General features: G+C 45.4%; 1 protein-coding gene across 2 annotated transcripts; it reads right to left on the bottom strand.

The window, feature by feature from the left end:
- Positions 1–33,789: 33,789 nt before the first annotated feature.
- On the bottom strand, positions 33,790–111,441 carry DNAJC14 (DnaJ heat shock protein family (Hsp40) member C14). 2 transcript variants are annotated; one of them, XM_085600911.1, is made up of 7 exons: positions 111,305–111,441; positions 97,686–99,376; positions 97,345–97,451; positions 86,130–86,249; positions 81,525–81,685; positions 81,280–81,382; positions 33,790–37,519 (listed from the first exon to the last, which is right to left on the bottom strand). In XM_085600911.1, the coding sequence occupies exons 2-7, from the start codon at positions 99,306–99,308 to the stop codon at positions 37,288–37,290; spliced, it is 2,346 nt and encodes a 781-aa protein (XP_085457037.1). In that variant the 5' UTR covers positions 99,309–99,376; positions 111,305–111,441; the 3' UTR covers positions 33,790–37,287. The 2 variants fall into 2 exon arrangements, with proteins under 2 accessions (XP_085457037.1, XP_085457038.1); XM_085600912.1 differs by having other exon boundaries at positions 111,172–111,418.
- Between the last annotated feature and the right edge of the window lie 32,738 nt (positions 111,442–144,179).

Below are 144,179 nucleotides of genomic sequence, written 5' to 3'. Positions count from 1 at the left end.
CATGATATTCAAATGTATGACATGTCTGAGCCCTGGTTGATACATGTGATCAGTTGTGTTATATGTAGGTCAGTTATGTGGGAACGATGCAGCATTTCATATGTTGACACGTCAAGTGGGACATCTGATTAATACAAAGTACAGTGTGCCATTGAAATAAAACCAGTTGTGTGTTTCATATACATACACAAACACACACACACACACATATATATATATATATATGTATGCACATGTACATAATCTAGTAACTGTGGAAGCTGTCTAAATATTACATTACAGCTTTTGGATAGAAGAGCTTTCGTGCAGGTATGAAATGTGGTTACAAGCCTTGAATATAATCAGGTGATGCCTTACCATACATTTGACACGAAGTAACGCCAGACAGACAAATCCAGATCACTTGCATCCAGGCATGTTCACAGTCGCAGATAAAATTTAACAGAATCCAGGGTTGGCGCAGCTTGGAGGACGCGGTGGTCCTAGAGATATTCAGTGTTTCCATGAAGCAGGCGTAACACAAGGACCCTTTTAGGACAACTGGAATCAAAAGAGCAGTGATGGTGCAGCTGAGATCTGTGAAGTGTCATACCAGAGGTCAACAAAAGGAAAGTGAATGAGACAGGAGCCTAGAGGGAAACTGAAAGGGCAGACAGATGAGGTTCAAAAGCCAGGGTTGCAAAGAGGGGGCAAGAGATGGGGAAGCTGTGGAAACAGAAACAATGGTACAAAGGGATCAAGGTAACCATGAATTGCAATTCATCATGGGAAGGAAGGAGGCTTGTTACTAGTTCCAGGTGGTGGATATGCAGAACTTTTTCCCTGGAGAAATCAGTGGCCATGGGCCCAAAGTTCCCCCCGCAGCACTGAGAGGAGTCGGTGGCCTGGGGAGTAGCAGGAGCTAGGGACGGAAAAGAGGTCAATGGAACATTTCAGGCTGTGGGGAGTGTTGCAGATGACATGGGGAGTCTTCTAACAAGCAGAAAGAATGAGCCTCGAGCAGCCATATGTCTAAATGAGGGTAAAGATGGAGGCACTTGAAAAGAATAATGGACTGCCACTACTGGAAGGACCTCTGTGAATGCATGGTGAGCCAAGTTCAAACTGACAGGTAGACATCGACATCCCAGGCAATGACCATGCTCTTACTAGATTGTTATTATTAATGAGAACATGAATTATGCATCCTGGAAATCAATAGTTGTTCTTCTGTCTCCAGCCAGTATGGCCTCGGATGTCCTAGACAGCATGAACAAATAAAAGGTCTCTACCAGGGGTAGAACATTCACACTGTAAAGATCGAATATTGGCTTGAAATCCCTTGTCGTCTTTAGTACAACCGATTACATGGAGTTAACTCCAAGGCACTGCCTGAACTAGCTCAGCCCACTGCTCCTAATAGAACAAGCTACTTACTTTCGGTAAACGTTCTTGCTGGCAGAAACTCCAACTGCAGATTTCTCACCTTTAGAATATTCCCAAAGCACCAGACTGGACCCTGAAGTTTTTATAGCAGTGCTCCCAACACACTTCGGATGGCGCCATGCTGCCCTGCACTGAATTCATTCTGCCCCACAAGTGACAGAGTGAAGTTGTATAAAGGCGCCACAGCTGTGCGCCGACTTCAGTTTCTTGTTCAATTCTATCTGCGCCCTTGCATACAAGAGTCAGAGCCAACAGTGTGCAGGTCTATAATCTTAGAACTATTTAGATAGTTAAAAGAAAGACACTCCATAGAATGGGGAGGTGAGAGTGCAAAGAGGAATCTGTAGTTAGATGGTGTATCCACGAGAAAGAGTGTTTCTAAAGTTGTGTCTTTCTTATGGATACTTCTAAACACAGATTCCTCCGTTTTAGAATAAATAACAAAGCAGTACCTCTCAAAGGTGGAGGGTCTGCAGTGGGCCTAAATGAAAGTCCTGCAGGACCAAACTGCTGAAATGCCCTTCCTGTAAAACCTGGCTGTCAAGGCAATAGTACTTCGTGAATGTGTGCACGATGCCCACGTTGTGGCCTGTCAGATGTCAAGCACAGCCACTCAGCGTTCCAACACAATGGCAGGCTGGTGGTAACACTAGTGGAATGAGCACTCGGTCATTCCGAAGGCTGCTTCTCAGCCAATGAATAGCAAATGTTAATTCACAGGACTAGCCACCTTGACACAGTCTATTTCTACACTATCTTCTCTTTCTTTACCTGCCTGAAACCCACAAAAAGCTGATTGTCCACCCAATATTTCTTGGTGCGATAGACGTAAAAGCTTAAGCCTCTTTTGGGCTGTAATTCCTGGAGGGGTGAGGTGGATTAATTAACATTGAGAGGATGGATTGCACAACATGAAAAGGAATCATGACTTAAGGCAAAAAGCCTTCCCTGGTTCTCAACACTAGTTTGTCCCATGGAAAAGGTGGTCCAGGGTGCCTGCATCGATACAGCCTGGAGCTCACTCATGCAACAAGCTTAAGTAATCAAAGTGAGGAAGACAGTTGTGAGCGTAAGAAGACGCAACAAGCAGCTGTGCACTGGCTCAAAAGGGGTTGCACATGATGGAACGTTAGGACCAAATTAAGATTCCACTGCGGTATCACAAATGGTTTGGAAGGGAACGTGTATCAAACCTATAATAAACAGCATCACTGTGGGTGAGATAAGCAAGAACGGTTGGTCAGTCAAGCACAAAAAGGCTGGAGAAGTCAACAACATTTAATGGTGCCCACTAAAAGGCCTTGATAGTCCGAAAGCAAAATAAACAATAAAACTTCGAACACTTTTGCTTGCAAAGGACCTATTTTATGAATTCCACACCAGGCCACAAATTTGGCCATGTGCCCGGCTGAAAAGGACTTCATAGACTAACCTTTAGCAGCAAGGACATTAACAATCTCTGTTGGTAGATGGAACGCAGTCAACGGTCACTGCTCGATATCTATATATGGCAGTATAGTGTGCGCAGTACAACTCTGTCCTTCTGCTGCGACAGAAGATCCTCCCAAAATGGTAGCCTGATCAGAGTACAGATGCTAATGTCCAAAATGTCCAGGTAATCCACTCTCCTGGCCCAGTCCAAAGCCACTAAACTGACTTGGGCCAGTCAGTCCTGATTTTCTTCAGAACTCGAGGTAGAGGCAGAAATGGGTAGAGGGGTCCTGTGCTCCACTCCTGAAGGTTTCCTATGGGGAGCGTTCTTGAGAACTCCAATGTGCAGACATTTTGACACTGCGCATTCAGAAGTGGCAAAGAGATTCAGTCAGGGTTCTCCCCGTTGTCAGAAGATACCCTGCACCATCCTGGGATGCAACCGCCATTCTTGATCTACCAGACATCGCCGGCTGAGCTGATTTGCCCTAGCATTTACAGATCCTACCTGGTAGTTCCCGTTCAGGCAGATGCCGAGAAGCTCCAGCCAACACCAGATGGCTCCTCATGCACAAGATCCAGGACCCCACTAAGCTTTGCTTGTTGCAGTACCACATGCCTGTAGTGTTGCCCATGAGAACATGCATCAGCCTTCCCTTGATAAGTGGCAGAAAGACTTTCAACACCGGGTGGTTGCCCACAGCTCTAAAAGATTTCTGTAGGGCCAGATTTCCCTCGGAGACCTGAGATTCTGATCTCCACCTCTCTTAGATGGCCTCCACAACCCAGAAATGATGCACCATCAAGACTGTCAGCTCTGGGTGATGCAGGGAGATGGGTCTGTCACTAGCAAAGCAGCTACCACCGCAAATCTTGTGCTGTCTCTTCCGAAACCCAGACAACGTTCACCTGATTCCCTTGGTGCTGGGCACACAGACTTCATATCCACTGCAGAGCCAATATATGCCACCTGGCAAAGAATGCAGGAGAACAATAGGCTAAGAAGTCTCAGATCGTCTCTCACCAAGATCCAGGGCTGAGGCTGTAACATGGGGATAATAGGCAGAATGTCCTGGACTTATCGTGATGGGAGAAAGGCCCTGGACTGCACTGTCCAGAACAGCTGTTATAAAAGAATCCTCTGCAAAGGATTCAGGTGGGACCTAGGCTCAGTGATTGAGAATCCCAATAATATCAGGAGATTCGCTGTTGCTAGGAGGTGTCTATGACTGACTGTGGCTTATCAGTCTTCAACAGCCAGTCATCGAGGTAGGGGAAAACTGGTTTCCCCAACCTAATAAGATAGATGCTGACAACCACCATCGCTTTCTTAAATAATCAAGGGGTTCTGTTAAGGCAGAAGGGAGCACAATGAACTTAAAATGCTCTTGGTTGATCTTGAAGTGCAGGTAATGGGTGTGGGACTGTGGGAGGGGAACATGAAAGTAAGCACCCTGCAGGTCCAAGGCTGCCATCCAGTGGTTCTGATACAGGGCAGACAGAACTTAGGCCAGTATGAGCATTTTATTTATTTTTCGAGTTATGCATAGCGCAAACTTGACCCGAAGGTATCAGAGCGCCTTACAGAGTTGGCATAGCAGTAAATACATGAGTTACATTTATAGTAAACATAAATACAAAGTGATAGTGTGTAAACAAAGTATATATCGGACATCTGGATATGTTGACGATAAAGGTTTGAGGTAGGTACAGTATATACGCATTAAGTACTTTACCAAGTTCTCACAGCCTCTGGTGCACAGATTACATGAGGAGTAAATACAATAATACATAATGACAATATATAAAGAAAAATCTGTGAAATAGTAGTATATATAGACTATAATTGATGGAGAAACAGTATATATAAATAAGACGGCATTTGTGGTAGTTGCAGTCTAAATATACATAACGCTTTAAAGAATTAGCACATCACTAGGTGCACGAGGTACAAGTGGGGTGAATAAAAAACAATATATAAAGGAAATATGTGACAGACAGTGAAATCAATATACCTTCGGAGGTAGCTAAAGTAAGGTGCTGTGCCAGTTCGGAGAGTGGAGGCACAGTTTTCCCCAAGGAATTGATGTTCAAAGTTATTCATAAGGTGTGGGGTTGGAGCAAACCGACCAGTCGGTTGGTTTAGGGTGGAAGTTTTAGATATTTGTTGAGAAGTGTCAATTTCTTCTTGAAGTTAGGAAATTAATGATTGTCACGTAAATCCTGAGGCAGTGAGTTCCAGATTCTGGTTGCATTACCGGAGAAGGAGCTAGTGCAAGATTTTGCTTCAATTAATTTTGGTGGAATTTGTGAATCTGGAGGAAGGCTAAAGAATTAAAATAGGCCAAATACCTTTGGTCTTCATTGACAGTAAGAAATAGATGGAGTAACAACTCATCCCCATTTCCGAGGCTGGCATCTTCTTGATGTTCCATTTGGATAGTAAAGCTCGCACCTTATGCTGCCACATGGATAGGAGCTCCTCTGAAAACTGCTCTGATATTGGAGGAAGCTGTGGTTGGTCAGAAAGAAGCAGAAGGCTGTAGCCATGCTAGACGATTTGGAGGACCCATCTGTCAGATGCCATGGACTACCACCTGAGATAAAATGTCAGATTCGGCCTCCCATAGTGTGGTTGAGCGTCGCTATAGGCAAGTTAAAGTGGCTTGGAGGTTGATGTCGTGAGGGAGGGGGGACTTACCTCAACTATACCTACCATGCATGGTAAAGCATTTGATTGGTAAAGATTTGCGTTGTAAAGGCTGTATTCTAAAGGCACTGTGTGGGTACAAATGCATTGCAAAGGATGTTTCTCCTGGTGACATGCACATTGACTGCCTGATGCCCCATCCAACACTGAAAGGGCCGAGGTAACTACAGCCGGGTCCTAGTGTTGACTATAAGCCAACCCTCTGGAAGGACCAAATCTTATGAGGGGACGGTCTATCAAGGGCCCAGAGGCCCAAATAGCACATCGTGGCTTCGCTTTCCTTGAAGCGCTCCAGGACAGAATTGGCTGTTTCACCAAAAAAGCAGGGTCCACCAAAAGACATTTTCATGAGGGATGCTTGTACATCTCTAGAGAAGCCTGTGGAGCTCAGCCATGCCTGATAACAGAGCACCGCACTAAAGCAGACTCTGGCCCCAAGTAATCGGTAGTGTCTTAAACGGCACAAATTACATATTTTGCTGCATCCTGACGATCCTAAATGGTTTGAACCAAGGAGGCTCTAAACTCTCTTGGGACTGCCGGCAAGACCTTTCTGACCATGCGCTTAACAGCCTAGTAGACAACTGGCCAATGACTGACCTCAAGGCTAGGCTGACTGAAGAGAACAAATGTTATTCAAATACCTCAATCCTTTTTGATTCTTTGTCGGGGTTTTTGTGTGGGGGAGGAAATGTCATGGGGAACAAATTAGAATCCACCCTGCTGGTGGAAGCTTGGGCCACCAAGCTCTCAGGATTAGGATGCTGAATATGAAAATCAGGATCGACAGGCGCCAGTCTGTGATGTCTGGGCACTTGTCTGTTCACGCGTGGGAAAGAGCAAGGTTTAGACTAAGTGTCCAAAACGGGGTCAGTTAGGGCTTCATTAAGCAGTAGTAAAGACTAAGAAGAAGTTGGCCTACGATGATCAACTTCAATAAGCACATCTGTTTCCATTTCATAGGAAAGTTGTAGATCCAGGACCTTAGCAGCATGCACTCCTTTCCGTTGGCAGCCAAAGGGGACACATCAACCCTGTATCAGGGAAGTATCAAGCCCACTCGCCTCTTGTAAATCCATTTACAAACGGTCTTCATCATAATGAGGGGATAAACAATCCCCATCATCTCCAAGCGGTGGCAAACTCTAGTGAGAGTTGGACCAATAAAGCTGATGGAGCAACTGAGGACTGCTCTCTGGGATGGAAGGTTTTGTCTGAATCAGATTGTACTGGAACAAGGTGCACGGGACAGGCCCAAGTTTTGAACCCGGAATGGAAGTGGGCACAGGAGTCAATGAAAAACCCGAAGGGGTTTCCAGGGGCTCAAATGCCACTGAGGATGAATCTTCTGGTAGTAACTTGACAACAAGAGGAGGTTGAGTGCTGTTTCACCTTCTTGTATTTCCATTCTGATTTGGACTTTGACATATCAGATGACCGCTAAGAGAACTTGTCATGGGATCAGCCTGGACAGCAGGAGTAGGTCCGCACCCTTGTTTTACAGCGGGATGCGCCTGACTTCTTTCAATGTTTGCTGAGTACAAATTTGCTTCACGATCCTGGATCGCCACTGGGTGCATGAGGGCACATTCATCACACAACTTGGAGTCATGTTGCAAGCCAGTACACCAGAAGTACACCTTGTGGTGGTTCATTACTGACATCTGTTTACAACAGTCATGGCATTGTCTGAACCTTTAGTTTTGGGTGGGGGCATCATTCCATTGCACACTGGAATTAGTTTAAAAAATATTGTGAAAACAAGCATTGGCATAGCCAATAGGTCTCGCCTTTGGGACCAATAATTATTTTGCCATGTTGTGATAAGAGTAATTGGAAAAAGATCTGTGAACAGGTCGGGATCTCCTTTATAGGGGAGTCTACACTTACTATAGTCATTAATTCTATACCAATGAAACAATATACCCAGGACAAAAAGACCTTCTATATCAATTTGGCAGCAATGCATCTCTGTTTGCAGGACTTTCACTATAAATGTAGCTACTGAAGAGAGACATTCAAACCGTGACAATTTGTTAAACATGGTAAAAGTTGACAGACTACATATGAGGATGTGAGTGTACTGCAGAAAAATAATAGCCGTATTATGGGTAAAAAAATCATGGTTTAATGGCCAGTAATTTACACCAATTAAGCCTATTCACATTACATACAATTTACGTACCAACTGTCAGCATTTATCCTCAAAATGTAGGCACAATGTCCTCTAATATTGGTACTCGCCCTTTCTATTTAAAATCCTCAACTGATCACTTTGGCTTTATTTGCAAGTTGCAAAATGAGAGTTGAAAATTTCCGATATCAGACCTTGGCCTAGCTTCCACCTTATTCACTCAACCACAACACTGACAAACGTAGTTCTACATCTGGTGTGGTCAACTTCTAACTCCACCCACAAACATTAACAGGCTTTGGACAAGTTATATAATTCCTCTGCTGAAGATATTACTCACATCCTTCCGGTTGTCAAAGAAAGGACTAAACCAGCCACATAGCATCATTCACAAACTAACTGTTCAAGTTCACACTCCTACAGCTGATGCATTAAGCTACTGCAAGGCTTCAGAGTGCAAGACTGCCCCGGGCATGCACTATGGGTATTATCAGAGCCAAATCCAAACAGAGGTGGTGGCAGTTTTCCAAAGGGGAATAGTTACTAGAATGGTTACCCGCAAGAGTAAAGGCCAGTTGCAGTTGGATATTAGAGATCATGCAGTATATGGTAGAAGCAGGCAGATTAGACGGGTCAGACCCTGCGCTACTTTCATATTACATGTTTCACTGGGTGGACGCAGCTGCACAGGAACAATAGGTACATTCACAAAGCGCCTTCTAAAATGTATCTCAAAGTAGTGGACATTTTTAAGGGTTAGGTCGTCTGCCTGACCTCAGTCCATCATAGTCTCCAAAATCACCAACACGGTGGAGGTACTGAAGTTAAGGAGAAGAACGGGATGGTCAGTGGAGTGCACTCGTGAGGGGAGAGGCCCCCAAACTGCATAAACTCAAAACGCCTCAAATATTCAACCTAACATGTTAAAGAATATTGAATTGACCTGCTACTGTGAGACACAAAACACTATCAAAAGAAAACAGTACGTTTTTAGAAGCCATTTGGAATTTCAGTCAAAAGAGATTTCTCACATAAATAATTTCTCTGCCAGAGTTTTTCCTGCCCCTTCAGCCATTTAACACTTGCAGTCTTGCTGTAAACCGAGAACGTTGGGTACTACAGAGGCACGCTGAGACCTTCGCACTGCCACATCAGGCAATTTCGGTTTGTTTAGAGTACTGTATTCACTCATTCAAAGAATTAGACCGCCTTAGCACTAGGACGCTTCCAAATTGGGAGGGGAGACAAGACACTTTCAAGCAGACCCAAGACGGACAACCAAAATTCTTCCGTAAAAGGACTTAAATTGATTAATAAAGCACGATGAGTTTCGCCTGTGATCATGGTCAACATTGACTTGCGACAAAACATGCAGTTTTATTCACTTGCTCTGGCAGCGTTTAGACCTATCCAGGGACTCAATCCCCCTCTCGACGGAGAGTGTTCCAATCACTACACAGCATGAAAACCAACTCTGGAAGCAGAACCGGCCCATAAAAAATGCCCTGTGGCGATGCGAAATCCTCAATAAATGGTGCACCTAGGACAAGCAGTGAACTGCACTGAACATAAGGAAGGTGGGGTTTCGCCAGTCTTTAAAGGCATCTGCGTCCCGAAAGTGGGTTCAACAGTATGCCGACAGAAGGGGCTGAAGATGATCCAAGTAGGGCTTGTGACGTAGAAATATCCCTTCCAAGGACTACTGGTCCAGAAGCTCCTGCTTGGACAGGAATGAATGAGAATTGGTTGGTAGAGGGGAACTCGAAGAGGATGGAGTCCCATCCTTCATGGCCTCAGGCACTGAGCGGTCTTTCATTGAAACTTTGCGCTTCGCAGAGAGTGCAGGTCGACTGTGATGAGTATGTCAAGATAGACTGCCTTCCATAGAAGGCAGTATGGGCTTTGACAGCGGGAGCAATGAAAGAGTGAAGATGGAAGCAGTGTATATCCAGTCTGACAGATGTTTCTTCAGTAAAGATTGCTGGCAATGGAGAAAATGCACAGTAATGTACTAGCAGCATAATCTGAACGACCCTCCTCACTGCCATCTTTTCACGTCCCTCATGCAGATGTGCCAGAGAGCGAGACCTGCTGCAGTGAGAAACAGGGAACATCTGCATGGTAAAGATAAAGGTTGGTGGCTGCTGACACATAGAAACTGTGGCAGATACAAAAGGAGCACTGGCTACAAGGGGGTGCACCAGGGCCAGCACGAGCGCCATCTGTTTCCAATTAACGCAAAACGCGGGCACGATAATTGGAAACAGATGGCGCTGATGCTCGCTCCCGAGCACCCTAGGCCAGGGGAGAAAAAAGGCGGGACATGGACCCGCCTTGGGCAAATTCCATGCTGTCTTTCTTAGAAAGACGCATGCAAAGGCCAATAGCGGGAGATAAAAAAAAAAAAAAAGCACACGCACAAGCGTGTGTTTCGAGTTTAAAAGCCTTACTAAAGGCCTTGCAAAGCAGCGCATGCGCGCTGGCTCAGGTGAGACCTAAAAAGGGAGCGGAGTACCAGATCAATGTTTAAAACCACAGGCATAAAAACTGATGTGGGTATGCAGGGACAGCGCTTACAAGAGTCTCTGCTCTGTCACTTCTGGGTGGGAAAAGTCCATGCCACACGGCCCAACCTGCTGTCATGCATGAGCAATGCTATAAAAACGTGTGGATCAAGCCAAGCACCTAGGGAATTTTCTAATGGTGAGGAATTTGCAGTAGAAGTATCCATCAGAAGCTTTTTTTTTTTTTTTTTTTAAATCAAAGAATAAATGACATTGGAAATTATGGGAGGGACTGATGAAAGATTAAAAGCATGTCATAGTATACAAGGAGGAGTGGAGCGGGATCTTTGCTGCCGCACGTCCAGAATACGATGTTTTCGTACGGGGAGGGAGGTTTTTTAGTGTTGTTTTTGTTATGTCAGTACTGTATGTCAGGTACACCTGCTTGGATTCGATCCACTGCACTCTATCCTATCTAAACCCTTCTCTCTACACTTCTCCATGCAGGAAAGGAAATGCCATTATGACCTGGGGGGGGAGCACAGAAGAGGGCCCAACAGGGGGATACACAGTTAGTACCCACCCACTATCCCAAAGGGGGAAGGAGGAATTCAAACAGAATGAAAAAAAGGTTTTGGGTAAACAGCGAACATCCAGCATAAGCCCGAAATCCTTAGCGTCCAACCTAAAGATAGTCTCCCTAAATGCAAAAGGTCTCAATCACCCAGTTAAGAGGAAAAGCATTCTAGACTACCTAGCTAAAACAAAAGGAGATGTCTTCCCTCTACAGGAGACCAGGCTATCTTTAGACGATGCCGAAAGAATTAGAGCGAGATGGATTGGACAGATGGCCTGTTCTCCAGCCACAGGAAAAAAGCGGGGAGTGATTACCCTGATAAACAAGAACTCCAAGGTAATAATAGATTAACAACAATGCGATGAAGAGGGGAGGATACTTGTGACGCATCTGAAAAGGGGGGGAACGAAGCATACATGTAGTAAACATCTATGGCCCCAACGCGGACGACTCCGAATTTTGGGAGGGCATCTCGAAAATACTGGAAGCATTCCCACAAAATGACCCAACAGTGATGACAGGCGACTTCAACATAGCGTTAGATTACACTCTGGACAGACAAACACAGTGCCATTCACTCCCCCCAAGTGCGCACACTACACTAAAACAATTATGTACCAGGTTCAACCTTAAAGACCCGTGGCGTCTACAACACCCGGACACCAGAGATTACACCTTTCATTCCAACCCACACAACTCATACAGAGTATAGATTACATACTAATCACAGGAATACACACCCACTTAATAGAACACACTGACATTGCGACAAGAACTGTCTCGGACCACTCCTGCATCAGCCTATTGCTGTGCGGGCGACACAATGAAGAACATCCACGTAGATGGAGATTCAATAGCGACGTCTTGTCAGACCAGACCAACAAAGATAAAATAGAAGAAGCCATTAAAGAATACATCAGGTTTAATGACACCCCAGGCACGGATCCTAAGACCATGTGGGACGCACTAAAGGCCACAATTAGGGGGACAATTATAGATATTAAAGCCAAAATTAACAGAAATGCGAAAGCACAGCTAGGACAACTAGAAAAAGACATCCAAATATTAGAGGCAATCCATATCACATATTCAGAGAACACTTGCGCGCTGACAGAACATACAAAGAAAAAATACGAATACAATAGAATCTTGAGCGAAAGGGCCGGAATGTGGATAAACAAATATAAAACAATCAACCTATGCGAGTTCCTTGCCTCTTACCTGAAACACAGACAAAGACAGCATACCATCTCATCAATCACAGACTCACAAAACATCACACACACAAGACACAAGGAGATCCTACGAACATTTAGTGATTTCTATCAAGATCTCTACAAAAAAGACCAATCTATGGACGAAGGTGGTTGCACCGAGTACCTAGACAGACTAAACCTCCCGAAGACAACGCCCGAGGAAGCACAGACTATGGGACGGGAGAGAAGTTCAACAGAAAATCGGTATGGCAGTGAAGTCTCTTAAAGATAACAGAGCACCCGGGCCAGACGGTTACACAACCACCTTTTATAAGACTCTCTTAACTCACCTGCAACCAATTATGAAAAAAGTATTTAACCACTGCGAGGGGGCGGGGATGGTCTCACAAACCATGTCCGAAGCAAATATAATAGTTATCCCGAAAGAAGGCAAAAACACTCAGCTGCCCCAAAACTACAGGTCCATCTCTCTAATAAACGTTGATTGCAAAGTATACGCCAAAATCCTGGCAACAAGGCTTAACAAGGTTCTACCACAGCTGATAAGTAACGCACAGGTAGGATTCCTTAAGACACGCATGTCACATGACAACACCAGACTCCTGTGTCATATACTCGAAAGGGCCGCCATGACTGGCAAGCCAGCGGTGACTATCACACTAGACGCCGAGAAAGCGTTTGATAGGGTATCATGGCATTTCCTGGAGCAGTGCATGCAGACAATCAACTTGGGGGACTCATTCACACGGAAAGGTATGGCACTATACGAGAAACCCAGAGCTCGAATTGTAGTCAATGGGGCAGCCTCAGAACCCTTCACCCTGCAGCGAGGGACAAGGCAAGGTTGCCCCCTGTCCCCCTCGCTGTTCCTACTGGCCCTAGAACCACTGATTAGAGATATCGAGGCCAATGAGGAGATGAAGGGGGTCACCATCAATGAGGTCACAGTCAAACTAGCCACGTACGCGGATGACATTATCATTGTCACAGAAAGCCCTAAATCCTCTATCACGGCCTTCATGGAGACCATAGATAAGTACTCAACCCTCTCTGGTTACAAGCTAAATAAGGGCAAATCAGAATGTAAACCACTTAACATATACACCACTAGAGAGATACTGGGGGATTCGGGCCTTGCCTGGCAAAGCCGGTTTCATTAAATACCTAGGTATATACTTCGGGAAGGACCTCAAAAGCACACTTGAACAAAATGAAAAACTAATGCTAGACAATACAAAGATGCTGTTGGAAGGTTGGTCGCCCAAATTCATAACATGGTGGGGGAGGATAGAGACAGTGAAGATGATGATCACCCCAATGATCAACTACCTGTCAAATATGCTCCCTTTAATACTCACAGACGAATTCCATCGCAAAATAGACAAGATGCTAAATAATTTCATCTGGCGAGACAAAAAAGCGAGGATAAGCCTTAAAAAACTAAGATTAGATAAAAAACTGGGGGGCCTAAACCTGGCGGATTTCAAAACTTTCCAAACGGCATTCTTAGCGAAACAGGGGAGCTACTGGATCCTGCCCAGCCAGGACTACACACCAGTCTGGCTGGGACTTGAGAGAGCACATTGAACCATTAGCTCTCCTAACAGCTAATAAACAGATACTAGCAGCAAACCCAATACTCAAAAACACGAGAAATGCCCTACTAAAAGTAGATCAAAGGATGGAACACAGCATAAAAAACTCAAGATGGGAATCACTGTGGGCAAACGCAAGGATAAAATACAGAGGCAAACCGCTATCTATTCACTCATGGAAAAAAATAGGTATCTCCCACCCTGTCCAGCTTGAAGAGGGAGGTAACCCCTCCACTTTCAGTATGCTAAAAAACAAACATAACTTACCAGACATAGAACTATACAATTTCCTTAAAATGAAAACAGCCCTGACCAAAGCGAAACTCTCTAATGTCAAGCCCTAAATCATCCAATACATGACTAACCTCAACAGAATAGGCCACCAGGTATCACACATTTATAGACTACTACGACCCAGCTCAACCAAACTTAATGAAAAGACACTCACTTACTGGAAGTCTCAACTCGGAGGCACACTCAGCGAGAAAGAGATCCAGATGCTATGGACCTCCCCTACGCAAAACAAAATATCCCCGGTACTAAGTCAGACAAAATCTACTGGACCCCGGCTCGCCTGGCGACCCTGGGCCTGAAGGCCAATGATCAGTGCTGGAATTGCAATAAGGGAAAGGGGGACCTGGCACACCTTATATATTACGGTCCCAAAGTCAAAACATTCTGGGAGAAGATCTTCACTTTCTTAAACAAAATGTTAGGCTGCACTCTAAAAACGGAATTTGCCACCCTGGTAACTGCTTTTATTAAGACAGAGGTAGACTCACAAGAAGACAGAGACCTACTGGATCTCCTTCTAACAGCGGGAGTCAAAATAATACTCACTAAATGGAAAGACAAGGCAACGTTCAAGGGATGGCTCAATTGGGTGACGTATCTCAGAGGCGCTGACACAGTTGCCCTACGTTACTCACCATGGAAACAGCCCTGCTGGCGGATGTGGGCATCCCTGGACAAGTACCTAGACCCATATGAGCCGCCCTGAATAGGACTAGTAGAACGACCCGGAAAGCAAACTTTCATGAGACACTTACGAGCAAATAGAACTTCTGGCATGCTATATCTCTTTCTCTCTCTATCCTAATACCTATCCTTGCCCCTTCCTTTCTCTCTCTTTCCCATACGAGGACAGTGGATGGGGGGCATTCAAACTACCGGAATTGTATAAAACAATCCTTAGCACACGTAATAATTTTCAATGCCAATACATATAGCGTGTTTCCATATACGCTTCAATCAAATGAACATAAGAATGAATTTGTCTTTCTTCTTCTTGGTTGTTCTTTTATAAATTGCAAGTCTTCTCAGTTATTCAAAACAGCCACAAGCCAACACGTGTTTCGTCGCTACTGGGGAATGTTGTGCCGCGACTTTTTCAAGGCTATTTCCTGCTTGATTGTAGTATTTAATAGGCGGTGATAATTCCAAACCGCCAATGGTTTCTGGTGTGGCGGCGTCACACGTAACAACAAGAATCTGTAATCCTGTCCTTGTATATTCAGTTTACCTTTCAGTGCTTATTCGACTGGTAAGGTAGTCCAAATGTGACGCCTGTCCATAATTACTGCCGAGTGCGTTCTATATTCGTTTCTTCTTCTTTAATTCACTCTTGTACATATATTTTTCTTACTCCTGTACAAGTTCTTCAAGCTAATGCCATCAAGCCAAGCCAACACGTGTTTCGTCCTCAAGGCTATCCGCCCAGGACTTCATCAGGGCTAGAGACAAAGAATAGGTTACATTGTATTACATAGTTCCAACATTACATGTGTAATTAAGATAGTCGATTCTACCATCACCACATGTGTTCTTTCTAGTTAGTTAAATTACACCGTGTTGGAACTACTGTATTGAGCATACATCACATGCAAGGGGCAACCTATTACACTAAAGTCACTTGAAGAGAAAAGATATCCTTCCATAGTGCAGCAGTTGCCATGGCAACAAGACCCAGAGATGTGAGGGGCTCAAACTAGGATCATTTACCACCGAAATGGGGATTAGGCGCCGTTTTTTCAATTTCTGTATTAGGGAATACTACACCTTGGCTATGCTTCTGTGCAAGCCCATATGCCCCTCTGTACATGTTCTGATCCGTTAATGGCTGCAGCTGTTGTCTCAGCTACCCCTTTATTAGTCTGACCTTGTTGCAAGGCATATCTTCATTACCCTCCCCCAACCAGTTCTGTTCGGATGCCTTGTGTGGAAAAAAAACTCAGCACATTCCCCTCAATTTTAAATCTGGTAAAAAAAAAAAAAAGACATTTGTTTATCATTTGTGCTTGGGTACCAAGAGCGTAGTGTGAGAAAGGAGAGGCTGTCCGACAAAAAATAATAAAAAAAAAAAAACGGGTCCATGGATTTAGCACTTCAGGTTCAGTCAACGTCTTCTATTTTTTTACGTGTCCTGATGAAATTCAGATATTTGCACATGTAATATTTACCATTGATACCTACATGCCTGCTGACAAGGACACTCATATGGTATTGCATTGCAATTAATGAATCCCTAAATAGTAATCTGAAATAGAGGTTTATTTGTGAATTACATGTTTTACAATAATTCAAATATTAGTTTTAAAAATGACTAGAGATGGTGAGCAGTGGGTGCTTTCATACTTCTTCTACATCCTTTCAACATGAGACCGCTGTTATCATGTCTTGATCTTGACACGAATGGCGGCTGATGACATGCTGGTTCTTTTCCCGAGAACCCTGTGGGGCGAGAACTGAATAGCTTCCCCTGGTAAATTTGGCAGTTTTTCTCTGAGCCATTCCCATCGCCCTACCTCAGGCTCCGCTACCCATCTCATTGCACCAACGGATGACGCAAGATGTACGAAGTGATGTAGTACAGTCCCTTCTAAAGAATTTTTGGGCCCCAGCAAGACATTTTTAGGGCCCCTTCTTCAGATCAACTTCATATTTATTACTCTATTTTAGGTCGAGCATTCAAGACCTCTTGTATATACTTTAGTATATACTTATATGTGTATGTACTTTGTGGGCTCTGGAGATCAGCCCTAGGACTGGTCTGCTTCCGCTTAGGGACCTTTTTTTCTGTGCAACTGCCTCTACTTGACGGTCTTGATAGAAAACAACCAGCAGAGGTCAGTAAACTACCAGAATTGCTTTCTGCTGAGGGACTTTCTTTTTTTTATTATTCTGCCAACTGCCTCTATTAACTTTCTTGATAGAAAACAACCAGCAGAGGTCAGTAAAATACCAGAATCACTTTAGCATTCTCTAGATTCCAGCCCATAGGAATTGTCTTCCACAAGCATCCGTAGACAATAATATTTTTTAGAAAAGTTTGTATTTTCGGTGATATGACCACCGAAGGCCCTGCTTTTATATTAAAAATAGATTTGGACTATGCAATTTCCAGCTGAAAGGCAATATTTCTCTCCATGTGTTCCCATACCTGGCATGTCAAGCAGTTTGGTGCTTACTTTCCCTCCATGTTAAAGAACAGTAGATGTTTCAACACCCAGGCTAATGTGCTGCATAGCTAAATACATATAAGGTTCCAAAGGCGAGACCGATTGCATTGCAAATGCTTGTTTTTTAAGCTAACGCATGCCTTCATAATGCCAGAGAATATTGAATATAGATTATACTTTCAGAAATAGGGTAGGCAAAAAGATCAAGCTGCCCAGTGACTGCCATCCAAATAGTACCAAAAGAAAGCTAGAACAAGCATTGATAAAGCCATTTCTTTTCAGCCATGGATCTACGTCTTGAATAACAATGTTTTACATGGAAATCAGTATTTAACCAGCCTGTAACTTCAATTGTGGGACAGACACAGGAAGAGTACGTTGGTGGATGTTCAGTTGACTAGTGCATCATATTAAAATAAAACATTGACAGAGCTCCAAAATGTAGCCTCAATTACCATAAATTCATAATTACAAATAAATCTGCCTTTATAACTTATAATTTCACTGCTTCAGTACAAATCAAAGCATTGCTCTAAGGATTTTTGCCATTTTTATCTTAATACCCCCCCCCCCCCCCCCCAGTCTTGTCCCGCTCTCCTCTGAATATAGGTATACTTTTCTGGGTAGACTCTTGACTCAAGCTCTGCTGAGTAACAAGTGTGAGAGGGCAGTAGAAGGACAGAGGTCATGAGACCAAAATGGTTTCTTACCTATAGGATTAGTTTTGAGAATTTAAGAATATTCTGGGTTCACATGCTTTGCATTATACCGCCAACTAGTCATTGGGTAAGGAATACTTTTCTTTGTCCTCTTTTTGTCTTGGTTGGGCATCGTCTGTTCACTTTTGGTGGTTTGTTCATACCCCTGTGACATCAGACATGTGCCCAGACTCGGCTGTGCATCGTCTCCATCTTCAGATTCTTTTTTCCCACTTTGGCAGCTTTTTTTATATTTTCCTTGGCTTGGCTTCCTGCTGTTTGAAAACATCTCTTCCTAGCTATATTGCACCTCATTCCTCTGGGATGTGGTAGGGTTGCATGTGATTCCAGAAAAGTCATCAAGCTGCATAGCTACTACTTAGCTATTGGTAAGGAATCATTTGGTTTTGCAACATAAATCTTTTCTGGATTCTCATGATGTGCATTGATTTTGTGGCTTTATGGTTCCTGTATTTCTGGAAGCTGGGCTGAAATCAACTTATCAAACAAATAAATTAGCAATTTTTGCGCTTTCTTGTTGACTTGAATGTCCACAGAATAATGTTTTGTGACTAGATGTATGGATGACCAGGAGACTGCCCTACATATATCAGTGATAAGTGTTCGAAAAAAGTTTGGGTAGCTTCTTTTTCCTTTTGGAATGGCTTCTAGGCATTTCTTCTAGTTGCATGGCAGCCTTTGTGTGGCATATTTGAATTGCTCGGACAATCCATTGTGCAGTGGTGGCCTTTATTACTAGTGAGCCTGTGGTTACTCTTGACAAGGAAACAGAATTAGCCTCTCTTACTGACTTCTTTCATGGTGGATGTGTTCTCAGTGAGTAAGACTGTGCTAGCTGTCGGGGGTGACTACCAGACGAGGATGTGTTGCGCCCCAACTCGGACGGAGGCAGACTACTCCTGCCAATAAATTCCGCACTGCAATAGCTGACAGGCGTACGGGATCAGGGCCTCCAAAACATCGATCCCAGTAGACGATGGATAGTTTTTGCCAGCTACGATGACCCCTGCTGCTAACACCGTGCAGGTGGTGCGCAGCAAACCACACACACACTGGGGTTTGTCAGTTACACCACGGCCCTGGAGGGGTCAGGATTGAACCCTAGACGACCAGCAGGACACAGTGACCAGTGGGCTGTACCTGAAAGTAGAGGAGACGACATTCAGGCAATTCAGTTGGACCCCCAACTCTGCTTGTTCCCTTCTTGAAGCCTTAGGGATGAGGTGGGACCCTGCCCACATGCTCATACATCACCACTTTAAACACTTTGGCTACACCCATTGCTTACCAGATGGTTGGCCTCCCACTCAAAATAGGCAAACACTACTCAAAACAGACAACGCTTTCCTTCCAGCCTTGATGGGGCATGGGCGCTCTGTATGCAACCCACAAAGCCCTGCAGCAAGAAGCTCATGGAGAGAACCCTCCTCGACCAGGATATTAAAAGAATATTGGCTGACTGAAACACAGCCTCCATGCAACAGACTCAAAGGTCGACCTCCTCACCACCAGGCTGGATCACATAAAGGAGTGACTGGACAAGCAAGGTATATGCGTCGACCAGCTTGAGATGAGAGTATCGGAGGTGAAGGACACTCCCACAGCCACAAATATAACATCTCCTGTGGATGGGAAAAAGTTCTGGAGATAGTTAAAACCAGAAATGAGAACTTGGAGGCCAGGTCCCAGCAGAACAATGTGCATATACTGGGGATACCGTAGTCGACCATCATGGATAGAATGGACACTTATGATGAGGACATGCCAACCTCCCTGTTCGGCAAGGCCCTGTCCCCAATGTTCAGGATAAAGTGCACCCACCACGCGCTGGGCCCTGGCATGTCTGATTGTCACACGTCTTTTTAATTATAAGGACAGGGACACTATCCTTATTGTGGTCGGTGAGTGCCCTGACGTTCAATACCAGGGAAATTCGATCTTGTTCTATCCTGACTTCACACTAACTGTGCAGGCACCCCGCCATGAATTTCTACCAGCTAAACTTCTACTCCAGAAAGCTGAGGTGGCACACTACTTGATTTATCCTGCCTAACTATGCATCTCCTTGCACGGTAAAACTCACCTCTTGACCCACCCTAAGGTGGCTCTGAAATTCTCACACACGTTCGTGACTTCCCGGAAGCTTAATCAAATTCATCAGAGGCTCGCGGAAGCACACAGTGGTATACTCTAACTATGCATGTGGTGTAGCTATCCTTATTCCCAAAGGCCTCCAGCAGTGCACACACACGTCCATCTGTGACAAACAGGGCAGATATGTTATTCTGCATGGCACACTCCTGGGTCGACCGCTCACTCACCCCTTTATCTGTGGCACCAGATCTGTAGTGTAGGACCTGCAACTGTCCTGTGGTGGGATGACTTCAATGTTGTGCAAGATCACCACCTTAACCGATCCACTGATACGAGACGGCCACATCCAGGGGCAACTGCTCTATTACACTTCATAAAGGGGAACCACTGGCATGTTGATCTGTGGAGGTACAAACATCCCTAAAGACAGCAAGGGCAGTTTCAAGGACACCACACACAACACCTGGTCCATCATTGACTATTGGCTGGCAACGAAAGATGTAGTTCCCTGGTTGATGACAATCATGCACCTCCCCCAGAATACTCTCTGATCACGCACCGATCTTCCTAGAGCTCGCCCTCCCACATACGCACAACTGAATACACTCCTGGAGAATCCCTGCAAATGTCCTCTGTGACCAGACATTCCACGAAGAAGTTTGATCAATCATCAATGAATATTTCTCTCATAATTCCCAGTTTGTGACCTCAGTCGCCAACCTATGGGAGGCAGTCAAAGTCATTATTTGGGGCATGTGAATTGCCAAGCAGTTTGAGGTATTGAAGGCTATTCAAATTCAACTCACCAAGCTCAAATCGCACATTCACGCCCTCGAGATTGCTTTCTTCGCTTCAGGGGATGCCTGAATCAGGCAAAAACTTAGCAAGTATGATGAGGCAGTTCAAGAAACACATTACCTCAGCAAAGAAGTGGTGGCTTGGTGCTATGGGGAGGGGGTAGGGCTAGCCAAGTTCTTGCTAAACTTCTTCACCAACCCTGGGCTAGCAATTATACATTGGAATTACTGGCTGACCAGCAAATTCTACACTCTGACCCAGAGGACCTGCAACGTACCATGACAACCTTCTATGCCGATCTCTAAAGCGCAACAAAAGTTCACAAAACAACAAAATTGGGCAAGTATCTAGATTCCACTCAACTTCTTTGGCTCATGAATACCCACCAGCAATATTTCAACATCCTATTCTCTGTTGAGAATATTGCACAGACAATACAGACTATGCCCGGAGACAGGGCACTGGGACTGGGTGGCCTGACCTTGTCCTTCTACAAAGAGAATGCACAGATCCTTGCCCTTCCCCAACACCCCCCTAATCTGTTGGCGGTATGTAAAGAAGTACTCCTTGCATGAAGTCTGTCCCCCACACTGCATGAAGCAGTAATCGGTACCATTCTGAAACCTGGGAAGCCACCCAACCATTCTGACTCCTACCATCTTCGCTCAATGAATAATACGGGTAATAAAATCCTTGCCAAGTGCCTAGGCCCCTTACCCCCACTGCACCATACGGCAAGGAACAAAAGATATCCACCAAAGAGCCCCTCTATGGGTGCCCGTCGGGTATTGCAGCGCCGACCCGACGAGGAGCAGGCCCATATGATGAAGCATGACACCTAGCTGGCTGGGTCTGTGAGGGCCCTTGTTCCGACAGGAGGAATTCCCCTCCTCTTGAATCATCCAGAGTAAGCGCATACGCTGTGGCTACCTGACTTATCTCCCTCACTTGTCCTACTACAGGAGGAACTGCATACTCTTTTTTTCCTACTACACTAAGCAAGTGGCATTTAAAGCTGTAGGGAGGTTATTTGAAATGAAATAAAGAAGCGCGTGTACTCTTTCAAATTAAAGAAGTGCTGCTACTCAGTACTGGACAGCACCTGCCCATTTAAAGCACATCTGTGAAGTATTTTGTGGTGATGCAAGCCAATATAAAAAAAAGCGTGAAGTTCTCTGCAACAGATGCATTAATTACTACAAGTTTCTTACCACTCACTAAACTACACTGAGTCTTAATATTTACACACCCATCTCTGCTATAGGGTTCTTAACTCCTAGAGTTACGCGAACAATGTTTGCGACCAGCTTAAAAAAAACCAAAAAACAGTTTTACAGCATTTCCGGTTGGTAACACTGTTCCTAGGGCAAAAGGATATATAAAAAAATCCAAATGTCTTTATCTATTCATGATTTTAAGACTGTATTGTCTTGTTATGAAAACTCAACAAAAATAATCCATGTTTAGAAGCAACGATAGGATGGCTTTCACTTACTCGGCCCCCTTCTGACTCCACCCCGTGTATGATGCACACCAGCGCTAATTTTGTGGATTCCTGGAGAACTTTGTTTGCCTTTTCCATCACTTGTCAGTGTCCTGTATCGAAACGGAAGAGGAGGCCCCCATCTTCCCATGATGAGTTTACAACGGACATCTAGTATAATGGGGTGACTCAGTGCCCCTCAGAACCTGGGTTTACAAGAATGTGGAGAAAGTTGGTTCTGTCGGGTAACAGAATTGATTCTTGGTGTACTCAATAATAACCAATGCAAAACAACAGTACTCAAACTTTTCAGTAAAAATCAATGAAAAAGGAGTAAAGACAAGGAACATGAATCACCGACACACCAAATTTGAATCGCAAACAGTCTGTATTTAAGGAAAAGTCCATATATTAGTTTACATTTTATGGTGTTGAACTGACATTACCCGACTGTCAGAGTTCATGAACATACACTTTGTTCAAATGGCGCAAGTGTTATGGTGAAAAAAGTGTGAAAAAAAGGTGCTACATGTGAACAGGATATATATGCAGTGCTGTACGAATTCAGAGGAAATCCATCCCTAGGTACATGATGCTCCGAACTGCTTGGGTTTTAAATTTCCATTTCACGTGTGGCGGAGAGAGTAGGGTCAGGATTTTTGCTAGTATGTCGATGTTTCGACCCCAAAAGGTGCGCAATTTACTAATAAGCACAGCGGGTCTTCCTCAGGACAAGGCGATACAAGGGACAGCCAGAGATAATGGGGAAAGGTCTTCAGGGATTGGCCCACCTGAAGATCTTTCAGTTTCTGAGCAGCGCCAGAGAGCGACTGAACCATGCTGCCATTTTGATGTGATTTATCACCATCACGGAACTTGCTTCAATCAATGCCCCTTGAGTCCAACCAAAGCTGGACCAGTCCCTGAAGACCTTTCCTCCATTAACTCTGGCTGTCCCTTTTATCGCCTTGTGCTTATTTACTTTCGGTATTCACCAAGCGTTCATTCTATCACACTTCACTTCACCACAGGGCGTTTCACAAAGTTTGGACACACTTCATGCGGACGGAAAGGTACGCGGTTCTATAACGGGACAGACTTTTGGCTAAATATGTTGCATGCGTTTTTTTACGGAATCTACCGAAAACCTGCACGTGGTTATATACTTTTAATGTGAGCTGACTTCGGCGCTATTGTTGCATTACTTTTTTCTATTCGAGGAATTCACTAAAAATCTGCACGTGTTTGTACACTATGTGTGAGGCCGCATCGGCACCACTCTTGCGTTATTCTTTTGCCTTTTGGCACCCAAGGTTTTATTTGACCGTAAAGGGCGGTTCTAACGTACATTTCACTATTTGTATCATTCATTATATGTTTGCTTTCTTCCCCTGATTGAAGCACAGTTATTGGGGTGTTAACTAGTCTGTCTGGCACCAAAGGATTTCATTTAATCGTGTACGCATGATAATCCAGAAAAATTTGCTTTCACCTTCATATTCGGATTTAAATAGAACCTTTTGAGTTTTCTTAGCATGGTCACACCGTGTATACTTTGGGTTTCACTGATGATTTCGATATGTTTATTTAGGTGGCATTCAGTACTTGGATAAAACATGAGTGGTATTTCTTTTTTTAGGAAGCGCCCCCTGATGAAGGGCCCCGCCCGAAATGCATTGGGGTCTCTGTAATTGGTGGAATAATCACAATGCACTGTGAATTGTAATGTGAGAAGAACATTACCTTTGTGAATGTGATTAAGAAAGAAGAATAAAAAGAAACATTGATTTACCATTCGATGTACTATAATTACTACACAAAGAATATACTTAAGGCGTGCCAGGTTTCGTTTTTTCCTGGTTGGAGAACGCCGATATAAAAGCCATGCCAGTCACATAACATATCAGAGGTAAACTTTCTTACCTAGAGCCCCCTTGGTCTTGTGGTTTATGGTGTGCCCACTCCTAGGTAACAGATTTGACTGATTGCCATTACAAATGGATATGAAGTACCCTGGAAGTCCATGTTTTGAAACCACTGTAGAAACAGAGCACAACAATCTACATGAATGCATGCACCTGGCCAAAATCCAACGAAGGTTAGGGAGAAAATGCCACAGTCACTTGTGAAAGAAATTAGTGGTGTGAAAACGAATGTCTTCAACTTAAAGCTGTGCTCATTATAACATGACTCTTGAACGTGCATAAAACTGCAGCTCGAATAATCTGTGGCCCTCCTCAACCACAGGTCTATGTGCTGCAAATAACAGTTAAATTAAGAAGGGAACTACAGAATTTAACTCAAACATTCATTAGGTACTCGCTCCGCACCCACTAATGGGCATTAGTTTCACAGGCAGGCATTCCCTAATAAAAATATTTAAAACGAGGCAGCCAGAAGCCGAAGTGAGCTGTCTGGACCTAGACTGTGTTTTTACAATTCTGGGTAGGAAATCTCTGAATCACACCTGTTTAGGAATTGGGCGTGAAAGGGAAGCAGACTCAATTTATAATAACTGGTTTTGTTTATAACTATGTCCCCTTAAAACTGAATTCTGCAAGAAAGATTTGAACAGAGATTAACATGTTTCCTTTTTCGGACCCAAAGCCTTTTGCATTTGCAGCAGACATACAAGATACCCTGGAAGTAAGACAGCTCCTGCTCGGAGTTTCTGTCAGGACAACACCTAGCCCTAGCATCTTCTCTTAAACCATACTCCCTCACCTGAAGTGACGTCCGTCGCTGCTAGATTAGGGCATGAGGTACATATGTGTCAACAAAAGCAGCCAGAGTCTAAGAGCCAGGCTGGGGCAGCTCGTTGCTTTGGGGCATTGATGCATGATGCGGGGATATCTCAGCACATGACCAGCCCACCAGCACTGACCAGCATGCAGAAAGGAGACAGTGGGGTAGCCGATTGGAGCAATACCAGGTTCTCATGGCAGCAGCACCACAGCTGTGGGTGTAGTATAGGGGCTACAGCACTCTGTTCCAGCTGCAACAGCTCAACCCCATTTCTATGCTGGTGTGTGGCGCCACAACCACACAGCCGTGGAGCGGGACCGCTGGGCTTGCTGAAGGCATGTGGTTAATGGGAAGGGAAACTAATATATGAAATTTTAGAGCCTACTGACATTCAGGGCCCACTTCAGTCATGCACTGGCCACTGCCCCCAGGCTACACAATGTTGTGTCATGCAGCTTCCTACTTTAAGTTATTATTGCAGAATATCTTACTTCTTTTTTTTCCATTAGCCGAGGCTGAAGAGTCACAACGACCACCACGAGGGAGTCGGAGAGTCCAGACTAGCCGACGGGACGACTCTTGCGCAACCTAGGCCAGAGACAATCATGAGGTTTCCGAGTCAGTCAGCCGACGATAAAGAGACAGGGAGGACTGGCAGCAGTGAAGCCGTGCTTGTTGGCCTTCCAAACTGATCTCGGATTCCGGCGCGAAGTGAGCGTGCCTCGCGGCCCAGACCACAGCCAGGACATTGATAACAAAAAGAAAATATTAACAGGCCTGCCCCTCTTGACCACATTGGTCCAGAGACTATGGAGAAAGACAAGCAGCATGAAGTAGGGCCACCATAGGTGGTGCTTTCCGCAATCAATGATTGACAGCACTGCCAAACTGCATTCAGGGGCTTGAGAAAAGTTTTCTCTGGCGGTGCAGCGTATCCAAACATTTTGCACACAAATGGGCAAATAAAGCCCAAATCTGTGCAATCCAACAGGGGAGTTATTTCCCACACAAATGGGAAAAATATGCCCCATTAGTGCGGGAAATAGCCAAATCTGGCAACACTTCTCCTCAACCAGGTAGTGGTTTTCCTGACAGAATAAGGAATTCCTCAGACTTCTTTTCATGCAATTTTGGGAATGTAAACTATGCCAGCACCATGTTTGAACAGAAATTGCTTCTTTTCAAGTAGCTTGCATGTCTTCAAAGTGCCTCCTTGCCCTCGTTCAAGCGCATTTGTGAAATATAATGTGAACATGTTTTCTTAAAAAAAGAAACAAGAATTACAGCCCTGTTTACAGAAACGGAAGTCAGAGCTCTGAGCGTCTAAAAAGATCGAGCACTCGTGTGCAGTGCTCTTGGACAAAGGAAAAAATAGTCCCTTTTACAGTTGCTAAAATGGGACAAGTGGAAGGCTAGAAGTACTTGGGTGCTGCTCCATGGGTGTGATTAAACGGAGGGGCAAACAGAAAAGATTAACTATTTGGAAGCAAGGGTTTTTAAAGGATACTGAAAGAAACCAATGAGGAACAATGGATGGGCTGTAAGCCCACAAAGAGACCGTTGAGCACGGTCTAGGCTCGACCTAAAAAGCACTCTTTCTGGACCAAGATCTAACTTTCGGACAAATTTGGTCTAATTATATTCAGTGATTCAGGCTGTAGGTGTGTCTAAAATCCCTATGGGAAATTGCTTGGGGAAAACGTTTTGGGACTCACTGCCCCCCACCTTTGTCTCGGCCCCACTTGATGGATCAGTGTGAAACTTTTCAGACACCAGTTGAAGTGACTGGCAAACTAATTTTGAAAATTCGTGAAAATTCATCAAACAGCGCCAAACTTATTAGCAAAACAAAAAACGCTCTTCCTATGGAAACTAGGACCCAACTATAACTACCTACTGGCAAGCGCTAGTAGGTAAATATATGTTTTTACTTACCTGATATACACTCACATTTTCGTTACAAAGGCATATGCGTGGTAAAGACTTGTGTGAGGATGCGTTGTAAAGGCTGTTTCACCTGCTGCATACATGGTGGATGAGTCATTACACCTCTCTAAATGTGTCCTTGAGCATCCAAAAGCTAAAGTCCCTTTCAAATGGAATATGGACTCATCCACCAGTCAAGTGTTTCCTCCGACTGATGCTCTGACCACACCTAAAATTAAATGGCACTATAGAGAGGTCTTAATCAAAAAGCCTGGTGCTGACATGCATCCACTAAATCGAATACTTGGGTCAAAATTAGCTTTTAACCTTCCTTTACCATTTGTACTAGGCAGACATATCGTGCATAGCTTACAAATGTAAAATGCAACAAGCATGCATTCACATGTGCCTAGTAGAATGTGAGTTTTTAGAGTTCTGTTGCTTTCGAAAGAGTCACATGATCCCACTTTTTTGGTAGAAAAATATGTAGATTTCGGAGTCATTGAACCTTGAAGTGAATAGAGTTATATTCTTTTCAAAAAGGCAATATCCCAAGACCAAGCCTTGGCTGTTTCACCACTGTTCCCCTTGAAGGTCAAGACCAAAAAAAAAGTAGCTTGGTATTCCAACAAGATTTGCAGCAATACCTTCGCTCAGAGAGAATAGACAACCCTTGTCACAAAGACTGCCCAATACATTGGAGTGCCAAAAGCCTAGGACTGGATGGATACTTTGACTTTTTCAAGCTTTAGCCCATGTTTTTAACAGGAGGAGCCATACCGTTTCAACCACCAACTAATTGGTTATGAAGGTTTCTCCACTGCAATAAATAGTTCATGTTTAAAGGAGTATGTGTTGCATCTAAAACTTCATGTTTAAAGCTCAGTGTGGTCTAAACCACACAGCAATGGACTAATCCATCAAGCAAGATTTCATACTCAGTACAGTGCCAGTGCAAAAATGGGTTTTTAAGGTGGTATTCATTCTAAAGCATTTATCATAGTATGGTGAAAATAGTTCGATGGAAAGATTCATCTTCAACTTATGAATCAGGGGCATACAAGTCTATATCCACCTTCTGTCTTTTTGGTCAAAGATGGGGGAGATGCATCAGCAACACAATATGTGAATCTGCCACTGATTAAGGCTCTAAAGAGCGTACAGGGTTAAGATAAAAATTAGATAAACACATTTAACCAGTTAGCCACACGAAGGTTATCCAATAACTGTACCTGCTATATGATCTAGCTGTTCTATTCCTTTTTTGGGAGAAGCGGACAACAGTACAGTATTGTCGACAAGTCCCCTGTGACCACAGGTTGAAAAGTAGGCAATAAGGGGTACATACAAGCAGGGTTAACAGTGTTCTGGTTAATAACTGTAGGCTCTGTACCTGGGTGTTTCTTAAAAACACAGGTAGAACCGGATACAAAATATGGGGAGAAATACAAAGATGGTGCGGAATCTCACAATTTTTGGGGCACCAAAGCATTGAACCCACTTTTCAGTGGAAACATACCATTCAACTTCATCACACTGTGTGTCTAAGATTTCTATTAGCTCATTGCTAGCATGAAATACATGTTGAGACAAAGCCTCCTGACTGGATTTGGTTGCACTCCTCTTTCCTTCCTATCACTAATATTGTTATTCTTTTTCTTGGATTGCTTGGAAGCAATGAATAATCCACATATAAAGTCTGGAGCCATTGATTTTGGCCTAGAGTCCTTGATCTTGCTGTTACTAAATGAAGAGTAGAATAGAGTTGCATTTGAATCATCATCACCAAACCAAAGTACACCTGGTTCTGATGTATTGTACCGGTGCGAACAGAGGAAGCTTAGACAACCCTCAAGATCTGTTTGGAGGCAATCCAAGACAGGAATACTCCCCTCTGCTACACCGTTAGGACTGGGACAGGTTTCAACTGGAAGGCCCCCTCCTCAGTGGGCAGTAGAATATCATAAAACTCAATTTACTAATCCTTTCTTATTGGTGTTAAGAGCCGATGCATGATACTCCACACAGTACCAAATCCTCTTACAAACCTGCCACTGCTTCTGATCTGCAACGAAGTCCTAGATCTTCTTTAGTATCAGCCCTTTCATGGACATCAACAAGAGATGGTTCCCGGCAACTGATGAACTCAAGCATAAATAAACACCAACTCACCAAAGCTATGAAGGGAATTGACCATATGTGGTGATGCACTGTTTGAAGTCAGTTGTACATGGCATGTACAGCAGACTGATGCTATTTCTTCACTATCCAACTGTCAGGAAAAGGGATTTATGGCTTGGCAGTGCAACTTCACTGTGATACACTAACCAACCCTTTTACGATCCTTGGGTTTCGTCTGTCGAACCCTTAGCTCAATCCAGAGTAGCTGTGGAACTAAGCAGCAAGGCTTACACAGAGGAATGAGTGTTAAGCATTTAAACGGCACCAACATAATTTAAGAAGAAATTGACAACACTCAAAAAATCCAACACCAATTTCTGAAAATAGATGGTATTTTTATAGGAATTTAGACACTAGAACTAAAAAGGTCCACTGGAGGGTCCTGAAGATCTACATTTTACAAGCAATAATAAATCAGTGCACTTTCACTCAGCTTCGAACTAGCCTTATCAAAGTTAATAAATTGGATACTTGGAATTTTTTTAAGGAAATCTTAGGTAAGTGGCACTGCAGTCCGGTAAAAGTATTTGGGGCGAGCAACTTCAGCAGGGAGCTAGTCAGGAGGAACACCAAGGTCCTCAAGAACAGTTACCTTCACAGATTAAGTAGTCCTTCAGCAGTTCCAGACACTTTATTCGCATTGCAATGGATTCCCATGGAGTTATCCTGAAGCAAGGGATGAAGGATCTTGAAGCTGCTCTAAGGATGCTGTGGATAAAATGTGGTCACCGGGGGTTTTCTGCAGGGATTCCTCGGTCCACGAAGGTGATGAGGGGATCCTGTTTGCAGGATTGACATCCCACGAAGTCCTCGGCTGTCTGGCCGAAGTCCAGTTGCCACTGGACTACCAGATGCCTGTTGTCACAGTCACAGGCCAATCCTTCGTGGGTCAATAACTTGCCTTCTGAGAGTCCCAGCAACTCCCCAGAAGCACTCTCGGGTTCAACCAACTCAGTCCAACTTTGTGTATTGGGTCTTGATCCTCGGTGCTACATGGCGGTGGTGGAGGTGGTAGCAGCCAGAAGAATTTGGGCTACCATCCTGCCCCTGCAGGCTTCTTCAGCTGTTGTGTCCTTGTGAAAAAGGCCAGTCAGCTGGCCCTTAGAGTTCTCTTGGCTTGACTGGGCTCTGGAGACAATTGCCCCTTGAGCAGAACACAGGAAGCACAGTCCCTTCTCTTCGATTGCCATCAGGTGCAGTGCTCGTTGGTACAGCCTGTCTTTGCTAATACCTCGGTACAGTATGCAGTTGTCCTTCAGTCGTTCTTCCGATTCGGTTGAGATCTGGTTGCCAGGGGTGCCCTATTTATTTGCTGAAAAAGTCCTCTGGGTAGGATGCAGCTGGTAGCCAAGAAGCTACTAGGTTCCCTCCCTCCTGATGACCTATTTCTGGGAAGTGTAGCATCTGGTTATCCCAGGATGCCCCATTCTGCCAACTCCCAAGATGGCGAGACTCCTCTCTCGGCACTTAGAGCTTCCTAGCCCCACCCCCAGCGAGTGGCTACATGCCCCTGCAAAAACTGGTTTGACAACTGGCTTCTCCTTTCCTGTCCCCAGTGCCAACCTGCCTGATTAAACAATAAAGCAGTCCTTCTCCTAAATGTTACCCATTCGCCCCTCAAAGGCTGCTTCTTCTCTGAATTTCATCTTTTGGGCAAACACCAGTGTGGGTTCCTGCAGGAGGGAGGTAACACCTCTTTCCCATGCAGGGCCCTACTGTGTCCTTTCCTGGGATTTGTTAGCACGTCTCCCCAGGAGGTCAGAGATCTGTCTGTAGGACAAGCCCCTTGTAAATCAGTAAACCAGGCACTGGAAACCTTGGGCAACTAAAGTGACAACTTCTAAAATTGAACTTTTACCACTAGTGACATTACATTCAATTTATCCATTAAATCGGACTTAATGAACTGGTTTTTTTGATGCCAAACAGGGCTGACCTTAGTAGTCCCATTCAGAAGTTAGCAGGGCTGGGCTATTAGCCTGCAACTCTGTACTGGCCAATGGGGCTACTAACTGTTCCGCAGTAAAAACAACAATTTAGGGTTTCTACTGCTGCAACATGTAAAAGTACATGGTCCACTTTTTAAAATACATCACCCAGTCTTAGAGCTTGTTAGGCCTGCCACAGGCGTGACTTACATACGTTAAAAAGGGAGGTTTGGGCTTTGTCATTACTTTACATGGCAAAGTTGAGTTAAAGTTACTAAACTGCCTTTTTCAGTTTTACCTTGTCCTAATCAGTGCGGAAAAACAAGTGCTGCAGTCCCTGGGGGACACACTAACTCACAGGTCCTGGGTACCCCTGGTACCATATACTAGAGACTTGTAAGTATTTTAATTGGGGACTAGCCAATTAACCATGCATCATTTTAAGGGTCAGAGCACACACACCCAGTCCAGTTTAGCAGGGCTCAGGGCATTTCAGAGCTGTTACAGCACTACCTAGTAGTCAAAATGGGGCAAAGAGTTTGGGTAAACCTGCAAAAAGCCTGTTTCCTAACACCAACCATATTAAAAATCAAAAACAGCCCACTTCCAGACTAGAAAACAATGGAGGACAAAAAGTATTGTATCATCTAAAGAATCTCAACATTTTGTCCGACAGGTGGAAAAACCAAGAACTGGAAATGGCAGTTGGCATGGTCAGAGAGTAGGATAGATTTCTACCTAAGGCTTGAAGTTAATTGAGAGTTTCCATGAATGCTTGTCATGACAAATAATTTTCCCTTGGTTTACTATGACTACTTTGAATCCCACTTTTTAAAAAATTATTATTTTTTAATCACTGCGTGCTCGGAATGCCATGAGTTGGCCATAAAACGGCCTGGAAGTATTACATAAAACAGCTGCACAAATAAAACAATGGAAGCACGGCTACACAGTACAAGGCCTTATACTTCCTACTATGCAGCATCTGAGTCTTCAGCAGTCGAGAATCTGAAGCAAACCAGCGGAGCGTCCTGCAACTAAAAGGGAGGTTTAAAGAATAGTATTCTTTACTTCCCTTTCCACACTTCATCTCTTCACTTGATATTCTCATTCTTTTATCTTTCCCCAGGGTATTTGAAGATATTGAACACAGTTTCTGATCCAACCACTATATGACAGGATAGTGCATAGCAAGTAAATCCAAGGCAGATTCACATTGTGCAGGCAGTGATCTTCAGATATTTTCCACCAAAGTGGTTGAAATTAATGAAATGTGGTGGGTGCCTTTGCTTAGGTCTTGGTAACACACCACTTCAGCGGTCTGTGGTCAAAAGAGCGATTGAGCACTATAGTGAAGCTTAGAGTGTGCTTTGGGTCAGTCCATTGCAAATTATTGCTTGGCTTTCTGGTTAACCTCATTTGCTTACTCATTATTTGAATACTTTCCTTCCTCTTCTCGTCTTTTTCCCTCCCCCGGAGCTTAGCTCTTTTCACGGTATTCTTCCTGCATAGGTTATCTATTTCAAATTCTTACAATCGGAGAACTACTTTTTTCTTTTTGTTTTAGTACTCTTATGGGAGTACATTTTTTCTTTGTACCTTGTGTCCTTGTTACTTGTAAGATTTTGCCCCGCATTTTCCACTGTGTGGGTTGTTTTTATCGCCACTTCCTCCAGTTGCTTTTCCACCCTTCCCTCCTCTTCTATTGCTTTTCACTGACCCCACCGGTTGCTGTTGTTCTACTGCTCCATCATGCACTTTCATTGCTTTTCATCCACCCAGCAGTTCATCTATTGCTCTGCCACCACCTTCCTCTATTGCTTTCCGACCCACAACAATGTTCTGTTGCTTTCTTTCCCCCAATCAGTTGCTCCACAGCTCTGCCATGCCTCCCTGTGCCATAGCTTCACTGCCAGTACCCCGCCCCATTTATCTTAACAACAAAAAAAGGGAATAAAATGCATATACATTTTTTTTTATGGTCCTGCAGTTGAAAACTAGTAGTGGGCTGCTCACTCCTTATTTTAATACTAATGCGCTTACCTTTTAATTTAGTTTACTGTTTGAAAATGGTAGTCTGCCACCTTGGAATGGTAAATAAAGCACACAAAAAATAAGAATTGCCACTGATGTATTACAACATATATGCAGTGTGATGGTGCATGGTATGTACAGGAACTGGTGGCCATCTTGGAATGTTGATCCTTGAGAAAATGAGTTTCAAAATGGCTGCCAAATCGTGTGCATGCGTCATAGCACAAAAATGGCCATCTTGGCACAGGTAAGACGCACCCTAGGACATTTTGAATTATAAAGTCATATTTTCACTATGCTTTATAAACATGTACTGTCTAAAGACTGGACATGTTGGGTGCACCAATGCTCATTAGGAACTGGATGAGCAAAAAAATTAAAGCCAAATTTCCAAGTTATAATTCAAACATGTAGGCATTAAAGGCAACAATAATTTCCCTTACTAAGGGGCCTGGAAGTGTTTGATTATATATTTTCACTTAATATTTTTTGCACGGTGCCATGACCATCTGACAAATAAACTGAACGGGTCTGTCTCAGCATGTTGAAGTTTCCCCATTGGTTATTTTTTTATCCCCCAATGCTGGACGACCAGTTCCAACATGCGGTCTCATACCAGAGATTTCAGCGCTCTTCCTGGCTCTGGTTCTGGCTGAACCACATTCTCCAGTACTGCACTAATAACCAGTTTGGCCCAAATCAGCAAAACCCTGGTGTCCCAGGACTTGCCACAGTAGCGATAATACCACACTACCACAGCCACAATCTTTCAACACACAACCCAGTCCCAACTGCGCCTAGTCGAAAAATGAAAACACCATTTTCTATCCTTTAAATTATAGCACTTACTTTTTTTAATTTAAGAAAAGTGATCAGAAAAGCGGTACACACATTTTTTAAAAACCTATTATGTGAGACCCATCAATACAAAATTTCTGAATGCTGAACAAAGCCCACAGATCAGAGGATGCAATCAGCACTGATAAGAGATTTTTAAAAGTGATTGTCCAAGATTTATTATTTATCTTTCAAATACATTTTCAATGGCCATCGGAGGCCTGCCGGCTTCCTCAAATAGGCTGGAAACATGCTGGACAGTCTTGTCCAACTGCTGAACAGAACCATCCCTGAATACTGGGCTGCACTAGAACGTAAAAGCGGTGCAAACGAGTAGCGATACAGAGCTGCTGAAGCAGCCCAGTTAAGTCTTTACACCCCAACTGCCCATTTAACCCTGAGCCCAAACCTCACAAAACACTTACATCTTTTAAAACTCTTAGGGAAGTCTGTGTCAACTGAAAGCTGTCTGGAAAACAAAAGTTGGGCCAATGATTTTAGTTTGAACTTCTTGCTTTACAGGTTTGTATCCCTCACTGGCAAGTTTAATACTTACAAATTCTTCATGCCACCCAAAAGCAGACTCCAAAGTGTTTAAGATTAAGTTTAGCCCCTCCCTGCCCATGCTCCCCAGTTTCAAAAAGCTCTATCCTTCACAACTTTTCTTCAGATTCAGACCTCAGGAAGCTCTCATTTTCTCTTACCACAAGTTCCAAACTTCCATATTACAAGATGCTCCTCTCTAATAAGACACATGCATTTCAGTAACACAAAGGTCTCACGAAATTTGCAAGCAGGGTGGGAAGCTGAACTGCATACCTTTTGCACTCTCACCACTGGCATTTACATGCACCCTAGACTGCACTGCACTATGGGACCCTGAAGTCAAACAAGAGGGTGTACAGAACTAAGATTAGGTGAGAGTTAAAGGATGTTTAGGAGGGTGGTGGAGTTAAAATACTTCCTAAGCCCAATCACAGATCCCTGCTCAGGTGCCAGATTCTAAAACTAGTTCAGATTCCATATACCCACAATGCATATACTATGAAGAACATTCCATTAGTCGACAAGAAGGACGTGGTCAGAGGCCCAATGAAAATGGGGACGTTTTCTAACAGCGATTGCTGTACTAAGGTACAGAAGGTTCGGGCTGTCAGAGACAGGTCAAACTTACAGGACTCATGGTCCAGGGGCCAGCTGCTTTTCAGTCACCTGCCGGTCAAAAAAACATGTCTGTAGCCTAAACCCTAGCAACCAGACAACGGCTGTAATTTTGGAAAGGGGGCGAAAGATGTATGCAGAGATATTTCCCCTTGATCTCCCTTACACCAGTCTGCTTTCCCTTGTGGAGGGTATAAGTCTGCAATTTACTATGTTCATGATTCCAAGTTCTTCGATTCAGAGGTATGGGACAACAACAAACAGACAATTTGAGAAGACACTGCTTTTAAAAGGAAAATAAAACTGTTGCAATAAGAAAACTGAAGAACAAGGATACTCGTGATGCAGTACCAGCTGCAAGGCTTGCTATGATGAAGGCAGCCTCAGGCACATGCCTCTCAGAGTCCCCAAGGGTATACAAATGCTCCCCATTGACAGTGTTTTACAAGTATTGCAGAAGTTGAGCAATAGGGCCATGAACAAGAAACTGAACTATTTTGGTTTAAATAGTGCCAGCAGATACAACTCAACCCCAGGCCAACAAGAGGCATGGAAACAACAGGGAGGGTAAATGCATGCAAGGTGTTCAGGACTGCCAGATCAAGTATCTCCCTTCTGAAGGAATTACTTGGGAGAAACAGTAAGTCTGCTCACAGCATTCCTTTATATATTACGGGATACTGCTCCAACACTCATTGCCCTCTTTTGCTAGTATGATGCTGCTCCGTAACAACCATGAGCTGTGCCTGAAATTGGCCTGCATCTAACAGGCTTACAGTACTCATACAGCTCTCTTTGCTTAAAAGAGACTAAATCACTAACTCAAACACCGATTTACTTTTAGAAGAGCCCAAAAATAGGAAGCATTTAAAGCTTCTGCTTGGTGCAGCCATCATGCGTCCCTTCCGTCCCATGATTCTTAATAAAACAGAGCATCAACTTTGATTCAGCTAAAGGAACTGAAAAGGATTTTATATTTATTTGTGCTGTTCTGGTGTTTAGCAGAGGGTATGCAACCACCAAGTGATTTATCATGAAGTATCAATTGGTGGCAATTCCAGCAGTCTGAAAAGCCAGAATCCCAAGGCCTAATTTGCCTTCACTTTTCAACCTGTAAGGTAAAAGCTCGTTCAGGTAACCAGGTCTTGAGACAAGCAGATATGGAACTTAACTCAAAATACCAAAATCCTCTGCAAGATGGAAAAAAGGGCCTCTTTCGGCTTACTGCCTGAAAACGTAAAAAACACAGAAAATAAAAGATAAGCTGCGTTTATTTGATGGCTTTTTAACCATTGCAAAGATCTCAAGGAGAACACGGAGGACCGAGACAACATGTGCCCATCACCCTGTGTACGAAGCAAGATTCCTATATAAAAATCGAACAAGTGCATTAATACCCAAAATCTATCTGCAGTGAAGGAACCACAGGCCTAGTTCCTAAACCTGCACAGTGGCTTTGTGGCCACGAATGCCTGAGTGGTCCTGGCCAGATCTTGACCTCCAACAAAGCAAACAATAGATGTATGTCTTGTCTGCCTGAGCTGGACATGGTTTCCCAGCTGAACGTACAGGAATAGATGGTGGAAGACCTGCTTCCCGGTAGAAAGAGCCTGTCTGGATTCCTTGTTGTCAGGATAAGCCTCCGAGGTACAGACCATGGAGGAGATGCATAACTACAGACATGATGATTATCCTGTGTAGATGCCACTTACTATTGACAGCCATGCTTGAATGGGGGCTTTATGACACGCTCTCTGACTGAGAAAGGGGCGGGACCAGGACCGCAAAGCTGGTCTGTTACTTTAGGTCGCCAAAAACAGACACTTATCACCATGAGGGAATTACACCAAGGACCCAAAGAAGACTATCGGCAAAACTTCCCAGAACATTTACCATCAAACACATCACTTGAGTGCAAATGTCCTAAATGATGCGATGCAGGAGAGATCCTGAAACTGCTCACTCACTCAATATGACTTCTGCAGATCCGAGAGCCCTCACTTTCTGATCTCCACACGGTCTATGTCCTCACCCCCACCCCACAAACCGAGCCACACTGTAAAATTCTTTGGTATGGATAGAAGGAGGTTGTTCTTTAAAACTAGAAGTAACTGATTTAATAATCCTTCAAATAGCACATTATTTCTCTTTAAAATAGCAAGTGAGGGAAAAAGAAAACTTCCAGAGCCAACCCACTTACAATGACAGACATCCAGATTGACCCACTGCCTTGACGGTCATGCAGCTGGAAAGCCAGCTTCTATTTGTGGGTTTCACTTCAGGGCTAGTGCATGTGTCCAAATGTTATACTGTCACAGACTTGTTGACGTCTATCTTTGAAAAGGTCGTCTGACTTTCTTCCTCTTTTTCGGTTTAGCCTCTGTTTTCGGCACACTGTCTGGCTTAGCTGGGCTTGGAGCAGATGCACCTGGTTGTGGTGGAGCCGGCTGTGGGGTGGGGAAAAAGCCTCCATTGGGTATCGGTCCAGGAGGGCCCTGAAATATCCTGTTAAAGAGGTCCTGCAAGTCTGCTGCTGAAGCGGGGGTGCTCTCTGGAACAGTTCTAAGGACGAGAAAGAAATATGCAATTACATGATGTTTAGTACACAGATCCCCCCTACCTTAAAGGAAACCCAGCCCATTGGCACGCTCCATCTTCTCAATTACAAATTTGAACAAAAATGTACGTTCAAGTTATTTCAGCAAAAGTACATTTACAAACTAGCTTGACTGAAATAATATAGCTCAAACAAAGATGACCTGAACTATTACCATGGAATACCCTAACCACAGTACTATCACTGCTTTCAACCATTACTTCAGTGTACTGTCGATATGTTGTACAATCTGCTGCTTTTAAAAAATATGCAAGTTAGTTTGTCAAGAACAGTTTATTTTAATTAGTAACCCGTACAATGAGAAGAACACTGTAAAATTGATCAGAGCATAAAAGCACACATTTAAAAACAAATATTATTGAAAGAACCAATTAAAAATACAGCTTGGAGTGAGCAAGTGTTGATACTCAAGATGACAGCAAAAAGCAAGAGAGCATAAATGGCAGACTTGGAGGAATATGATTTATCCAAGTATAAAGCATCCCAATACCTCCCAATGCTCTTTCTTCTCGTTTTCCTCTTTGTTTTCATCTGCCCACTAAATGGAAAACCCAATGTGATTAATCCTCCGCCCACTCTGTAAAATTATGACAAGGTTGGCACTGCCGAAAATGAAGGCCCCATCATGTGTGGAAGTTGGAAGCAGCAGGGTGCCCATAAAGGACCCTAGTCAGCCCTGGTTCACATCATCTAAATTGCTTTCAAAAGCACGGTGCTTTTACTGCTCGTGATGAAACTGTTATCCTTCCAAAAGTCGAATTAGTCTGATGCGTTCTTAATAACTGTTCCCAACAGGCATACATATATGGATCCTAAAGTGATTTTCTCTGGAGCATGTGCTGCAGAATATCTCAAATTCTTCTCCAACATATACTTCACAACATCATACACTGCCTCCTCGCAATGCCTTAACTTAGCCATACACAAGATCTATAATCAATACAGGAGTCATCTAACTTTGGCCAGAGACTATTTTTAAAGCCTGAGTTCAATAATAGTGTAGCAGTCACTGAAGGAAGTTCTTACTGGATTTCAGTGGAGAAAGGTTTGTAAAGTCTCATATTTATGCCCCCTAAAAATACAGTTTGTCCCTTAAGCTTGTATACCTCAAGTGCAGGGCATACTACCCCCACACCCCATCTCTGTAGCAAAATGGGCATTGGCCCCAGCATGCTGAACTAATAATTTCTCTCTTGCTCTTCTGGATTTATTTCTGTCACCATGTGCCCAAGCTTATTCTTATCCCTAGACAGACAAAATTAGAGACAATCTCATGAGATTTATCCAATACCAGCTAATTTAAAACTCTAGTGGGGCCGGAAGAACACGGACTTTGACTATGGTGTGTTAACCGAGCCCCATTTCTTCACAGAAGTCCCTAAGTCTGTGTAACATGTTGTGCAATCCTACTGGAGTCCATGATACCAGAAGGGTGTTATACACAAATAACCAGGTCGCTATCTTCTGAACGTCTAATAGAAGCACATCGCACGTTCCATGGCTGAGGAATTCTATCACCTGCCTAATATACAAGGTAAACAGCAGTGGCACCAGCGAGCAACCTGCGGAACATGTTTTGTTGAATGGGAAGTTTTTTGTTTTAGTCTTTGCCTGAACAAGGCATGATTTCCACCATGTAGTCCTTTTGGGATTTTCAAAAGATTTATGGGACATCTGCATCGGCGAATGCACTCCAAAGCAAGTGTAGAGGAACACTGTGAAGGGACTACGATCTGCGGGTGACACATTTCCAAACACATGTAAAACCTGAAGGTCTGCTGCTCACCTGTGCTTACTTCCCCCTTGAAACCTGCCTGGCACAGCAAAGGTGTTATTAGTCTGTGCTCAGACTTCCAACCCAGCGAGAATGACCCTCAAAAAGAATGGTCCCGGCATTATTGTACGCAGATGACTCAGTTCTTTTGCGCAGACATCAAATGGTTTACAATTATTATTTACTTACTAATTTATGGAGGATTTAGGACTGAAAAGTAATTATCTTAAGTCTTATACTATGATAATAGGTTCACAAACGTGAAATCGAAAACTCACTATATTAAGGACCATTTAGAGAAAGTGGATAGGTTTTGTGACTTGGGTATTCTGCTGGATAATCAATTAAATTGGGGACCTCTGGTAAGCGCGCGTATACAATCTTTTAAAAGGGTAGCTCATGGCACAGACTCCTTTGCTCAGCGCCTAGGACATAGCCGCAATTAAATTTATATTACATTTCTATAATGTGAAGTGTGTTCCAACAGTGGCGTTTGGTGCAGAAAACTGGGGATATAAACCCTGCTGCCCCATACAAACTGCCCAAAATATTTTTTTTTAGGTTATTACGAGTTCCCCAGTGTCTCCCAGAGGGAATTGTGCACGAAGAGATGGGAGCAGATTTTATTCAACTCCGCACAATACTTCTTTGGTTCTCTATACGGCTTCAGAAGGAACTAGAATTTAATAGAAAGATAGTGATTGACTGTACGAATATGGATCAGACCCACTACATACCATGGCTTAGCTATGTCAAACCTTTAGGAGCGCTGGGCAAAGCTCAGCTGTTCAGCATCCCAGAGTTGATCTGTAAATCAGACATAGCTTGGGTCAAAGAGACCCTCAAGCTAACCACAAGAGAGGCAAAGCTCCAAGTGGCACTACATAAAGTCAGTTACAAGCACGTTAGGATGGTGAAATCCACAAATAAAAAGAAAATGTATTTTAACTCTTGATATGTCAGCCCAGCACAGAAGACTGTTAATGTGCTTTTGATTAAACCGGTTTACGCAGTTCTTGATGGTGTGGCATAAAGATCGCCCTTTTTGCATGTGTGATTTAACTACTGTACTAGACACTTTACACATTGTTTTTGTTGGTACTAACCTGGTCAGCCTTAAGACAAAAGTATGTTCGCCCTCTCTTTGTGTCTTAGAATTTTAATCACTTGAGACCAGCCTTATTGTACCTGCATATATTAGACTGGCCTAACGTCTGCTGCTTTTTATCCCGATTTCTGGAAGGGGTGTATTATATTATTATTCATTCTGTGTTAGTGTTATTTTAATAATACGTTTTCTTAATGATGTGCTCTTCAAGATTGTATACACAAATTGTGTAAAGATATTTCTGATGATTAGAATAATGGTTTTAGGTGACCCTATTTTATAACATAGCGGACCCTAAAATTGAGGTTTCCGTTTGTTAGGTTTTATTAGGATGAGCCCCCACGCTGTTTATTCACAACCATTTCTCCCTTACTATTAGATGTCTCTCTTTTTTTGCCTTTAAATAAGCTAGACATTTATTACTATATTTGCCATTTTTTGATAATTGTAATATATGCTGCTATTCATCAAGATTTTTATCAGGGGTGTTTTATGCTTATGCTTTTATGCTTCTGGATAGCTCATGTATTCACTGAAGATTTGTAACTGTTTGTACTGTGCTTTAATGATTGCAAATCGAATAAAGAAAGTTTGATGATGACCTTCAAAAAGTTTTTTTTACCAGGATATTGGGGTGGCAGTTTGCAGAATCACTCAACTGATCCTTCTTGTATACTGTGGGCATTTCTGCACTAAGCCAGGAAAGGTGATTCGGGGCACCTTTTAAAATTACATTGCTCAGGAACAGGATATACTGTCCTCATAAAATGGGGTCAGTTTTAGACTGGTCGGCTGGAATTATGTCAGGTCCTTGAGAATTCCCAGATGTTTGATCGCAGCCAAGGGCTCTTCAAGAGAACTGGCCAGGAACATTTCAAGATTGTCGTTTCTAAGGGGGTATGCTTGTTACTGCTTCCGACTAGAGGGCGGAAACCAAGGTATACCAGCAATCCACAGTTATATGGCCTTCACCTCGGCTGAAGCTCTACTGGCCTTCGTTTCTAAGTGCCAGAAACATTAAATCATGGACTATGATTGAATCTTAGGATTCAGCCGATCAGGTGCGTTCGCTTTCATCCTTTTGATCTATGAGCGGTGTTTTGTAAGGCTTTTGGCAAGCCTGTACATTACCTCTTCCTTACTTTTGATAGTAACCAGCAGGGACAACTTAGCTCTGATGTTCTACAGCAGACTTGGATTACTTTCAGTAGCATAAATTAGAGTGGTTAAAGAGCATTCATCCCTGTCTCTTGATGAAATTCAAAAAAATGCGAACAAGATATGAAGTTGCATCATTGCTATCAATCACAGTAAGAAAGGACAATTACAAATGGAATAAGTAGACTGAACAAGCAGAAATAAAGTAGGAGCGACAGATTAAGTGGTATGCCGCAGTAAGGTGTCCAAGACCAATACAAGGGACGCCACCAATGAACTAAAATCCCTACTGGAGAAACACCAGAAACCCCAAACAGAAACTAGAAGGAAATAGGTTATTTGTGTAGCACAGATACCATTAGCAAATGAACTCGACTCGGATACAAGCTGCGTTCTGATCCCGCTAGAACTCGTATCTGTGAGAACTATCTATTCAAAAACTAAATTTTATGGCACGACACGGAGGCCAACATTATGCAATAATTCCTTTATTGCCACCACTCAGCAGCAAGAAAAACAAACATCAAGTTCTTAGAATAGAGAATACAGAATCTCTAAGAACATTCTATTACTAACAAAACTCATCAACAACCTCTGCTCTCCCTTCTTTTATTGCTGCTGCTCAAAGAGATAAGTATAGATTACTTAAAGACTAATGAATTATTAAGGGCTTGGTAAATGAAAGTATTAGAAAGCAAAATAATAGTAACATGGTTGAAGATAAATGAATGTTAAAATATGTCTAAAGTAATTGTTTGAATATATGTGAAATATAAATGAAAGTTGAATAAGGGAACTTATAAACGAGTAAAAAATTAGGAATATGCTGGTTAGGCAAAAAGAAGGTGTAAGATGTTTAAACTTATGATGCTTAGGGTATTTTGACCGTTTGTCGGTGGTTGCGTTATAAAAAGGGAGTGACTTATGGGGAAAAGTCGGAACGAAAGGCACGCTTTGGCATAAGGAGGATAGATGTTGAGATCGATGTTGGGTTCAGATAGTATTGATAAATTGTTTCGTGTTTAGTTTTAACACGGGGTTGAGTACGCGTATATTTTAACGGAAATAAAATTAGGAAGATTCAAATGTAAGTCTAGCGCGCGCGCGCTCCTACCTTAACGTTGATGTTTCTTACGACGTGATTAGAACAATGAGGAGATCGCGCGTTAGTATATTTGGAAAACGCGCACAAGAAATGGGGAAAAATGTCCCTTTGAAGACTCCTTAGTGACGCCGGTTGCTTAGCAACGACGTTTTACACGGGAGAAACGGTAATTTTTCCCAGTCGAAAGATCGTGAGGAGTTTTTTGACAGGGAGAGGACAGTTTTCTGAGGAAAATTAAAGATAATATATATAGGTTTGAAGAAAGTTGTAGTAGGAAAATAAAAAATTTTTTAAAAAAAAGAAAGATTGTATTAAAAGTGGCAAGGTTATAAAATAAGAAAGATGGAGCAAGAGGAAGGATCATTAGAAGAAAAAAATAAATAAGGCAATAGAGAAAATAACTACAGAAGTTTCTATAAGAATGAAAAAGAAGCTAGAAATGTTGGCCTTGTCAAAAACAAATAGACAGGAGGAGGAGAGATTTTGGTCGGCTCCTGAGAATGAAACACCACATTGTAGTGGAAAGAAAATTTCAAGGAAAAGAAAAAATATTTCTTCAAAAGAAATTCATGGGAAAAAAACAAAAAGAATTGAAAGTGAAGATGTTTGCTGTTTAGACAGGCAAAAAGCAAATGCCGCGGGCATAAATGAAGGGCAAGTAAGAGGCCCAAATGAAGAAACAAATAAAAGACAGCGCAGACATAAATATGTGGTATGTGACGAGTCATCTGAGAGTGCAGAGATAGAACTGAGTTGTAGTGAAGATTTTGATTCCGACGAAGAAATACAAGTTAAAAAAGCAAAAATAGATGAGAGTTCAGAGAGTATTAATATAAAAGACCCATTGGGCAATGAAATGTTTGACCCATTACTTATAAAACATCCTTTTTCCCCTGAGTGGTCGACATCTATTCATGTTTCAAAATATTTGGAATACTGGATGAGAAGGGAAATTCCTAAGGAGGTGAGAGTAAGACTCCGGTCGGAGTGTCCGCGTCCTATGGTTGACAATAAGGTGTTGATGACACCCGAACTTGACCCGAAAATGATTGCATTTATTGCAAAAGGGGGTCGTGACCCTAGGAAAGGAATTGATCAAGGGTTAAAATCTTGTCAGGATAGATTGTTAGATGTGATCGGACCAGTTTCAAAAATATTTGATATGGCAGAAGAGGCCTATATTGGGAGAAGCGAAATTGATGTACAAGAGCTTCGAGAATGGGTCCAAAGAGTGGTGTGTTTATTAGGTAACGCTAACACAGCTTTATCTATTGAAAGAAGGAAGAGTTTATTATTAAAAATTGACCCGAAATTGGTAGACCTTGCGACAAAAGAGAAAGGAGCTTTGGCTAAAGGACTCCTTTTTGGAGACGATTTTATTAAAGATCTATCAAGATATGTAGGGGCGTTCAGCAGCCTACAGAAATCTCAAAGAGAGATAAAGAAGGTGTTTAATGACCGTGTTTTTGGTTCGGCCGGGAGAACGCGGAGTCGGTTCCCCGGCCGAGGACAAGGAATTACAAGAGGCTCCTTCTTGCGAGGGTTTGGAAGCAGAGGTTACCAGGGTCAACAGTTTAATCGTGGAGGAGGATTTTTTCCACAGAGACAACGTCCAAGAGGAAGATATAATAGAGGAGAGAGACGAGGCAGAGGGGCGATTGGTAAGTCAAGACCCTTCTGTTATCCACTTAAGGTTGGGCGGCAGACTTGCCCAATTCAAAGAGATTTGGTGGACAATAACCAAGGATCCATGGGTTTTGGAAACAGTACAGGGTTTCAGGATAGAGTTTTTAGCAAAACCAGTTCAAGGAAGGGTTCCAAATCGTATGGTTTTCGGGAAAGATCAAATAAAGATGATAGACATAGAAGTAAAAGAATTAATGTTGAAAGGGGCAATAGAGAAAGAGGAAGAGGAGGTGGAAGGATTCATAAGCAATATATTTCTGGTGGAAAAGAAAGACAAAGGGGGAATGCGTCCTGTAATAAATTTACGTCAATTAAACGGTTGGGTGGTTTATCACCATTTCAAAATGGAGGGAATACATCTGTTGAAAGATGTGTTTGAAAGGGGATTGGATGACAAGGTTGGATTTGAAGGATGCTTATCTAACGATTCCAATATGGAAGGAGCATCAGAGGTATTTGAGATTTATATGGAGAGACCAAATGTGGAAGTTTGTGTATCTGCCTTTCGGCCTGTCATCCGCTCCGTGGTGTTTCACAAAGGTATTACGTCCGGTGGCAGCTTTTCTGAGAGAGAGAGGTATACGATTGATAATTTATTTGGACGATATTCTTATAATGGATCAGGACAGGAATACTCTTCTGTCTCATACGAAGTTGGCGATAGAGTTGCTAGAGGATTTGGGGTTTGTTGTGAACAGGAAGAAATCTCAATGTGTACCCAAACAACAGACGCAGTTTCTGGGTTTTGTAGTGGATACGAGAGAAGCAGTTTTGAAACTTCCGAAAGAAAAATTAAAGCGGATAAGAAAAGAACTAAAAATTTTTTTAAAAATGAACAGTATATCTTTAAGAATGTTGGCCCGCGTAGTACGGCTTCTGTCTTCAACATTTCAGGCAATATTTCCAGGTCCTTTGCATTACAGAGGTTGAAAGGTTTCCATTTAAGGAATGGTTTGAGATATTCAGAGAGTGTATGTCTTTCGCAGGAAGCGAGACAGGAGTTGATTTGGTGGTTGAGGAATATGGAAGCATGGAATGGGCGAGCAATTTTTGGAGAGAATGCAGATCTGATAGTGGAGTCAGATGCAAGCTTGGAAGGTTGGGGTGCAAGATGCGGATTAGTAAGTACTGGAGGGAGATGGACAAGTCAGGAAAGAAATCTACATATAAATTGTTTAGAATTATTAGCAGGTTCTTTTGCAATAAAGTGTTTTGGGGAACGGACTGCAAGATGTTCTATCATCTTAAGGATGGACAATATTTCTGCAGTACGATATGTCAACAGGATGGGTGGTCCGAGATCAAAAGGCCTAGCAGATTTAGCGAGAGTTTTTTGGGAGTATTGTTTGGAGAGGAATATTCAGGTTCAGGCAGAGCATATCCCAGGGATCTCAAATTCTGTGGCAGACTGGTTTGAGAGGAATTTTTACGATTCCAGCGACTGGATGTTAGACCGATCAGTTTTTGCGAAGTTGAACCAATTTTGGGGTCCTTTTCAGACAGATATTTTTGCGAACAGACTAAACACTCAACTAGAAAGATTTTTCAGTTGGCATCCGGACCCAGAGTCAATGGGAATAGATGCATTTCTCCAGGATTGGAGAGGTCTACATCCATATGCTTTTCCTCCGTTTTCGATGATAAGCAGAGTGTCAGGGACAATACGCAAGTGGAAAGAAACGGTGGTGATGATCACCCCGTTCTGGAGCTCGCAGGCATGGTATCCTATGTTACTAGAGATGAGCGTGGATTTTCCAATTCTAATTCCAATGTATCAAGGGATCTTGCGAGGCCCATTGGGAGAGGTTCACAGTTTGGTGGATTCAGGTAAACTTCACCTGTTGGCATGGAGACTTTCAGGAGAGTCTGGAGTAAGCCAGGGCTTTCATCAGAGGCATCGAAACTCATTGAGGAATCTTGGGCACATGGAACAAGGAAGGTATACAAGTCTGCATGGAATAAATGGAATTGTTGGTGTGTGGAAAGGAATGTGGATCCCGTATCAGCGGATGTAGTGCATGTTTTGAATTTTTTGACTGATTTGTATCAAAGAGGTTTGGCATATAGGTCAGTGAATTTGTATAGATCGGCAATATCGGCAGGACATATTTTGATAAATGGAAATACTGTTGGTCAAGACATTATGGTCAGAAGATTATTAAGAAGTATTAGGTTGGCTAACCCTCCTGGTCCAAGGTATACTTCTCTTTGGGATGTGTCTATAGTATTACGTTTATTCGAATCATGGGATGATAATGGTCTCTTGGAGCTGAAAGATTTATCCTATAAACTCACAATGTTATTATGCCTTCTTTCGTTTAGAAGGGTTTCTGATGTACGTGCTCTAGAAGTAACAAGCAGATGTTTTACTCCTGAGGGTATTTGTTTTTATGTAAGACAAAGAACAAAAACTAACTCAAATGTTATTTTTTATCCGTATTTTCAAGATAAGGAGAAACTTTGTGTGGTACGCTGTGTGAAAGAGTATGAATGCAGAACGAGGTCTATAAGACCTGTTGGGGTAGATCAATTACTCATTTCTTTCAGATATCCATATAAAGCAGTTTCTGCACCAACTTTGGCAAGATGGGTGAAAACATTATTGGAAAAAGCAGGTATAGATATTAGTAAGTTTGGTGCACACTCAGTGAGAGGTGCAGCTGCATCGAAGGCACGTATTTTGGGAGGTAGTTTGCAAGACATTTTAAAATGTGCAGATTGGTCATCAGATTCTGTGTTTAGGAAATATTATTTTAAGCCTATTGAGAATGCAGCTCAATGTATTGTTAATGTGCTTTGAACTTGCATAATGTTGGCCTCCGTGTCGTGCCATAAAATGTAGATTTTCCACAGCCTTGGTGGGCTGAAAATCTGGATTTTATTAAGGACAAGGAGGCTAATATTATCCCTCCCGTTATTCTGTTTTCCCGAACCCTAATGTTTATATCTTGTATTTATGCAGGACAAAGTTAAACTGACAGGGATTGTTTGTTTTTGGACGACTATCATCGTTTCATTGAGAAAAAAAGAAGATTTCGTTTGGATGGTTTTATTCACTGTTCATGGACTCAAAATATGGAAAATGTTTAAATATATAAATTCTCTCTTTTAGCAGGCAATGTCAGAAGGGAGAGCAGAGGTTGTTGATGAGTTTTGTTAGTGATAGAATGTTCTTAGAGATTCTGTATTCTCTATTCTAAGAACTTGATGTTTGTTTTTCTTGCTGCTGAGTGGTGGCAATAAAGGAATTATTGCATAATATTAGCCTCCATGTCCTTAATAAAATCCAGATTTTCAGCCCACCAAGGCTGTGGAAAATCTACATTCGACAGGTTAGTTACTGGTTCCTTTATTAATACTTCCTTACCACCACTCAATTCCTCAAACTGTGGACAAAGGCATGCCCCAGAATCCTAGCCGAAGTTTAGCCATCCCAAGGCTAAATCATGTTAAATTGCAACCAACAATCCAGTTAGTGGAAAATAATGAATTAAAGATATTTTTGCTCTAACCGAGACTGATCATTGGCACAAACATTTCAGCAAGGTACTCTTTTTGATAAACCAAATTAATTATGGAGCACATCCATCACATTACATATATATATCCCTAACTCAAGAGTATTATTAGTTGCTTACACCCAAAAGAAGGCAAGACAGTTGGCCAAGTCCTGAGGAGACCCGCACGCAAAACTACATGTGCCGAAACACGTTGAACCATGTAAAGGAGAGACTATACCGCAAGACAGGGGGGCAATACCTTTATAAAACCTAGGCTAAATTAAATCAAACCCTGGCCATTTTTATAGCCAGCTCATAGCTTCTTTCAGTTGTAAATTAAGCCAACTAACAATCCCACATGGTCCCCTCTATCTAGAATACATGCGGACTGGTATTACAGGCCATGTATGTGTTTTCAGTGTATTAAAAATCAATAAAAATGAAAATGTATTTTACATACAACCATGTGAGATGCACAAGGTGACAGCCACTTCAATAACAAGGACATGCTCAGGAGATGAATTTGTTTGCTGATTTCTCATGCATTATCTATCTGGCAATCAATCTGTATGGTTGCTCATAAATAATTTAATTTTGGAAAATACAAAGAATGTAATCATAACTAATTTCTTTCATTGCATGCCAGGCTGTTCTGCAATACAAAAAGTATATGAGTCAAGGCCAAAGGGGTACTTCATTTCAATTTATATACTGAAGGCCCAACCTGTTATGGAGGCCAATAAAAAGACCAAATCCCATTTTTCTTTTATGGTGAAATTTAATCCATGCCTTGCCCTCACCCATTAATGTGCATAATTGCTTGTTTCTGGCTTTTCCAAACTTTCCACATGCGCCCCGACTCCAGTAATGGCCAATGTTATTGCCTTGTTCAGGGCACACTGGGGTACAATTTGTGGATGTCAGACAGCACTGTGCTGTTACTATCCACAGGATGAGTCCTTCGCACAGACCAACTACTTGATTTTGTACCTATTGGTGCGCGGTGTTTCAGTGGGCCTGCTATTCCAATCATTTGTGAATTATTTGAGGCTAGTACCCCACCATGCACTTTCCTTGATATATTATTCTCAACTATGACTGGGTTCCTCAGAATGGCATTTGTGCCAGGACAGAGGATACATCTGATCTGAGGTGAGAGGATCCAGGGGTTTGTTAGTTTGAGAGCACTGTGAGAGTGGCTACATTTTCTTAAAGCTTCCGGAGTTACTTTAACTTCTACTTGCTGTGAAACTCTCCCTGCCAAATGCCCCATCACAAACAAAAACACATTCCCACACTACTTCGGCTCAGGAAGCGCAACCTACACTATTGCCCATTTTCTGACTTCACTATCTTTGCATCTGGCATGAAAAACACAGGTCCAACTCACCTCTGGAACCCTGTGACCTAGGCTGTTCATCGAGGCTCACTTGGAGCGACTGGAAGGAAATGCCATCGTCTGAGCCAATCAGACCCAATTTGGAACCAGGAATACAGAGGGACACTGGCCAGTAAACTGGTCTTGCGAACCCATTGTGGTCACACTTGGAATGCAACTTAGGCCAGATAAGTATGGATAGTGAAGAAAGCTGGGTTCTTGTTGCAGTACCCCCCACACCCAGTCCCCTACTTCTGCATGGTATTTGATGCAACTTTGACTAAAGTGTACTGGGTTTCTGCTAACCAGGTCCCCAGTACCAGTGTCCTTTCCCTAAAAATGTTCAATTGTTCCCACAATGGGCAAACCTTTAAGCACCCTCTGCAAGTCCCTAGTAAATTTTACCCCTGGTACCTAGGGCCTGAGGTACTAAAGAGACCCCTAATGAAGCACATGCAAGGCTGCCATTCCAGGCTGTGTGTCTTGGTGCAGACAAAAGTGAAAACCGACCTGTCACACATCCCTGTGTGCCATGTCCCCTAACACTGATTGTAATATGTTTAAGTCACCCCTACAGCAGGCCTGACACCCCCAGGCAGGGTGCTGAGCATTACATGTGATGGCATAGCTGCAAGAGTAGATATGCCCCAGTGCTGGTCAGTCCTACTACTGGTAGTACAATTGGCAGGGAAGACATTTCAAAACGTGTGCTGGACACTGGTGAAAACGGGTTCCCTAGCTACATGATGGCTTAACTGAAAATAGGGATGTTTGGTATCAAACATCTCATATAGATAACCCCACATCGATTCCAGTGTTGGATGTACCAATGCATGCACCTAGAGGGCACCTTAGAGTTGCCCCCTGAAAACCTACCAGCCTCTGGTGTGCTCCCTGACTGGTTTCTGCCAGCCAAAACAGTGTTCTGACCTCCTAGGGTTAGAGCCTTTGCTCTCAAGAGACCCAGAACAAAAGCCTGTCTAGGGAGAGGGTGTAACACCCCTTCGCAAAGGATGACCTGCTAATTAGCCTTCCTAAGGTGACAAGCTTCAAAGAGCTCCCACCTTTGTAATGCAAATCTGGCACTCCCTCACAGGAGAGGAGGCCGACACCCTTGTCTAGAGCCCTTTTGGCACCTGGACAGGCAGCAAAATTATCTAGTCAGGTAGGCGTGCTACCCCCAGGGTAGTACCATCCCTAAGTTGGGCTATACTGAGGTGGACACAATTTTTCTGAAGTAGCCATCTTTGTGATGGCATACTTAGGAAATCTCTAAAAGGGTTATGCCCTCTTCCAACAGGAAGTGGTCTATAGGGGGCGTAGCAACCCCATGTGTCAGTAGTCACTGGCTAGCGCCCTACACTCAACTAATGTCCCTAAATTGAGTATTTAGGGGAGCCCCTCACACCAAGAAGGGCCGATCCTGAAGAAAACATTTGGGCGAGAAGAGTCGCAGAGCAAGAACAGAAGACCCAGCACCTGACTTAGTGCCAAACCCTACCGGCTGACTTCGCTAACAGCACAAGTCGACTTGTCCTGCAAGCTGCTGAGTCTCCAAAGCCCGGGAGACCTGGCAGCCTTCGCCCAGGAACCAGGACCTCCAAAGGGACAGAAGAACTCTCCCCTGCAAACAGCCAAAGAAAGACGAAGAGGACTCCGGCCCGCCAAAACAAGACTGGACAAGCACCACTGCAACCGAGCCCATAGCCCGTGTCAAATTGGGTCAACGGTGTCAGTGTGGTCCCCAAACTCCTCAAGGTACAGAGCCCACTGTGGAGTGACTCCTCATGGCCTCCCAGACGTTGCCTGCAGCCTCCGTTGGCAGGTCCCATCAACCATGAAGTGTTGCCAGATGGAGAAATCCGATACCCCAAAGACCCTCTGCGCAAGGATGCCCCACCCCGAGGAGAAGAGGATCAAAGGTGTCCCCACATCCCCGTCACAGGAATCAAAGCCACTTGTTGGTCACACAATCCCCTTCTGCAGCCTCGTTCTTCCGCAACCATTCTCCGTCGGAGGACACTGGGCACCGAATGCGGTTTGGCACCTCTGCACCCGGCCACCCTAGTGCCGTTGGTGGTGTACTGCTGGTGCTGTCTTGGTCCTTGCCCACCACTCATCTTAACTTCTGGAGAAGGGTCCCACGTAAGTCGCTGACCAGAACTGAAACTGCAGATGATTTTTCTCCCATAGGTTAACATTGCCGAACTCGAAAATTGCACCAAGTGTCGACTTTTTGAACTGATATTTTTTTTTATTTAAAAACGTACTTGCTGGACCTATTTTTTTCTGATGCATAAACATATATAAAGATGCTTGCTATTTTTATAAATTGGTGTGGATCTCCTTTTCGAGTCATGTGTCTCGTTTATTGACCATTGTATGCATTTTCAGATGTCTTGCACTCCTCTGTGTTAAGCCTAAGGCTTAACAGAGAACCTTGGGATTGCCAAAACAAGCACTTGTCCACTCCTAAAGGAACCCCTGGACTCGTACATAGTATGTCAGTTTTTTGATATATCACATAAAGAGCCAGCTTCCTACAGATAGTGCACAGTCCTTCATATAAACCTCTCTACAGCAACAAGTGGGAACTTAGCTCAAGAAGCGCTGACATACATATTTTCAAACCACTTAATCTGCCACTTACCACTTCAGTGGCACCTCCACTCCAACAGCCTGCTTGGAAAAGGCGCAGAGCCTATGGCAACATAACAGCACATTCCTGGCCCTTACACAGCACACCCTCTGTTCAAACAGCAGTCAAAATACTAATACATGCTATCATGTACAACATCTGCAGAACAAGGTAACAAACAGCCCTATGATGCCATACTAACAGCAGCACTGTTCTCTACAACTACTAATAGAAATAACATTTAATGGCACAAACACAGGCCACGTTGCAGCCACTTCAAGCAATATTGCAACCAAAACCCCTCCTGCCACTTTATCAGTATATCACAGTTATTACACTCAAAGCTGCCCAAACTATCATACAATCATAATTCTCATCCAGCTGCAAATGCTCACTTTAAATCTACGTATCACTGATTTGAACCGACTGCTGCCACCCCTTTAAAAAGCACATGCTGAAACATTGCCTGTCAGAAGCCGATTAGTCCAAGAACTACCCCGATTCTATTGCTTCCAGAGGAATAGGACTCAATACTCTATTTTGCAACTATCTCATTGTGGGCAACAGACCACAAACCCCACTACCATGACAGAGTCTGTAATTATCAAGACCCTACTAATTACTACCACGGACCATACTACATGATAAAGCCGGTCTTCCATCAATCTGAGAAGCCCGCTCACTGCCTACCTCCATGCTACTGCCTTTACAGCTAGCTAAACCTATTGCTTCGCTCAAAGTGCCTGTCAATATTCATATGCTTCAAAACAACTACAAGCAACAATGGCTACAATTACCAATACCTTCAAGTCAGCAAGGACCTAGGAAGATGTCTCAGATCATACTGCATGGAAGGTGTCTCACAGGCTCAATCCTCTTCAGCACTACAATGCAGGTTAAATGAGGGCGATGGTGCATATTGGAGTAGCACCGCAGCTGATACACCTGCTGTGGTAAGTTAGTAAATGATGTGGCGCAGCTTACAAAACAATGTAAAACCAGCCTTTACCCGAGTTTAGCGCACATAGTAAAAAAGGAATATGCTACTTACCAGTATGCATCTGTTCTTGGCATGTAGAGCTGCAGAGTTGTACACTTAGCATAGGTCGCCATCTGGTGTTGGGCCCGGATGTTTGCAGTTTGTTTTTGTTCTTGGACAGTCTTTGGAAGTCACGAGTTTGGTGACTCCTCCTTCGGTCCGTACTGCGCATGGGCTTCGGCTCCATCCTCAGATTGTTTTTCGCCAACAGGGAAATGATGGAGCGTAGTAATAACAGTGAGAAACCCATGTGTTGTATCTAAATAAGATGTACTGGAACGGATACAGGTAGCCGGGGAGGCGGGTGGGCGTGTACAACTCTGCAGCTCTACATGCCAAGAACAGATGCATACTGGTAAGTAGCATATTCCTTTCGAGGCATATGAGCTGCAGATTGTACACTTAGCATAGATTATATAGCAGTACCCAACCTTAGCGGCGACCACCGGTATCCGTTGCAGCTGTTTGAAAAAGTGTCTTTAGTACAGCCTGGCCCACCCTAGCTTGCTGCTTGGAATGCACATCTACACAGTAGTGTTTTGTGAAGGTGTGCGGTGTAGACCATGTGGCTGCCTTGCAGATGTCATCTAAGGGTATATTCCCTAGAAAAGCCATAGAAGCCCCTAACTTTCTTGTAGAGTGGGCTTTAGGGGGAACAGATAATGTTCTCTTTGCCTTTTGATAGCAAATTTGTATGCATTTTACAATCCACCTAGCTATCCCTGATTTTGAAATGGGGTTGCCTTTATGTGGTGGAGAGAAGGAAACGAACAATTGTTTAGTCTTCCTGAAGGGTTGCGTTCTTTGTATGTAGTATAGTAACGCCCTTTTTACATCAAGTGTGTGTAAGGCCCTTTCTGCAACAGATTGGGGTTGCGAGAAGAAGACAGGTAATTCCACTGATTGATTGAGGTGGAAGGGGGAAATGACTTTGGGCAGAAACTTCGGATTTGTGCGAAGTATGACCTTGCTGTGATGCATTTGTATGTAGGGTTCCTGTATGGTGAACGCTTGTATTTCACCAACCCTTCTAAGGGAAGTGATAGCTACAAGGAAAGCTGTTTTCCAGGTGAGAAACTGTAGCTCACATTTGTGCATTGGTTCGAAGGGGAAGGTGGTGCCCTGGGAGGAATTACTCGTTTAAGGCCTTCCATGAAGGCTTTAATAGCGGGCACTCTGAAGAGTGATAAATGCTGCCTGTTTTGTAGATAAGCAGCGATCGCTGCTAGGTGTAGGCGTATGGATGAATATGCCAGGTTACACCTGTGAAGATGGAGCAGATAGCATATGATGTGCTGTATGGATGCATCTAGAGGGTTGATTGTATTGTTACGGCAGTAAATTACAAATCTTTTCCACTTTGCGGCATAGCATGCTCTAGTGGTAGGACGTCTGGCTTCCATGATGATGTTCATACAATCAGGGGGAAGGTTAAGGTATCCGAATTCTAGGATTTCAGGAGCCAGATCGCCAGGTTGAGCTGAGCTGGGTCCGGGTGCCTGATTTCTCCATGGTTCTGGGTTAGGAGGCATGGGGATAGATGCAGTTTTTGATGTGGTACCACTGACAGTTGTAGTAGCGTGGTGTACCACGGCTGCCTGGCCCACGTCGGAGCTACCAGAATGAGTGTGAGGGAGTGCTGTTGTAGCTTCTCATCCAGGGGATACTCATCAAAGTCATAATCTTTGAATAATCCCCGCCCATGTGCGGGATCCCGGAGCATATAGAAAATACATATATATAAATATATATATATATACATATGTGAAAACATATAAATGCAGCCTAATAATGTTCAAAACATGGCAATGCTGTAAATTACATATTTTTGCATAGTAGTGCCCCCGTAACCCGTAAGGAAAAAAGGAAGCATCAGGCAAATTATAACACAGCACTGCTTTATTGCCATAAAGCAACATGTAATTGTAGGCATTCGCCAGTAGGCTGCAGTAGAGTATCAAGAATCCAAGAAAACTGACACCTTGCCTTTAAGGCATTAGAGTAGGGGGACCGTGCCTTTAAGGCCTGCCCGTGACCCCCTGCTCCCATGATGCACTACAGGTGACAGTTGGGCCAGTTCTTTTTTCCGGCTCCTTCTGTGAGGATCCTGGAGCTTGAGCTCTTCAGTTTTTTGACTGAAATTTTGAATTACAGCTTTTTCTAGCTTTTTTCGACGTTTTCTGGCTTATAAGGGCTAATTCTGCTGGTTTCAGTGAATTTTCCAATTTTTTTCCAGTCAGAATGTCTCCTTTATTTAGGAAATGCCCTTCTTGTGGTAATAAAATGGCACTGTTGGATCCACACTCGGTGTGTATTGTGTGTTTACCATCAAAACACGATCCTGACCAGTGTCCCCACTGCCAGAAGTTTTCAAAGCGCACTCTGAGGGACAGAGAGCGCATTAAACTGCATGCAAGACTGGAGAAGGAACGAAGCCGTCGTGAAGGCGAGCATTCCTCATCAAGACCACCTTCTTCAGCTACGCAAGTACAGAAACGGCGACATACCAGCTCCCCGGGCTCCAAGAAGACCAGGAGTCCAAGAGGTTCGCCGTCGACGTCGAGGATGCCGGCGAAGAGGCAGAGAACTTCGGCGTCAAGGGATTCATCCCACCATCAAGAGTCTCCGCCGCGCAAAAGTAAGTCGGCGTCGAGAGGCGGCCCTTCGGGCTCGAAGGCTGCTAGTCTGGTGACATCTGAACTGTCTCCGTCGACGTCGAGGCTTCCGTCGACGTCGAGACACTCTCCGCCACCCTCGAGGGGGTCGACGTCGAGAGATGCGGCGACGTACATTCCGCCGCGAGTGGGCCGGTCGCCGTCGATGGTTACCCCCACTCGGCGACATAGAAGGTCGACGTCGAGAGGAAGATCGACGTCAAGAAGTCGACGTCGAGAGAGGTCGCCGTCAAGATCACCACGTCGACGTCGAGAGAGGTCGACGTCGAAGTCGCCCAGTCGACGTCGAGAGAGGTCGACGTCGAAGAGTCGACGTCGAGAGAGGTCGACGTCGAAGTCGCCCAGTCGACGTCGAGAGAGGTCGACGTCGAAGTCGCCCAGTCGACGGCGAGAGAGGTCGACGTCGAAGACACGGCCGACGTCGAGATCATCTAGCCGACGTCAGGTGCCAGAGAAGAGGAGATCGACATCGAGGTCTCCACGACCGGCGTCGAGACCAGAACGGCATACCTCACACTTGCCGATGGTGACGCAGACGTCGTCGACGTCAAGGGATTCGACGTCGAGGGCGAAGACTGGACCGCCCGCGGAGAGGTCCCCAGGAGAACAGTCATCATCTCCGGGACTGCACATCGTGCAAATATCTCCAGAAAGATCACCCGAGGCTCCAGAGCGGTTTGGACTGTCACCGCGCTGGTTACGAGATGTGGGCGCTGCCGCATGTCGGAGTCCGGGATCGGACTACTCCCGCATGTATTCCCCACCGCGCAGGAGTAAATCGCCTCCGAGGGATCCACGGCCAATTTCACCACGCCGGTCTCGTTCCAGGGACCGTCGCACCGCGCCAAAACGTCCAAGATCTCCGTCCAAGCGCAGATCAGGATCAAGGGCTCACCAAAGCGAACGCTCCCACAAGAGGCGACGCACCAGGTCGTCCACTGGGACTGCATCCACAAGATCCTCAGTCCGGGACTACTCTCCTACTTTTTCATCCACGCCTCCATCGCGAGTGTCCCCGGTGGATGACATTATAACTTTCTCGGACGTCCTGGGTAGAGGGGCGCAAAAGTTGAACATCGCACTGCACGCCCCTCAGGCACCCACTTCTGTGATCTTTGACACTTTACACCATCGGTCAGCTCCCAGACCTCTGCTCCCGTTGGTGCCAGGATTGTTAGAACCAGCGATGGCCACGTTCCTTACACCGGCTACAGTGGGCTCGGTCCCCTCGAGAATAGCAAAGAAGTACAAGGCTCCGGCCGAGGACCCTTTATTCTTGAGGGCGGACCCGCCAGCGGATTCGGTGATAGTGGCGGCGGCCATGAAGTCTCACTCAGCCTCAATATCTGCTTCTGTCCCCCCTGAGAAGGACAGCAAGCTGATGGACTCCTACGGCAGGAGAATGTGCAACACATCTGCCGCGCATATGAAGGTCGCTAGCGCTTCAGCCCTGCTAGGGAGGTATGATCGTTCCCTATGGGATTCCCTGGCCAGATTCGTGGAGAGATTGCCTAGGGAGGACAGGCAGGACTTCACGGAGATCCTACATGAAGGCGGACTGGTGGCAAACCAAGTAATAAGCGCAGCGGCGGATGCATCAGACCTAGCCGCGCATGGCTACTCCCATGGCATCTGCTCCCGCCGTTCGGCCTGGCTCAGATTAACAGCCCTCAAACCAGATGCGCAGAAAAGGATTCTTAACCTGCCGTTTAATGGATCATCGCTATTTGGAGCTCATGCGGACGACCAAATGAGCAAGATGAAAACGGAATTGGACACTGTAAAGGCTGTGGGACTGGAAAAACGCAAAGAGTTCCGCAAGCGCTTTCGCCAGGGCGACAAACGTGCCTTTCACCAGCGCGTTCAAACGCCCCAATGGTCCTCTCAAAACCAACAGAGGTCCCAGTTTCAGCAAAGGGGCCGGGGCAGAGGAAGAGGAAATGCTAAACAGCAGCAGTCCTCTAACAAGCAACCTCCCAAGCAGTGAAAACTTACTTCCTCCGCACTCGTTCGCCACTCCGGTGGGAGGAAGTGTCACCGCTCACCTGGCAGAGTGGAATACAATTACAAACGACAAATGGGTGCTGAGTATTGTAGAGCGTGGCTACTTGCTGAGGTTCAAATCTCCCCCTCCGCAGGTACCCCCACGGAAACAGCCACTCCCTCTCAGCCAAAACAAGCTTTTAAAGGACGAAGTTGCCACTCTCCTCTCCAAAAACGCCATAGAGGAAGTTCCAAACAGGCAGAGAAATCGGGGAGTGTACTCCCGGTATTTTCTTGTTCAGAAAAGAGGAGCGATCGGAGACTACAGACCCATCCTCGATCTCCGCCTACTCAACAGATTTCTCAGAAGGGAAAAATTCAGGATGCTAGCACTGCACCAGATCTTCCCACATCTACACCAAGGGGACTGGATGTGTGCCATCGATTTACAGGATGCATACTTCCACATTCCTGTCTCAGCGAAACATCGGAAGTTTCTCAGATTTCGCATCTTTCACCAACATTATCAATACAAGGTCCTGCCATTCGGCCTCAAGTCCGCGCCACGAACGTTCTCAAAGTGCATGGCGGTGGTGGCTGCATTTCTCCGCAAACGGAAGATATTCGTCTACCCATATCTAGACGACTGGCTCTTAAAAAGTTCCACCCCGGTTCAACTCCAGAGTCATCTCTCGTTCTGCCTAAACCTTCTACACTCGTTGGGCCTTCAGGTCAACTACCGGAAGTCGATCCTCAATCCAACTCAGCGGATCCACTACCTGGGCGCCTCTCTAGACTCCTCAAGCGCAAGCGTGTGTCCTTCGGAGGAGAGGTTATCCTCCATGCTGCAAAAAAGCTGCACGCTTCTCAGCACGGAATATCCCACAGCCAGACAAGTGTCATCTCTCCTGGGATCCATGGCCTCGTGCATCTACATCGTGCCCAACGCACGTCTGCACATGCGTCCTCTGCAACAAGACCTAGAGGATCAGTGGTCGCAGAGGACCGGCCGCTGGGAAGATCACATTACCCTTCATCAAGCCGCCAAAGATTCCATCCGGTGGTGGATGAAGCGCTCCCATCTGCTTCACGGCGTCCCATTCCATCAGGCGCCTCCGACACAGACGGTGGTCACAGACGCCTCCATGCAGGGCTGGGGGGCTCATATGGGCCGGCTTCAAGTACAAGGTCTCTGGTCCGCTACCGAGCAGAGCTATCACATCAACTTCTTGGAGCTACGAGCAGTCCATCTCGCTCTCAAGTCCCTGTACCCATCCCTGCAGACCGACTATGTTCAGGTTCAGACGGACAACACCACAACTATGTTCTATCTGAACAAGCAAGGAGGGACCAGATCACGGGTCCTGTCTCTGGAGGCCCAGTCAATCTGGAAATGGCTTCTGGCGAGAAACCTGACGATCGTCGCTGTTCACCTGCCAGGGACCCTGAACGTGCAGGCGGACGGCCTCAGCAGAGACTTCGTCGAAGCGCACGACTGGGTGCTCAACGAAGGCGTCGCTCAAGACATCTTCCGCTTGTGGGGCATACCAGACATCGATCTGTTCGCAGACGCGGACAACAAAAAATGCCCCGTCTTCGCCTCCAGGTTCCCTCAACGGGGGTCGCAGGGGAACGCGCTTTTGATCAGCTGGTCGAGGACATTGCTTTACGCTTTTCCTCCTCTCCCTCTCATCCCGGCTGTGATTCAGAAGTTCTACAGGGCCAGAACTCGGATGATCCTAATAGCACCGGAGTGGCCCCGGCAGTGGTGGTACCCGGATCTACTCCAGCTGTCGGAGGTACCACAGAGGAGGTTGCCATGCCTGCCGAACTTGCTGACCAAGGACAAGGGGAGAGTGTTCCACCCCAATCTCCCCTCCCTCCGCTTGACGGCATGGCTCCTGAATTCATCCAGTACGGACATCTAGATCTTCCACCGGACTGTATGAGCATTCTTCGGGAGGCGAAGAGGCCCTCCACGAGGAAGTCGTATGGCTTTAAATGGAAAAGATTCTGCTTCTGGTGTAGAGATAACACCCTTGATCCGATCCGGGGTCAAGAACAGGTTATTCTCCCCTACTTACTGTACTTGGCGAAGTCTGGGTTAAAGTACTCTTCCATCAGAGTACACTTAGCTGCTATTACAGCCTATAGGAAGTCTCCTACCCAGACCTCATTCTTTCAGATGCCAGTGGTAAAGGATTTCTTAGAAGGGCTTAAGAAAGTTTACCCACCTGTGAGGTCTCCTTCCCCTTCCTGGGAACTGAACATCGTTCTCTCTAAACTGATGGGAGGTCCTTTTGAGCCGATTCATAAGGCCTCTTTGCAACATCTGACCTGGAAGGCTGCCTTCTTAGTAGCCATCACTTCGGCCCGTAGGGTTAGTGAAATTCAGGCCCTCTGCTGCAAGGAACCTTACACGGTGTTTCATGCTAATAGGGTGGTGCTCCGTACTCATCCGAGCTTCCTGCCCAAGGTGGTTTCGGACTTCCATATTAATCAGGTGATCACGTTGCCCACCTTCTTTCCTCAGCCGACCACACCCCCGGAGAGAGCTCTACACTCTCTTGACCTCCGGAGGGTTTTGAAATTCTATCTAGCTAAGACCCTTACTCTTAGAAAGTCAGACAGGCTCTTTGTTAACTATGGACCCACTAATACCGGGCTGGCTGCGGCCAAGAGATCTATCTCTAGATGGATTGTCTCTTGTATAGCTTTGGCTTACCAACTGTCCCACAAAGTTCTGCAGGGTAAACCTAGAGCACACTCTACTCGGGGGAAGGCTTCTACGGTAGCACTCCTTCGCAACGTTCCCATGTCTGAGATCTGTAAAGCGGCTACATGGCGCTCAGTCCATACTTTCACGCGCCATTATTGCCTAGATTCAGACGCACAGGCCGACGCCCAGGTGGGGCAGGCCTCTTTGAGGAACCTATTCGCATAACTGTAATGCAAGATGTGTCTTTTAATGTATGTTTTAACTGCTTTGTTGCTCGTCCGCGAGACTTTGGGTATGGGCTTGCTACTCTATTCAAAGATTATGACTATTGATGAGTATCCCCTGGATGAGAAGGATTAGTTACTTACCTGTAATCCTAGTTCTCATCCAGGGGTATACTCATCAAAGTCATAAGCGACCCACCCACCTCCCCGGACGAGCAATGTTTTCTCTTTAAATAAGTGATGTATGGAAGGCAGATCTACTCAGGTGCGGAGGCACCGCCAAAAAGAACTGGCCCAACTGTCACCTGTAGTGCATCATGGGAGCAGGGGGTCACGGGCAGGCCTTAAAGGCACGGTCCCCCTACTCTAATGCCTTAAAGGCAAGGTGTCAGTTTTCTTGGATTCTTGATACTCTACTGCAGCCTACTGGCGAATGCCTACAATTACATGTTGCTTTATGGCAATAAAGCAGTGCTGTGTTATAATTTGCCTGATGCTTCCTTTTTTCCTTACGGGTTACGGGGGCACTACTATGCAAAAATATGTAATTTACAGCATTGCCATGTTTTGAACATTATTAGGCTGCATTTATATGTTTTCACATATGTATATATATATATATTTATATATATGTATTTTCTATATGCTCCGGGATCCCGCACATGGGCGGGGATTATTCAAAGATTATGACTTTGATGAGTATACCCCTGGATGAGAACTAGGATTACAGGTAAGTAACTAATCCTTCCTGACCACTAATGGAATTAGTGGGAGAGGTGGAAAGGCGTATGCAAATCTGCCTGACCAGTTCATCCATATCGCATTGCCCTTGGACAATGGGTGTGGGTATCTGGCGGCGAAGCTTGGGCATTTTTTGTTTTCGTGGGTGGCGAAGAGGTCTATCTGAGGATGCCCCCACTGTTGGAAGAATGGGTGAAGAACTTGTGGATGCAGTTCCCATTCGTGTATTTGTTGCGTTTGTCTGCTGAGCAGATCTGCCATGGTGTTTTGTACGCCTGGAACGTGCTGTGCCAGGAGAAAGATGTTTTGAGGAATTGCCCATCTCCATATGCTCTGGGCTAAGCGGGAGAGCTGGGGAGAGTGTGTCCCCCCCTGTTTTTGGATATAATACATTGCAGTCATATTGTCTGTGCGGATGAGGACTGCTTTGCCCGAAATCTGTTTTTGGAAAGATTTTAGGGCTAGAAAGATCGCCAAGAGCTCCAGATGGTTGATGTGGAGCGATTTTTGCTGTGGCGTCCATAGACCTTGCATGGTGAGGTGTAGAAGGTGCGCTCCCCAGCCGGAGAGCGATGCGTCCGCTGTTAGAGTCACTTGAGGAACCGGGTCCAGGAACGGCCGCCCTTTGGAAAGGTTTGTGGTGTTCCACCACTGCAGAGAGTGATGTGTGCGGCCGTCCACCAACACCAGATCCGTCAGCTGACCCTGGGCCTGGTTCCACTGTTGTGCTAGGCACTCTTGAAGTGGACGCATGTGGAGTCTTGCATGGGGCACTATGAAAATGCAAGACGCCATCATTCCTATGAGCTTCATAAACACTCTTGCTGGAAGAGAGTGCTGAGGAAGGAATGTTTTGCGTAAGGCTTGAATGCTTGTGATTCTGGCTGAGTTTGGATAGGCAATACCCTTGGAGGTGTCTATAGTGGCCCCGAGGTATTGCTTTGTGTGAGATGGTATGAGGTGGGACTTTTGGTAGTTCACCGTGAAGCCTAGCTGGTGGAGCAGTTGGATGGTGCTGTTTGTATGCTGCACACATTGGTCGTAGGACGCGGCTTTTATCAGCCAGTCGTCTAGGTAAGGGAAGACGTGAATATGTTGACGTCTGAGGTGTGCTGCTACTACTGCTAGGCATTTGGTAAACACCCGTGGTGCGGTGGTGACCCCGAAGGGGAGAACCGTGAATTGGTAATGTTGCCCGTCCACCACGAACCTGAGGTATTTCCTGTGAGAGGGGTGTATTGGAATGTGAAAGTATGCGTCTTTCAGATCCAAGGTTGTGAGAAAGTCTCCCTGGCGGAGGAGTGGGAGGACTTGTTGTAGAGTGACCATGTGAAAATGGTCTGAGTGTATGTAGGCATTTAGAGGCCGGAGGTCCAGAATGGGTCTGAGGGTCTCGTCTCTCTTTGGTATTAAGAAATATAGAGAGTAGACCCCTAGATTTCGTTGATTGACGGGGACCTGCTCTATAGCATGTTTTTGCAGGAGTGAAAGTACCTCTTGTTTGAGCAGTGTGGAATGTTCTTGAGACATTGGACGGTGCCTTGGTGGGATATTGGGTGGGGTAGATGTTAGCTCTAGACAGTACCCTGACCGAATGATTTGGGTCACCCATTTGTCCGATGTTATGGACTCCCATACGTGGATAAAGTTTTGTAGTCTGCCCCCGACCGGAGTGGAATGGTCTGGGGGGAGCGGAGGGGAGTCATTGTGCGGGGGGGGTGGCAGAACGGGTGTTGTTGGTTTTGCCCCTGCCCTTATTGTTGTTACCCCTGTAACCACCTCTCTGATTGCCCTTTGAAAAGGTATTTTGAGGAGGGGCTTGTAGGAGGTAGAGGCGTTATCGGTGGAGGAGCCTCTACCTGTGCCACGAAAGGACGAGCGTCGAAAGGAACGTTTGGAGGCTTGTGTTTGGAGTGCCCCCATAGACTTTGCTGTGTGTGTCTTTCTTCATCTTTTCGAGCGCTTCGTCTACCTTTGGCCCAAAGAGTGTTTCCTGGTCAAAGGGGTGATTGAGTATGGATGCCTGGACTTCAGGTTTGAACCCTGAGATCCTGAGCCAGGCGTGGCGACGAAGCAGGACACTGGTATTTATGGCCCTAGAAGCAGTGTCGGCTGCATCGAGGGCACACTTAATGGAGGTGTTTGTGATTAGTTTACCCTCCTGTATGAGGTCATGAGCCTTGTGCTTGTATTTTTCTGGAAGGTGCTGCATAAGAGCCTCTAGTTCGTCATAGTGTGCTCTATCATATCGCGCAAGCAGTGCTTGTGTGTTTGCAATGCGCCACATGTTTGCAGCTTGGGAGGCGGTGCGTTTACCAGACGCGTCCAGAAGTTTAGATTCTTTGTCTGGCGGTGGGGCATCTCCTGAGGATTGGGAGTTAGCCCGCTTTCTAGCTGTGGAGACAACTAGGGAATCTAGGGGAGCAGGGCCCTTGATGTAAGCAGGGTCTGTGGGTGCCGCCTTGTACTTCTTCTCTATTCTAGGGTTCAGTACTCTGGCTCTGACAGGGTCTTTGAACACCTCTGTAGCGTGCTTGGTGACACCCTTAAGCATGGGTAAAATGGAAGTAGATTTGTCTTGTATATCAAATGTATCCAGTAGGAAGTCTTCTTCTACTGGTTCACTGTGCATGTCCACCCCATGGTAGTGTGCTGCTCTCTGCACTAAATGATGAAACCCTAAGGAGTCCTCTGGAGGAGACGGCCTTGATGGGTATAGGTCGTCCTGAGGTACATTGGGTATATCAGGGTTATTGTAATCCTCCCATGGATCTGGGGTCCCTGGTGGAGTGGGATCCATTGGGGCGTCCGCCGGGTAATTGTCCGGATCCCCATCATCCGGATCTGGGGATGGGGCCGGATCGTAGTGAGGTAAAGGTGGCGGAGACCTGTGAGGTGGAGGCGGTGGAGGAGGTGGGGTGGGTAGGGGAGGCGGTGGTGGGGAGGGCACTCTGAGGGGGGGAAGTAGCAGAGTCCTTCCTTTTGGGTGGAGGAGGAGGAGCCGGAGCATCAAGGCGTCTTTTCTTGGTAGTTAAAGTCAAAAGCCCAGTCTTTGGATCTTTGGACAAAGTCTTTTGTAAAGGGTCTGGTGTAAACAGAGCCAACGGTGTCGAGTCGTCTGTCGGCACCGGTGATTTCGGAACCGGGGGTTTCGATGGTCTGTGTGCGCCATGCTTTTTTGAGGTCTCCGGGTGTTTCGGCGTCGAATGATGTTTCGGCGCCGGAGCGTCGGTGCCGACAGATTTCTGTTTGTGTTTGGTCGGCACCGAGTGTCCAGGCTTCGGCACCGGTGGTTTCGGAGTCGAGCTGGATTTTGCAGTCTTCGGTGCCGGATGCTGTTTTTCGGCACCGGGTGTCGGCTGGCTCGATCCCGAGCTGCCATGAGACTTTGGGTGCTTCGACACCGGGCCCGAAGGTGGGGTGATCGAAGTTTTGGTTTTGCCCAGGCCGGCAGGCGAGGGAGTAACCTGAGTCTCTTTGGTTTTCGGCGCGGGGGTGGGAGGGGGCATAGTACTCACGGCCCGCTGCGCTGGTGTAACGTCCTCCACGTCGGAGTCGTCGGCCTCGGAAGCGCTGACGACGTCTTCCTCCTGCTCGGTGTGTGTTTGCCCCGAAGCTTCGGCGTCGTCTCCGAAGATGTCCGGTGGAGCTGCCGAGGATGAGTGCGCCATGGTGCGTCGAGCTCTTCGATCTCGGATGGTCTTCTTCGATCGAAAAGACTTGCAGGCGGGGCAGTCTCTAGCCTCGTGTTCCGGAGAGAGGCAAAGGTTACACACCTGATGGAGGTCGGTGTGGGGAAATTTAGACCCACATTTTGGGCACTTTTTGAACGGAGTCCTTTCCATCGGCCGGGACCGGAGTCGCGGAGGGCCCGAAGGCCGGTGTCGATGTACGGGATGGAGAAAAGTGCCGCTTCGAGAGATGAAGATGATGAAGGAACTCGAAGAATCGAGGATTTTCCGTCGAGGCTGGAACCGTAGAAGTTTGAAGCCGGAGCACGAAGTATCACATCCGAGCCCGATGGCGGAAAAAAACAATCTGAGGATGGAGCCGAAGCCCATGCGCAGTACGGACCGAAGGAGGAGTCACCAAACTCGTGACTTCCAAAGACTGTCCAAGAACAAAAACAAACTGCAAACATCCGGGCCCAACACCAGATGGCGACCTATGCTAAGTGTACAATCTGCAGCTCATATGCCTCGAACCATGAGTTTCTCTGAAAATTCTGCAACATGGTCGCAGGCTTAATGAAAACTTTCAGTTCACAGACTTGTTACACTTAAACCGTTTCCATATTCAAATAGCGGGTTCGACCAACTGAGAATACAGATGGATTACAACAGTCTAAATCCTTACTCTTCCTCCATCATAACTGATTGGGAAATGTCTGAAACTGAAAGCAGGACTTGAAAGACAACTCCTGAAGTATTTTGTCCCTCTAAAAACACACAAGGGCTTCGAACAAGAGATCCTATCTTCATGTCATGATCACTATGTGACTTACTACATTCAGCTCAGTTTCTACCCTTTTCCGGACATACGAGGTATTAACACTACATATACTCTAGCTGGGAATGGTGTTGTGGGGTAAGGAGAACAACAACTGAAAACACTGGACTTACCATTGCACAAATTGTTCCTTACTCCTCATTTCCCAGCCCAGTAACGATGTATATACCATAGGAAACCTTCCATCATAAAGAATAAGTAGAGGCTCTGGGCCAAAAGCTGGATCGTCATGAGAAAATGCAGTCAGACACTAATGCTGGAGTGTCTCAAATCATTGCTCCACTGATATCTGCAGTGGGTACACTTCCTCAATAAGCACCGGCAAAACCAATAGAGGTCACGCCTACGCAGGATCTAATGGCTTTGTCAATTTTCTTTGTAGTGTGTGGTCTTGTGTTGTGGTGTGGTATGCAATGGCCTGTCATTCCATTGTGTTGTATGGTATTGTAGGAAAGTGGGTTTCTGTTGCAATACCCCCCTCCCCACTTTTTTTGCCTGACTCTGATGCATCTTTGACTGAATGTGCACTGGGTTCCTCCTAACCAGGTTCCCAGTGCCTGTGTTCTTTCCCAAAACTGTACAGTTGTTTCCACAATTGGCAGACATCTGGCGTACATATAAGCCCCTTGAAAAGGGTACCAGTGGTACCAAGGGCCGTGTGACCAGAGAGAGTCTCTACGGGCTGCAGCATGTATTGTGGCACCCTCAGAGACCCTCACCAAACACATACACCCTGCCATTGCATACTGTGTTTTGGTGCAGCGAACACTGAAGAGTCAACATGGCACACATACCTACAAAACACTGCTTGTGGCATAGGTAGGTCACCCCTTTAGCAGGCCTTACAGCCCTAAGGTAGGGTGAACTATACCACAGGTGCAGGCATAGCTGCCTGAGCAATTTGCCCCTACATTGTCTAGATCAATTTTCAGAAATTGTAAGAGCAGTGAAGCCATATTGAGTACATGGGCTGAGAGTTTGTCATAACGAGCTCCACAGCCCCAGTATGGCTTTACTGAATGCTAGAAGTTTGGTATCAAACTTCTCAGCATATTAAACCCACACTGATGCCAGTGTTGGATTTATTATAAAGTACACCCAGAGGGCACCTCAGAGGTGCCCCCTGAAACCTACCCAACTGCTAGTGTGTAAGCTGACTGGTATGCACCAGCCTGCCACTCTCAGACATGTTTCTGAACCCCTGAGGTGGAAGCCTTGTGCTATCGTGGGTCAGAAATGAAGCCTGCTCTGGGTTGAGGTGATTCTCACCTACCCCCAATCAGGGACAGCATTCAGGGTGATGAGCCTCAAAGGCTTCCTGCCCTTTGTTATGCTAGCCAGGGATCTCCAACTAGTGGAGATGCCGGATCCCCTGACCACACTCCACTTTTGGCGGAAAGGTCAGCGTGAAAATTAGTAAGCAGGAGAGGTGTGTCCCCTCTTAGCCAGGACCACCTCTAAGTTGTACCAAGCTGAAGTTACTCCCTCCTTAAAAATTCCTCCAAATTGGATGGAAGGATTTAAGGCAGTAAAATTAGGGAATGCCCCTTCCCCAAAGGGAGGGGACATAGAAAGGGTGTATTCACCATAAAGGTACGTAGCCCACTGGCTACTACCTGCCAGTACCTGCAACGCCCCTAAATTGAGTATTTAGGGGCACCCTTGATCCTCAGATTCCTGGTGGCCTAAAGAAGAAGGACCGAAGAGCCATGCAGCAGTGAAGACTCCAGACGACAACTGACTTGGCCTCAGCCCTATCGAGCTATCTGCAGCCCTCGAAGAAACCTGCTACGGAAAGAGGCTAGTCTTGCAGGACCCTGTGAGGACTGCCTGCCTTCCCCAAAGACCAAGAACTCCTGAAGACAGCGGCCCTGTCCACAAAGAAACCAAGGCCTCCCTTGCCTTTTGGAACCGCGAGCCCTGCCCACTCTGCACCCGATGCCCACGGCCTGAGTCGCCCATTGGCCCAGTGACATCTCCCTAGCGATCCTGACCTCGAATCAATCGGTGACTGATCTCTCCTGGACTACATGAAGATGCCTGCAGCCTCCGCACGAAGGGTCCCCCTGACCGGCAAAGATTTCCCAACATCTAAAGGCACCCCTGCATCCTCAGTCGCCTGACTTGGGGAGCCCAGCCAACAGTGCACCGGCGTCCACCAACATCTCAACTTACCTGCCCAGTCGGTCACCTTCTTCTAGTCTCCTGGTCCGAGCCTGTAGCTTCCTTGTGAAACCAAGTTCCCTCATTCACTTGCATTGGGCGCCCAACGCCGTGTTTGCAACCTGTATCCAGCCACCCCGTGCCACTGGTGGAGTGTGCTTGTGGCCCCCTGTGCTTGCCCAAAACCTCAGGGCCAGTGCCCTTAAACCACGGGTACTTACCTGCGAACCGTGCCTCTCCAATTATCCCCAGTCTCCACAGACTAACATTGGGCCCTCAAAACCAATTTTGATCAGGAGTCCCTGGCTCAGGTGACTAAAATATGGTCACGATACAAGGACCAGCCATAATATCAAGGGTGGCAGACGCCATTAACTAAAATACCCAGGCGCCACAACTCAGACAGCACTGAGTGCTGATATCACAGAAGTATTATAATTTGAAGTGCGGGCCGGATTGAGATGCTAGTTGATTACAAGGGGGTGACACAAAGAGGAGCACTACCCTGTGTGTATCACATTCCCACTACCCATCTTTGATATGGCTACCGACTCGTGCATGTCTTGCTGTGGATGCAATCTTGTTTTTTTTTAAAGGGAAATATGTTTTATTCTGGAATTTGGGGTAACAATGAAGGTGAGAAAGGTACTTGGATTGGGTTATCATACATGGCACTTGTGGGCTTCTCTGGCAGTAGCTTTCCTTTACTAACATACTTTAGGAGGGCTATGGTTGCCAGGTACACACTGCTAACGTGGTATGTACGAAGTATAGCCACTCCTTTCAAACGGCACAAGATACAACCATTCCACAGGTGTAGACACCTACACCTTACTTGCTTGCAAGAGAAACACCTCATTCCAAGTGAACTCCAGAAGGCATCCCATCAGTGGAGGAGGGGGGGGGGGGGGGGGAGAGCAGGTTATTCAGCACAACCTACGTAGCATTCGCATGGGGGGGGTGGAGGGGTAATTATCGGGGTTCTGGTTCCTCCATGGTCCCTTTGGTACAGCATCGAACCAGTGCCGACACCTAGGGCAGATATGTGGCAGTTGAGTGGATCATAGATGAGACCCTTGGCCATGATTGCCATTTATGCCCCTAATACTAATTATTCTGCATTTACGGACACTATCACGTTGACACTAGTACAGGATTTAAAAGCACTATGCCTCTGGGGGTGAAGAGATTTTAACTGCACCCATCATACCTACTAAGACAGATCTACACCCCCACTACCAGTAACATAAGGTATTTGAGCAACACAACATTTCCAACAGTGGATGGCTGGCTCGCGGACAATTATACAATTGACGGAGACTAATGCACACAGATGTAAGGGAGTAATCCTTTTACTCCTCTGGACACCAACTACACATAAGACTGGATTTAATGCTATGCAGTGATGCTCTCTGGCCCAAGGTGGTTGACTCAGAATACTTGGGCCGCACTCCCTCCAATCACTGCCCGCTCAGATTACTGCTGTTGTGGAGTGCGGGGTGCGTTTAAATATCTGGGGGTTAACATCTATCATGTGAAAGGAAACTGGTCAGAGGCAATCTAGTTGGGGTTCTTACAGCTACCTGTCAGCCCATGTATTTCTGAACCTGTCTACCACTGTTACCTCGGGGATGTGTGGCGATAGCCAAGATGCAGGTCCTTCCGAGATTATTGCACCTGTTCCCGTCTGTCTGTTATGTTCAAGACACCTGACATGATATGAAGCAATGGAAGAAAAAGGGTGGCGCTTGGCAAGACACAATATCCCATGGTAACAAGGGGTGTAAAAGTTCCAAATTATGCATTTTATTATGTGGGAGCTCAGCTGCAGTGCTCGATGAGATGGCGGAGAGACATAAATAATATAAATAGGGCAGACTTGTTCGAGGCATTAAAGAGTCCTACGGTCATCGATTGCCTAATGTATCCAGAGTTGATGTCCCCAAAGATGAACAAACAAGCTTGCAAAAGCGGCAGAAAACTGCTGGCACAACTATGTGCAGTTGTGGGTACACTCCTCCCTGTATGCGCAACCGCTGTCATTATAGAAGTTTTCCGAGCTGCCAACCATAATTTACACACACAATTGGAGGCTGTGGTTGGAAGCAAGAGTGTGCTCGTTGGGACATGTATAGGCTACACTCATTTCAAGACATACAGGGCACATATAGGGTAGGATCATGCCACTTTTTGACCTACAATGCCCCAGTGTTCAGATTGGGACAGATATGGGGTCACAACTAGTCAGAGCCCAGCAAATCGGAGAATCACAGTGTTTGTTGACCCACAGGCACAGTAGGAAAACAATTACTACCCCGTAAAACCCACTACTCCCAAAATCAAGTGGGTCCAGAGTTTGGGCCTAGACATATCAAACAAATAAATAATGACCTTTTCATTAGAATACATAGCAAGCATACTATTAGGGGGCAAGAAACACGAGGGTCAGAGGAGGGAGGAAATAAACAACAGACAGTGGGTAGAGTGGGGCAACACCAGAGAGGTGTGTGGGTAGGAGGGAGAGGCAAGGCACGGCGGGAGGAGGGCGGGAGGCGAGGAAGCAACATGCAGGCGCTGCGGGGAAGGCGAGCGGAGAAGCTCACCCTGCAGCGTATATACCGAATGTCCCCGTGGGCATCCTTGTAGTGCCCAAGGGGCAGATCGGGGAAAATCAAAGTACTGCATGAGGCTAGTTATGGCCGTCCTAACCTTTACATGTGGCCCGGGGTGAAAAGCAGAAGTGGGTTGCTATTTACTTGACACAAACATTCGGAAAGCTATTAAAAGGGGAAGCATTTATTTAGGAAAATAATCATAGAAAGCTTCCTGCAGCAACCATTTGAAACACCTTCAATTTTAAAGATATTGTGCAAAAACCATGTAAAAATATTCTCTTCAAAATTCAAAAACGTGTATTTCATTACCATTCAGAAGCATTTCACCTTAGTACATAAGATTTTATCACTGCATTGAGAGGTATTTGTTTAAGTGATCGTTTTCAAACATGAACATAGAAACATTCATCCCTCCACCTGAAAATAATATAATTAGTGGTGAAACCTAACAATAATGCCATTACTGATCCAAGAGGCTAGTTAGTTATCATGTGAAACCTCTGGGGGCCTAGCTTGTTGTTATACATGGAACAACATTATGGTTAATGAAATCAAACACAAACACACATCATGTAAGTTGCTCTGATACATGATAATGAAGAGGCAAAGTGAAAAACAAATAACCGAGGATCAAGCAAATTGGTCATGTGGGGAAATCAGGATTGATCCCAGGTTTTTGTATTTCACAGTGTGCACTTCCGCTATGAGATGAGTATCTCCTTCCCGCTTTCCTTTTACATCAAAAGTTAATGCTTTGTCTTCAATTATTGATGCATGAGGTGAGAGTGTGGGTGGCACACATAAGTTACATGAAGGGCTGGCTTGTTTTTAGTTTGAGGATCCAAGAGAACCTCCAGCTGAGCCAAGCTCAAGCTTGGTGCTACCCTTCAGTGCCTCATCCACCGCTATATCATAATGTCAATAAGGGGACAAAGGCATAGGAAGGACACGATTGGACTATCGGGCCATTTGGTGAAGCGGGGGTAACACATTTTTCCCTTCTCTGGAAAATGTTCAGAAAGAGATTACCCAAGAGCGCACAATGTGTCATAAAAGGAGGTCGAGCTTTAATAAAAAAAAATGTAAAATATGCCTTTTGGCTCTGAAAGTGTGACTCAGACTACTCTCGCCAAAGAAATGCTACTTTGCTGTGGAAGCTGCCCATACTTTAAACAGAGTACACAAGCAGCATTTTGTAGCAAAGTGGTAAAGCCAGAAAAATGTCAAGTGTCAAACTGCCATGGCAAAAACTTTTCCACTGTCTCATATTAAGAGGTGGATGTTTGGTGTTTGTGTCTGCCGCAAGCATGGTTCACGGTGCTGGGGTGATAATAGAGCTCACGGACTGCAATATAACTCCTGAACAAAATGCCTATCTGCTAAGCTTGATGTATAGATCAGAGAAAGATAAATATGTGCATACATTTGTAGACTGCCACTCATCCTGTTTAAACGGCGCATTGACTTGTCTTGGAAGCTGCCATTGCCACTAACATTAAGAGATATATGTAAATGGGCAACTGCTGAAGCTTATACTCTCACCCTGCTTGCCAGGCAGGGAGATAGGTTCCCCTTAAGGTCGATTTGGGACTCATACATCATAAAACTGGACATGATAACTGGTGAAAGGCCACTCTGAAGATCAAGAACATACTCTGTTCTGTCTTATACATATTAGCCAAAGACATGGTTGTCTGCTGGGTTGAATTTATGGGTGTGGCAGATCTGAGCTGCCTCTGCTGGGTTGATAAATAAAGGTCATGGACTGGAACATGGGCAGGTGCACTCTAGGCAGGAAAACCTAAAAAAGGACACAATGGGGAAAAAAAAGATCAGTCACTCTAGCTTGACTTGACTGCGAACCTGAGAAAGCATTAGAGATCTTATGTGAATGAAGGTGATTGATGACCAAACTTGTTGACACCAGGACAGCCCAATAAAATCTTGAGTTTCCAGACTTCTTGAAATTCTGGAATGTGTAAGAATTAGGAAAGCGGGTGGGAAAACCAAAGAACTACACTGACTAGTTTAATAGGACTGTATTCCCCGCTGGTAGTTTCTTCGGACAGGGGCAAACTGGATAAACTGAGAATTTCTCTGTAGCATAGAGATCAGCTACTGGAAAGCGACAAGTCTGGAATACCATCTAAATTGCTTGGCATTTGAGCTGCCATTCACTGGAAGTACGTGAAAAGTCAACTCTTCCTCATGTCTAGGTGGGATGCAACTGGAAACATGAAATTCTGCAAGAATAGGTTGTTTATGCTTGTTCAAAACAAAATAGCAGATGTTTACCCAGTTGATCACTGGAGGGTAGCAAGATGGGGAGAGAGTCTCAAAGAGAAAATGCTGCTTAATAAGACTGATGAAATGCATCATGTCTTCACACACTCACAGGCCAAGAGTTTCAAAGGACCAGGTACAAAGGCTGCATTGAGAAAAATCTGTTGCTATCTTTTGTGCAGTTTGAGCCTAAAGGTAGACATTCTTTCAAAGATGGTTGCTGCCTCAAAGAAAGAAGGCACGCAAAGACAAGACTGTAGTTTTCTTCCACTGTGGGGCTCGGATACCAACAAAGGGCTCAATAGTGATAAATAAGAGGAGCCTTCTGAACGCAAAAGGTCATGAGGCATTGTAACCTCTGAAAGCCTCTTGCAAGAATCACAGCACACAAGATCAAATGGTGGGTATTCATTTCAACCTGGTGCAAGAGGTAGCATCCGAATGGAGAAGTATAATAAGCAGCTAGAAATTACAGCACTGATTTTACAATTTAGGCTAGATTCATTATGTTGAAGGATTTCCCATCACAGAGATCCAAAATGGATTCCATGGCCTTAGATTCTTTGGGACTGATGCAGTAGTTGGTGTAAAACCTCGTATCGCTCCCTGGAACCTATTTTATGGCACCCATGAAATAACGTTTCTAGTGCAAGCTTCGGAGATGATGATCGATTATTTTTGATAATAGCAGAATGGTAAGGAACTGCAGGTTACAAGATGATGCCTGAAACAAAAGCTATGGTATTATTAAAAGGCAATTGAAACTCCTCTGTGGCAGTGGTGGCTGGTAACTTTTCAAAGTGGTGTGGCGTAAATGTTGGGGTAAGTTTAACTTAGTGATAGAGCATAGAGAGTAAAGGTGATGGATATTAGGGAGATTTGGGAGTGTTCTCCCTCAGAAAACAATTGAAAAAATCAGAGGAACTACCACCCCACAAAGCTAGAATTGACATATTTGCATCTCCACTCGTGTCTACACTGCACTACCATCCCTAAAATTGCCATCTTGATTGGACCATCAGATATTCACTAGACCATCCCTCACAAACTGCCCCCTTAGTGCATGCTCTGGATGAACACCCTAGAATGCCCTATGGCATGTAATTTCGAGTCAGCAATGGGCATTCAACCATACAATGCCCCTCCGGTGTGTCCTCTCTGGTCTGCACTCAATCATCACTCATGGAATGCCCGTCTGGTGTGTGGCCTTCCAGGAATCCACTGGACCATCACCTTTGGAAAGCCATCAGGTACCTCCTCTCTGGTCTGCACTCAACCATCACCCACAGTAGGCCCCATTTTGTGCCCTCTTAGGTCGCCGCTTGATCGTCTCTCATTAAATACCCCTCTGGTGTGCTCTCCAGTCCACAGCCCTCCTGCTGTCAGAGGAGATCAGATAGAAAAGGGGTCTATTTATAGAGAACCCTGAATCCGGCAAATGCAAAAACTTACAATTTAGTTTCTCTTTGTGGGGGGTGGAGTGAGGTGTGTTTTTAGCTATCGAAGCAGAGCAGGCATTTTATTGTTGAATCTCCATTTATTTTGAAGCCTGGGTTTTGACCGTGTACTATGTACATTCGAGGAAAAATAAAGAAGAAGGGTCATAACACAGTCCCTTCATAAGGAACGTTGTCTCTTGGAGGGAACACTTGATAGTATTACTAATAAACACATTGTTGTGAAACAGCAGTAGCTTCACCACAATTTGAAATTCATATATTTGCAACATTGCGAGCGCCTTGTGAAGGCCTTGCAGTAGAAGTTAATCATCATTGCTGGTTCCGGTCATGATTCCGGTAAAATTACAGACAAGCAAGGAAGGTTACTGGAGACGAATAATGGTAGGCCACAGCGTCTTGTTTTCATAAGCACTGGCACATAGCAATGACATATCTCGATCAGGTTCACACAATGGGAGCGCACAACATGGCGGCAGCGGGGGCAGGACTGGGGCATCTGCGGGTGAAAAACGGGGGCATCTAGGAACTGCTGGGCACCCATCCGAGCTGTCCGTGCGGGGAGGGAGCAACTAGGATCTTTACCAGGCCACAGCCCAGCACTACTAGGGTGCCACCCCATGCCCCAAACACGGCGGGCGCTTATCGGTCTTTCTCATATCTGGTACAACACGAAAGCTACCTTGATTCCCTAAAAAAGTAAACCAGAACAAATCCAACCCAGGGTCCTTTTCATTTGTAAAATATTGTCAGTAATAAAAACACATGTTGGCAAAGCCAATAGGCCAGGGTTTTCTATAGGGAACCTTAAAGATCTGCAGTGGGCAGTGGCGGCCGGCATGCTCGAGGTAGGGGGTCGCGGGTGGGGAATAAAACAATTAAAATAAAACGTGCCGGGGTACCGCACCGCCTCCGCTCCAGGCTGTACTGGTGCAGCGGCAACTGGGTCTGCGTATTCCTGCTGCAGGAAGCAGCCAGCAGGCAGCTTCCCTCCCCTACGCAAGCCAATCACAACGCTGGTAGGCACAGCAGGAGAGCGCCCCAGCCGGGACATTTTCTCTGCATAGAGAAAAAGGGAGAGTGGGCGGTCCTGCTCGAGGGCTACCCACAACACAACCGTGGGCAAGCCACTCCCCCGCTGCCCTCGAGCAGGACCACCCACCCGCCCGCCCCCAACCAGGCACAGAGGCACTTCTTGCTTTCTCGCAATGCGAGAAGGCAGAAACATAAATGGTAGTTTTTACCGTTTATTTTTCTGCCTTCTCGCACCACGAGAAAGCAGTGGGACGACGCCCCCACGCCCCAATGGGGGAGCCGTCACTGCTCTGTGGGTCAGCCAATGTTAGTGATGGTCCTGCTAAAAAAAACTCCACCTTCATCGAATATCTGTTGGCACATAAACATAGATTTTTTTGATTTCAAAGTATTTTATTTAAAAAAAAAAAAAATGTATAAGCAAAGACATTAGCCTTTCTGTTACAGGTTTAGCCATTTGTAGTTTGTACAGCAGTGTTGCTTTGGCTTGCTTGATGCAAGATTGGTAGACAAGTTAGTCCACCTACCGACCCGTAGGGCCATAGTAGCTGTGCTCAGTTACGTTCACTTTACCGCACATAAAGGGGGTCAGGGGGTGTGTCGCCGGGACGAATTGGCTTCATGGGGGTTCGTAAAAGTCTAGGTATGTGTCGAGTGATTTCCACATCCCCCTGGTTGCTGATCACCAGGGTGAGTTCTGTAGTACAATGTTGTCCGCACCTCTGAGGTGCGTAACCCAGTTGAACCAGCCTTTGTATGAGGTCTTACTTGTAGTATCTTTCTAATTGGCTAGGACCATTTTCACCGCCGCGGTCAGCAACAGGTCCAGTAGGTCTTTATCGTGCTTTGATCTTAGTTCTGCGGTCATAAATGCGGTGGCGAGGGAGGAGATTTCAGTTGTTAGCGTACAACCCAGTACCCTATTTATAAAACCAAAGATTTTCTCCCAGAATGTTTTGAGTGTTGGGTATTGGTAGATAAGGTGTGCTAGGTCCCCCTTTTCCTTGCTACAGTTCCAGCAAGGTGCATCGTCCCTGAGACCCAGTGAGCATAAGCGTGCAGGGCTCCAGAAAGCCTTATGGAGTAGCCAGAATTGTATTGCGTGAGGCAGAGGCCCATAGTGTTGCCAGTTCTTGTTCCTTAAGTGTGTTTTTGGATTGTTTTACCCAGTAGTTAATTGTCTTATCGTTAAGTTTGGTGGTTTTCGGGCGTAGGAGTTTGTAAAGGTGTGAGACCTGGTGTCCTAGTTTATTGATGTTTGCCATGTACTGGGAGATTGATGGTTGCGCGGGCGATAGTTTGATTTTGGACAGGGCCTTTTTGATTTTCAGAAAGTTGTAGAAATCAATGTCTGTTAGGTTATATCTAGACTTCAGTTCTGCGAACGTGGCGGGGTATGCCCCATCTTCTAGTTTGTATGGGTGGTAAATACCTTTCTCTATCCATGTGTCGAAGGCCAGGCATTTCCCTTTGTATAGAATCTTACTATTGGCCCAGAGTGACTCCAACTTAGAGCCCTTGATGCTGCACTCCATTTTCTAATCTATCTTTAGCAAGGCATTTTTGTGTCTTTAAAAATGGACCTAGAGGCATGATTATGCCTATTTGCTGTTAACAGCGCCAGGGGGTTTAGATTGTTCAGGATGGCCCCCTCTACTTGCAGCCAGGCCGGTGTGTATTCGTTATGGGGTGATATCCAGTAAGACCCCTGTTTTGCCAGAAATGCCATTTAGAATGTTCTGAAGTCTGCTAGGTTTACCCCTCCAAGTTTTTTCTCTAATCTTAGTTTTTTATGCTTATCCGTGCTTTCTTCCCTCGCCATAGGAATTTAGAGACCAGAATGTCTACCTTACGGTGAAAGTAATCTGTGAGTAGGAGTGGGAGTATGCTGGTCAAGTAGTTAATCATTGGGGTGATCAACATTTTGATCGTCTCAATTCTGCCCCACCACGTTATGAATTTTGGGGACCAGGAGTTTCTTTATCTTTTCTAGCAATAGTTTCTCGTTGTAGCCTAGTGTGCTCATCAGGTCACTCCCAAAGTGTATCCCTAGATATTTGATAAATCCTGTTTGCCAGACTAGACCTGACCCTCCTAGAATATCCCTGGTGCAGTGGATGTTTAGCGGTTTGCATTCTGATTCATCCCTGTTGAGCTTGTATCCTGAGTGCCTGGAGTATTCTCCTATGGTGTCTATCAGGGCCTCAATTGAGGTCTTCAGTTGCTCCTTTACGATTAGTATGTCATCCGCGTATGCGGCAAGTTTTATTTCAGCCCCATTAATATCGACCCCTTTTATTTTCGTGTTTATCTTGATGTCACGGATCAGGGGTTCCAGTGCCAGCAAGAATAGCGCAGGGGACAGTGGGCAGCCCTGTCTTGTGCCTCGTTGTAGTGTAAGTGGTTCAGAGAGTGACCCGTTAATGACAATACAGGCTTTTGGGCCCCCATACTGGGCCATCACCATTCGTATATACCCTTCCCCTAAGTTGAAGGATTGCATGCAGCGCTCCAGGAAGGTCCAGGAAACTCTATCAATGGCCTTCTCGGCATCAAGGGTAATAGTTACTGCTGGCTCTGCCTTTGTGGCCGTATGCTCCAGTATGTGGCAGAGAAGACGGGTATTGTTGTTAGACATCCAAGTACGTAGGAAACCCAACTGGGAGTTGCTTATTAGGTTGGGTAGGACAGAGCGGAGTCTGGTTGCTAAGATTTTTGCATATATTTTGCAGTCCACATTAATAAGGGATATGGGTCTGTAGTTTTTGGGAGCCAAATGGTCCTTACCCTCCTTTGGAGTGACTATTATGTTGGCTTCCGCCATGGATTGGGACACAGTCCCGCTATCTGCACAGTAGTTAAAGACCTTTTTCATGGTAGGTTTCAGCTGCTCTAGGAAGGTCTTGTAGAATGTGGCTGTGTACCCATCCGGCCTGGGGGCTTTGTTATCTTTCATTGATTTGGCCGCCATTTCAATCTCAGCGACGCTAATTTCTTGCCCTAATCTCAGTGCATCTTCACAGGTTAGCTGTGGAAGATCGTGTCTGTTAAGGTATTTTATGCATGCCTCTGTGTCCATGGTCTGGTCGTTTTTGTAGAGTTCCTGATAGAACACTTGAAAGGTCTTGAGGATGTCATTGTGTCGTGTGGGTTTTGTTGTTTGAATCTGTGATGGACGTGACGGGGGATGGCTGGCTGAGTTTGCTGCTCCGTCGGATCGGGGAAGATGATCACTGTTCCCGAGAGATACAACCAACAGTTAAGGCGCTAAAAGCACCTCTGCGTGTCGGAATGCTAGCTACAGCTGCTGATGCTAACGCAGTGACACCCGCGGCCAGAAAAAGGTAGAAATATCGTGAAAAGCTGAGCGCTACGAGCTCTGAGACAAGGGTGATGCGGCCAAACCAAAACCGAAACCTGGAAGTTAGTACGCTCCACCGCCATCGCCAACCAGCCGAGAAAGCCGGCGACCGAGAGACCAGCGACCAAGAAACACGGGACCGGTACCGAGCGGAGAAGGTGCGAGAGAAGAGGCTAGTCTGCGCAACAGCGGGCTCTGCATGAGGGGTCATAAAAGTCACATAAACATTGACAACCAAAGATTTTCATAAGTAGGTAAACCGAGAAAGCCGGCAACCGAGAGACCAGCGACCAAGAAATCCGGGAACGGTACCGAGCAGAGAAGGTGCGAGAGAAGAGGCTAGTCTGCGCAACAGCGGGCCCTGCATGAGGGGTCATAAAAGGCACATAAACATTGATAACCAAAGATTTTCATAAGTAGGTAAAACACAGTAGCATATAAACTGGAATTCTCATCAAGCATTAGAAATGCCAAAAGCTGGCCTCGTCAAACATGCACAGCTTATTATTATTATTTTACTTGGCTAACATATGCATTACACACAAAAGATGGCAAGAAAGTGTCTACGGAGCCCTGGTATCGAAGTACATTCCTGTTCAGAAAGCTGTGCAACTGTGATCAGACAAAATACCCTCACTCTCAGTGCAAGAGAGCCAGCATATGAAATGGGCCACTGACTTATGCTGTAGGTTATGGTGGAAGAAAGCAAAAAGTGAATGGTACCCGAGCAGACCAATGGATGAAAAGGGCTGACAAAAGTCCATGTATGCATGTTTACAGGTTAGTAATTTTTTTCTTATTCAAAAACATTAGGATGGATAGGCAGGTACAGTTATCTCTTGGCTATACCAAAAAATAAACTACTGGAAAGAGGAAACTCTAGATTTCAATAAATAAGCACTGACAAAACCAATAACTGACTTTTGTTTAGTGAACGGGACACAGGCATGTAACAGTGGGATAGATGTAGACAGACACAGTCATGCACACACTCATCAACTAGTACACAAACATGCACAGCAATACTGATTTAGGCAACAATGCGAAGACAACAGCAGAAAAGCCAAAACTCATACACATGGTGCCTTCTCCTTTACATCATCAATGTCCATGGACGCGGACATTAATGATGCAGAGGAACAGATCACGGAGTCTCAGATAAGACAGGAGACTTGAAACTATATACACATCATCATTTGGCCATATTTTCTCCTACCTTGATAGAAATACTATAGGCACTTTTTATATACACGTTTTTTAAAGCGGTCCATTGACATTCCTGCTATTCAGACAGAAAAACTACACCTCATGCCTTAAAAAGCCCATGTACTAACAGAATAAAGTAAAACACATGTTGGCTAGCGTTTCTATTTTGTTTTGGCATCAATAAAAATAGAAATACATGAATTGTAAAAAGGACTGTGCAAACTAATGAAGAATCAATGTTCACAGCAGCCAGTAGTATGTCGGAACTCGTTCTCAAGGATCTGAAGTAATATTTTCAGACCTACCGGAACTGTAGTGTAACTACAAGATGAGATGTAATTAATGATCTATGTAAAGAACTAAGTAATACACTGAGTGACTGCCTTGATTCCCATAGTACTAAGGTTCATTACTTTGTTATTTTTATAATGAAACGAGAAAATTATACGACCAATCTTGCACCTTGGTACCTCAAAGGATTGCTTATGTACCTGATTTGGGCAATACTGAGGACAGTTCTGCATAGCTAAAGCCCTTTACCTTGATCCTTAACATTTACACATGCACCAAACACTGAAAGATGTTTGAGTGAACAGAATAATGTGGTGCGGGGATATATAGATCAGTGAGGGTGCACAAATAATAACACTGATGAGGGAGATGGACAGGAGTATGTAAAAATCATGCCTTTATGAATTTTACTGTTTTTTGTTTTGCTGCTTTCAGCAGGTTGAAACTGTTTGTGTAGTTGACGTGTGTGTTGTAACAGCAGTTATGAGTACTGCATACTCCGTTCCCTGCCTCCTGCCCAACTAATACTTGTCTGATTAACCACAGCAGGGATCTAATGTTCAGCCTGTACTGATAACATATAACAGCATAAACATACAATAAATCCTTGTAAAATGAAAGGAGGGGCCACAGCCAGAGTGAGGAAAGTATTGGCCTCATTGTCCGACAAACATTCATCAGACAGCAGTCATTTTTTGGTACTTCAGAAAAAGAAAAGCAGACAGTGCTCTTCTTTCATCAAGGCAGTTTGAGACATGCAGGACAAGTCAAAGCAAATGACTTACAGCCATCATTGAGATGGGATAAACAAGCACATCTGTAAAAAAATGTGACAATGGCATGGAGTAATCCCATGCTAACAACACTACACGTGAACTCTACATATCATAACATTTCCTTGTAAACCACCAAACCCAAAGCTTCACATTTGTCAGCAGAAGGAATACATTTGCCGTGAAGCTCCATCACTGCTAAACTGAACTGGCAGTAACTCTTTATTCAACATGAACCCTTAGCACCACCTCAATAGGCACACACAGAAAGGCTATTTCCTCACCTAGGGCGTCCAGTGGTCCCAGAATTCTTAGAGCCAAATGAAATGTGGTATGGGACCCGATGAGTATCTGGAGATATTCCCACGCGCTGGCAGCCGGCCCACTCTGTGAAGAGAGGAGAGGCAGGTCACAGTCAAGAACAAGGACCAGCACTGGGAATTAGGACGTATGGTGGGATTGAATACGCGTGGAGTATGTGTGTGCCTGCGTGCAATCACACAGGGGCAAGCTGCAATGCACTCTTCACCTGTGATGTCGTACACCTTGCCATCCATCATGGCAAAGTAGGTGATCTTCAATCCCAGCATACTGGACTCAGCCCAGAAGTCCCCTTCCTCAGCAGGATGGCTCTTGCTGCACTCGGCACAGTAGCGAGCAGCCAGAGGGTCACGCTCCATCTCGAACCTCCTAGCATGGACAGGGAACAGCATGAAACAAAGATCGGGTTAGCCACTTGCTTACTTCCATTCCATCCTCTCTTCTTCCAATTATCACGATTTTAGTATCTTTAGCATGATAACTTTCCTAATTTTCACCCTACCAAACTACCTGCTACCACCACAGCAGGAGCAGTTTCCAATGTGTTGATAAAATACCACTTCCCTCGTCTTTCCATAAAAACCCTGGTAATGATTGTCTCCAGTTAGCGATGGGTTCACAAGAAACTGAGTGATTCTGTTTTCCAAGTGAAATACAAAACACCTACAGAAAGTTTGTATATTCCAAGCCAACATCAGGGTACCGTTGTGATTTACTTTTAATTGCACCCAACCCCAGACCAGGAACGCAAACTGTGGCTAAGAACCTTTCCATGATGGGTTGGGACCTTTTACGCGAGTCCTCAATTCCCTTATTTAAATGTAAAAATCCTTATAACTGTATCAGAAGCCAGTACACTACACAAGCATGCAAAAAATAGAAAGGTTCTGTGTGTACTACACTAGAACACAAAGGTTTGTGAAGGCAGGTAAACTTCAGTGTAATAGTGGCAGTCTTTTAACACCAGCGCCTGTCTGAACGAGTGCCAGTTAGCTGAACAACTAAGTGCTGAATCTCTTATTTTGCAACATTCGACAGTTAGCATATTATCACCACCTACTGGAGTACCTATGGTACTGGGTTCTAAACTTAAATGCATAAATCCCAATCACTGTGAGTGACCTCTAACCCAGAGTATAAAAATCATAAGTAGATACAGAAATGAAAACTGATAAAAAATAAATGAGGATTGTCTAGAGAAACTAAGAGCGAGGTAGTAGAAAATCTCCAGGCTCCTGCACAGGTGTAGTCCACTGTCTCTGAACTTAGATGAGAACGTACCAGTATGGGGAAATGGCACTGATACACTCGACCAGAAAGAAACATAGGCTGGGGAGGGAGTTCTTGCCTAACGCAAGTAAGAAGTTGGACAAGACTAAATGGGGAAGATACAAAGGCAGATGTTTGGGAAAATAGAGAGCCACGAACTAGATAGTGCTGAAAAGCAAAATAAAAAGACAAGGAGAATGCACCCAGAGGAGCTAAGATCGGAAGTAGCCTGGCAAGAAAAGCCATTGCACAGAACGGAAATGTGCAGAGTAGGAGCACAAGCATTAGGGTGAAGCAGCAGGCAGAAGAGACACTGTATCTGAGTGCAATAGGAACAATTAAAAGAAACTAACAAATGATAGGCCTTTTGCAGACCTGGTACGGAACAGGAACCTGAAAAGGAAAATAGAAAGGATAAAGAATGGAGTGGAGTGAGTGATGAGGTCAAAAAGAAAAATACATGAGCGGGTAGGAAGGTAAAAGACAGGCATGAAACGGTAGAGTGTAGGAAAGGAATTAAAACAACAAAAATGACTTGAAGTGAATGACTAACATTTAAGGTACTGCACAAATAAAGACCGAAGATAAACATTCTCGTTTTCCACTCGAGGTTGTTATAATCCACATTTATTCTCTGCAGAATCCGACATCACTCCATATAGCTATATTCACGGTACAACTAGCATGGCAAAAACAGAGCACTGTAAGCATTGCGGCCGCTTGGACTGGTACCCTGTGCCCAGAAGTCACTGTGTTTTGCGAAAGGCTATGAAAAGCTGGTTTAGTAGCACAGAGGCTGGCACTGGGAATGTCTCTCCAGTGTGTTCTGCTCACTGCTGAAGGTATGCTCAGCTTGTTTCGTGTCACTGTGGCTCGAGCAGGGTATGTACTCAGAAGCCAGCGGGGACTGGACTCATGCCAGACTGGACACAGGTGCTCTAGAGAATGCCCACTGTGTGGGCAAAAGCCTTACACTCTGCAGTTGTTGGGTGCACAGGAGGTTGGGCATTCAGCTGTGCACCGCAGGTTTTGAATGCGCAGACGATTGCTGCAGCACCTGCCCAAAAGCTATGCGCACTGGTGTTTGCAGGGTGGGTGCAGGTGTAGGCCATAGACCAGGACCTGCAGCCAACCATTGCTCTACATGGCTGTATGCCTGCGTCACAGTTCATGAAAAATGCGAGGTTGGACAGAGGGCCAGGCCCTACACCCTACTTCCAATGTACATGAACAATGGCGGGAGCAGCAGGAGTTGGGTGTAGAGAAGGAATAATTAATATATTATATATATATATATATATATATATATATCCAAAAACAGTGTGCCCATGCACGGAATCGCACTCCAGCCACGTCGGTTTGAGGAAAACCTTTATTCGGGGAAAACTGCTGATGGCACAAGGAGTCAATAAAGTTCAAGGGTGGCGTCAGTTTCACGACGCGTTTCGGGCTCTTCCCTTCTTCCTGGTGAAACGCCACTGCAGCCATCCACACATGCGGTGATAGGTCCAATTTACCCTCCAATGGGCCAATCAAATGCACAGACCTCCCCAGATGGATTCTGGGATTTGCAGTGTGGATAAATCCTAATGCCTCAGTAGTCTTGCTGCATAATAAACATTTTTAGACCCTGTATGGGCCCCTCGTAACACCGGCAGTAAGCAATCCATCCCATAACGTGGCTTCAGAAAACTCGGCGAATTCCGAGCCTCCATGCCCCATACAATCAACCGGGTGGTGCGGCTTCCCGCGGCTGGGCGGCCGCGATTTACATCCAAAAACAGTGTGCCCATGCACGGAATCGCACTCCAGCCACGTCGGTTTGAGGAAAAGCTTTATTCGGGGAAAACTGCTGATGGCACAAGGAGTCAATAAAGTTCAAGGGTGGCGTCAGTTTCACGACGCGTTTCGGGCTCTTCCCTTCTTCCTGGTGAAACGCCACTGCAGCCATCCACACATGCGGTGATAGGTCCAATTTACCCTCCAATGGGCCAATCAAATGCACAGACCTCCCCAGATGGATTCTGGGATTTGCAGTGTGGATAAATCCTAATGCCTCAGTAGTCTTGCTGCATAATAAACATTTTTAGACCCTGTATGGGCCCCTCGTAACACCGGCAGTAAGCAATCCATCCCATAACGTGGCTTCAGAAAACTCGGCGAATTCCGAGCCTCCATGCCCCATACAATCAACCGGGTGGTGCGGCTTCCCGCGGCTGGGCGGCCGCGATTTACATCCAAAAACAGTGTGCCCATGCACGGAATCGCACTCCAGCCACGTCGGTTTGAGGAAAACCTTTATTCGGGGAAAACTGCTGATGGCACAAGGAGTCAATAAAGTTCAAGGGTGGCGTCAGTTTCACGACGCGTTTCGGGCTCTTCCCTTCTTCCTGGTGAAACGCCACTGCAGCCATCCACACATGCGGTGATAGGTCCAATTTACCCTCCAATGGGCCAATCAAATGCACAGACCTCCCCAGATGGATTCTGGGATTTGCAGTGTGGATAAATCCTAATGCCTCAGTAGTCTTGCTGCATAATAAACATTTTTAGACCCTGTATGGGCCCCTCGTAACACCGGCAGTAAGCAATCCATCCCATAACGTGGCTTCAGAAAACTCGGCGAATTCCGAGCCTCCATGCCCCATACAATCAACCGGGTGGTGCGGCTTCCCGCGGCTGGGCGGCCGCGATTTACATCCAAAAACAGTGTGCCCATGCACGGAATCGCACTCCAGCCACGTCGGTTTGAGGAAAACCTTTATTCGGGGAAAACTGCTGATGGCACAAGGAGTCAATAAAGTTCAAGGGTGGCGTCAGTTTCACGACGCGTTTCGGGCTCTTCCCTTCTTCCTGGTGAAACGCCACTGCAGCCATATATATATGATTCTTTTTCACATAATATTTACAATTGTTTAAAAAAAAAAAAACTCCGAAATGCTCTAATAATTTTTGCGCCATTATAGAAACTGCTTGGTATGTGCAATGCAACACATCCTGCAAGATTTCACCTCCCTAATCTCACCAAGAAACACTGCTAATCAGATAATCGGTATACAGAGTAATTGTAAAAACGTTTCCCCACCCAATAAGTTTCCATATGGTGTTAGTTAATTGGTGAATCTCAACTGGAAGTGAAATATACATGCACCACTTGCATTTTCCTTAATCATTCCTGGTTATATTGATTGGAAAAATATTCCTACATGGTTAGTATTTGATTCGATAAAGCTAAATCTTGAGAAATGTTGAGGCATCTTAATTGAATGCACTTCATTAATTCCAAGTGAATAGAGATGGAGCATATACAGTCCTTTTGTCTCATCCCATTCACTGGAAACTGACCAGACCATCTCGGCAGTGAAAGTTGCCTGCTATGTTACAACTTGTCTAGCTGCAGTGTTAACGGATTGGATGGCTGCCGCTTTAAGGAAACATGAAAAGCTGAGATCTGGGACACAGTGAACTCAAACAGCACATTTTGATCATGCTTTGCTCTCATTTGTGTCCCTGCTTGCTGCAAGGGGGCTGGTTACACACGTACTTGTGCTTGCCCTGGCATTTACTGCACATCATGGTGTTCATTGCCTCCTTCAGGTCATCCTGTAACTTGCTCAGCAGTTCAGTCATTGATTTGGCCAGCTCGCTCTCAGACATTCGCTTTCTGTGGGCGAAAACAACAATGGTTAGTGGTTACAGTGCACTGCTGCCCTTGTCCTGAATCCTTCTGAACCGGTGCTATGTAAAACAGACTACTTTAAAAGTGTTGGATACAAAAATAACATTGTCAAAAGGCAAACGAGCACTGGCAAAACCGATCGGTTTGAACATAGCAAGCTGAACCAAGGTCATTTTATATTTTTTAATATTTTTTATTGCAGGCTTATACCAGAAAATGAAAAAGAATAAAACATGAAAGGAGACTGATAAAAGACGAAAGAAAAAGTGCAATAAGTACAGCCTGTGTTTTTAGACTCGATAGGATAAATTTAAGCAAAGGTCAATCAGTGGGTTTTAATTTTTTATGCAAAACCCAGAGGGGACTTGGCACGTCTGATTTGGATTGATAATGAATTCCATATCGCGGACACCACCCCAAGATTTCTTCGGATGCAGCCTTGCTTGGGTGATATTTGATTTTCTGCAGGGAATGACAGCATTTAAAGGATAAGTAAAAACACATGTGTTTCAGACAGATCTGAGTTTCTTCCAGAGACAATTTGAATAAAACTGGGCCTGTACCAGCTGCCAAAAGTAACTGGGTAAAAATAAAAAACCTTGCTTACATTTTTTCACAACATGCAAAGCGGGTCTACCTTTACAAGATACTTAATGTGCCCAGCTACAGTGACATTCAAGCAGGTTTACGTGCCCAGTAATTTAACTTCACTGGGCAACAAAGGGGAGAAGCCATCAATACTAAATTCATCAAGCAATTAGTGTCCTGTTTAAGACTGACCAGTGTGCATTCTGTTTTCTTTGGATTTAGGATAGGGTTAGCGGACATCAAATCTAGTAGATAAATAGTAGGCATTTTGTTTTATAGCAAATAGATGTCTTTTTGATTGTGGTAATGTTCGTTTAAACCGGTGTGTCATCATATTGATGTATGGTCACCTACTGTTCCTCTATCAGTATTCTCAGAGGTCTATGAAGATATTGGACAGCATTAGTGCCAGTATCGATCCCCAGGAAACTGAGATAGTAACGGAATGTAGAGGCACGGTCTCACTCCCTACGTAGCCGGTGGTGTTTGTAACAAGTAAAAGCACCCTTTAAGAAGCACTGCTGGGAAGTGCTGATTTTTGTCGTAACAGGGAGATGCAAAGAGCTGGTTATATTTGTTTGGACATATTGCACAATTTCTAAATTAAGTTATGTTCATATGCAGAGTTTCTGTGTTGTGATGTATACACAACATGAATATTTACAGAATTAATGTGACTGTAGTAACTGACAGCACAGCGAAGAGATGGATAAAAGTAGTCAAGTATTCAAATGCAATGAAGTCAGCTGAAACTTGGTGTGCTGTCAGAGTCCAGAAGTGTAAGTCAGAGATTCCTTTACTAATTGAAACAAAAATGATTCAGTCCCACCCTTAGGAGTTAAAGTTTCAACCCTGCAAAATCAGGTTCTCTGCAGGAAAAGGCAAGTCAGATTACTACCCATTTTAAGATAATCAAAACTAACTTACCAGAGTCAAGTGAAGAGTCAGTGGAGTAAAAATGATTTACTCACAATTCTGGTCTTATGTCTTAAATAAGTTAGGTCTAATTGTCAAATCTAAAAAATGAAGCAAACTGTAATAATTGCTGCAGTCCTCAAAGCAGTGTGGTCATAGACAAAGATGGACACCCAATTCAGCAAGACTAAAACACAATGAGGGCAAAAAACGAGTGTCTGGGCAGTTGTGGTGATAAATGTGTTTGGAGAAGTCATGGGGGTTCTATAAAGTTAAAGGGAGCAAGATTTTGTAAAATATTCCGATTAGGTTGCAACAGTGCCTTTAGCAAGAATGTTTGTCAGTATGGGTGAAACGAAGAATTTCATGTGAAAAAATACAACATAATACGCTGCAAAAAAAGATTCTATAAAAAAAACAGCAACTCAAATGCAGACCAGACCGCTCATAAAGAGCGCCATACAAAAATCTTGACCTGACAACGTATTTACCCCTAAACATGCTAGAGCAGCAACTGGAATATAACATAACCAAATCCTAAAATATAGAGGGCTTCGACTTGACTGCATCTGGGAACTGAATACGAGTCAAAATGTTTATAGAGATATACTGGCAGTCTATATCTTAGAGTCCATGTTTTCAAAAAATATATGTTTTTGTAGTCTAGGGCGCGCTGGTCTCTCACGCATCCATTCTAACACTCTCCTGAGGCGGAAAGCCGGGAGCGCTGCTAATCGGTTTTTTTAAATTGTACAGTCCTGTGTTGTTTTTACTTACTTGCACTGACGCCAGGATTCCAGGCGGACTCTTGACCCCCTGACAGCCATTCTTGTCACTGCCACGGGGAATCCTCCCTCGCTGCCGCCATCATCAGCGAGCGAGCTAGCTCCGCCCACTTCGCCGGCCACGCCCCCCTCTCCAGGGTAAAAGGGCGCGCTGGTCTCTCACGCATCCATTCTAACACTCTCCTGAGGCGGAAAGCCGGGAGCGCTGCTAATCGTTTTTTTTAAATTGTACAGTCCTGTGTTGTTTTTACTTACTTGCACTGACGCCAGGATTCCAGGCGGACTCTTGACCCCCTGACAGCCATTCTTGTCACTGCCACGGGGAATCCTCCCTCGCTGCCGCCATCATCAGCGAGCGAGCTAGCTCCGCCCACTTCGCCGGCCACGCCCCCCTTTCTCTTTCTTCCTCCCCCTATAAAACAATGTGCATGGGCCGGAAGCGCAGCGGACGGGCGCAGCGGGCGCGACGATGGCGCGCCGAAGGCGCGCCTAAGGCAAGCCCGTCTGCGCCCGTCCGCGGACGTCCGGGGCTAGGGGCATGTCACTCTGCCCAATTATTCATCTATTCCCCCGCCCAACTCCGTAGCCTCCAGGGCCCATGGTCTCTATCAGCCACTACCTGTTCTCTTATTTCTTCTCTTGGCTTGTCTCCCACTCTTTCCCCCGCTACCCTTCCCCCTCACCATATCCCCTCTCCCCTCCCGGTGGATGATGCTAACTCTAGACTACCCAAAACCCTCTTGGTTTACTATTTAAACACCCGGTCTGCAGTAGCCCACTCGCATGAACTATCGGTGCTGCTAGACCTTCATGCACCAGATCTTCTCTTCTTAACAGAAACATGGTTTTGCGATGACTCTCTCCCCGTTCTATTGGCCACTCTCCCAGCCCCTTATTACGCTATACGTGCGGACCGCCATAACGGTAGAGCTGGGGGCGGCGTTGCGGTCATCACTCGAACTGACCTCCCCTTTCAAACTCTCTCCTTACCAGATATTGCCACTACGGAGTACCTGGCTATCCGTACCACTTCTATTACACCTCCTCTCACTTGCCTACTTATCTACCGTCCCCCTCAATCCCCCTTAGTGTTTCTCCCCGATTTTTTGGAAGTTGTGGCCACGATCTCAGTTAACAACTCTTCGGTTCTGCTCTTGGGTGATTTTAACTTTTGGCCCTCAGACCCCGCAGAATGTCCATCTTCAAAAGAATTCACAGACACCCTTCAATCTCTTAACTTTACACCTCATATTCATTCCCCTACCCACGTCAAGGGTCATATCCTAGACCAGATTTGGTCCTTGAACTGTCCCGTAGAGTCCCTATCCATTTCACCTTGTGCGTGGTCAGACCATCATTTGATCTCATTCGCTCTTCCCACTCATCCTCCGGCCAAGCCCCCACTTCCTAAGAACATCTGGGTTCGCGCTTGGGGCCGAGTAGACCCTGAAAACTTATCTTCCCTTCTCACCACCTCCTACCCCTCTCTTCAAGGTCTATCCACTCACTCCCAGTTCACGGCCATTGAACAGTGGCTTTCCTCTGGCTGTGACACCATTGCCCCTTTGAAACGGGTTACCTCAAAGCGGGAGAAGGACGCCAATCGGTGGTTTAATAAAGATCTTAAGGCCACCAAACTTGCGGTACGTCGAGCGGAGCGGGCCTGGAGGAGAAGCTACTGCCCCTCACTACGACTGGAGTTCATCAACATCTTGACCCTATATAAAAAGGCCATCTTGGCGGCCAAAACTACCTATTTCTCTTCTAAAATCCTCGCAGCTGAGAACCAATCGAGGGAAATCTTCTCGATTGTACACAACCTGGCATTCTCCGACAGAACCACTCTGAAGCCCACCCCCTCCCAGGAACTCTGTCACTCCCTAAACAATTTTTTTATTCAGAAAATCGTCACTATTAAAACCAATATCCCTCCCCCCTCTCCTACCTTTGTGGACCCCCAATTTCCTCCCCCCAAAGGACAACTCATCACCTTCCCCTCCTTAACTAAGGAATCCCTGACCTCCTTAATCCCTGTTGTCAAATCTGGCTCTCCGTTAGATCCCTGCCCTGCTCACATCCTTCGCCTCATCTTTTCTACTTGTCCAGACCCCCCCCTTCATTTTCTCAACAGTTCCCTTTCCCAGGGCGTGGTACCCAATCCGCTCAAAGCTGCAGTCATCGTGCCCATCCTGAAGAAGCCGGGTGCCGACCCCTCAGTCCCTGCCAATTTCCGCCCTATCTCTCTTCTGCCTTTCTTGGCGAAGGTGCTCGAACGCCATGTCACCTGCGCTCTGAGCTCCTTTGTAGAGAAGTACGGGGTCCTTGCCCCTCGCCAGGCCGGATTCCGCCCCGCACACTCTACGGAATCCGTAGTTCTTTCGGTCCTTGACAACCTCAGGGAGGGAATGGACACTAACCAGACCCAGGCCTTGGCTCTCCTCGATCTCTCAGCCGCTTTTGACACGGTCGATCATACCATCTTGCTTTCCCGTGTCAGGGCGGCGGGTATCGGGGGCACCGCGCTGGTATGGTTATCCTCCTTCCTGAGTGACCGCACCCAGGCAGTTCGCCTGGGTGATTTCTCGGCGGACTTTCGGAAAGTTCAGTGCGGGGTCCCTCAAGGCTCTTCTCTCTCACCTCTCTTGTTTAATCTTTACATTGCCCCTCTTATTTTTTCACTGCAGCAAATGGAGGTCACCGTATTTAATTATGCGGATGACCTCCAACTTGTCTTTAATCTGTCATCTTCTCCTGCCTCTATCCTTAACTTCCAATCTGTCATGATTCATATCCGGGACTGGATGAACCACAACCATCTGAAACTCAACCCAGACAAGACTGAGCTGGTGCTGACGGGTGGTCCATCCAGCCCCTGGTCTTCCTTGTTTTGGCCCCCTTCCCTAGGCCCTCCACCTGTCCCTTCTACCTCAGTAAAAACATTAGGCATTAAGCTCAATCCTCAACTCACTCTTCACTCCCAGGTTAGTTCTGTGGTCTCCTCTTCTTTTCTTTCTCTGCGCACTATACGCAAGGTGTCCCGTTTCTTTTCTTTTGACGCTCTGAAACTGATCACCCTGGCAATGGTCATCTCCCGCCTGGATTACGGCAACGCCTTATATGCAAGTATACCTGCATATAGCTTAAGGCGTCTGCAGCAGATCCAAAACCAGGCGGCGCGCTTGGTATTTAAACTACCAAAGTCCCACCATGTTACTCCCCTTCACAAGTCCCTACATTGGCTCCCTGTCCGCGCGCGTGTCCAGTTTAAGCTTGCTTCTATCACCTTCCAAGCACGACTGGGCACGGCCCCTGCTTTTATCTCATCTGAGATCGTTCCCTATGTTCCCTCCAGAGAACTGCGTTCATCTACCCAATCCTTTCTCACAGTCCCGCGGTTCCGGAGGAAGAAATGGGGAGGATCGAAATTTGCGACCCTTGCTCCTCTCTTCTGGAACTCCCTCCCTCTTGAGCTCAGAGCCTTAACTCTTTACCCGCAATTCCGGAAACAGCTCAAAGCTCATCTGTTCACTGAATTCTTTAATTAATCCATTACTGGTCTTTGCTTCTGCTTCCTTCGACTTTGCTTCGGCTTCCCCCGCCCAGATAACTGTTAGTTGCAGCGCCATGAAACCGCTGGTGTACGTGCGCTTTATAAATAATTTTAAACTCAAACTCAAACTAGTCTATCTTATTCATTTGAAACCAAACACTAGCTGTGTGCGGTCTTCGACAAAGAACATTTCTCAAACATGGAGATGAATTATGGATATGGCTGAGGCAGAGTGAGAGTACTAGTACCTTAAAGCCAAATTATTTTTTACATTTTTAATTACATATAATTAATCAAGGGTCATAAATAGATTAAGTCCAGATGTCTACATTGTGTACTCCAGTTCAGAAACCGAAGGATACTGTCATTTGTCATCTAGCAGGATGTCACATTTTCTTAGAAAAAAATAATTTCTGTAGTTTGAGTTATTTCTACTTTCAGAATTACTCAAATCAGGACGTCATGGTTATTGCCCTTTAATAGTTATCTGGGCTGTGAACGATACAGTTCCTGGAAGGTAGGCCCTAGGAAAAGAGTAATATGCCACCACTTTCACCAATGGGGTCTGACAAGTAAAATTTCAGCATGGTCACAGATTTCTGCATTGAGAGCAGTAGGTCTAGCCACGAGGTCTTAAATTAAGAGGATACTAATGTTAGACCATTTGAGTGTGCTCAATGGTAGTAGTTTTAGTGCTGCTGATGTGCTCCAAATGCTGTAAGCTTTTCTATGCAGAACGTGTTAAATGAAGTCTTTGCATTTTTCTGTTCAGAGCAGTACTGGTGGATTTGGTGTGGCCATTGACTGCTTTAAAAAGGGGTTTGACCAGACGTCTTGTGCATCATTTCCTACCTGGTGTAAGGAAGGAGCCTATAGATTCAAAGTGCTAAGGAATGTAGAGTTTCTTTTTAGGTTAGGCGAGAGACTGTTTTACCGGACTAGACAGCCTCGTGTAATAAAAATAATATCATACTTAAAACAAATGCATACTTATAGACATAGGAAGAGGGGCTTTGGGTAAGGCCATATCATCCATTGGTCTGTTCAACTGTCACAAGTTTTGCTTCGCCCACGAGAGTACACTGCATGGGGCAATGGTTCAGTCCACTTCAACCATTGGCTCTTTTGCACGGTGTGCAACAGCATTTTGTCAGTTTACATAGGGGCATCCGCCTAAAAAGAATTGCACCCGAGTGCCAGGCTTAGTATTAGTAGGTCAATACTTTACTTTGCAATGCTTCTTTCTTTCCATTTTTTAAACATTTTTCTTGTTTTGTGTTCAAACCAGGTTTCCACGCTAGATTATTTCAAAGACAAAAGTGCCTGGTCTTTGTATTAAAAATAAGATTTTCCTTGTTTTTGATTTTATTTTTTTGGCCATAAAATTGCAATAAAAAAATACTTAATCCTTGCACCACTTTGCTTGTATCAGACTTGTTGCCTTTACCAATGCTTGTCATGTTATACAATATTGTTATATGAATTTTGACTTAGGCAGTATGCTTAGGTTGGCTGTGGCAGAAATGGTGTTCGGGGGTTGATTAAGTATTAGCTGAGCGAGTCAACGAGGAAGTTTTTGAAGGAGTAAAACAGATTGGCTGATTTTTGCTACCATGGTGAATAGCTCTTATGTAGTGGAAGGCGAATGGTCTGCACAGTTGGGAGATTTGGGCACAGGAAGAGCAAGTAAGGAAGATGTTGAGTGATGTCATGGAAGCGAATGATATTTACAGTTTTGCCTTCCACGTCTGCTGCCTGCTGATTTTATGGTATGGGTTTGTTTCATTCTTCCCTTTCGATTTGTTGTGTTTTGTCTTAAGTAAAATTAACTAACATTTTTGAAAAAAATGGTGAGTGTTGCCTGTGATGCGTGTAGGTTTGAGGATTTGCTTCTTGCAGTTGATAGTACTTTCCTGTTGCTAGCGTCACATGGTTGTAACACCAGAGGTAGAAGTAATTGGTTTGCTGATCTGTGAGGTGGTCTACGTTTTCCATGCTGAAGGTGTTGTATTATCCTTTGAGTCCGACTGTTTGGGAGGCAGAACTGAGGAAGTGGCAGTTTTCTACAGAGATGACGGTAGAATATTACCTCACAGTGAATGCCCATGTTTTGCTGTACTTACTTCCGAGGTCTTCACAATGTCGCTTTTTTAACTGAGGTATGAATTGCTTTAGCCTTGTTAGCCAAAGCTCTCAAGAGGGAGGCAGAGTAGGGGTTGGGCAGGGGTAAGTATGTTTGTCTGCGCTGGTGTGTGGGTAAGCTATGTTTAAGTGCTGCTGAAGTGTGTGTTAAGATGAGTTATGGAGGTGTCTGCTGGGTCAACTTCTTGGCATACTGTGGGATACGTCTTGATGAGAATAATATATAATAATATTTTTGCACGTGGCTTGCGTGCGGTGAGGAATAAGACGTGGGTAAGGTGCTGTGATTAAAGGTAACTCAAGAGTCCTTAGAAACGGAGCAGAATAAAGGTGGACAATGGTAACGTTCCTATTTCCTGACTGGCTGCAGAAGAGGAGGAGAGTATGTTGTTTTGTGTGGGTACTGTCAAGAAATAGTACGGCTGGTGTACTTCTAGAGCTGATTTGGTGCCTTGGCACAGAGAATGGGAACAGTCAAGCTTAGACAGATTTAAAAAGCTTTGCGCTACAACGATGTGCCTGCTAAGCCCATACACGCTTTGCTAAATACCTATTATGCTTGAGATCTTGTTTCATGATTTAGTAACTAGTGGACAAAGGACGTGCCGAACATGTCTTCCACATTAAATCTAGAATGCTATGGATGTGTCCTGTATGTCGTACAGCACATGGCTGAGAAACAGCCTTGTGTATGTCCCTAAGGGCCTCCCCTCTCACACCCCGACCTTTGCTGGAAAAGCTTTCACTCCAGCAAAGGCCATCACACCTTCAACGAAGATCAGCATACAGCACAAAATGAAACAAACAAACTTGAAGGCTGCCGGAGCCATTTGGCTCAGGTGGCTTCCAGTTGTAGAGGTGCCTGTGAACATCAATCGCAACAACAGAGGAACGATTCATAAGAACCTCTCCCACTTTTAGTGATAAATCTCCTTAAATGGTTCCTGCTCGAGGATTGCAGCATTACGGCAATCCAAAAGCAGGAATTAACTAATAGACCACCATGTGAAAGCCTTTTGATTATCACTTTGTGAGAGCAATTGCACTACCATGATCTTGGGTGCAATTACACTTTAAACCCACCTAATTGTATTGGGATGCATTCCACATGTTCTTGGTAAACCCAAGCTCAATCAGCCCCCCCAATACAGATGGGCCGTTTACCCCCAATCTGGCCAGAAAGGCCACACCAGGGGGCCAGAAAGGACCACTGGGCACAAAATTATAAAGGGACAAAAAAATCTGATGTAGTGGCAGGCCAACCCCATTCCTCTCAATGTCCTAGACACTAAAGTTCTTTCTGCATCACCGCAAACCTGAACGAGGAAGATTAAGGTTTTTATGACCAATCTACCAACCCACTCGGCCCCCCCCTCCCTCCCACCTAGAAACACACTACAGCTGAAAGGATCCCCAGAGATCGTATAACATTTAAACTGACAATAATGCGAACAGGCTGAGCGGCTACGACTTCTTGCATCTACTGCTAGCCGATTCACTAACACTTGACACCTTTTTGCTCAAATGGACTATTGTGTGCTCTGCATAAGGCAGATGCAGCTGTTTTGGGAAGTTGTAGTACTCTACAAGGGTATTGTTTTTAACTGGGTTAAGTGTGTACTTTTGCCTTTCCCAAAAATTTAATTTTTTTCCAATCAAAGAAAAGCAAGGAAATTCTGTATTTTAGCCAAAGTTCACATTTTCAGGGGATTTTCAGGTGATTCCGAGTAATAAAAAGCGGTAGGGTCCATGCAAGGCACACCACTTGGGCTTCGGCTGAATCCTAGTTTTCACAAATGCCTGGGGGCTGACAGGTTTCCCTTGGCGCGGGCCAACAACAGACCCAATACAGCTCCGAACTACTCCCCAAATATAAAAAATTTTCAAAGCAACTTGGGAGCATTTTACATAGCTGCAACTTCGGGTAGGAGGTCATTTGTGGAATTTCCTTATATCTTACAATAAGTTTTTGAAAAAACTCTAAATCGCCTAACATTAATGATAATCCAAAATCGTGAGTGGCATAAATTACCCTCATCTCTAAACTCAGATTGTTGGGCACATTTCAAAAGTAAATGAGTTTCTTTCATATGTAATTTTATCACACTTTTATTTATCAAGTAATACGTGTTTAGTACACAATGAAAATTCACTGTCAAGCTTTTATCAATTGTAAGCCCCAGGCATCACAGGTTTTTGGACAAAACACAAACACTATAATGTCTACAATCAGAAGAACGGGGGGCGTAATCTTGTCCTTTTTTCGTAGATGAGCATTTAGTGCAAAAAGTACAGCTGAAAACCTCACCATCCATCACTTTTATTCCATCACTAACTTTCCCATTTTTTTTTTGCTTTGGAAAAACCCTGAACATTATGCTTAAAATTAAGCCTTGGTAAATTCAAAATTGGGTCTAGTTTTAGAATTCTGGGCTCATTAGGTCAGATACTTGTGTATACCACAAATTGCAAGTAGGTAGAAAAGCATAATTATAGGAAATTAGAACAGCAACAAATACACCCCCCCCCCCCCCGTGTTCCTAAAGTTGGGATATGGGATATCTTAGCACAGCAAACCCTTTGTGGATGCACTTTTTAGAACAGAAAATAAATTCTTGCACAGCATGCCCCTGTTTAAAAAACCAGAACATATTTTCTCTTTTTCTTAGGTAAATTATAATCCTATAGACCTCTACAATCCCTAACAGGTGGAGAGAAAGGATGCACATTTGTGCAGGACATATGTTGTGGAAAAAAGTTATGATGGATTAAGAGTGAACTGCCAAAATGTGAAAAACACGGAGGCTTAGCTCTGGAAGGAGAAAAGTACATAGCAGTGTGATGCAGAGAACATTGTAGAAGGGAAACCTGTTTAAGAATGCAATTAAATAGTTTTGTTGTAGAAATCAGGAGTGTTTAAAACATTTAACTCCCTACAATATATCAGGGGCTGCAGCATAAACCTCATTTCAAAAGGAGCTACAACTTTCTGTGCTACACGAATCTGTGGACCAATACACTGTTATGGCCTAAGCAGACAGGACACCCCACTCTGCATGCTGTTAACAAATTTCGTTACTGCCCGCACCCCCAGACATACATTTCATATTCCTTCCGTTTTTCTGGGTTGCTTACGATGTCCCAAGCAGCTCGAACCACCTTGAAGGCCTCCTCCGCTCGCGGGTGAGTGTTTTTATCAGGGTGTACCTGTGGAGATGACAGAAGCGTCTGTAAACATCATCTCCTCCTCAGGAGCTCTAAGTGTTATCAACTCTTCTCTACCAAACTTGAAAACACAATTTTAAGAAAAATTAACGAAGAGACATAAAAAGGGTGAACATATATTTCAAACTACAACTCTGATCTTGCCTCGGAAGCATTTATAAAGATGGTCTGGAAGTGCAACAGTGCTCTGAGTCATACCTCTAAAATGACACTTACCAGCACTGCCAGCTGACGATAAGCTTTCTTTAGGTCCATGTCGGAGGCGGTCATTTCCACACCAAGGACCTGAAAGGGGTTCAAGTCCTCCTCAGGGATGTCTGTCAGAGATAGAAGGCGCTCAATCTCTCCGCCTGACTGGGAGCGTCCTGTTGCACCGGGGGAGCCCGTTGAGGCGGACCTCACTTCAGTCTTCAACTTCTTGGAAGTCCATGGGTGCCAGACCCACTTCTGCAGCAGTTGGGTCAAATACTTGCAAGTCCTCCATTCTCGGAACCAACCCCACAGCCTGTATACAAGCGGCAGGCATGAGAATGAACTGGAGCTGGTAGCGCTGCTGCCAGTCCTGCACACTTTTTCAACTATTGCTAAAAGGGCAGATCTGGTGGGTCTCCAGCAGAGCCGGAGGCAGCCAATAAAGAGCATAAGTACCAGAAAGAGCAGGGCACAGAGCATCTTCAAAAGACGAAAAGCCAGCATACCCCATGAGCAGCCCCACTGCTTAAGTCTCACAGAGAGGCTCCTTGTCCGCTGCCCCAGAACCTGGGCTGAATTTTGCAGGGAGGATTTTACAGAGACCAGGTCACATGTTTGTAGCTTGCAAAATGTGTACAGAAGAATGCCACCAGATTCCACATACTCCCCACACCGATGGGTGACAAAGACTATGAGGTCAATAAACTTTCTGAAGAACGACACACAGAAGATACCCAGCTCCTCCACTTGCCTAGGCACCTCAGGTCTCAGTAAACGCCTGCCGTCCAATTGGCTTCTCTTACGCGCTGCCTTGTGCTTCACTGGCAGGGTCCGGCATTCCTTTTTAGCGTCATCCTTCCCATCATCCCGATCTTTAGTGACAGGCCGATTTCTCTGCCGCTTCCCACCCTTTTTGCGGACAGAATGATCAATATCCTGCCTTTGAGCATCTTCATCTAGCCCGACCCAATCATACTGTACCTCCTCATCATAGTCCTCTCGCCCATCCTGAGACCCGGCTGGATCAGAGCTGCAGTGTTGCCCATGCTCAGAAGGAATGCAGTAGCACGAAAGACCACAGGAGTGTGTCCTACGTGCAGAATACAGATGCTGCGGGTCCAAACTTTCCCCCTGGCACTGGGGGCTGCCAGGTTTGGGGATTGCATCACAGGCGGAGCGCTGCTTTTCACTGACTGACTGTGATGGCCAATCAAAGTAGGCATTATTACAGAGGCCATCAGTCACATAATCAGAAGCATCCTCATCAGCCATCCCCTGCTCCTCTTCTGACACATCCCCTGCAGAAATCTCACTGAGGGGACCATCAGCAGCCAGTAATGGACCATACGTCTCCACTTCCAGGTTTTGGATGCTCCCCAACGTGAGAGGGCAGCTTGTGCTCTTGTGTCCGTTGGCTGCGACTTTCGAACTAGAGCCTTCCGAGCCAAACTCAACACCATTGAGTACATTTCTGTGAGAATCTCCAGCGCCCGTTAGCTGCTCTTCTTCAAAAGGAGCTTGACCTAGTTTGGGGTTTGAACTTTGGGTGTTCCCCTCTTCAGAAGCCTCTGAACACCACGGATAACGTCTCTCAAACGGGTTCCAGTGAGATCTTCCTCTTGCAGCTCCAGGGCTCTTTTTCCCCATGTTCTTGGCCCTGCTTCTCTTGAGTGGGCCGCACAGGACTCAAGTCACAGCCGTCATGGTGGAATTCTCTGGTCAAAAACAAAAACAAAAAATTAATGTAGTGATCAAAAAGGTGCGGTTCATTTTGTACCCATAACTACATATTTTACAGATACACACAAGAAAACTGACAAGAATGGACACTAACACTTCATTACGCCTGCTTTATATTCTGAGTAATGTGGCGAGAGACATGGGGAGGGGAGGCAGGATTGGGTGGGGAATGTACAACCCAGAAGAATTAATGAATAGGGGGTCTGAGACACACACAGTGGATGGAACAAGAAATAACCAGGTATTTGTAAAGCACAAACTAATCCCCCCCAAGGGTCTCAAGGCACTGTCGAGGAGATTAAAGTGAGCTATTGTCCAGAGTCACATGTTGCTAAGCTGATCTGCCTCCGGCGCTGATGATCGAACCGGGAGCCCCGCGGTCCGGAGTCAGCCACCTGTCCACTGCGCCACACCTCTCCCCCATCAAGGTCCACAGCAAGGGGGAGGTAGAGGAAGTGTGGGTGGCCTTGATTTCTTTAGATACATATGTCGCTCCAAGTACCAGAGCATCATCTGATTTATGTTTGAACAAGTACACCTGCAGCGTCCACTCTTAATGTACAACAAAGTACCTTATTTTAACAGCAATAAATGTAACGTGCCACTATACAAGAACGTTTACTTTATCCTACACGTTCAAAGACAAGAAAAAAAAACATAGCCTCAATAGTAATTCTACACCACTCTCCTTAACTTCAAACTCTCCGTGTAAAACCCAACAACACTTGAAATACTTGAAAGTTAATACACCCCTGTAATTTCCCAAAGCAGAACAAAGAATGGAACTCTATAAAACTTCCTTTAACCTCAAATCTGAAAAGTATTGCACTTCACCACAATCCCTCTAATATCTAAATTCACTACAAATGCTCTTAACACCATGACATCACACAATATTGCAGGAGAAATAAATAAATGTGACTCAAAGCACTGCCTTCAACCTCTGCAGAGTAACGAACCGTGAAGCTTACAGCACTTATCCATCTTGCTACAGAGACTTTGTTCTTCACAGCACTGATTCCAACTGCCTACTAGAACAGGCATTTGCAAAGCCAGTAGGTCTCGCCATTGCGAAAGGTTTTTTCTCTCTTCTACTGTAGTTGAGTGGAAAGTAAGTGTAGATTCTGTGTGTTTCTGTTTATAAAATAGGTTAGAACGTCACCGATCTCAAAGGGACCATGATCGATATGCACTCACAATATAACACCATCAAAAAGAACGAGTTACACCAAGTAACTCACCAACTTGGCTACCCAACATTATGCTTAAATAGCACGAAAGGAAAATGTAGCTATGCATAATCCTACATCCAGACAGTTATGCTTTTTTAAATGTTTCACTGAAGTATAGACTCTATACACAAAACACACCAAACTTGGAGAGTCGGGCAGTCAGCGGGAAGGCACATAGGGACCAGACAAAGAGAGATATGTGACCAGCACACGGATAATTAATAAAGTTCATCCGAAATAGCACACAGATTGCAAAAGGGGTCAGAGCAATGCCAGATTACTGTGGCCCCACTGAATAAACTGAGTGTTTTCAAGAGGTGTTGCGAGTGAGAACAAAAACTGTGTGCAACGTTTCTGCCCGTGAAAAAATAAAAACGTTTACTTTTATTGGATGTCAGCACAGAGGTGTTAGCTAAAGCTAGAAAACACACAACAGCAATATTTAAGAGAGCGTTCAAGGCTGTCCAGTTAATGGGCTGGTGCTAGAGGATGCACCTAAATAAGTAAATGATGGGAAATACACTTCAGTTGAAAGATTTTGTTTTCAAACTTTTATTAGTTGCTATGGTTGCGGCAGCGTGCATACAATTAGCTTATGTGAGAAACAAGTGCAACAGTCAGGGCACCAGTCTGTCTTTAATTTACAGCGCAGTTCGTGGCACAAGCAGTCTCCAATTCTAGGCTCTGGCTCAACTTTAGCCCATTACTAGACTCATTAATCTACTTGCATAGTTTGTCATCCTGAAAGAGCTACCATTTTAAGAGTAAGCTCTGGTCCATAAAGACCATGATTTAATTTCGACTGCACATGACGATTCATGACTATCGTGTGGAGCTAGTGGGATGCCTAGGTTGTCCTGCCTAGAAACCAGAACGAAAATATTTTTGGCATGGGTACTATTTATTTTCTTTATCTATCCCACTGCAAGCCATTCCCCCTTTGGGGTACACAGTTTTCATCCTAGAGAAAACAAACACAATCACTATTGAACTAGGCTGCAGCAGTAGAAAACAAGACGGCCTGCACTGCTTTGGAAAGCTTAATGGGAATGCATTAGAATTGTGCACTCCAAAGGAGTGCCAGCCATCTTATATGGGGATCTGGAGGGGAGAGGATGTGGCGTGAGGGCTAGAGTGGGTTGAGTCTCGGCGGGAGGCTCAACATCCTGTGTTTCTGGGTAAATCCCTTGATCTCTATGTGCCTGTTAATTCTCTGTGCTTTTGAATGTGTCCCTGTGTCTAATGCAACTGGTGCTTGTTGAAATATCTCCCATACCTTCGGTGGCATTTGAGCTATGCAAAATAGCAAACAAGAAAACGGAACATTCCTAAAACACGGGCACAATGCAACGAAAAAAATAGTGCACACACACAAAGCTAAATATACTAATGTGAAAGGATATAAGTAATAGGCCAACCCTCCATGGGAGGGAGCAAGATACGAGCAGGAGGGACATATAGCAAAGATTAACCAGCTGGAAGCAAGCCTTTGATAACAGCAGTCCAATTAACATATCAAAAGCAATGGGCGGGCTGTAAATCCACAGAGTCAATACAGTATGTCTCAAAGAGACAGCGCATGCTCTGCCAAGGCCAGAACTAAAAACATGAATGTGAAAACACTGCCATGACACATCGAACCACACAAGAAAGAATACAAAATTCCCTGTGACATCACACCGTCTAAGATGGTGTGAAACAACCCTGTAACACCTTGGTGCAGATGAGCTGAATTTTACAAATATTTCTGTGATAAGAAATTTGATGGGAATAAATTAGAATAATCCATAATTCCTAGAAACAGCCAATACCAAGCGGGAGAAATTAATTTGACTGCAAACACCATACTATAAATTTACAAACTATCTGAACTTCACAGGGCTCTATGTAATACTTCACTATGGAGGAACGCTAATTAACAATTCCGGTAACATCCCTGTTGCACAGAATGCAAATATGAACATCAGGCCCTCAAATTTCAACAGCAAGAGTAAGATCTGAACTGTAAAGCAAATCCTGTAACATCCACTGCAATACCTTTAACATCCCAAAGCATAAGAATGAACTGAGCTACACAGCATGCCCCAAAATATCCCACAGCAAGAGGGAAAAAGAAGATAAACTTTCAGGACTCCATATGTTAGGACAGGTTTCCTCATGGCAGGTTAAGATTGCAATAATTGCTCTGTAGATGACAGAGTGATTACACTTTGGGGAACTCTATTTTAGACAGCAATTAATTTTCTGACCTGGCTCTCAATGGCTTTTATGCACACTTGAGGAACCCGCCCACATCGACTGCTCTGGGCAGTATAGATGGCAAAAATAATCCCACATATTGTCCTAATGCTTCTGCTTCTGAAACTTAGGTATGGAAGGAACCGCAAACAAGGGAAAGATGTGCCATCATTGGTTCCATCAGTACCTCTTAGACAACCTACTGAAGCACATTCCAATTTCTTTTTCTGGTTACGAAGAACTGTTGGAGGTGGATTTGTTAGTGGTTTTTGAGGAAAGGGTCTAATCTAATATCCTAAAATGCACTAAATTCGTATATGTTAAATCACTGTCTGAGATCTGGAGTTGGCCCCGCTAGCTTAGAGGTGTCAGGCGTGTGACACAGCTCGTGTAGGTGGACTCAGGAAGTTCAACACACAGGTATAAACAATGAGAATCATCTCGCAAATAATCAAGAAAAGTATCCAAATCCTGAGACACATCAGACATTTTTCGCTAGACCATCATAACAGATGAGAAGCAATAAGGGAAGAACTGAAAATAGAAGGACTGTTAAAGTTTCCAGAAAGCAATGAAAACTCCTTTCCCATACACAAAATTGGTTCCCGGGATGAATGCACATGCCTCACTGCAAGGAGCACTTATATAAATGGCCTAGCTTCAGCCATCCCTTATCTTGAAGTTACCTACTAAATTGTGTACAATGGGACATGAAGATATTTATTCAGTTATCCACTTTAAAGCCCATGTAAGTCTTCATCCCTTCTGCTCCCAAGAGAATTGGTCAGCACTCTGCTCAATGACAGGTTAACAACCGTTTGACATCTTGGCAATTCAAAAAACTCCAAATTTGTTTCAATCGGATTGGCGGGTCTTTGTCAGGATCAGTAACCAGTGATTGAATCTTCCCATCTGGATACAAACATTTAGTAAAAGATAAAGAAAATACTTAAACCAGTACACAAAATTAAAGTCACTAAAATTATGATAACTGCATTTCCAAAGCACATATTGGGGATTCGAACTGTGGGCCTCTATGTGTAAAGGCCTGCTCTTCTACCTGTACATCATTTCTTCATTAGCCATCATCATATTAAGTCAATGCTTTTCTATACTGTCCCATACAATATGGTCTGTCCATATGATGTTATGTGAGGTTCCCAATACATGGTGCAGTAGAGCTTTTCCTGTGAAGTCACTTCCTGGAGACAATCACAAGAGGAAAATGTGGCGTAAAGCATTTGCCATCGTATTTTTGTCATTTTCTTCATCCCCTAGCAACTATTTTTGTTCCAGACTATTGCTTGTAGCAGTTGAATCTACTTCTGGAGTTCTGGGCGTGAAAGAAACACCGCAACCAAAAAGAAAATTGGGGAGGAACAGGGGGCTGAACAAACACAGAGGGCCAGAGCAACACAAAGAGCGCCGCAGGTTAGGGGAGGCAACATAGAGAGTACGGGTGGGAGGAATAACATGCATGACACATGGGAGAAAACAGGAAAGAGGAAGAGCAACTGGAAAACACATGCAGTCTTGCAGAGGACTTAAACAGAAAGAAAAAAGCAGCGCCTGAAAAGGCATGCAGTGTAAGGCACAGCAATGCATCCATGCTCTGGGGGGGAACAAATGCATTAAGAGGAAGAAAGCTCACACACACACTAATGAAATTGAAGCAAGTTAGACTGACAATGAAGCCATTAGTGAGCAATGGCAGGCTCTAAGCCCACTGTAAAATAACAATGCATCTCAAAACAGATGGAGAATGTGCTGTCAGTAGGTGGAACCTAAAAAGTAGTTCCCAGAATGTGACCAGTAGAAGGATACAGGATTGCCAATTAAAAAGATGGTAAGGAAGTTATACTCTATGGGAGGGACAAACAAGAAGATAATGGAAAGCCACTGAACAAGCAAGAAACAACTGAAACAGACAAGAACAAGCATTTACAATGCAATAGGTCTCGCAATGACATTATTTTGAGCTATTAACATTGTAAATGACATTTTATATTGTTTTTCTTTTGTAAAACAAATAAAAGGCATTGAAATTTAAAATGCAAATAGTCAAAAGTTTTGTAAATGCAAATCCTATTGCATTGCATTTACATGAGTGTGAGATTGTCCTTCAAGTTGGCATGTATGTGTTTATTAATTTAGATAGCATGTTGTTTATAGAGCGGTGGCGACTTAGCACTTTACCCTGTGCATGCTCTGTTTCCACCTTACAAGAGTGGACAATGCAGCGGAGGCGGGAAGCGGCGCTCATGTTTATTGTGTACGTCGCGGCCTGTATGCGTATGCCGTGTCTGCAGGAAGAGAAACGCTTTCACTTTCAAGAAGAAAAAAAAAAGCTGATCCCATTCAGTACATATCTGTAGGAACCACACTGGACGCGTTAGAAATATACAGGGGCAAACTTGTGCGGGCTGAGCACAAGGCAGAGTGGCTGATTTACTCAGTTTACGGTTGCTGTGGACCCGCTGGGGTGCAGCCTGGAGGACTGTTTTTACGCAGCGCGATGCAGACTGGCGCAGAGACTCACTGTTTGAACATGCTTTCCATGCTCTTGATCTGCTTCCTGCTGAACTCCTTGAACTCGGTGTAAGGGTTGAGGACCCGCAAACTCTGCTGCTGCTGCTCGCCTAACCCCTTGTTCAGGTCGTTGCATCGCTGCAACTTAGCGCTGAACTCCGGTCCAGCACTTGGCGTGGGCTCCCTGTCCTGCCGCTCCGACTCTGGTTCACCGCCATTCCTGAGTCCCGAAGGCTCTCCGCGCCATTCTCCACCTTTAGCCTCCGGTTCAGCTTGGAAGCCAGCTCATCAGTAGCCATGGCTGAATGGAGAGGATCAACACGTGTTGCTGTCGACGACACCTGTAGCTCGAGCACTGAGCCGAATGAGAAAACAACTGGCAGCCAGCCCGAGCTGTAAATAACAGGAAAGGACGGTGTGACATAAGATGCCACGCGCTGAAGCCACACGCCCAGTCTGCAGTGGTGTGTTGCATTAAAAAATATATATATTTAAAGTTAAATCAAGCGTGGGGGAGCGCGCAAAAGTGCTGAGATCGCCAGAGAAGAGACGCTGCGGGGGCACATCGGCTGTCTGAAAGAGACGCCGTGAGCGTGCACATGGGCTGTCCGGGCGCCATGTGCGCACGCAATGCACATGTCCTGTCCTGCCGCTTCAGCTAACGCCACCGTACGCGTTCACAGCTGATGTCTTTCAAGCGTGTGCACCTATCCTGTCCCGCATCACAAAGCAAGTCAGCGACAATAGATCTCGCTAACGAGCAGCTTCACTGCGTCGCTAGGCGAGACCTAAAAACAACCAATGGTATAAAATAGGCTGCACCAAAGGCCACTATAAGTTTAGGTAATGTCCACAATAGGTAATTTCTACAACAGGCAGGCAAGACTTAAAAAGTCTGCCACTGAATTAAGATAAGTGGCAACGCAAGGGCTAAGCATGAAGACCCAGTTCAAACTGCGCTGTCGAGAATACACAGGAAAAAGTAGAGCAAGTGGGCCTGGTGGCACTTGAAAGCTTTTAGACCTCAGGGCAGCAATCAAGCACTGGAATAATATGCAACGTGGAGCACCAACTTATCTACAATGGACCTGCACATTGCCAGAACTATGCTGCCATGAGACACAGCTCGCCCGACCATACAGATATACACACAAATCAACCTGTCCTTAACTGGGGTTTATCTGATAATCCAATAAGCAAACCATCTGCCAAAGATTACAGAACACCTGTCCAAAGACGTGAAATATCACAACGTACTTTTTCCAAGAAATTAAATTGTTGTAACCTTCTGTAGTTTGCACTTCCCTTTAAACATATACGGATGGAAGTGCAGACGAATCTCTTTATTTTTCATTAGTTTTGTCACATTGAAAAAGTCACCGATGACTGCATCCCAGCTGCTAGTATTACTGGATAGAGGAGGCAGGAAGTGGTTGTGCTGTAACTCAGGTGATAATCTTTGAGGAAAAATGTGACTGTGTTGCTGTGCTCTTCATTTAAGGTGTGACATATGAGCAGGACCACTGGAATTAAGCGATTGTGCAGCAGCAGCAAATTTCGCTTAATTATAGATTAGCCGCTAAAACCATCATGTGCAGATTTCAACAACAAAAAATGTTGTTTCTAGCTCAAAAGGTACAAAAGTTACTAAAATGCGGTCGCACGTGTTGCCAACCAGGGGAAGGCCTTTTGCAAAGATTTACAGGTCACCTTTCTGTTGCTTATTGCTATATGTGGGTATTAAACTGGTTCTACTGAGGTGCATCCAATTCCCAGACAGGAGTTAACAAGTGTAACAAGCATTAGCATAGCCACTAGGTCTCGCTTTTGGGACCTTATAAAGTATTTAGTTATGCAGCAAAATATCCTTGGTGCAACAACATCAACTGTCGCATGGCTAAACACTTATACGGTCCCCAAGTCGAGACCTATTGGCTATGCTAATGCTTGTTATAATACATTACACAGAAAGCAAAGAAATAAAACATAATGACACATACAAGCACTTAACTGTATCATTCTTATATGGTGCCCTATTGCCATTGATTCCAACTAGTAAACTATGTGCAAACACTTCAAGGTCTGCATATAATTAAACATTGGAATACAAGCACAACAAAACAAGTCTACACTACCGAGAATATTTATTCAAAAAAATTATAAAAAATTTCCCAATATGGTACTTACATGCCCATGTCACAGTTTTCAGAACTGCTCTATGTTAACATTCTGGTTTCGTACTGTATTGCATGGGGATTCAAAGCAGCAACAAGTCACCAACATGCGAGCTGCGCAGTGCGCGTGCGCTCGTGTGACATCTGACACATAACAGATGGCACCCTGCGTGCCGCTGCTCGTAACCGCAAGCCATAGGCCGTGGTCGGATACATTTCCTGGGAAAGGTGAGACATGCACCCACCTTTGCCCAATTGCGTGCTGTCTTCGCACGTAAAGCCCAATGGGAAAAATGCAAAAAAGAAAAAAAACACAAGCACGAGCGTGTCCAGTGTGATTCCAAGAGGTTGTTTTACCTAGAGCAGTGCATGCGTGGTGCGCTAGATTCGACCTAAAAAGTACAAAATAATAAAGTAACACTATTAAAAGATGTGCCGCATTACACCGCATAATTTGCCCCTCGCCTGCTGCATAATTCCAGTGGCCCTGCATATGAGCCACAGGAGGATGAACCCTGAAAAGGTCACGAGAATATATGAATGTACCGTGCAACAATTTAACAGCCGGCATTCACACAGTGCCATGGTGGCTCATGGTCACCAGACAAAACTTTTTACTGTGATGATCCTGCACTGTGGACAACAAGCCAACCAACCAACCAATACAGTCACAGGTATCCAACACGGTCATAGCAGACACCTGGAAAAAAACACAGTGATACTGAAGATTCATTTCTTTTAGGTACCACTGGAGTCTGCAGCAAAAAAAAAATAGAGTTGCAATAGTTTAAACAAATTATTTCAGCTAGTTCCGTACAGCAGTGAACGACTACAGCAAAATTCTCCAACCACAGAAGCACTCAATAGAGTACCCAAAGACGTCTATGCTGAACTAAATATAGTTCTTTATGCGATATTAAAGAGCACAGACAATGCCAGAAGAGAATCAGAGAGCCGAGCAAGAAGGCAATTTAAGGGAGAATAAAAAGTACTGTAGTTTTGCTTTCAATCAACATAACTTTTTTTTTATTATATTCCTACATTCTATGGTATCCGCCACGTTGATATATCTGTCGCAAATAGCTATATCCTCTAAAAGAATGACCAAACACAAAAGAAAGGTTGGTGATAACGTCACATAATTTAGCAGGACAAAGATTTCACAAGCTAATGACCCATGCAATACGAGGCACACTAAAATCATACAATATAAATCCATGGGATGAAAGAATGAACCAGCTAAAAAGCTAAGACTTACAATCCTACGATACGCAAGAAGAGACTAGACCAGCGAAACTCAAAGTACGGTGCAGGGGCTGGATGCGGCTCTACTGACCTTTAAATTCGTCCCCCAGTAAACACCAGCACCAGGCTGCTGTTTACTCAACTTAGCAATAACGTTAAAAAGATGTTAAATAAATCGGCAACCATTTATTTAAAGGTTAACTGAAGATAAAGCAAGGAAGTAACCAGGGTGTCATGCACCGCATACCTTTAGGAACACCTTCAGTTTTAAAGACATATTGCAGCAAAAGTGTAAAAACATGATAAGGTTTCTTCAAAATTCAAGAAGTGTACTTCATTAACATGCAGAGCCGTTTCACCTAAGTACATCAGATTACATCAGTGCATTGAGAAATATATATATATATTGTTTTAAGTGTTAGTTTTCAAAAATAAATTTAGAAACATTCACGCGTTCCGCCTACACTGGCAACAAGGCCAATAGAGAACTAAGGGGCAAGTCAGTTATGTGCACACTTTGGGTGGCCTGGGTTGCTATTATAGATAACATTATAGTTCACTAAATGTAACACAGGAGAAGGTTTTGTACAGCCCACATTCTGAAGTCATGTATTTTGAGGTCCTCTTATATGTGATATTGAAGAAAAAGTGAAATAAAACAATTGCCCATTATCACACAATTTGGTCAAGTAGTGAGGCCGGGACTGATTCCAGGTTTTCTGATTTCACACTGTGCAATTCAGCCACTATAATACACATGCTTAACTTCCCCTACACCCACCTTAACCCTGCACCTTACTAGCATCAATATGGCCCTCTGTCACACCACAAACCAAACTTTTTGACCCCTGGGAAAATGTCTGCGGGTACCCATGGACTAGAGACGAATCTATACCATTCACATACATACTAATAGCAAACGCCAGACAAGGCAATATAATTAAGCATAAAATGAAAGCAAAGATCAGATCCTCGTACAGCAACATAATGACAGCAGAGGCTAAGCAATTGAACAATACACACACACAGAATGACAGCTGAGACTAATCCTACCACGGAAACCACAGAACTGAAAGCAGACAATGGACCAATCATTCACTATAGCCGTAAAACGAAAACAGAAATTAAAAGTTTCAAAATCTATACCTACATAATAAAGTCAATCATACAACACGTACCATTAAAACAACAACAACAATTAGAATCACATAATAAGCAATCAATTAACCAAATAGCACGGATTCGTAAAAGTAAACACATTATGAGACCTAGACCAAACAAACATATTACACAATCAACTAATGACCGCAGAGGTAAAAGATCCACGCAATACCCGCGTACCCAAGGATAGGCGACAGCTGAGACTGTCGCCGACTGCAAACTGGAACCGACAAGAGGTTGAGAAAGAACAGGTGTGCAGGGGGTAACACCGATGGGCACAAGGGTGAGGAGTGTTCACAAAGCCTTTACTTGTCTGAATTAATGGCAATGTAGTAAGACATGAAATGTGAACATTCGTGCTGATATAGTTCCCTTTCTCTCAACTACTCTCGCACTTACAACACGTAATCCCCGGCTTTCCGTGGCTAATTTAATTAACGTGTATACATGTTGACGTTTTAGACGAGTGTTTTGGGGTACCTGCTTAATTTATAACGCAATCCTGGCTATGGGTGCTACCCTCTGACATAAAAATCCCTCCATAGACGGAGAGTGTCCATCTAGACAAAGTAACTCCACGGTGAAAATCTCAAAACAGACAACAGATACCACTAGAGAAAGCGTACACAAAGAGCTTCCCTGCCCCCCTCATTCCATAAGTCAACGCTCCGAATTAGACTAGACCCGAGGGAGAAGACGTCTCACTTCCCCCAAGGCAATGCGTGATCTCTGGTACGGCAATGTCCCAGAGCCCTGGGGCACGCAGTGTTCCTGGAGCCTACAGCAACCTTTAAACCCTGCAATGATCACACTGGGGAGGACGTGATCGTATTCTGCGACAGTACGCACCTTCTCCTCTGCATTCAAACTCCCCCCCCCCCCCACACCCAACCCGGCCCGGATCTTAAACAGGATGTAAAAACCAAACACCCTTAATGCCCGACACCCAAGAACAAGAAAGGCTCCTTACTCTCTAGCTTTCAAAAGCACTCTGACCGAGTCTGGAGTATGACTAAAAGCCCCTAGATAAAAAGTGTAACCTGCCCCCACCTCCCTAAACGCAACATATATGTTCCTACTGCCTCTAAACAATTAGGACAATCTTTAGATAGTAAAGCACACACTCCCTCCGCTGCACAATAGAGTGGGTCCCACACCTCAAAACAGGGGGGGGGGGGGGAGTCCTCCTACCTCCCACTCTCCTTCTTTGACAGGGAGTTAAGTACCCTCTCTGAAATCTCATTATGACAGAACGGAAAAGCCTCCAGCCTCTGGCAACAAGTTGCTCACATGCCTTCTCTTGCCCCAAGGCCCGCACGCTTACCGACTGGGGCTCAGAAGCGCCCCGCGCCTCCCCTTTGGCTCTCGGGGCTCCAGGCCCTACACCTGAGCCTCAGTGGCAGCGCTTCCGCCTCCACCGACATTCACTTCCGGAGTCACAGCTCACTGTGACGCCCTCACACACGGATCCTGGGACTACAAACATAAACAGAGGACTGAGCGCCACCACTGGGTGATTGAACCATAGGAGGAAAGGGGAATTGAGTAACAGTTCTCGAAGAGAAGAAGGACAGATAACTTTGAAGATGCAGACAACGGAGTTTGCAGCGTCTCTAATTTTTTAAACTTTAGTTTAGGCCTCAATGAGGCATTACTAAATCACATTTAATTCATTTTAAAATGAGTGGGGAATTTCTCACTGACTGCGTATATGAATGAACGGAGGTGTACGTCAACCTGAGCTTCACACGCACCCCTGTACCCTTCTCCTCTATCACAGTGTTCATATCCTTAGTGTAGCTTTTCGAGTGCGAGTCCGAATAAGTGGTGGTGTGAATGAACCTGGACGTGGGCCCCCTTTACGTTTACCTTTACCCAGTGCTTTAAGTGGGGAAAAAACCTGGGGGTGCTCTAAAAGGGGCGTGGTTAATGTATTGAAGGGGCGTGGCCTATCCGAGTAGGGGCGTGGTCTAAATCAAAATAACTAGCACTGTGTGCTTAAGAAAATCATGAGTACCGGCACTTCTCCGTGTTCTCCCATTGAGTACCGGGACTTCTCCTTGTGTTAAGAGAGTACCGGTACTCCTAGTGGCATGCTGTGGTCAGTCTCTAGGTTATGGGTGCTTGACAGTTAATGTCGAGTGGATTCTGGCGCTAGGTTGCGGCTGCAGCCCTACACTCCGAGCCGGCATTTGATAAGATAGCGCCTTAGGCGGAGAGAAATTTGGCGCCCTTGCTAATAGAGACTGAAATGCGGCAGCAGGGGGTCCTTTTTGAGTTGAGCTAAGCAGTGACTGCCCCCTGAACCCAAACGCCTCGGGACCTCCCCAGCTCACCTAAATCACCGATAGTTTAGCTGCCTCACGGTGATGGGTCTGTTGGTGTGTGTATCAGCAGGGGTGAGGCGGTGAAAGGAGCGCGAAGAAAGGGACAATGAGGTGTTAAAACAGGCCGGCCCTGCTCACACCCTGACAGCGCAACAGGACAGGAAGACACCTGTGTTTTTCTAAGCTAGAGGTCTCGACATTGAAACTGTCGCGCTGTGAGTTATAGGGAAAGTTTGCAGATCCGTTGTCTGTCAGAGTGCCTTGAAAAAAAAAAAAAGTCTGCTTTCGCGTAAAACTTCTGCTTCTCATGTTAATGCCCTCGGGCTAAGTTCACGCTATATATAGTTACAACAAACGCTAATTACACCCTGCAGCTATGGGCAGAACTTGGCCAAAGGCACTTTGAACAGTGAAGAAGAAAATGCTGATAGTGTACAAGGCTGCCTTGAAGCCACGCCCCCAGACACGCACCTCCCAGGCTCACCCCTATCAATTTGGTGAGTACCGGCACTTCTCTTTTTCCATTTAAAGCACTGCCTAACAGTGCAGCAACAGTGGGCAGAGTCTGAGCACCGGCAGTTTTTTTTTGGGCCCTCAAAACGGGTCCGAAAAAAATAAAAATAAAGAACGGACTACCTTTAGTAGCAACGAAAATAGAGCCTGATAGAGACCCTTTTCGAGGGTCCCCCCAAAAAACTGCCGGTGCACAGACCCGGACAGACCCGGCCCACTTAAAGCCCTGCCTTTACCTCCATGGGAGCATTCAAAATCCTGAGTACGCATCTGAGTGAGCTGTAGTGTGTGTAAACTTGGATCTGCTTTGGACACCGAATACCTCATTATACCTTTGCCAAGTTTGCCTGCATAGGAATGTACACATACCTGAGTGTATTATAGCATGAGTGTTGGTGGTGTGGGTAAGCTTGGCCATGAGACTTCATACATGCCAACATTTTTAACTTGGTAAGAGGATACATTTTGAGACAAAATCGGGGGAATTGATTTCCCTCCTTGACTGTCATTGAAGTAGAGAGGATTGTAGCCAGAATAGGGACCGTTGGTGTGTATGCTACCTCAATGTACCTTTGCCTCCATCGTAGTACTGATATCTGTGAGTCTACTAGCCTTCAGTGCATATATGAGTGAGTGGTGGTTTGCATAAACCTATACCTCTGTTGGACACAAATAGCCTAAATTTGCCTTTACTTCCATGGGAGTGCTCATATCCTGAGTGCATATCTCAGTGAGTGGGCAGTATTCATAAACTTGGACTTGAGTTGAGTACCCACTGACTCAATGTACCTTTGCCAGAATCAGGGTGTTCATATTCCTGAGCCTAGCCTAGGTGTATTTTGATGAGTGTCAGTGTCCGTAAAAGTGGACATGTATTGGACACCCTCTTTGTCATTGCACCTTTGCCTCCATCAAAGCATTCATGTCTCTGAGTTTAGCCCTTAGTGGATGTAATATTGCGCCGTGATGCTGGGCGCTAGGACCTCCTCGGCTGAGGAGGCGTGTCATGAGGGCGGGATAAGGGAGGAGGAACCGGCATGGGTATTAGGGGTAGTATAGAGTAGGCAGTAGACAGAGAAGGTCGCTAATAAAGAAATAGTGAAACCTTCATCCATTGTCCGTGTCCTGTGTGCCAAGGACACAACAACTGGCGACGAGGGTGGTCACGGCCCATGCGGTGTGGAGCCCTGTGACTGCGGTAGCCTGGAGGAGCTGCACGCGCGTGTGGAGTGCGCCTCTGCATTCACGTGGCACGGTGCGGGAGCCTACCCCGACCGTGTTCAATAAGGCGGGTTGCGACACGGGTGCCCACCCCGGTCGCGTCTGGAGTGCCGTCCGACTGCGGGTAGCTGAGAGCCCCGACGCGAGAGTGGCGGCAAGAGAGAAGGACATCTGCGGCCCCCAGACGGTGAAGTGGCGTGAAGGTCTCACGGTCCCTGCACGAAAAGACGATCTGGGTGCCCACCCCAGTCGCGTGTCTCCTGTGCCCTATTTACCTGTGGGTGAGTGCCTTCCTTCGTGTCCGAGTGCTGGATGAAGCCCGGTTGCCTGAGACGATTCTGCCGGTGTGTGCGAGGCTGCATCACGAGGGGCGCGTGAGTTTGAGGCTGCCATCTTTGAATCAGGCGCCTGCACCAATCCCTTGCGAGGAATCCCTGGCGGCCATTTTGAAGTTAGGCGAGGTCCAGAAATCAGCACCAAGCACTGGTAAATGCAACTGGAAAGCATAAAAGTCATCAAGCATTGGTAAATGCAACGGAATGACGTGGAATTCATCAAGCACTGGCAAAGTCGACTGAACAGCTTGAAAGTCATCAAGCATTGGTAAACTCAACTGAATGGTCAGAAATTCATCAAGTACTGGCAAATTCAAAGGAAAATGTAATAGAAAGACTAAAAGTCATCAAGCATTGATAAATGCAACAGAATGATCTGAAATCCATCAAGCATTGGCCAATTCGACTGCAAAGTCTGAAAGTCATCAAGCATTGGTAACCTCAACTGAATGGTCGGAAATTCATCAAGCACTGACACATTCAAATGTAAGAGACGGAAAAGTCATCAAGCACTGATACATGCAACTGAATGATCCGGAATTCATCAATTGTCAGTAAATGTGAGTGACTAACCTGAATGTCAATCAAGCACTGACACATTCAACGGAAAAGCTCCGTTTCTCACCATGTCTACCTCACCGTCTCATCGAGCAGGCCCAGCGCAAGTCAATAATGGACACATGGGGATGCTTGGGGTGTCGTTTCTGCGCCCACCCGAGCCGCTGGTTTTTTAAACAGGAGGAGGTATGGGTCTTCGGTGGAAGGAGTGGCTTGAGGATTTTGAAGACTTTATGAAAGGGTCGCACGTGACGGACGCCGGTCAACAACTAATAGCACTACGCAATTTAATAGGCAAAGATGTCGGCCAAATCATAAAAGAACTCCCTGCCACCGATGTGGCATCCTACACGGATGTGTGTGTAGCCCTAAACCGGAAATCTTTGCATAAAAAGAATATTGATTATGAGAGATACACGTTCAACCTGGCGGCTCAAGAAAAAGAAGAACCCATGTGCGCCTTCATCACTCGCCTCAGACGTCTGGCACGCTATTGCGAGTTTGACTCTTTCTCGACCGAAGATGCCCTTCGTCTGAGGATCATTGAAGGGTGTCAGTCAGAATCACTAAGACGGAAACTGTTAAAGAAAAGCTATTCGCTGGACGAAATTGAAGAAATGACACAGGTGCATGATCAGGCTGAAGACCATGCAAAAAAGATGGAAGCAGGGAGAAGTGAGAAACGGGAACAAGCATTCAGACTTCAATCCCGCAACACACGCAGATATTCTCCAGTGAAGCCGAGGTCTTCACGGTCCAAGATGCAACAGCAGCATGTACACCGACGACGTCGTAGCTCCTGTCGAAATAACAGACGGCGGGAGAGGCCTCTTAAATGCTATCGGTGTGGCTATGATTTTCCCCACCCAGACGGGTGCCCCGCTATGGGTCAAAAATGCCGGAAATGTGGAGGGGAGAACCACTTCGAGAACGTGTGCAGAAATTACAGAAAAAATAAACAGAAAGATCAGGAAAGGTCATCTCGATCTGTGAGCACGCGTCATCAGGCCAAAACAGTACGGGATCACAGGGACTCGCCAACAGGATCCTCCCGCTCCAGCTGCCAATCTCGCCGAAGTTATAGATCTCGACACACGTCATCTCAAGAATCAAGGTCACTGTCCCCGATCTCGCAGGACAGTGACGAATATGTGTGTATGGTCGCTGACCCTGACCGATTGAAGAAATACCCTCGGCTCAGCATCCAAGTCGGCAAACTCCGGACTAAATTTGTGATGGACAGCAGAGCCGCTCTAAACTATATCCCAGTGGCGGAATATCAGCGAATGAAACCACCCCCGCGACTAAGCCCGGCTCATGTGAGGGTGTACACGTGGATGTCATAAAAACCACTCCCATGTTTGGGGAAGTTTTCAACATCTCTCACATATAAAGATCGTACCATTCCTGCGCACATCCACGTCATTGAAGGGCCAGAGGCTGACTGCCTTCTGAGTTTTCCGACTGCAGAGCGACTAAGATTAGTGAACATTTTGTACAAGGTTGATGACGAACTTGATGTGGCTCGAAAATTTCCAAAACTATTTGTTGGCTTGGGAAAGATGTCTCATTGCCAAGTCCGATTACATATCAACGAAAAAATAGCTCCAGTAGCACAACATCATCGCCGGGTACCCTTTCATCTCCAGCAGGCAGTGGAACAAGAGCTACAAGATCTCCTCGCAGCCGACATCATTGAAAGAACAGATGGACCTACACCCTGGGTCTCTCCGGTAGTCGTAGTGCCGAAAAGAGTAGAACCTGACAAAGTCCGGCTGTGTGTTGACATGAGGGCGCCTAACACCGCCATTGAAAGGGAAAGACACCCAGGCCCACATATCAGTGACATGATTGCGTCACTCAACGGAGCAAGAATATTCTCCAAACTGGATCTTAATAAAGGTTATCACCAGCTGGAATTACATGAACAGTCGCGCTACATCACAACTTTTTCAACCCATCTTGGCCTCTTCCGATATAAAAGACTCAGTTTCGGCGTGTCTTCCGCTGCCGAAATTTTTCAAGAAGCCATCAGGAAGACGATTCACCACATCCCCAATGCCCTCAACTACAGCGATGATATCCTAGTGTATGGGTCCACAACACAAGAACATGACACTGCCCTAGAAAGAGTCTGTCATGCACTAATGGAAGCCAATCTCACGTTGAATAAAGCCAAATGTGAGTTCCACAAGACCACATTGAAGTTCTTTGGCCACATCTTTTCCCAGGCGGGCATGAGACCAGACCCGGACAAAGTGGCGGCACTGAATGACACCCCCAGCCCCCGGGACGCAGGAGATGTTCGCTCCTTTTTAGGGATGGCCAGCTACTGTGCTCGGTATATCCAAAACTATGCAACCATCAGCTATCCCCTGAGACAGCTCACGAAACAAGGTCACTCATTCCAGTGGCCAGTGGGATGTGAACAAGCCTTCAATGAAATTAAAGTGGCTGTGGAGTCAGCCGACAACATGGCTTACTTTGATCCAAAAAAAAGACAGAAATTACTGTAGATGCCAGTCCTGTGGGGTTGGGAGCAATTCTAGCTCAATATGACTTGGAAGGTGATCAAAGATACATAATCGCATACGCAAGCAGGAGTCTAACTGAGACGGAGAAAGCATATTCACAGCCCGAAAAAGAAAGCTTGGCCGTTGTCTGGGCCTGTGAGCACTTTCACATTTTCATATACGGGAAACACTTTACACTAATCACTGATCATCAGGCCCTCATTACCATTTTTGGTAATCCTCGAGCTAAGATGCCACCGAGAATTGAACGCTGGGGCCTTCGCCTTCAAGAATACATGTACACCATTGTGCACAAGCCCGGAAAAGCAGAGAACCCTGCTGATTATATGTCAAGACACCCGAAAGAAACAACAAAGTGTAGATCATCAGTAGCCGAGGAATATATCTGCTTCGTGGTGGACCAGGCCCGACCACCAGCAGTCCCGCTGGAGGCCATCGTAGATGCTACTCTCGATGATGTTACCCTGCGAGTGGTCAAGCGCCGCATACAGAGTAATGACTGGAGACACTTAGATGTGGACACTCCAAACAGTGCTGTCGACAGACACGAACTTGCAGCATTCAAACACGTGAAGGAGGAACTGTCAGTAGCCACAAATGGTCTGATACTAAGAGACAATCGTATAGTCATCCCAAAACATTTACGGCAAGGCATCATTAATTTGGCACACGAAGGTCACAGAGGCATTGTGGCCACCAAGAGAGCCCTGAGTGAGCGAGTATGGTTTCCGGTCCTAGATCAAATGGTAGAGACCACCCTGAAGGACTGTCCCCAATGTCAACTGGTCGGTCGACCTGATTCTCCAGCGCCGCTGCAAATGTCTCGACTGCCGGAGGGTGTGTGGCAACAAATTGCTGTAGACTTCTTTGGGCCATTCAAGTCTGGACAATATATCCTGGCCATCATGGATGAGTATTCACGGTTCCCGATTGCCCACCTCATTACATCAACCAGAGCGTCCAGCACAATACCTGTGTTGGATGAAGTGTTTGCCGCTTGGAGCATTCCCAAAATAGTGAAAACTGATAATGGGCCCCCATTCAACAGTCAAGATTTTGCAGACTTTGCTAAACATCTCAACTTCAAGCATCGCAAGATTACCCCTCTGTGGCCACAGGCTAATGGAATGATCAAGAGATTTATGTCCACGTTAAAGAAAGCCATCCAACAGGCAAGACATTCAAAAGGTCTTAAATGAAGTTCTGAGGGCGTACAGAAACACGCCTCATTCTACCACTGGCAAGTGTCCCGCAACCCTGATGCTGGGCCGGCCAGTGCGCACCAGGATACTCATGGTTGACTGGACTGACGATGCAGCAACCCATGAGTCTGACCCAGATGACATAGCTAGCACTGATCGACTCAGGAAGGAGAGGATGAAGACTTATGCTGATCGTCGTAGAAAAGCTGCCCCACCTGTGATCCACGAAGGTGACTGGGTATTAGTGAAACAAGAGCAGCAAAAGAAGACTGACTGTCGTTTTCATGAAACTCCGCTAGTGGTCACCAAGCAAAAAGGAACTATGATCACTGCGGAATCTGATGACAAGAGAATCACCAGGAATGTGGCGCACTTTCAGAAGTGCAGTCCTAAAGTCAAAGAACTACTCGATGGTCCTACCACCGGAGAACTGAGACCAAGTGCAACCGAAAGCGGTGATCACTCACCGAGAGTGATTCCTGGCGGAGGAGAATCAGACTGTCCAGACGTCTATGTGCGTCCCCGCCGAACTATCAAGAAGCCGAGCCGCCTGATCGAAGAACTGTAAATATGTGACATTACTTTTGGTTATTTAAAAAAAATATATATATATGATTTAGCACATTTTGTCAAGAAAGGGGGAGATGTAATATTGCGCCGTGATGCTGGGCGCTAGGACCTCCTCGGCTGAGGAGGCGTGTCATGAGGGCGGGATAAGGGAGGAGGAACCGGCATGCCCGGGAATAGGGGTAGTATAGAGTAGGCAGTAGACAGAGAAGGTCGCTAATAAAGAAATAGTGAAACCTTCATCCGTTGTCCGTGTCCTGTGTGCCAAGGACACTACAGTGTGTATCAAAATAAGTAGCGGTAACATGTAAACCCTGACCAGTCTGGACACCCGCCAACTCACTTCCTTTACCTGCATCAGAGCATTAATTTCCCTGAGTGTAGTCCAGAGTGTATATGCGAGTCAGTGGCAGTGTGCCCACACCTGGACCTATGGTGGACACCCAGTGCGTCACTATACATTTCTCTCAATCAGAGCGTTCATATCCCTATGTGAAGCAATGACGGCATATCTTAGTGAGAAACAGTGCATAACACGAACATGTCTTAGGCACCCAGTGCTGGGTGACCAGATTTTCAGAACAAAAAAATCAGGATAGCTATTGACATAGAAATAGGACAAAATATTGGCACTGGTTGCAGTGCCAATATTTGGTCATATTTCTATGTCAATGTCTGTACTATATATACACACACACCTCTGTAGCATGACAATTAAAGACTTCCTTGGTCATGCTGGGGTGTGTTGTAAGGGGAGCTCTGTGATTATGGCCTAAGGTGATGGACTCTGCAGAGGTTGATTCACCAGTCATTAAATCCTGCTGTGCTGCCCGAATTAAGTCATACAGCACAATAGGAGACTCTTCTAAACAAAACTCTGTTCCTTGTGTCATGACAGGGGCGGTGTGAACGTAAGCCTTCACAGCACAGTGATAAATGTGCGTGCTCACACCTGACCCTCTATTTCACAACTGGGAAATTTATTTATTTTTGTAAAAAGTGTTGAGATGCCCGGAGTCATCGAAAATTCAGGCTGTCTTCGCTAATCCGGGATGTCTAGTCACCCTACCCAGTGCCTCACTGTACCTTTGCCTCCATCTAAGGTAGTTCATATCGCTGAGAGTAGCCCTGACTGAGTAACTGAGCAGAGGTGTTTGTGTGTGTGTGTGTTTGTGAATGTAAACATGCACCTCGGACACCCACCACCTCACTGTACATTTTCCTCAATCTGAGCACTCCTGAATGTATCCCTGAGTGCGTATAAGATAATTTGTGGTGTACTTAAACCTGGACCTGTATTGAACACCCACCATCTTACTGTACCTTTAACTGCATCAGAACGTTCATATACCAGAGTGCAAATCTGACTGGTGGTGTGCTTAAACTTGGGCAAGTGTTGGATACCCACCACCTCATTGTACCTTTGCCTCCATCAAAGCGTTTATATCCTCTAGTGTAGCCATTAGTGTGCATTTGAGTAAGTGGCTGTATTTATAATCTTGGGCCTGTATTAGACACCCACCTACACAGTGCACCTTTGCCTGCCTCTGAGTGTTATTATCGCCGAGTGTAGCCAATTAAGTTTATGAGTGTGAGTGGTGGTGTGCATAAAACTGGACATGCTTTGGACACCATCTGCCTCACTGTACCTTTGCCTCCATCAAAGCCTGGGCATCACAGAGTGTAACCCTAAGTAAGTATCTCAGTGAGTGGTGGTGTGTGCAAAAACCTGGACCTGCATTGAACACCTATCATCTCACTATACCTTAGGCTCCATGGTAGTGTTTATATACCTACCTCTGAGCAAGTGGCGGTGTGTATAGACCTGGACCTGTGTTGGACTAAATGTAAAATTACTGGAGAGTACTAACTCTATCTGAATATCTTAACAAAAAATAGGACAAAAATAGTCATCATCATATAAACTTTATTTCGGTCATTTTCCTTCAAAGTACAAAACCGGTGGATTACATACAGGTAATTCAAAATCATTAAGGAATACACTAGAATCCTATTATAAAATACCATCGGGTAGGGTCTAAAATTGATAGAAAAATGTATAGAGAGTAAATATACATGAGGTTCCAATGCAGCAAAAACCATTATCGACCCCTATCAGATAAACGTAAACCATAGCAGCTAGATTTATCAATAAAGTGCATTATAGAAATTTTCTGCTAAAAGGATGTCAGCATGGAAAACAGTCTCAAGTTTACGAGTGCCTTCTGAGTGCCCACATATGACCCAAAAACTTTGCAACAGAGCAAACAGTAGCCGGGCTATCAGATCTTAAGATATGAAGAGCTTCTGCATAATGTGTAGTGCCCAGTTGCTTGCCGATCGGCCTCAGCCATTTTCTCCTGGGCAGGAATACTTTGGGCAAGCAAAAAAGACACGGGCAACAGATTCTATTACCATGGGACAGCTAGGGCAGAACTGCGAAGTAATGGATGCCTGTCGCCAAGAGCCAGTAAACGAGTTCAGAGGAAGGGAGCCAAACCTGAACTGCATAAATAACTTCCTATCCTGCGGTGTGGTAATTATTTCGAAATACTGCTCATATGAATCAATTAATTTAAAGTTCATAAAGTCCATAGTTAGACGACACCATGAGGAACTGGCAAGAAAGCCCTGTGTTACTCAGGCCCAGTAATGCTTCTTTATCATGCCTTTACTGGGTAACAGTAATGGATCGTTTGGGGCCCAATAGCCCTCGAGACCTATTGCACATAGCAGGGATTTTAGATTACAGATCCAGACAATTTTCCTGAAACGATCAAGTGCAATGACTTCTTTGAGGGCAGCAGCATTTGAAGACAACTGAGGTGTAGATCTTTCACGCTGCCAGTACAATAGTGACGTAGCACAGCCTTCTCAGTAATGGGGGCTCTGTCCAGGTCCAGCCTTAGCGGATGTAACGGCGTGCTCTGTGGCAGGGAGACCAGGGACCTAAAAAACATGTTCTCGGAAGTCAAAAGAGAGTCTATCTTGTAGAAACCCTAAAGTTCAGCACCATACAGTGTAGGACCTACTGCTTTAGCTCCGTAAATTTGAAGTGGGGCTGCCACCGGTTTGCTAAAGGAGGGCCTGTGTTCTTTTAGCAGAGCCCCCACAATGTGTCTGTGTTTGAGAGTCTGTTTGGCTACGTGAGACTTCCATGAGATGTCTTCTAAATTGGTAAAACCCAGCTCATCAAATGTGCTCAACTTCTCCAGAGGGGCTCCCCTAAATACATTTTGCCTCTGTACGTCTTATGTGGGTTAAGCTGTAAGAGCTTCATCTTTGAGGGGTTTACCCCTAGACCCTGAGAATCACAAAAGGTTTTGAAGCAATCTAGCAGTAGTTGGAGCCCACCCAGTGTCTTTGAGACTAACAGAGTATCATCTGCGAACAATAAAGTTACCACTTTTTCTCTGCCCAAAGTAGGAGCGTCAACTGGAACCTCTAACAAAAAGCTGGACCACACCATTTACAAAAAGAGAAGAGTGTAGGAGCCAGCACACAGCCCTGGCTACACCCCTGTTAATTTTTATTGGGTCAGTGAGCCCCAATGAACCCTAGCAAAATTTGCCTCATGAAGGCGAATAATGAGTGAAAGAATCTCTAGGGGGAGGCCCATATCTTTTAAAACCTGCCAGAACTTGTTCTTGGGACAAGGTCAAAGGCAGTCTTGAGGTCGATAAAAGCTACGTAGAGGCTTCCACGACCAAGAACCACAGTTTTCCAAGTGAGAAAATTTAACACCTGGTCAATGGTACTTGTTTTTCATCTAAACCCAGCTTGAAAAAAGCAAACACCTTTTGGATACAGTCTATGAGACTGATTGGTCTATAAGCGCCAGGCAGGGACCTGTCACCTTTTTAAACACAAGATTCACCTAAGCTCCCTTCCAGGAGAATGGAATTTGGGCCCCCTTAGCAATTGTATTAGCCAAAGTCAGAATATAGTTTGCCCAGTTCTCACTGTTAGGGACAAACATGTCTCCTGGGATGCCTTCGGGTCAGGCAGCTTTAGTCTGCGCAATAGAGGAGATTCAGGTCTTAATTTCACTTAAAGAAAAAAAGTCACCTTCTAAGACGAAGGTAAGGCCACCTCTGGGGTCTTCAGTCTCATGTACACAGGGCCTAGAGTATAGTAGGGAAAAGTGATCATACCATGCCTCAACAGAAATTTATTTATTCGGCGGTGGAGGCCTATTTGAGTCCCTCCTGGTAATAAGGAGACAGAACTTTTGCGCATACTTCATATCACAGGCCTCCCTGATCTACGCCTATCTTTCTTTCCCTTTTGGCCCTTGTTTGTGGCAGCTTATATTCTCTCCTCACAGCCCTCACTTGAGGCACATTATTCACTCGAATTGCCTGAGCTAGCTGCCTTCTGAGGACTCTACAGTCCTTATTAAACCAGGCCGTATGGGGGCTTATCTTTAGGCCAGCTTTACGCAGCTGGGGTAGTTGAATATAATGTCTTGCTAACTGCTCAAAGAGACCAGTGTGGCAGGCTAACATCTTATCCAGCCCTCCCATGCACCACATTAGATTTTGGATTGCTGGTGTGGATCATTACAGAATCTGCTTGATTGCTTCAAGCTTACCTTCATCCATCGCTACCTGGGGCCATTTAAGCCGACGATTATCGTTTGAGGGAATTACTCCTTTGAAATTAATGTGCAATTCGACGGGGTAGATGGACCCACCCAAGGGGATCCCATCGAGAGTTGCAGAGGATTATGATCACTATGTATAGTAGAACCGACAACCATATCAACCACTCTATTCCATAGCTTAAGGTCCACCAGAATATAATCAATGTGGCTGGTATTATTGGTCCTATTAAAGGTGTTAGCACCCAAGATGTCCGATCTAGATGTGATCATTTGCTGCCCTTAACCCAAACTCTAGGGAGAGTGCATTTAATTGGAGTGTCGCTTGGGTCCATTTTTTATAGGGGGTAAATGAAGGTGGGGAACATGCCCCACAAATGTGCTCCCTTTCTAATGTCTCCAAGGTGCCATTAAAGTCACCGGCTACCGTCAAGGGTTGCGTTACGGCCCTGTTGTCCAAGAGAGCCTCTAGCTTATCCAACATAGTAGACCACCTACCCTTCCTGGTGCCTCTAGCATAGACATTAAAGATGTCAAGCAAGGCACCGTTCTGACCTTTAAGTTGCACAGCCAAAATATCTGCACAATTGAACGGAAGTTCCTTAGGTGAACAACAAAGTTCAATCCTGACCCAGATTATCAACTCCCCCGCTGGTCGCTCTGGTTTGTTAGTAGATGCTGGTCGAAAAAATGTTATGTAGCCAAGAACATAGACCGGAGAGGGACTCCATGTCTCCTGCAATATACAGATGTCAAACGTTTAAATAAATTGAATCCAGTGCGGGAGGGATAATTTAGATCTTACTCCGGCCACGTTCCATGTCAATATTCGGAGCGTAGTGCCCACTACCTGGCTGCTAGTAGAGTTTAGCCGTATAGCATATAAGGGATTCCCTAGCAGCGTGTATGGATGGACTATGTTGGACAGGGATTCACCTACAGTAAACCTTCTATCGGGGGGGGGGGAGCACATTAGGAAGCCAAATTTCATTAGGTGAAGGTAGTAAAAAATGGGATGTAGTTGACTGCACATTTGTCAACCCAAGCGTACAGAAAGTTAGGGAAATTTCCGATAGGAGACTTTGGACATAAGTGTTTTTGGTGAGATTTGAGTCAGTCATTAGCTGATAAGGAGGAGTCTCTACCCAGATTGTTGGACCTGTCAGCCCTAGGGTAGTCTCCCCATCTATTTTTGATCGTGCCTCATTTTTTCCACCCTCATTTTTGATGTTGGACTTAGGTCTCCGGACGCCTTTTCATTGCCAACCAGTGTTAAGGTGCAGGTGCTCCCTTCTCCCAAGATGGCTGCCACAGACCCCTGCTACTGCAGAGTGGTCTTTCATAGTAGCACCCTAGCTGCCAGGAGCTGGCTGGAACCCCACAACAATGTTGCGACACCAGCCCGCCTTTTTTTGTCCCATAGGTAGAATGGGGAAGCTTTTGGAATGTGCTGGAACCTTCTAGAAGGGAGGTGTGGTTTTTACTTTTGCCGCCTTGGCTAGAGGTCACCTGACCTAGGGATACATAAGTGAGGGAGGGAACTTTTTCCAGTTAGTTGGGGTGAAGCAGAGCTGGAGAATCCACGCAGGAGTGTAGGCGGTAGGGCCTAGCCAGGGACTTATGCCTCTGAGAGTGACAGGGCTTAGGTGCTGCCTCTTAAGTGAGTGAGGGATCCTGTGAAACCCACTGATCTTGCCCAGCAGTAGGAGGACCCAGGGAACCTCTGCCCAGCCTGACTAGGAAGGACCTAGTCGCCAACTCATCCCCTACCCCCCAAGGAACAGAACCCCAAGGGCGCCAGTATCATCTGCGCCACAAAGACTGACTATTGAAACTGCAGAAGCGGCATCCTGAAACTTCATGCCAAAGCTGAATATTGTAACTTCATGAAACGACTGATTGCCTGACTGCTGGGGATCGACCAGGTACTGGCGCTGTGTTTCCTGCGCTGCCAGACCTGACCTGTGACCCCCTGTGCGGATCTGCTGTCGAGCGCGGAGCTGGCCGAGCCCCCGCTTAATTTGTGACCCCCCCCTAGTGCGAGGACCCGCAACGCGATAACCGCCGCGGCCCGTAGGCCTCAGGGAAGTGTCAGTGCCAAGTCGGGGCCTGCGGTGAAGCCCAGGGCCCCGCCGCTGCCGCCGCTGCCGTCGCAGCGTCAGAAGGAAGAGCGAGTGTCCGGGAGTGTCCCGCGCCGTTGCACGCATCGGAAGGAGGACCCAGAGCGGAACCGAGCAACGAGACCAAGGTAACCCCCGGGGGCTGGGAGGTAGCTCGGCCGTGTGGCGGCCTGAGACTCGCCCCCCCCTGCTCCCCGGGAGTCGTGGGAAGGCCCGGTGCGCCCCCTGCCAAGTGGGAACGACACCGCATGCAGAGACTGTGACTTCCCCCCTCCGTGGGATTTCCCGCCGTAATTGTGAGTCTCCCCTCCGCGGGATTACCCTCTCCTGGGGACTGCCGTACGCAGGACTCACCAGCGCTCAATGCGTTCTATGTCTCAGTAGCGCTGATCATTCCTTTGTATTCAACCGTGCTCAATGCGTTCCAAGTCCCCGTAGCGCTGATCATTCCTTTGTATTCAACAGTGCTCAATGCGTTCTATGTTGGAGTAGCGCTGATCGTTCAATTGTATTTAACGTGCTCAATGCGTTCTATGTCCCAGTAGCGCTGATCATTCCTTTGTATTCAACAGTGCTCAATGCGTTCTATGTTGGAGTAGCGCTGATCGTTCAACTGTATGTAACAGTGCTCAATGCGTTCTATGTCTCAGTAGCGCTGATCATTCCTGTGTATTCACCAGTACTCAATGCGTTCTAAGTCTAAGGAGCGCTGATCCCACGTGTTGCATTGACAAGCGCTCAGAGCGTGCTAAGTCCAATTAGTGAGTAACCTCAGTTTGTGGTCTCAAGCGCTCCATGCGCCAGTGGAGGTCCCAAGTGCAAGGCGCTTCCTGAACCCACAACGCTTAGGCTCAGGGTGCTAGGCAAACATTATACGACCGCAAGTTATGCTCATGTGCCTTTGTTTCTTCATAGACACCAGTAGCGCCACGTGTGCAGGCCCCGGCCCGCAGCACTAGGGAAGTTCATACTGCAGGGATTGCTGAGGTGACCGTAATGAGACGCTGTAATGCACATGTTAAAGTGTACAGGTAATGAGAAGCTGTAATGCACATGTTAAAGTGTACAGGTAATGAGAAGCTGTAATGCACATGTTAAAGGGTACAGGTAATGAGAAGCTATAATGCAAATGTTAATGTGTACAAGTTAAGATACATTGCCCTCCAAGATTACCGTGTGTGCTCCTTTGATTAGATAAAATCTGATTAATTTGCATTCACCTTATTGTGGGGCGTCCATTATTGTGTGCGTTTACTGCTTCAGAGGATGCGTGTGTTGTATGGTCGCTTAACACACAGGCCTTTGGGTGCCCAGCCGCTCGTGTCACGTTACCCCCTTAGGGCCTGGAGACCCCAGGTCTTACACAGATGAATTGCAGGAGAATGGATAGTGCCAAGTGGAGGGTTTGGTGGGGGTCTATACCTAAATTGGATGCATGCTGGTGTGGGAGAGATAAACCTAGCATCCATGGCTATCAAATTGTAAGCCACCATTCCATCTACCAAGCGCAATTCAATACAATCCATATCGATACTGGGATGAGTGAGTCTTCTGGCTCCTACAATGTCATCTCTTATGACTGAACAGCAACCTCTCACATGGCGGATCCAGTGGCTGGATCTATTTATCAGTGAACTTCCTCTTCACGCCTTTGGTTAGGCAGGAGTTTCGGGACATTAATCATGTAAGGGCATTTGGGGGGCAGTGCAGGATATTTGCAAAAACCTTGTGGGTTATTGTGGGGATGGGCCTCCCTACAGTGTATAGGTAGATTTCCGGGGATGGGTGAAGGCACCCTTTGGACTAATTGCCCCTCAGGTTGTGATCTAGTTCCATGGGCCCCAATTGGCTCACTTGGGGCAGTTGTGCCTTTGCAATTAGTATTAGAGATAACAGTAATGCCTCTTGCATGGATTAGGGCAGAATCTGTTTGTACTAGGGAACAGGGGGTAGCAGTCTGGCTATAACACAGGGCAGGGGGTTGAGCTTTGTTTGTGCTTTTGGCTGAAAGGAGGTTAACCTGTCTAGTATGATCTTTAATGGCTGATTTCAGCGTACTGACTTCCGCTCTCAGGTCAATTATAATACTGAGGGCAGAGTGGTCAAATGAGGATGTCCCTTCACACTGGGGAATATTACCATCTTCCCTGCCTGCCCCCCCCCCCCCAGATGTCCCAAGAGTCTCGGCCTCCCTCCCTGCTATGTCCCTCATACTCCTCCCTTCTCTCTGACTCGCCACTTTGGGCTTGTAAGGGCACAAACCTGTTACTAAGAGAGAGACTGGTGTCCCCAAAGTCTAAGACTAGTTGGGTTTCAGATGAGGCTGGGTCACTAGTCACTCTGGGGTCTGCTACGATTGGGGCCAATTGAATCCACTTACTACTGCGTGTGGATGGTTTCTTAAACATTGAAGGGATACGTTTTGAGGGCTTTGATTTGGAGCCAGGTGGAGCCCCATCTGATGAACACGATGGAGCTGTCCCAGTGGGAGATAGGATTTCTTCACATTCGACCATTAGGTCGTCAATGCGATCAATCACACAGTTACTCACAGCATTCTTACGGGGCTGTGAAACTTTGTTAGATTTTACATGGGCCCCCTAATCTACAGATTTTGTTTTCTCCATATGAGGATAACCACTAAGTAGAGATAAGGGCTTACAGTCGTCTTTTGCCTACAGCCCTACTGCGAGATGTTACCATATAACAGTACTACAGGGCGCTTCCCTGACCCTCACCAAATAACTTCCGCTGACAACAGGTGTTGGCAAAAGATAGGAATGGTTAGCCCAAGCAGTCCAAGTAATCTTAATGGTCTACACGCCGCGACGGCTTGAAATTCAAGAGACAATAGTCAATTTTAAGTGGCCAACTTCACTATTACATATCTGGAGGGTTATGGAAACAAGACTCACAAAGCTTGAATAACAGTCCAGAAAAACAGTATCTTGGGGAAGATCCAAAATGTAAAGCACAAGGGGTGTAGCCCTGCCCTGCCTCTTCTTGGCAAGGATGGGCGTGCCCTTGGCCCAGGCTTTGCCCGCGCAGCGGGAGTGTGTAGGCACTTAAGAGCTCGTCCTGCAGTCGGCACCCCCTCCCTCGGGGCAGTGACAGATCCTGGGACATGGAGTCCCCACCAAGGACCAGACAGCAGCAATGCCGGTCTTTTGTGCAGCGGGAGTGTGTAGGCGCTTAAGAGCGTGTCCTTTGGTCGGCGGCACCTCCCTACATGGAGTACCCACCAAGGATCAGGCAGCAACAATTCCGGTATCCTGCGCAGTGGGAGTATGTAGGCGCTTAAGCATGTCCTGCGGTCGGCTGCCCCTCCCTCCGGGCAGCGATGGGTCCTGGGACATGGAACCCCCTACCAAGGACCAGGCAGCAGCAATTACGGTCTTAAAAATAGTTTCCGCCCAGCACCACTCACTCAGAAATGCTGTTAAGTGTTGCTCATAGGGATATGAATGTTCCAACGATGTCAAAAGTACAGTGAGGCAGTGGGTACCCAACACAAGTTCAGTTTTACGCACACCACTGCTCACTCAGATATGCATTCAGGGCTACCCTTAGGGATATGAATGCCTGAATGGAGCCACGTGTACAGTGAGACAGTGAATGTCCAATGCAGGTCCAGGTTTGCACTTGTAGCCACTCACTCTGACACACACTCAGGGCTACACACAGGGATTTGAACACTCAGATGGAGCCAATGGTACAGTGAGGTGTGGGTGTCCACAGTGAAGGTGTTGGTTAATGCACATTGCCTCTCACTCTTATACGTACTCAAGGCTGCACCTCAGTGATATGAATGCTTCAATAGTGGCAAAGGTGTAGTGAGGCAGTGAGTGCCCAGCACAGGTACATATTTACGCACACCACCACTTACTAAGATTCACACTCAGAGCTATACTTAGGGATATGAATGCTGTGTTGGAGGCAAAGGTACAAAGAGGTGGTGGGTGAGAAACTTAGGTCCAGGTTTATGCACACAACCACTCACTCACATACACACTCATAGGTTTGAACTGTATTATGTAGGCAAGGGAAATGAGGTAGTGGGTGTCCAACACAACTCCAGGTTTATGTGTACTGCCTTTTACTCAGATACACACGTAAGGCTTTGAATGCTCCAATTGAGGCACAGGTACAGCGAGGAGGAGGAGGGCGTCCCAACACAGGCCGAGGTTTACACACACTGTAACTTACTCAGACAAGCATTCAGGGCTACGCTCAGTTAACTAAGATATGCACTAGCTCTATGCTAAGGGCCATGCATATTCCAATGTAGAAAAAGATACAGTGAGATTGTGGGTGTCTGACGCAGGTCCAGGTTTTCACACACTGCCATTCACTCACTACGCAGTGAATGGCATTAGGCAGCTGAGGCTGTGTCTATCCAACACAGGTCAAAGTTTACACACACTTCCACTCACTAAGATACTCACCAAGAGATATACTTAGGGATATAATACTCTGGATGCAGGCAAAGGTGCGGTGAGGCAGTGGATGTTCAACAGATGTTCTTGTATACCAAAACCCCCATTCATTCAGATATGCAGTCAGCACTATACTAAGGGAGATAAATGCTCAAAATGGAGCCAAAGAGACTGTGAGGCAGTGGGTGTCCATCACAGGTCCAGATTTACACACACTGCCACTCGCTCATATTCACACTCAGGGCTCCACTGATGGATATGAATATTCTGATGTAGGCAAATGAAATTGATCAGTGAATCTCCTACACAGGTCCACATTTACATCTACCTCCACTTACTTAGACTCACATTAATGGCTACACTCAGGGATATGAACGCTTTGATAGAGGCAAAGGTATAGTGTGGCGGACGGTGTCCAAGGCAAATTCTGTTTTACGCACAAGAACACTCAGTCACATAGACTCACTGGGCTACACTAAGGGATAGAAACACACAGATTTTGGCAAAGGTAATAGATCTGGAGTCATGGGATTCGACAAATGCAATAATCCTGTTTTGCCAAACAGGATTTAGAGCAAATTCCTGCACACTGGACAACATAATCACCCTTTCCTATCTCATCCACCAGGCGAACACTCAGAAATCACAAGCTCTTTATGCATGTTTTGTTGACTACTCATTGGCATTTGACCTGGTGGATAGGGGCACCTTATGGAGCAAATTCCAGGCATGGGGCATTCCAAGCGATCTGCTTAATCCTATTATTGCACTCTATTCATCAACTTGAGTGAAGGTCAAGCTCTCGGACACTGCTGTGTCAAACAAGATCAACACCAACCAAGGCCTAAAACAGGGATATGCGCTAGCCCCAATGCTTCAACTTATACACTGAAGATATGTCTACATCACTGAACCACGGAAACCTAATTCCCCCCAAAATAGGAACAACTAAGATTACGATATTACAGTATGCAGATAATATAGTTCTCCTCGATAAGTCAAAATAGGGATCCAGAGAGCACTTAACGCCCTCCATACGTATAACAAGACAAACAAGATGATAGTTAACACTTTCAAAACAAAGGTGGTCTCATTTGGAAGGATGCGTAAGCAAACTAACCACTACTGGTCACTTGGGGGCATATGTATCAACATCACCATTTGCGATTCTCAAATAGCGATTTTTAAAGAATCGCTATTTGAGAATTGCAAAACGGGATGTATTTAAAAAATTGCAAACTTTTTGCGATTTCTTAAAATTCCTTAATTGCGATTAGCAAATTGCGAAATCGCAATTAAGGAATACCTGCCCATTCATTCCTATGGGCCAGGAGACCCATAGGAATGAATGGGAAGTAATTCTCAAATAGCGAATCGCAATTTGCTAATCGCAATTTGAGAATAATTTCAAAGGTGCAAGGGTGTCATGATGACACCCTGATGCACCCCTGAAATTAGCATGTGTGTGCATATGGTGCACATACATGCCCTAAGGGCATGTATGAGTACCACGTGGCACTTTGTAAACTTCAAAAAAGTGCTTTCTGAAAGGAAATCGCAAATTACCACCAACTGGAAGTTGGTGGTAATTTGCGATTTCTTAAGGATAATTCGCACAACTTGGGTGCTTTTTACATATCATTTAAGAAATCGCAATTTGCGATTTCTTAAATGCTTACGCAAAATTAAGAAATCGCTAAATTAGCAATTCCTTAATTTTGCGATGGGATTTGCCTCATACATCCCGATTACCGATTTTTTAATCGCAAACGCTGTTATTTTGCGAATCGCAGCTTTTGCGATTAAAAAATCGTTTGATACATATGCCCCCTGGTCTCTTAAACATAACAGGAGCAAAATCGTACAATTACCCGGGCACTTGGCTGTCGGCAAATGGGGGACCGAAAACGCATCTGAATCACCTCAAAGATAAGGCTGCACTAATTACCACCAGACTGTGCCAATTGAACGCCTCCCTTTAAAGCCCTTCTTCAGCACCAATTTGTAAAAGTGCTTAGGGCCACGTTACCATCCGCCATTACCTATGGCAGTGAGGCTTTCCCAGGATTTTTCATCAAAAGCATGGAAAAATTACATCGAAAAGTCTACAAAAGAGTGTTTAGGCTGTCATATTATACCAGGGGATCGCTGGTAAGACTAGGATTTGGCCTAGAGGCCCTAAAATTGCCTTTAGTCTATCGTCAAATACTATCATAGATGCATCACGGCCACGCCCAGCACGCTGAGGTTTATCCTTCAAAATATATTCAAAACCCAAATCAACCCCTGGAGCACATATTTAATGGCATCAGCAGACACCTTCCAATTAGACTTAAGCATATTAAATTCTCCATCGCTCTCTCACACAACAGTGAAAAACATACTGAAGAAACAGATAAGTTTTCTCTTGAAACTTGCTGACGTGGAAAATATTAAGACTATCTCATTCTCACAGGCCTTGGTAGCCTCGTACGACAATGAACACCAGGTTGGCCTAAAGCTACAGCCATACCTTAGTTGTTCAATTGGGAAAGCTGGCGTCACTCAAATCTTGGCTGTGAGGATGATGACACTACACATTGGAGACTTTAATCCAAACTGGTCACTCCTCTCCAATATTGTGAAGTGCAGGCTGTGCTGTTACAAACTTGAATCATTCGCACACATACTCTGCTGTTGCCCGTAGCTACTCCACTTTAGGCGGACATTACTGAAGCCACTCTTTCCAACCAATGGCGTAATGACCTGAAGTCACGCTATGACCTGGATTTTCACTACTATGGTGCCTTCGGAACTGGCACGAATCTGCAAAAACTTCAAGGAGGAGCAGGACCTACTAAAAATAACTCAATTAAGTGCAGCGATGACCGCCAATTAATAGAATGCACAGCACACCCGGTTTATCTCCAACAGGTCCCAATCACATGATCCTTTATATAATGACTGCTGATTTTAAAATATGAATTTTTTTCTGTTTCCACCAGTTCGTGATAGAAATATGGTATACAAAGACCGATTAATCTCAATGCACTGTGCACTTTGATCTAATGGCAATTGCTTTTAAATAATCAGACTGATAATAAGATAACTATAATCTTCTTTAAATCACTTGTTTCCTTGAACTAATAACTTTTTAATTCCTGTTTAATGCTCTATATTAATAAGGTTTTAATTAATCATACAATAAATGTATTACTACATGTACATTGAGGCTGTGGATTTTCAACACAAGTCCAGGTTATGAATACCACCTCTCACCCAGATACACACTCAAAGCTACACTCCAGGAAACACATGATCCGATGCAGCCAAAGATGCAGTGATTTGGTGAGTGTCCAAAGCAGGCCCTCTACTCACTCGGTGAGAGGCCCCCCACTCACTTAGATACACACTGCATGCTAAACTCTGGGATATGTATGTTTCAATGTAGGAAAAGGTACACTGAGGTAGTGGGTGTTCAATACAGGTCTAGGTTTACGCTCGCCGCCAGTCGGAGATACACTCAGGCATATGAATGCTCCAATGGAGCCAAGGCTACAGTGAGGAGGTGGGCGTCCAATGCAGGTCTGGGTATGTGAACCGCATCCCCTTACCCAGATATGCACTCAAAGCTGTATTACGGGATGGGAATACTTCGAAGGAGACAAAGGTATAGTAAGGCAGAGCGCATCCAATGCTTGTCCTGTTTTACACACACCACAACTCACTCACATGTGCACTCTGGGCTACACTCAGGGATATTAACCTTCCGATGCAGGGAATGGTATATTGAGGTGGGAGGCATCCAACAAAGGTCCAGGTTTACACACTCTGGGATATGTATGTTTCAATGTAGGAAAAGGTACACTGAGGTAGTGGGTGTTCAATACAGGTCTAGGTTTACGCTCGCCGCCAGTCGGAGATACACTCAGGCATATGAATGCTCCAATGGAGCCAAGGCTACAGTGAGGAGGTGGGCGTCCAATGCAGGTCTGGGTATGTGAACCGCATCCCCTTACCCAGATATGCACTCAAAGCTGTATTACGGGATGGGAATACTTCGAAGGAGACAAAGGTATAGTAAGGCAGAGCGCATCCAATGCTTGTCCTGTTTTACACACACCACAACTCACTCACATGTGCACTCTGGGCTACACTCAGGGATATTAACCTTCCGATGCAGGGAATGGTATATTGAGGTGGGAGGCATCCAACAAAGGTCCAGGTTTACACACTCTGGGCAAGATTCACTGAACTAACTTAAGACAAAATCCTAAACGTACTACCATTTTGGTATTCACAAAAGGCACTTACTCATTGTGGTATTCACAGAAGGCACTTACTCATTTTGGTATTCACAGAAGGCACTTACTCATTGATGAGTAAGTGCCTTCTGTGAATACCAAAATGAGTAGGTGCACTTACTCATTTTGGTATTCACAGAAGGCACTTACTCATCAATGAGTAAGTGCCTTCTGTGAATACCAAAATGAGTAAGTGCCTTCTGTGAATACCAAAATGAGTAAGTGCCTTCTGTGAATACCAAAATGAGTAAATGGTAGTAAGTTTAGGATTTTGTCTTAAGTTAGTTCTGTGAATCGGGCCCACCGCCACTTTCTCAGATACATTCTCAAGGCTGCTCTCGGTATGCAAAGCAAGTCCAAATTTGCGCACACCACCACATTCAGATACAGAGTCAGGGGTACACTCATGGTATGATCGCTCTGATAAAGCCAGAGGTATAGTGAGGCGGAGGGTGTACAACGCAGGTCCAGAGCTTTCCAAAAGAAGAAACGTAAAGTGGTTATGATAGAGGCTAGAAATTAATGATTCTACAATGTATCACGTAACAAGTTACATGATTTTACTGAGTGCATATTTAAAATTCAAAAAGTGTTCGGTGGTATTCTCTAAAAATGTGGGTCATATTCCTTTGAAATTCACAGAGGAAACCGTTACAAACTGAGTTATAGTTCTGGTTCAAATAAAAAAAACATTGAAATCTGCCAATTATGGCTTACTGCGCAAACCATACCTTATACCTTTTCCTTGTGTTGCAAATTACATCCCTCAACATCAATGATGACATCATAAGGGACATAAACGATGACCGCATGCATGACTTCAGCGATGACGTTGCTGATAATTCCACTCTATAAAATACAAATGCATTTAACATAGAACCCTCAATAAACAGTATTAATAATTCTAAAACTTAAAACAAAATAGCATTTACATGGCACCATTAACAGTAGTGAGACAAGCTCACTCAAGTAAGCTTACAGACATACCCCAAGACACACATAAACAGGAACCCAGATGCACACCACTCATTCAGAAGCACATTACATTAGCACAATGTACTGAGTCATGTTCCCAGCCACACTGGAATATCATTTTGAAACCTCCATTGTTTCAGACACTTAATCACATGGGCACAGACACACAAACACACACACAAAGGAGTACGTATATACACAATCCCACTCACTCATACTCAGTATCAGAGGCACATACGTGCAAAATTGGTGAGGAATACTCACAGACACATTTTTACACCACTACTCACTTGTGTGGAAACCTAAAAAAAAACACAATCACACTTCAAGGGAAAAAAGAAACAGGCAAGCAAACTATAATACATGTTAAAACATGCAGACACAAAGCAAAACAGAAGTATGGGATAACATGAGAGCCTGTATGCCTCCCTACCTCCCCCCCAAAAAAACTACGTCTGATCCCCGGTCCTGATTCACACTGGGGGATCATTTTTAAAAGGCATGAAAGCCCAACATTTGTTTTCTAGCTATGGTGCCAATTTTTTTTTTTAAAAAGGCTTTTTTGGCCCTGCATGGTGGGGGAGCGGGCACCTGGGACCCCCCACCAGGCCTATGGGGGTAGGGTATTCCTACCCTACCCCCTATATGTTTTTTAAATACTTTTTTGTAGGACAGAAGTTTGAGTCTCCGAGTCCTAAAGTGGGTGCCACCACATCTTTGTCATGTGGTGGCAGCCAATCAGATCTTATCTTGGGATCTGTCATCTCCATGGACCCTCTACGGCATGGGTACTCACAAACTTTCTCTCGGGGGCCAAATTTACAGTGTGGTTTGTGGCCGAGGGCCGCACCGGTGGGGGCGGGGTCAGAAGGGGAGGGGCGGGGCTAAAGCAAAAAAAAAATTTGACCATGAGGTTGAGCACAGGTCCCTGCAGCAGACGCCTTCGTCCACTGAGCCACCAGACCCAGCATACACAGATCTCTCTCTCTCTCCCTCTCCCCCTCCCTCCCCATTTCCCTCCCTCTCTCCCACTCCCTCCCCCTTTCCCTCTCCCTCCCTGTCTCTCTCCCTCCCTGTCTCTCTCCCTCCCTGTCTCTCTCCCCCCCAGTCTCTCTCCCCCTGTCTCTCTCCCTGTCTCCCTCCCTCCATCGCCCTCCCTGCGTCTCTCTCTCTCTCTGTCTCCCTCCCTCTATCTCTCCCTAAATCTCTCCCTCCCTCTCCCTCTCTCCCTCTGTCTCCCTTTCCCTCCCTCTGTCTCCCTCCCTCTGTCACCCTCCGTCTCCCTCCCTCCCTCCCTCTGTCTCCCTCCCTCTGTCTCCCTCCGTCTCCCTCCCTCCCTCTGTTTCCCTCCCTCCCTCTGTCTCCCTCCATCTCCCTCTCCCTCCCTCTGTCTCCCTCCCTCTGTCTCCCTCCCTCTATCTCTCCCTGTCTCTCTCCCTCTGTCTCTCTCCCTCTCCCTCTGTCTCTCTCCCTCTCCCTCTGTATCTCTCCCTCTGCCTCCGTCTCCCTCGCTCTTTCCCTCTCTGCCTCTCTCTGTCTCCCTTCCTCTGCCTCCCTCCCTCTCCCTCTGTCTCCCTCTCACTCCCTCACCCTCTGTCATCTCACCCTGTGTGTGTGTCAGCCCTCAGCCGGGGCTGAGACAGCTTCCCAGCGTGCACACACAGCCGCCCTGAGACAGCTTCCCAGCACTCACACACAGCCGCACCCGAGTACTTCACAGGTCGTTAAAAGACCATTTACATGTTAAAGCTTTGTTGTATTTTACCTCTTAGGCCCCTGCATCTCCACTTTGACAATCACTGGAATCCCCCGGCCCCCACAGAGCAGTGTCTCAGAGTCCGGGCTGCTGCACCGGACACTCTGACAGTGTTAGCTAACATTATTTAATTTTATTTAAAAACACATGCAGGATGTCTGCAAGGTCCGCGGGCCGCCGAGGTAGGCTTGCTGGGCCGCTGGCGGCCCGCGGGCCGTACTATGAGTAACCCTGCTCTACGGCGTTAAATAAACAAAAAAATGTAACCTTAATTTCTCAAAAACAACTTTTACATACTGTGTCATCTGCATTAATTAAATTGCTTTCTTTTGATACAGGCTACTAACGAATCCTGCTCTGAAACTCAACAAAACGTGCCTCCCTTAGTATTCATTCAGCCCCTTCTGATAACTGAAAGTTGCCAGCAAAGGTGCATATATGCCAGCATTTGAAAACAAGCATTGGCATAGCCAATAGGTCTCTCTTTAGGGGCCCTATAAGTGTTTAGCCAGAGGTATTGGCTTTGCCAATGTCTTTAAGCTATATTGTAGAGCAGAATGGGTGCTGTGCAGCATGTTGAAAAGTTATAATAAGAAAGTATTATAAGCATTTTTGTTACTTTATATATAATCAATAAGATATTATTTGATCTGTGCCTTTTTAATAATTCTTGAAACAAGCCCACACTGACTGGCTTAACTGAAATGTATGTTTCACCCGTTCACTACATGTTCTTGAATTGGACGTCACTTTGCTTTCCTTACTATAGACAGTCTCTTTCATTCACCCTCATGATTATGGATGGCACATTTACCACATTAAATTGGCGTAGCTTTCTCCATCCAGACTATTAATACCCTTAATTACAAGAACATTTGCATGCAGTAGATTCCCTGGTATACGAGGAGTATGTGGGTTTCTGACCTCTTATTATTGGCACACCGTGCACATGAAGGGTAAGTTAAAACAAATTTATCAAAAGTTACTCTGTAAACTGCACCTTTTACATGATCAACAAGAGTTGCCATATAGCTGCAGGCTGTAGACCCTCCAGTCATCTTGACGTCACGAGAAGTGTTCACGCGCTGGTCTGTGCTCAGCGCCACCTCCCTAGGATCATTACACGTGCTCACATTGTCCAGGGGTCGCACAAATGTCTCCACCCAGGGCATTATCACCCAGTGCATCATGCATATGTACGTGGAATGTGAGGAATGCCTCAGCCAATTGGCACCCCTGAAACTCAACCATGAATTACCAGTGCAAGCTTGTAGCCCATGACAGCTGAGATGTCTAGTGTGAAGATAAGGGAATGCCTGGCTTCTTGCATAGGAAATGGTGGTGTGGGAAATAAAATGTGCTCTTCCAAATCCAGCACCTTAATCAAATTATGATGGGAGGGGGGCAGGAAGAAAGTAAACACAGACAACCAGAGGGGGCAGGAAGAAAGGTAACACAAACAATGAATGGGGGGGCGGTAAGAAAGTGAATATGGACAACGGGAGGAGGCTCGGACGTACGGGAGGGGGGGCGGGAAGAAAGTGAATGTGGACAATGGGAGGGGGGCATGAAAAAAGTGAATACAGAAAACGGGAGGGGGCAGGAAGAAAGTGAACACAGACAACGAGAGGGGGCAGGAAGAAAGTGAATATGGACAAGGGGGGGCGGGAACAAAGTGAATATGGACAATGGGAGGGGGCGGGAAGAAAGTAAACACCAGCAACAGGAGTGGGCGGGAAGAAAGTGAATATGGACAACAGGAGGGGCGGGAACAAAATGAATATGTACAACGGGAGAAACGGGAACAAAGTGAGCACAGACAATGGGGGGGGGAAGAAAATGAATATTGACAACAGGAGGGGGTGGGAAGCAAGTGAATATGGAAAACTTGAGGGAGGCAGGAAGAAAGTGAATATGGACAATGGGAGGGGGGCGGGCAGAAAGTGAATATGGGCAACGGGAGGGAGGCAGGAAGAAAGTGAATATGGACAATGGGAGGGGCAGGAAGAAAGTGAATATTGACAAAGGGAGGGGATGGGAAGAAAGTGAATATGGACAACGGGATGGGGCGGAAATAAAGGCAACACAAACTATGGTGGGAAGGGGCCGAGAAAAAAGTCAACATGGATGGCGCTTGGAGATAGGCGGGGACAAAGTCAACACAGATGGCGTTCAGAGATAGCAGCAGAGCTCGGAACACGAACAGGAAAGCAGAGGCAACAGAAAAAGTAGTGCCCCAACACTATATATGGCCCATATCGAAAGGATCCATGTAGCAGGGGCGGTCCGCAGGGCGGGAACAAAACAGCCACTAAGCGGATCAAATGTACTCAATCCACAAACAAAAACTATGGAATTTATAAAGGCAGGACAAGCATCCAATGAAAAGCTGTGGGCGTGTTTAACCTCCACAGAGGGATTACAGCATGCCTCGCAGAGCAGCACATGTGCGTTGCTTCTAGGCTCAACCTAAAAACACAACAGTGAGATTTTGAAGAAAAGAAATAGAATTGGGAGAATATTTTTTTCCAATTGACTTACAATAAACAGAGACAGCTTAAATAATAAAGAATGCAGTTTTTAGTTTTAAATAAAATCAGGAGTCTCCTGTCTGAATCCGGTATGTTAGCATGGATGCAGATGGTGATAAATTGTGTTTGCCCCGGCAAATGTGGCAAGCTGATAAACCTATTTAGGGCTAGAGTAATGGTAAAAATCGTGGCCCTTCCCCTCTGCTTTTAATTTGAAAAATTATCTCTCAAACCATCAGTTATACCAATATACATCAGTCTCAACTTGCTCATCTGTAAATGATTACTAAAGAAAGTTTCCATGTTAAAGAAAAAAACAGAGCATTTACACACATTCTTATTCTACTACCTGCTCTTTTCTCTTCCAGAACAGCAATAAGCCAGGTATTTTTTCCGCACAAAAATAGTTTTTTTGCTCACTATGCCCCCCAGTATGACAGGCCTATGGCAGAGGCCAGGCAATGTGCTATTTTATTGACTAATGTCTCACAAACTCAAAGGTTGCAGCAGCCTTAGAATTCATGTGCAAAACTTTAATGGGACCAACAGCTAACCAAGTCAGGCCAGTTTGTTGGCATGTACAAAATGACAGCTTGCATCAGGTGATCCTGCTCCCTTCCTGGCTACTGGAGAGGACTGTAAGACAACAGGATCTCTGCTTCTACTTCAGAGCAGCACTGCACAAATGTGTTTCAGCTTGTGGTGGGATGCAGAGGAGCAGATGTGGTAGCAGCCCTCTGAGGAGAGCATGGAGCCAGCGAACAAAATTCTGATCCATCAGTTGTTCTCAGCAGGGGAGACAACGTTCTACCCTCAGTTCCTGGAGGTAGTATGCCCTTTGAGACCTCACTCATACCCTTACTTTTAGATCTCCCCTGAGACAGCATATGTACTGTCCCTTGAAAGAGATTTTGTTAGCTTACAGTGGGGTTAGAGCCTGATCATAGCTTACTATTGGTTGACTTCATCGTCACTCATTTCCTTGCTCATCTTTGGACAGGGCATGCCAGCTTCACTTCCTTTTCATACATTTAACGTTGCTTAACATTGCTTCACTTCCTTTTCATAAGTTGGCCCCACTCCTGGAGTATGACTGTGAGGAAATGGGATTTATGATATGATGTAGTTGTGCAACTTCGCCATGAAATACACTATTCATCCCCTTTTAGGTCCAGTAGGTTTTGTCTGTAAAACCCTCAGCTCAACCCTGGGTAGCTATGGCACTGAGCAGCAAGGCTTATACAGAGGAACAAGTGTTAAACATTTTCAACAATAGACCGAAAAAGATCCAGAAGAGGCTTAAGAGGATATAGATTTTACAAGCAATAATACAATTTCACTCAACCGTGAACAAGCCGTGGCAAAGTCAACAAATTGGACACTTAGAAATGTTCTCAAGGAAAACTTGGATAAGTGTCAATGTGGTCTGTTCGAAGTATTTGGGGCGACCAACTCTGGCAGGGTGCTAGTCAGGGGGATCTGCAAGGTCCACAAGAAAAGTTACCTTCACAAGAGGAGCAGTCTTTCAACAGTTCCAGGCACTTTATCCGCACTGCAATGGAGTCCTATGGAGTGGTCCTGATGTAAGGTATGAAGGATGCTGAAGATGCTTTAGGAATGCTGTGGATGTGATGCAGTCGATGGGGGGCCTTTCTGCATGGATTCCTCAGTCCATGAAGGTGATGAGGGGGATCTGGTTGCAGGGTTGACGTCCCACAAAGTCCTTTCTGGTCTGGCCAAAGTCTAGTCACCACTCCACTAGCAGTCACCTGTTGTCACTGTAACAGGTCAATCCTTCGTTGGTTGATAACTTTCCTTCTGAGTGTCCCAGCAACTCTCTGACAGCACTTCCAGGCTCAGAGACCTCAGGTGCAACTCTGTGCATTGGGTTTGGTCCTCAGTGCTGCATGGTGCAGTGTTGGCAGCTTGAAGATGTTGGACTACCAACTTGCCCCAGCAGGCTTCTTCAGCTGTTGTGTCACTGTGCTGCGAACAGGTGGCCAGTCAGCTGGCCCTTGGAGTTCTCTTGGCTAGACTGGACTCTGTAGATGGTTTGTCCTTGAGCAGGACACAGTAGGCACTGTCCCTCTCTTCACTAGCCACTAGGTGCAGCAGGTGCAGTCCTTGTCGGTGTAGCCTCTCTTTGCTGGTCTTTCAGTGCAGCAGGGCAGTCCTTCTTCATTCCTCCCTCCAAGTGGGTTGAAATCTGAGATCTGGATGTCAGTGGTGACCCTTTTAGGCTCAGAAAGTGCCCCCAGGGCAGGATGCATATGGTAGCCAATGGGCTACCAAATCCCTTCCACCTGGTGACCACGTTCTGTGGAGGGTGGCATCTGGCTATCCCAGGATGCACCATTCTGCCCACTACCAACATGGTGAGACGTCTCTCCTGGTGTACAGACCTCACTAGCCCACCTCCACTGTGCGGCTACATCAGGGCTACACACCCCTGGTAAAACCAGTTAGGCAACTGATTTCCTCTCTCTGCCTGCTGTGCCAGCCTGTCTACCCCAAAAATTGGAGAGCCCTTCCCCTTGGTGCTATGCAATATTCCCCTCAAAGGTGGCTTCACCCTTGAAGCCTGCCTCCTGCAGGAGGGAGGTCACACCTTCCTGGCCTGCAATCCCTCATTGTTTTCATTCCTGAGAGTCATTAGCATGTCTCTCCAGGAGGGCAGAAAGTGGTCTTGTGCAGCAGGCTCTATGTGTGTCCGTAAAGGCACAGGAGTTTTAGAGGCAACAAAGTGGCAGCCTTGCTAAAGCTGCACACTGTAACAAGTTACTTTAATTGTAACTTGGTATACAAGTTGGGCTTAATGTAACAAGTTGTTTGATTTTATGGAGTGCCTATTTTGGTTGCACCGTTCAGGAGTTAGCACAGCTGAGGGGTTAGCTTGTAACCCTGTGCTCACCAATAGGGCAACTAAGTCTTTCAACAGTATAAAGGTTGTTTCACGTACTTTACTTTCAGGACATGGAAAGTACATGTCCTGCCTGTGTCATATGTTGCACCGTGCCTTTAAGGCTTGGTAGCTCTGCCAGAGATGACACATTTTCACATGTCATGGGGAAGTGGTGGCTTTGCCATTGCTTTTAATGGCAAAGTCGGGCTAGCAGTGTACGACTGCTCTACCCGTCTGCAGTGGCGGTCTGAGGGACTAGTGTTAATTGGAGGACCCCCAGGATGGCACAAGCAGTGCTGCAAGACCTGGGGTACTCCTCTAAATGACATGCCCTGGGTACAAGGCTACCATTTACTAGGGACTTACAGCTAAGTTAGCCATTCTTAATTGGGTATAGCCAATTCAACATACGCTTTAAGGTCAGGGCACTGAGGTCTGGTGAGCAGGCCTCAGTGCACTCTCAGATTCCAAATACCAGAAACATAAGTGAAAACACTTGGAGGAGACCATACAATAAGAGGCTTTCTTTACAGTGGCCCTAGTACTTGTGTCCTTCCGCTGCTTGCGCTTTCAAAGCTACTGTTTTCTTTTAGTTGAAGCACTCCAATGGAGTGCTTGTGCTTGATGGCCGTCTCAATCGTGTGCTTCTTTCCCCATCCTGCTCCATGTTGTTGCTTGCCCCTTCCCACCATCCTGTACCTCATCAAGTTCTTACTTGCCCCCTTCACACTCACTACTCTGTGTTTGCTTGCCCCTCACTCCCTCGTCCCTCTCAGAGTTGTTGTTTTCCAGCTCCCTTCCTCCAGTCCCTCTCCATGTTGACTTCACACTCCCCTCCGGTCCATTTTGCAGCTAGACATCCTCCTCCCACCTCTCTCCGTGTTGTTGCTTTTCCCCTTTGACCCTCCTGTCCCTTTCAATTTTTAGCTTACCCCCCACACTCTATTCCCTCTCTGTGTTGTTGCTTCCCTCTTACCATCATCCCAGTGTTATTGCTGGCTCCTACAAACCCACACCATCCCATTGCTTGCCTCCTCCCGTCCCACTCTGTTCCGTTGTTTGCTCTCTTCCACCATCTCTCGTGTTGCTGCTTGCATGCTGCCACCCTCTCATCCCGCCCAAACCCACCCAGTCTCAGCTTGTAGCTTGGACCTTCCCATCCCCCATGCCATCCTGTGCTGTTACTTGCCACCTCTCACCCTTACGCCCTGTTCCAGCGCTGCCCAGCAATAAAAAAGAGCGCAATTAAGCTACCAGTGGTGACCAGTTTACTTATGTTTTTTTATTTCATCCATGCTGCTGTGCAACATGGATAAAAGATTGACAAAGCCCATTG

Source organism: Triturus cristatus, chromosome 4_2 (genome assembly GCF_964204655.1).
Source record: "Triturus cristatus chromosome 4_2, aTriCri1.1, whole genome shotgun sequence".
Lineage (NCBI taxonomy): Eukaryota > Metazoa > Chordata > Amphibia > Caudata > Salamandridae > Triturus > Triturus cristatus.
The sequence above is the reverse complement of the archived record's forward strand: the minus strand, read 5'-3'. Positions and strand labels throughout refer to the sequence as shown.

Excerpts from the sequence above, each read along its gene's own strand:
- DNAJC14 (XM_085600911.1), bottom strand. The coding sequence starts at position 99,308 with ATGGGGAAAAAGAGCCCTGGAGCTGCAAGAGGAAGATCTCACTGGAAC. Across the intron at positions 97,452-97,685 it reads ATCGTCAGCTGGCAGTGCTG|GTACACCCTGATAAAAACAC; the intron begins GTAAGTGTCATT and ends TCATCTCCACAG. Across the intron at positions 86,250-97,344 it reads AAACGGAAGGAATATGAAAT|AAAGCGAATGTCTGAGAGCG; the intron begins GTATGTCTGGGG and ends TTTCGCCCACAG.